This window comes from Spermophilus citellus, assembly GCF_964194105.1.
Source record: "Spermophilus citellus genome assembly, chromosome: X".
NCBI lineage: Eukaryota > Metazoa > Chordata > Mammalia > Rodentia > Sciuridae > Spermophilus > Spermophilus citellus.
Window position 1 is genome coordinate 70,568,546 of NC_138190.1, and position 121,697 is coordinate 70,690,242.

The 121,697-nt window shown below is 40.5% G+C and overlaps 3 protein-coding genes across 4 annotated transcripts; all 3 read right to left on the minus strand.

Moving 5' to 3' along the window:
• Positions 1-11,782: 11,782 nt before the first annotated feature.
• On the minus strand, positions 11,783-17,559 carry AWAT1 (acyl-CoA wax alcohol acyltransferase 1; the record flags this gene model as incomplete). The annotated part of the gene is made up of 7 exons (XM_081278132.1): positions 11,783-11,937; positions 12,154-12,353; positions 14,165-14,336; positions 14,856-15,060; positions 16,143-16,213; positions 16,465-16,572; positions 17,484-17,559. 7 exons carry the CDS (start codon positions 17,557-17,559, stop codon positions 11,783-11,785), a joined length of 987 nt encoding a protein of 328 aa, XP_081134258.1.
• A 19,272-nt stretch (positions 17,560-36,831) lies between these two features.
• On the minus strand, positions 36,832-59,344 carry DGAT2L6 (diacylglycerol O-acyltransferase 2 like 6; the record flags this gene model as incomplete). 2 transcript variants are annotated; one of them, XM_081276523.1, is made up of 8 exons in its annotated part: positions 36,832-37,480; positions 38,195-38,406; positions 41,277-41,451; positions 43,013-43,217; positions 43,575-43,645; positions 44,036-44,146; positions 57,333-57,400; positions 59,276-59,344. In XM_081276523.1, 8 exons carry the CDS (start codon positions 59,293-59,295, stop codon positions 37,326-37,328), a joined length of 1,017 nt encoding a protein of 338 aa, XP_081132649.1. In that variant the 3' UTR covers positions 36,832-37,325. The 2 variants fall into 2 exon arrangements, with proteins under 2 accessions (XP_081132649.1, XP_081132650.1); XM_081276524.1 differs by lacking the exon at positions 59,276-59,344 and having other exon boundaries at positions 57,333-57,417.
• Positions 59,345-68,867: 9,523 nt separating this feature from the next.
• On the minus strand, positions 68,868-95,566 carry IGBP1 (immunoglobulin binding protein 1). The gene is made up of 7 exons (XM_081278188.1): positions 95,428-95,566; positions 94,839-95,256; positions 94,191-94,484; positions 85,660-85,855; positions 83,800-83,882; positions 82,873-82,985; positions 68,868-69,346 (listed from the first exon to the last, which is right to left on the minus strand). The coding sequence occupies exons 2-7, from the start codon at positions 95,027-95,029 to the stop codon at positions 69,198-69,200; spliced, it is 1,026 nt and encodes a 341-aa protein (XP_081134314.1). The 5' UTR covers positions 95,030-95,256; positions 95,428-95,566; the 3' UTR covers positions 68,868-69,197.
• Positions 95,567-121,697: the final 26,131 nt, after the last annotated feature.

Here is a 121,697-nt window from a genome sequence, read left to right on the forward strand (position 1 = left end):
TCATCTCCATAGTTTTTTCATTTGCAGAGTTGGAGGTGGAACTGAGGGCCTTGCACATGCTAGGGAAGTGCTCTACCACTGAACTACACCCCCAGTCCTCCATACATTTTTGTCTTGAGACAGTGTCTTGCTGTGTTGCCTAGGTTGGTCTCCAATTCCTGGCCTCAAGTGATCCCTTCTCAGCTTCCAGAGTAGCTGTGACTGTCAGCACTTGCCACCTTACACCACTCTCACACTTTTTTTTATCTTTTAAAAAACTCTTTTCAAATTCAGCTTTCTTGTTTTTAATTTGTTCCTTTTAGATCTACGTGACGGTAGAGTGTATTTTGACATATATACATGTAGCATAACTTATTCTAATTAGGATCCCATTCTTCTGATTGTACATAACTTTTCTATGTGTGTGTGTGTGTATATATATATATTTGGTATGAGGGATTGAACCAATGGGCACTTAACCACTGAGCCACATCCCCAGCCCATTTTGTTGTTGTTGTTGTTTATTTTTGAGAAAGGGTCTTGGTAAATTGCTGAAGCTTTGAACTTGTGGTCCTCCTTCGTTAGCCTTCCAAGCTGCTGGGATTACAGGCATGTGCCTGGGCTTCCAGCCCACACCTTTTTAAAGTCAGGTTTTTGTCCACTATATTTGCTATATTCTAAAAGCATAGTGTTAAGGTTTCCATTTATGTTATATAGCAGATCCTTATTGTGTGAGAAATACATCCCAAGACATACATCCTGAGACTCTATGATTTCCATACGGTAAGGACCCAATTCCTTCCTGCCTTACTGTGGTTAAACCATGCATAGAGAGTGACTAAACAAAGTTTAAATGTTGAGAGCCACAGCCAAAGGGGCCCCAGCAAACTTCCAGCTGCCAGCAAACTTCCAGCTGCCGGCTGATGATTGGCTCACAGCAGCCCCAGCAACATCTAGCTGATTGGCTCCTCTGCGGTGATGTTCATTGGGCTGTTTCCCTGCCCTTCAGACTGCCAGCTGATGATTGGCTCACAGCGGCCCCAGCAACATCTAGCTGATTGGCTCCTCCACAGAGCTGCTCATTGGGGGACTTCTTTGGCTCCGCCCATGCGACCCAGCCAATTGGCCTCAAGAACAGGAGGATTGTGGGAGGTGGTGAGGGTTTTGTGGGGGTGAGAGGCTTGTGGGAAGCCGGTGGTGGCAGTTGGGCTCTGAGGGGTTTTCCTGAGGAGCTGTTTTGTTTGGCATTTGTAGTTCTAAAAATAAAGTTAGTTTCTTTTGACAAGTGGCTCCTGAATTGTGCCCAGCCAGACTGCGGCATTTGGTGGCTCGCACGGGGAGCGACTGAGGGTAAGTAAACTGCTCGCCCCTGAGGGCAGGGCGAGAGTATGGATAGCCATTCTAAGTTTCCTCTTTTGTTTTGCTTCATTTTTGTTTTAAGTGGCCTGTCCCTGGAGATGAGTGAGATGGAAGAAAAACTGCTCACATCTGAGGAAAAACTATTTGCGTCTGAGGAACAGATAGGGAGAAAGGACGGATGCACATGTCAGGAGGATAGAAAGGCTGATATAATGATTTTGCGTGGTTCCATTTTTATTGCATTCTGTCTTGGTTTTGTTTGGCGTCATCTTGTTGGGTTGTATTATAGCAGAAATACGGAATCAGCAATTAGTAAAAAACAAACCGAAAGACTGTTAAGTAAATTGTTAGAGGAAGGAGGCATCTCAGTAAAATCAAGAACAGTCAGGGCATACGTTGATACAATACAACAATGTAGCCCATGGCTTTTTAAGGAGGAGTTGTTAGATATATCACAATGGGACCATCATGGTGAAGATTTAAAAAGAATAGAAAAGAAAAACCCAGGGACTCTGCCAACTGGCACATTGCCATTGTGGACACTCGTATCTGGTTTGCTTAGTCCAAAGCCTTCAATTCAGACAAAGGTAGAGGAAGGAGAAGACATATTGATTCAAGTAAAAGAGAAGGTCTCTCAAGTTAGTCAGAAAGAGGAAAAGATTCAAGTAAAAGAGAAGGTCTTTCAAGCTAGTGAGACAGAGGAAGGAAGTTTAGAACAGATAAAGCCACCAGGGGAAAAGTTACAACAGGAGACTGCTAATAACACCTTTCTATCAGAGAGCGTAAGTGTCCAACCATCAGCACCACCTCTACAGGAGACTGCTACTAACAGCATTCTATCACCAGAGGACATAAGTGTCCAATCAACAGCACCACCTCCATATGCTAGGAGACTCCCAACCCCCCACAGTTGATAGTTGGGATCCTGAGACAGGATCTCAAATATGCCCTGTATTTGAGGTAGGAGGGCAGCGAATTTACCAGGGTTTAAATTTCAAAACAGTGAAGGAGCTAAAAGAGGCTGTAACAACCTATGGTCCCCAAGCACCCTTCACTGTAAGCTTGGTCGAATCCATTACCAACTTAAACATGACGCTAGCAGATTGGGCTAATATTTGTAAAGCTGTGCTAAATGGAGGACAATACCTGTTATGGAAGGTTGCCAATGAGGAATTTTTGCAAGGAGACGGCTAGGCGAAATGCAGCAGCTGGTTATTCTCAGAGAAATCTAGATATGTTGTTAGGAAAGGGACCTTATGAGGATCGGCAGCAACAAATTGCATATGATCCTGACGTATACTCACAAATTGCTGTAGATGCAGTTAAGGCATGGAAGACTTTACAAGGACATGGAGGTTTACAAGGTCAATTATCTAAGATAATACAAGGAGCTAATGAACCTTACACTGAATTTGTAGATAGGCTTATTCAAACAGCTACCAGAGTTTTTGGGAATACAGAACAAGCAATGCCATTAATAAAACAACTGGCTTATGACCAAGCGAATCGTTGGTGCAGAGATATCATTAGACCATGGAAACAGGAAGATTTAAACACATATATTAAATTATGTAGAGACATTAATGAACAAGAGCAAGTCATGGCAGCTGCAGTAAAATAGGCTTTAGATGCCAGAGACATTAATGAACAAGGGCAAATTGTGGCAGCTGCAGTAAAACAGGCTTTATATACCAGGCCAAAAACATGTTACAATTGTCAACAAACAGGACATTTTAAAAGGAATTGCCCCATAGGAGGAGGGTTTAACAAAACTAGGTATCAAAGGAGTAGAATACCGGGTATTTGCCCACGATGCCGTAGGGGGAGACATTGGGCTAATGAATGCCGTTCTCAAACCACCATAGAGGGTACTCCATTATCAAAAAACGAACAAGGACAAGGTGTTTATCCACAATATCGTGGACAAAGGCATCGGGTTCCGTTGCCAAAAAATGGACAGGGGGCCCCAATGCTCCGGGGCCCCAAACCACAAATATACGGAGCACTGGAGGAACCCAGCAACCCCATCAGGGTAGTGACCAGGACACATTGTCCATCAGATCCCTCTTCAGACAAACCAGAGGGAGCGCAGGGTTGGACATCTGCGCCGCCGCCAGATCAGTACTAACTCCAGAGATGGGAGTTCAAATCATTCCCACAGGGGTAAAAGGACCTCTTCCCAAAGGAACAGTAGGCTTATTATTGGGACGCAGCTCTTCTACTCTAAAAGGACTTTTGATAAGTCCTGGGGTAATTGATCCCGATTATGAAGGTGAAATAAAAATTATAGCCAGTTCTCCAAAGGGTATATCAGTAATTTCACCAGGAGATAGAATAGCACAGTTACTAATAATACCAAGCCTACATGATAAATTTTCCAGTCATGGTGTAGAAAGAGGTTCCAAGGGATTAGGCTCCACAGGTGTAGATTGGGCTATGCTTTCTTTAAATTTAGATTCTCGCCCCATGGTAAAACTCAATATTCAAGGACATGAATTTAATGGGCTACTGGATACAGGTGCAGACCTTAGCATCATCTCTCGTCAAGAATGGCCAAAACATTGGCCATTACAACAAGCCACTCAAACGCTTCGAGGCCTAGGAGTGGCGACTAATCCTGATAGAAGCGCAATGGTATTAGATTGGAAGGATCCTGAAGGATGTGAAGGAACTATACAGCCATATGTATTGGATCATCTTCCCGTAAATTTATGGGGACGAGATGTCTTAGATCAATTAGGTTTGACATTAACAAATAACATCAATCAAAATGCACCCACTATTATGGCTAGACAAGGTTTTAGGAAAGGAAAAAGATTAGAAAAACAAGAACAAGGTATAGCAGCACCAATACAAATAGATCAAGGAACAGACAGACATGGGTTGGATTTTCACAAAGGGCCACTGAGACAATAAAAATTACATGGAAATCAGAAAGACCAGTATGGGTTCCTCAGTGGCCCTTGACTAAAGAAAAGATACAAGTAGCCCATAATCTGGTCAAACAACAATTAGCAGAAGGACATATACAACCTTCTGTATCTCCCCATAATACTCCCATTTTTGTCATCAAAAAGAAATCTGGTAAATGGAGATTATTGCAAGACTTAAGAGCCATTAATAATGAAATGGTCATTATGGGACCTGCTCAATCGGGGATTCCTCAATTGTCTGCTTTGCCAAAAACTTGGTATGTTTTAGTTATAGATATTAAAGATTGTTTTTTTTCAATTCCAATTCATCCTGAGGATAGTCCACGTTTTGCATTTACTATCCCTGCACTAAATCATGAAGGTCCTGATCAGAGATATGAATGGAAAGTACTCCCTCAAGGGATGGCTAACAGCCCAACTATGTGTCAAATTTATGTTAACAAAGTAATCCAGCCACTTAGAAATCAAAATCCTGAACTACAAATATTTCACTATATGGATGATGTATTATTAGCACACAAAGCTAAAAACACATTGCTAGAATGTTATGCCACACTTACAAATTTATTAAAAAATTATAATCTAGAGATAGCAATAGATAAAGTACAATTAAATTTTCCAATTAATTATTTAGGAGTTCTATTATCCTCAACCATGGTCCGTCCACCAAAAATTCAAATACGAGTAGATGAACTCAAATCACTTAATGACTTTCAAAAGTTATTAGGAGACATAAACTGGATAAGGCCTTATCTAGGTATTCCAACAGGAGAATTAGGACCTTTATTTGATATCTTAAAAGGTCCATCAGATCCAAATTCACCCCGAATGTTAACGCCTGAAGCAAGAAAGGCATTAAAAATCATTGAAACATATATGGAAAATATGCATTTGGATAGAATTGATATAAGTTTGCCTTTATTATTCATTGTACTACCAACAAAAAATATTCCTACAGGAGTATTTTGGCAAGAAGGTCCATTATTATGGATACATTTATCTTATTCTCCTAACACTATTCTTACTAGGTATCCTGAGGCTGTAGGACAATTAATACTCAAAGGAATAAAAACAGCAAAGGGAGCATTTGGAATTTCTCCCAATAAAATTATTACTCCATATACTATGATTCAAATTGATGAATTAGCTAATGAGTTAAATACTTGGGCAATAATCATGTGCAAATGTAATGTTTCATTTGATAACCACTTACCATCTAATCCTTCATTGTCTTTTTGGTCATTGCATCCTGTAATTTTTCCAAAAATGACAAGAAAAACACCTATCATGAATGCTCCAAATATATTCACTGATGGGTCAAATAATGGTACAGCAGCAATAGTTACACCTGATCAAACTTTTACATTTTTAGTACCCAAACAATCAGCTCAAAAGGTAGAGCTTAATGCAGTATTACAAGCTTTTGTGATGTTTAAAGATTCTGTATTTAATTTATTTTCTGATAGTCAGTATATAGTTAATGCTATAGTATCCCTTGAAGATGCTGGTAGGATTTCCCCTTCTTCTACTGTTTTCTCTTTGTTTTCCACTATACAAAGTTTAATCTGGGACAGAAAAGATCCATTCTTTATAGGACATATCAGGGCACATACAGGATTGCCTGGAGCCCTTAGTTTGGGCAATGATGTAGCAGATAAAACTACACATGACGTACATATTTTCTCTACACTAGAAGAAACTACAAATTTTCATAAAAGGTTCCATGTCAATGCTAATACTTTACAAAAGCGTTTTAAAATAACTAAGGAACAAGCTAGACAAATAATAAAACAATGTCAAAATTGTGTGACCTTTTTACCACAAGTTAATCTTGGAGTCAATCCTAGAGGATTGATACCTAACCATATTTGGCAGATGGACATCACACACTTGCCAGAATTTGGAAAATTAAAATATTTGCATGTTACAGTTGATACTTCTTCTGGATTTTTGATGGGCTCCCTTCATGCCGGAGAAAAAATTAAAGATGTTATAGCTCATTGCTTACAAAATTTTGCCACTGTGGGCATTCCAAAACAGTTAAAAACAGATAATGCCCCTGGTTATACTTCTACCTCTTTTAAACAATTTTGCTCATCATTTGGCATTACTCATATAACAGGAATCCCATACAATCCACAGGGACAAGGCATAGTTGAAAGAGCTCATCAAACTATTAAAATGTACTTATTAAAGCAAAAAGACGGAATTGGGAAGGGGTATATATTCCCCAAAGATAAACTTAAAATAACCCTTTTTACTCTAAACTTTTTAAATTTGGATTCATCAGGACTTAGTGCTGCAGAAAGGCATATGTGTCCAAAAAATGTACATAAGCCCAAGGTACTTTGGAAAGATATTCTAACAGGACAATGGAAAGGTCCTGACACAGTAATTGTCTGGAGTCGGGGGCCTGTTTGTGTATTTCCACAGGGAGAACAGCAGCTGATTTGGATTCCAGAGAGATTAACTAAAGCGATTTCTACAGACCAAAAAGAAGATGATTTGGCTCAAATCCATAACAGCTGATATCCAAAACTCCAATTTGGCTATCCTTACATCTGCGACAGAACCAGGATGCTTTTTTCAATATCTATTTTATTATTGCCCTTTCTCATATCATGAAGTTCTATTTTGTTTTTTGAGCTCATACAGACCTAGGTTAATGTTTTGCTGATCAGTTCTATTTTTTTTTTGACTATAGAGTTTTAAACATTGCAATGGAGATTTCACCTGTAAAAAGTTATAAGGCCTTTACTATTATGTTATGTGTTGTATGTATTATATTATGTGTGCACACTTGTGTTTTGTGTTATATGTTTGAATGTACGTGTGTCCATATATCATATATGATGAGCGCTCATGAAAAAATGGATCCAAATATTTTTTTTATTCACGTGATTTAAATGGTTTAATTTAAATTGGGTAAATAACTATTAAGAATACATCCCAAGACATACATCCTGAGACTCTATGATTTCCATACGGTAAGGACCCAATTCCTTCCTGCCTTACTGTGGTTAAACCATGCATAGAGAGTGACTAAACAAAGTTTAAATATTTTTATGGTTTAGGTCATCACTAGCTAAGTTACTTTCTTTAGAAAAATTAGAAATTTCCAATATCATGGGTATTTGGGATTCATTCATTCAACAATTAATTCTTAAGTATCCACAATGAGTCAGGTACTGTGCTAAAGGGTGGGAATACAGAGATGAGCTACACACTTATAGTTCCTGTGTTCAAAGAGCTTCAGTTATAGAAGCTGGCTTGCAGATTGCTGAGGCTATATTATATCTTCAGTTTTCAAATATTTATGATAAGTTTAGATTTCTCCAGTCTTCTACCAGGTTTTCTTTTATGTAGCTTTTTTCCCATCTGATTTAGCTTATTAGACTTTTGTTATTTAGCACATTTTTGACCCAAATGTCCTGACTTTATCTCATTAATGCTTTTCTTCTATGAAATCTCTTATGAAGCTCCTTCTATTCCTTCCTGATAATACATGGAAATAGATATAGTGGCTCACATACCAGGCCCTACTCTAGACATTGGAAATGCTTCAATAATTATGGCATAGTTTTTGTTCTCAAAAAGCTCTCAGACTAGAAGGATAGACTGGCCTATAAGCAAATAATTATGCTATAATATAATATAATGTATCCCATAGTAGATACAACACAACATTATAGAAGAATAAAGAAAGGATAATTCATTTTGCCTGTTGAAGGCTTCACTGAGAAGGTGATATTCAGTGTGGATTTATAATATTAGTACACTTTACCACATAGAGAGAACATGAGCAGAAACAATGAGATGTGAATATGTTTAGAAAATATGATATTGTCCAAAGTACTACTTCAGATCATGATGTCAGAGGAAAGTCTGAAAAGATTAATAGGGGCCAGGTTATAAGGGACTGTCAATGGCCTTCATGATGGCCCAATCAACATTATGACCCCTGTGTGTAGGGAGGTATTGAACTCTCTGATTGATTGCCTGGTTCTAAAACCATGGCAAGTACAGCTCTCCCCTCTATGGGAGCCCTCTGGACATCACTTAAGTTGTCTGCTCACTTTCTGCCTCCACCATTACCTAGTGGCCATCTGGTCCACTAGGGGGCACTATCCTGGCCAATCATTGGAAATGTTCCTTTCAAGTTACATTCATTCCATGATTAATCCTTTGCTGGTGTTCACATAGGAATTCACTGTGATACTTAGAGTATGGAGCAAATGTTTGAAGTATTAGGGTATCTCAAAAACATTTACAGGGCTGGGAATGTGGCTCAAGTGGTAGCGCACTCGCCTGGCATGCGTGTGGCCCGGGTTCGATCCTCAGCACCACATACAAACAAAGATGTTGTGTCCGCCGAGAACTAAAAAATAATAAATATTAAAAAATTCTCTCTCTCTCTCTCTCCTCTTTCACCCTCTCTTTAAAAAAAAAAAAAAAAACATTTACAGAGATGTGGAGAGAGGCAGAGGGAGACAGATTGTATTGTGGGGGAGAGGATGTGGATGAGGAGAAAAGATATGGGGACTGAATTTTTGAGGAGGAGAAACTGGCTGATGCTATTAAGAAAGCAAAGGCTTTAACTGCCATCCATCTGTTCTTTTACTTTTCTAGGAAGCAATGACCATGAAACCAGATAGCCTTGTTCCTATGTGTGCTCTTGGGACTTTTCTCGAAAATGCTTCTCTCATTTATCCTTCCTGGAAGAAACAACCAAAACAGGTGGCAATGATTCAAATCCAATTTCCATTTTAATCAGTTACCTTCTGAGCATTTCCTATGAAGTTTTGATTTGGTCTATGAATACAACAACTCCTAAAAAGGCATCTCCCAATCTGATATGCTCCCAAACCAAATCAGCCACCTTTCCTGTAGTAACAGCATCTTTCTCTGCCATACTGAAGAGTTTGAACTTTATCCTATAGAGCAGTGTTTCTGAGACTATATCTATAGGAACTCTAAATGTTCCATGAGATTTTATTTGAAACAAGGGTTCCATTTTCAGATACACTGGGAAATAGTACATTATCCCTTTTGGAAAATCACAATGTCCATTAGTATAATAAAGACTATAAAATATAGCCTGAGGTTGTAGCTCAGTGGTAGAACACTTGCCTAGCACATGTGAGGCACTGGGTTTGATCCTCAGCACTGCACAAAAATAAATAAGTAAAATAAAGGGATTGGGTCCATCTACAGCTAAACAAATTTTAAAAGACTATTAAATACATTAATAAATATATCTAACTTTATTTAATCCATCAACCACCAAACTTAATCTTACCATTTTTTTGTGAGTGTGCATTAATCATTAATGACTAAGGAATGTTATTGGTACATAAGCACAATTTAGGATATTCTGGTAGAAGCATTTTAGGAACAATAATATATTTTAAGCAGCAAAGTGACTTGTTGGATTTAAGTTTTAGCAAGATTACCCTGGAAGTAGTCTGCTGGATGGTGAGATTAGAGTGAAATTTACTAGAATAGAATAAAAATTGTCAAGGAATTTTGGTGAGGGCCTTGACTAGGTGGTGAAGGAGAGAAGGAGAAAGGGCACTGGTTTGATTAATATTTTGGGGGTGGGTACTAGGGATTGAACTCAGAGGCACTCAACCACTGAGCCACATCCCCAGCCCTATTTTGTATTTTATTTAGAGACAGGGTCTCACTGGGTTAGCTTAGCACCTCGCTTTTGCTGAGGCTGGCTTTGAACTCACGATCCTCCTGTCTCAGCCTCTAGAGCCAATGGGATTATACGCGTGTATCACCACACCCAACTGGTTTGATTAATATTAAGGTGGTAAATTTGACAGGACTTGAGGATAAGATAGAAAGTTGGGAGGAGAGATGATTTACCTGGTATTGGGTACACTGAGGGTCAGGTGTTTGATCCCCAGCAACTTTGATCAAATTACTAAATTGGATATATTGGGCTATTGCTTACAAGGTAAACCTGGATTAGAAATACATATTTCAGGGGGCTGGGATTGTGGCTCAGCAGTAGAGCCTCGCCTAGCACAGGCGGGACCCAGGTTCGATCCTCAGCACCACATAAAAATAAAGGCATTGTGTTGTGTCCATCTACACCTAAAAAATAAATATTTTAAAAATACATATTTCAGACCTGAGGTAATATAAAGTGAGAGAAGAGGGTGAGATCCCACCAAGGCCCAATATTAGAGAGTTAAGTGAAGAAAAAAAAGGCTAATAGTATAAATGGTCTTTGAGCATTTTGTCATTTGCATTTGAAATGTGCCTCATATGGTTGCCTTGTGAAGGAAGAGACATCTATGTTTTTATTTACTCTTTTTATATTGTAGAATGTAGCCTTTAGAAACTTTTTGACAGAATTTAGTAAGGACTAAAAACGTACATATCAAGTGGATAGTTGCAAATACCTTGAGATTATGAAGTCAAGGGATCATTATGAGGACAAGGTGACCTATGCACATGCCTATGCCAATTGAAAAATGATCCTGAGTAAGGTATCTTTTATCTATCCAAAAGGCATGCTTGGTAGTGATGCAGGCATAAAGTAAGACTTGGTATTTTTTTGGTACTGGGGATTGAATCCAGGGTTGCTTAACCATTGAGCCACATCCCCAGCCCTTTTTTATTTTCCATTTTGAGACAGAGTATCACTAAGTTGCTTAGGGCCTCACTAAATTGATTAATCTAGCTTTGAACTTGTGATCCTCCTGCCACAGCGTCCTGAGCCGCTGGGATTATAAGTGTGTGCCTCCACTCCCAGGAAGACTTCATATTTGAGGACAGTAGATTCTCACACAAAAACTTGTACATGAATGTTTATACTAGCACTATATATAATAGCTAAAAAGGTGAAACAGCCCAGATTTCCATCAACTTCTGAATGGGTAGTCAAAATGTGGTATATATGAACACTGGAATATTATTCAGCCATAAAGTTTATGCAGTGACGTGGAGGAGTCTTGAAAAACAACCACAAAAGACACATATTGTATTGTTCCATTTATATGAAATGCTCAGAATTGGCAAGTTCATAGAGACAGAAAATAGATGACTGGTCATCAGGGGCTGGGGGGAGTGGGCATTGACTACTAATGTTTACTGGTTTTTTTGAGAATGCTGAAAAAATTCCCAAACTAGATAATGGTGGCAATTATACAACTCTAAACACTGCTGAACTTTGCACTTTTAAGCAAATAAACATATGATATGCAAATTATATCTCAATTTTAAAATTGTATTAAGATTTTAAAAAATGGAATAGGGGCTGCATAGCCTTCATTTGAGTTCTTCAGAACCTGGGGTGTCAGGCTCAGAGAGGAGAGCCAGGAGAATAAAGTGAGGCTCCTCAGAGTCAACTCCTGAGAAGGCAGCACTGTGGCTAGGACTCCTAATGCCCTTCCCTAGCACACACAGCCTTCCTTCCATTTCTTATGTTAGCAGCAGGTGAGTCCCGTCTCCAAGGCAGGTGCTCCTACATGCACTCAGGTACATAGTCTCTTCAGTTACAAGAAAAGCAGCTTCTGTGCATCTGAGCAGCCATATTGGGTCTTATGCTGGTCAAAAAGTTTGTGCAGTGCATCCATATAGAGTGCATGGTATTTGTCCACTATCTCCTGGCTTGGCTTTTCAATTTGGGGAAGTGGCAGAGGCTCACCAACTGCCAAGAGAAATGGGAAAAGAGAAGGGTGAATATGCTAGAATCTTCTCTTCCTTTCTCTCCTTTCCTGGGCCCCACCCTCTGGCACTCCAAGTCAACTCCCAGTTTTTCCACCACTACCACCAGAGGAAGCAGGTGGAGGCTGGGTCCGTTGGGAGGCTGATGTAGAGGTTGCAAAAGAGGTGTAGTGACCTTGGAGCTGAGAGCAGAACTCACCCACTGTGACAATAGGCCGGCTATATGGTAGGAGCCCAAGGGAGCCTTGACGGAAGCCTTGTCCATAGAAGACACAAAAATAGAAACCAAAGATACGGCGGAAGAAGCTCTGGAATTTGTACATCCTGCTGTCCTGATGGAATACCACCTGGTCATACACCTCAGTTTCTCCAAATGTGAAGGTTGGGACCAGATGAGCCCTGTAGGAAAAACCCAATTTATTTCCCAAACACACACCAGGGTGGGAGTCTCCCTGAAAGAACATTTATTCATAGCCAGGCTCCCATCTTTCTTGGGGGGTACTGTAGTACCCAGGGGCAATTTACCACTAAGCTACATCCCCAGTCCTTTATTCTTTTTTGAGACGAGGTCTCACTAAGTTGCTAAGGTTCTTGCTAAGTTGCCAAGGCCTCAAACTTGAGTCCTACTACCCCAGCCTTTGAGTTGTTAGGACTACAGGTGTATGCACTGCACTTGATGGGCTCCCATCTATTATGATAAAATCCCAGTGACTTAAAACAATCCTGTTTGCACTACACAGGGCTCCCCTATTTAGTATCTTTTTTTTCCTGAAATTTTTGAGGCCAGAGAGAGTGTTTTCTTTGGGCTAGTATTACAAGGACAAGATACGGGGATGCAGGGAGGGAAGAGGAGTTTGGTAGAGCTCCCCAGAGACCCACACTGTGAAAATCTTCTAGGAGGTGCCAAGGAGGGGAACACCTGACTCTTTCGGTTAGAAATCATAGAGAAGATGAGGGTACCTTTGCATAGATACACATATATGATATGTTCCTCACTCAAGGGGACTATGCATAAGATATTAGATTGTGGGATTAGAGCAGAGAAAAATTGTTTCCCTTCCAGAGAATATGATAATCTACCCTGAACAGTGCCCTAGGTAGAGAATCAGGCTCCTTAAGTTCCTTAAATGAGAGAAGAATAAAAAAAACACACTCTTTGTTGTACACATCTTTGTGAGTTACTAATAACAATCTCTCAGCACCTTGACATATGTTACCTTACTGGCTCCTCACAGCAAAGACAATGGAGGACACAGTGGGGGATCCAGGGCCCAGTTTCAAAAGGGAAAGTTCACTCAAACAGTCAGGGTATGGCAGGACTTCAACTAGAATCCAGGACTCCCTGTTCAAGCTCAGAGCTCTCTCACCTGCATCCTATTCTAGTCTGATGGCAGGTTCTTGGGTAAGATCCTTAGATACACTTCCCTCTTCTCTTCAGTGTACAATAGGATAATCATCCCTCTCTCTGGGGAGCTGGATGCTAAACTAATGGAGGCACCCTATACCTTCAGCATCAGATTCCTTCTGTGTATCTCTTAAGTCAGAGTGGTTTACATGTATTGGTCACTTATTATATGCCAGGCACATGGTAAGTGCTTTATGTGGATGAATTTTTTCAAAGCCCACAATCACTTATGGAACAGTGACAATGATTAGTAGTCACATTATGAAGATGAAAACATGAAGCCTCAGAATGGTTAAGTAACCCACCCCAGGGTGCATTGTATGTCATGGAGTCAGGATATGATTTATTAATTATTATTATTTGCAGTGCTGTGGAAAGAACCCAGAGCCTTGTGCATTCTAGGCAAGCTGTCTACTACTGAGCTACACACCAGCCTGTGCCACAAGTATTTTAAATCAGCTCCTACACACAAACTCACTCAACTGTAATGCCTTCTGCACTTCCCATTAATAGACAGATGAAGATTATATCTATCAGTCATTATAGAGATCATGTGGGTATCATCAGTATACTAAGGCAGCCCTAGCCCCTGACATTGAACCTGGGCTTATGGTTTGGTTTCTGGGAACTGGTCCAGCTAGCTCAGAAAGAGTGGATGACATAAACCTTTTGGAAATTCTACACCCATTTTCCTACTCATTTGTAAGTTCCTTGAGGGAAAGATTGTATGAGATTCATCTTGGAATAACCTACAGGGTCATGCTTCTCAGACAGGGTGACCCACTCCTCTGAGGAGGACACCTACCCATGCTGGAGGGCTGTACGCACAAACCCCTTGCGCTTCTGGAGGATGAGAGTGGTGGTGTTGGGCACACTTTGCAGGGCCTCTCCCACTCCTCCCACTACAATGCCCACGAGGTTGCCAGTGCCATGGCTCAGCAGGTAGTCGATGGCTGGCTGGCTCACAGAGCACACACCTGGAGAGAATCAAGCAGAGACAGGAGCAAACTGATTAGGAGAGAAGAGGGCTATGGGCACATTTCACTTTGAGGCAATATATCCATTTTGAAGGAGGCACTGGGTGGAAGCTGCAGCAGGAAGATTTTTAGTGGGATAACCAGAGGATTTACAGAATCCCAACTTGGATTCTGTTATTTCCGTGATAACAGCAGCTATTGTCTGTTGAGCACATACTCTGTGCCAGGCATTATATTGAATGCTTTACTTACAATTTAGTCACCATACCATGTCTGAGGTCAGATTATTACTATTAGCACCATTTTACAGATGAGGATACTGAGGTCAGCAGAGATTATCTAATTTGTGCAAGATCACACAGCAAGTAACAGAACCAGGAAGATTCCAACCCAGGTAGATTCGTTCTGAAAAATATGCTTTGGACTACTGTGCTGTGATTATGGGGAAAGGGGGCTTAAAAGGGATGTTTCTAAGCATGGAAATGGATCAGAAGCTCCAGTGAGTGTTATCAGAAGCACCTTTGGCCATGAGATAATCCCTGATAAGGGGGATCTTGAAAAACCAGGACAGAGTGGCCAAATGAGGAGTGATGCCTGGGAAGGTCTTCGAGAAGCCTGTGGCCTCTGTGCAGAAGTTACAGAAGGCACCAAAGGTCAGGAGACCATGAGGGTGAACCCCCATGAGGTAGTTGTGCTGGGGTGGCAGGTCTTTAGTCTTCAGGATCTGTAGTCATGGAGAGAAATGCCAAAAGATTGGAATGAGCTCACATGGAAAAACCAAGGTGAAGACACTCAGGAATCTAGGTGCTTTCTGAAACAGCTTTCCAATAGATAGAGCATATATGGGTTTCATGAGGCCCAGGTGTTGGGCTTCTCTTTCCTGGGGCAACAGAGCAGAATCTAGGCCAGCTAGAACTCCCAAGTTTCTTGCCTGTGGCCGTTAAGTACTCTCAGCCATTTATGTCAGTGTTCTTGATACATGCTGTCATTTTCTTTGAGTGCTGTTACCTGATGCAGGCCAGGAAGCTCTGTTCTAAAAATTGGGGCAGAATTCATGAATCTCTGTTCAAATAAATTCCTTTTAAAAAAAAATTTTATAGTTGTAAATTTTTTATAGATGCCTTTACTTATTTTTATGTGGTGCTGAGGATTGAACCCAGTGCCTCATGCATGCTAGTCAAGTGCTCTGCCTCTGAGCTACAGCCTCAATCCTCAAATAAATTCTTTAGAATTAGAAAATAAATAAAAATAAAAATCAGAGCAGTCATCTACTGCAAAGAGTGCCCAGAGGATGAGCAGAACAGTACATTTCTGGAACCTCTTCCTGGTATTGTCTCCCCACAAAACCTTTTAGTATTGACCTAGGTGACTTTTATTGAACCTTGAATACCCTGTATACATTTCGCCATCTCTGGGAAACCTTTTCTTAGTATCCTCCATCTGAACTACTTCTATGCCTTGTAGCAAACTGTGATTATATATGCATCTGTCTTTCCCATTAGATGTGAGCTCCTTGATGGCAGAGAATTGCATCCTATCTACTCCACTTTACCCCAAATAAGCGGGTCAGAAGAAGATTTAGATCCATGTTTGTTAAACTGAACTGAACTCTATTTGCCCTCCATCTGTGTCATCTGGCAGGTTATGCCAAAGGTGTCCAAAATATCCTAGCAGAGTGCAGAGGATCCTGAGGTTATCTAACATGGACTGAAACTCCTCTAAGATGGACAACCCTAGTTATTTGGTATAAATAACAAATACTGGAATTTGGGAATCTGTATAAGACATTGAATAAGAGACACTTACTGTAATGGGGAAATAGTCCCTGATGTGAGTCCAGACACACCAGTTCCTTACCCAGGCTGAACGCCTGCCACCTGAGACAAAAATGCCAGAAGGAGATGATATCAGTATGTGCCACTCCATAACTCTCACTTACCCAGGCTTCCCAGGCAGCTTGGAAGGGTCATGGCTCTGCTAGAGAGGTGGGAAGGAAGAGACCTAGGAATGTCCTGGCTGGTGTCGCTCTTGTGGCTCTGAGAACTTGGAGGAAGGTATGAGGTGCAGGAGTCAGCATGCAGGGGTACAGGTTAAGATGGAGCATTTCTTCTAGGTCCACTAGTCTTACCTTGCTCTGGGGTCTTCCAGTCCAAGAACAACCAGACAAAGTAAAATGCTGGCAGTGGCCACAAGGATGTAAACAGCAGGTAAATGAACAATGGCTGCAAGATCCAAACTGATGAGGGATCATGTCAGACCAAATTTGTAGTGCCCGCAGAACTTGACCACCATGTCTAGTCCCATTACCAGCTCTTTGTACTACCCATAATTCTGGAACTGGCCCTCAGCATATTCCAGGCTCTGACCATCCATCATCCATGGCTACCCATGCTTCAAAAATTTCTTCTATCATTTACCATATACAAGTCTTACTTCTCTTCCTATTTCTTGTCCCTTTCCCTCTACCTCCCTACTCAGTCACCATCCCATACTCCTGATCTCTTCTTGCCACCAGCTTTATTTTTTTTTTACTTCCACCCCCATTAGGAAAACATTTTTTTTCTTCTTGTCTCCCATCTCCCTTCCTACCCATCATCCATGAACCCTTGTTAAGCCACTAACCCACTCTCCCTTACATCTATACTATCCATCTCTCTATACCTGCTCCACCTAACATCTCCATCTCTCTGCTGTTTCCTACCCACCATTCTTGTCCTTTTGCTCATTTACCAGTCCTTCCATTCTCCTCCCTCATGCTACCCCTTTCCCAGAGTATTAAACTCTGTGGTTCAAACACAGACTATACTTCTCTAACTCTGTAATACTAAGGGTTTCTCTGTCCCACTCCATATTATCGTAAGGGAGCACTCCCTGGGTCTCATTTCTCCTCTCTATATAGGGAGGGTTAAGAAGTAACTGAAATTACTTGGATAACTCATGTCCATCATGACCCTGTGCCACCTCCTCCCCTTCTCTCACTAGGCCCTGGGGCTGTATCTGTTCCTTCTCCAGAGATTCCTTGACTCTACTCTCTAGTACCATCTCAACTGATCAAAAGTCTGGAAATGAGACTTCCCATGAAATCACCCAAGATCTGGCCCTGTCTTCTGACTTGGGCTTCTTGCTAGGTCCTAGGTCAGTACTTACAGATAGCAAGGTAGCTCAAGGGCCAGTGCAGAAGACTCAGACTCTGGAAGTGATTAGGCTGCTTAGAACAAGGCATGATGCCCAGGAGCCTAAGGGAGACAAAGATCCCAGAGCAGTGTTCCAAGGAAAGGTGGAAAGATGAGTCTCTGGAAGCTCACTCAATAGTGAATGTATATAATGACTATGAGGAGTTGGTGCCTGCCCTCTCCCCTCCTTGTCCTACCTCACTCCCACCCACTGTAGGGGCAGGCTCTAGAGTACTGAGGACTGCCCCATCAGGTCAGGCCCTGCCCATCTGCCCTTTGACTCTCTTTCCTGAGATTATTAGGACATCAGATTGAAGAAAGGGGAGAATAACTGCCATCTTGTCCAATTGACCCAAAGACCCAAAAAGGGGAAAGCCCCTTCAAAGGGCACTCAGAGACCATAGGGGTTATGAGTTTAGGGAGATGATTTGTGGGGAAAAAGTTCTGAAGAGGTCATGGGGGTGAGGAACACCAGTGATTAGGTCTCTGCTGCCCTGAAGTAGTCCAGTTTTGGTATACCCTACCCCCATTACTTTTAATATAAAAATTTCCAAATATACACAAAACTAGACAATGCAACAAAATTTCATGTTCATCTTCAGCAACTACTGTTCAATCCTAGCACTGAAAAAAAGAAAGACCAAAAACCAAAACATAAGGAAACAACAACATAAAATATATATATATATATATATATATATATATATATATTAAACTTTTGTCATACTGATTTCATCTATCTCCCCACCTCCAACCTTTTTGGGGGAGTATTTTGCACAATTCTAAACCATCAGATATTTTATACCTAAGTACTTCATTATGCATCTACAAAAATACAGATATTATCTTCCATAATAATATCACAACTATCACCTTTAGCAAATCCTAACAGTTTCCTAAAGATTTAGATTTGCTAAAGGTGATAGTTTTCTAACAGCATCTATACCAAATCTGTGTTCAAATGTCTTTATAGTTCACTCTAAACAAGGTTCATTGGTTATCTTTGGATGTTATGCATCTCTCTTTCTTTTTTTTCCTCTTTCTCATTGTAAAATAGAACCTAGAGACAAAATAAAAATACTTACAACAAATGTATAGCTTAATAAATTATTTTTTAAATATTTATTTCTTAGTTGTAGTAGGACACAATACCTTTATTTTATTTATGTATTTTTATGTGGTGCTGAGGATCGAACCCAGGGCCTTGCATGTGCTAGGTGAGCACTCTACCACTGAGCCACAACCTCAGCCCATTAATAAATTATTATTAGATTAAAAAACCTTATAAGCTGGGTGTGGTGGCACACACCTGTAATCCCAGCTACTTGGGCGTCTGAGGCAAGATGATCACAAGTTTGAGGCCAGTCTCTACAACTTAGCAAGACTCTGTCTCAAAATCAAATTTTACATGGTGGCACATGCCTATAATCCTAGCAGCCTAGGAATCTGAGGCTGGAGGATCATGAGTTTAAAGCCAGCCTCAGCAATTTAGCAAGGCCCTAAGCAATTCAGCGAGACCCTGTCTCTAAATAAAATATAAACAAGGGCTGTGAATGTGGCTTAGTGGTTGAGTGTCCCTGGATTCAATCCCTGGTACTAAAATATATATATATATATATATATATATATAAAATTTTAAAAAGGCTAGGGATGTGGCTGGGGTTGTAGCTCAGTGACTGAGTTCTTGCCACTGAGACACTGGGTTCAATCCTCAGCAGTTCCACATTAAAAAATAATAATAAAGTCAAAAATATTCTGTCTATCTACAACAACAAAAATAAATAAAAAGGCTAGGAGTGTAAATCAGTGGTAGAGTACTTGCCTAGCATGTGTGAGGCCCTGATTTCAATCCTCAGTACTACAAAGCAACAACAACAAAAACCAACCTAGTAATCACTGCTAAGTAAGGAAGTAGAAATTTCCTAACCACTCCAGAAAGCTCTCCATGTGCCCCATTCCATCACAACCATCTTCCTCCCAAAGTAATCTTTATCTTGACATTTAAAGTCATTATTTTCTTATTTTTCTGTGTTTTTTTTTCATATCCATATATACTTCCTAATGACTATGGTTTGTTCTTGCCCATTTAAAAAATTTACCTGTCCTTTAAATATTCTTTTTAATTTTGAAATAATTTTAGATTGATGAGGATGGTTGCAAAGGTAATATAGAGAATTCTCTGTACCTTTCACCAGCTTCCCCTTTATCCTAACACATTATGTGACTATGTTGTGTTTATTGCAACTAAGAAATCAATATGAGTGCATTTTTATTAACTAAACTCCCCAGATTTTATTTGAATTGCACCCATTTTTTCACACATGTCCACTTTATGTTCCAGAACCCCATTGGGATTCAACATTGCATTTAACCATCATATCTTCTTAGTGTCTTCCAATCTGTGACAATTCCTTGTCTTTCTTCATCTTGGCACCTTTGAAGAGTTCAAGTCTGTTTTAATGTTCAGGTTCCCCCCTCCATCTGTTCCTTACCTTCAGAGTTAGCTGTTGAAGAACCCACAACATCTGACCTTTAGCATTTCCCAGTCTGGATCCACATGTCCTTCTATATTTCCCACAGATTGGCAACTGGATTCAAAGACTGGGTAGGATTTGGGTCTGATCCCTTTGGCAAGATCTTAATTTGCTTTTATTATAGAATGACTTCCTTTCCTAATATCCTTTTTTTTCTTCATGACTTTGCCTTACTAAAGACTGTTTTTCTTTGGAGTAGATCAGTCTTCTAGGCCTGGTCCCTAGCTGAGTTCTGAATATAGGCCAAAGTAAATAAGAAGGACAAAACCCTCATTCATCTCTGATTCCGGTCACTTACCTTGTAACTTTATGCCCATTAAGGCAAATCAGGCTGTGTGTGTATTTGTGTGTTGTTTTTTGCTTTTCACACCTGAAGATTGTATGAATCTAAATTAATTGGGACCATATCTTATTTGTCACTGTAACTGTTCTTACTACCTAGAAAATCCTAGGCCCTCCATGTTGAGTGAATAATCAGTGAGTATTTTAGTTTTGAGGGCTGTGATCAGATGGTTTCTTACATGTAATGAGATTACTGGAGTCCTATGAGAGAGTTTGTCCTGAGACTTCAGGGGACAATAGGCTGTACAGTTATAGAGGTCAAAGGGCTCATTACAAAAGGGGAGAAGAACGAATGAACGAGAAAAAGGAAGCAGGTGTTGACCTTTGAGGCAGTTTGGCAGAAAAGAAAGCTCCTCATACTTTGCCTCTCTTACCCCCAAGTGCTTGCTGATTAGAAATCAGCCAGGCCCTAGAGCAAGCATTAGCACTCAGACATTGCAGCACCACTGCCCTGCTGATGTGTTGACATCCCTGTAGTTGAGGGCAGGGCCTTATCCCTGGCAATACAGGGAAACTTAGCACTCTGTCTTTCCGGGAGAGAATGTTGTGGGCCTGCACCAACTCCCTCTCCACACTCTCTCATCCTTGTAAATTGTCATCTCCAGGAAGCAAGCCTCCTTGGTTAACTTTTAATAATGTGTGAATTATCAGTTTTTCCCCTCTATTTCCTCCTGCTCTCTCCCCAGAAAATGGAGGTAAGTTGTTGAGAAGTACTCAAGCTACAGAAAGTTGATCTAAATATGAATCACTCGGTTTAGCACCAGATTCCAGCCCTTGCTTTAGTATTTTAATGTTTAAAATGTCAAGGACCTCCATATAATAATTGTATTCTTATCTCAATTGAGGAATATATGATAAATCAAAGCTATTGTGTGTATATATCGTGACCATATTTGCATACATTCAGAAAATATTATTTATTCATTCTAGACAACCAGGTGGCAATTTCTAGAGTACTTGTAATCATTAAGATACTTCCCCACTCCCAGCAGTTTGCTATCTACCCACTAGGAACAATGGCTTATTTTTTTTTTCAAAATGGAAATTTATTTCTTCTTTTTCCTGGTTGTGAAAATATCCAGATAAATCATGCAACTTTCAGAGGAAATTATAAAGGGAATAAAAGTCGATCATAATCTCACCACCCAGAAATAAACACTGTTAACTGTTATCTTGGTGTCCATCTTTCTTGACTTTTTTTTTCTTTACAGACATAGCCATATATATATCAGTGTGAAAGAGTTTGGGCTCTTGAACCTAACATGTCTGAACCTCAGCTCTGCCACTTAAGTAGACTATGGCAAATGACTTAACCTTAGTGCCTCAGTTTCTATGAAAAACAAATACTATGCATATCATAAGATTTTTCACTTATATAAAATAATTCATATAAAACACTTTTTTGTGCTTTGCTTGCATACATGCTCATTCAAACTTCAATAAATGTTAGTCCTAATTAATTAAAACCTGATTCTTTATCCCATTTCATAATCTGCTTTTTCACTTAATGGTATACTGGTGCATTTTTCTGTCAAATTTATTCTATAGCATCATACATAGCATTTCATTGTACAGGGATGCCATAATCCATCTAACCAATCTCCTGTTGTGGAGGAAGCACAAAGATTTAGACAAGTCTCTTCCATACAAAGGATATATTTTTGAGTCTTTTAGTGGTAGGTGAAATGTCACTGATCCGAGAATGTCCTTTACTTATAGGTCTTTCAGTAACACCACTCAATGTCCTCTCCCCCAGCAGTTTTTAGGAGTTTGGGGTAGAGAAATTAGAATGCATTCTTAAGCCTCCATGAACCTAAGTGGGGTACAGGGACCAGGGAGCCAAATCAGTAGAGTCCATCTTTCTCCAAGGAGAAGACTGGGTCTGAGAAGGACTTGACCCTCTTTTCCAAACATCTGGGGGAGCAGGTTTCATGATGTTCCCCCATATCCTACTAAACCTGGCAGGAATATTGCTTAGATTCACCTCAGCATGAGCTGAGGAAATGTTCAAGTGCCAGCCAAGTCCAGTGCTGGGGTGTAGCCTGGAAATAGGGGCTAGTAAGTGATGGATAAATGAATTCAGTCTGTACCTAGGATAAACTAGGGTAAGAGACCTGTGTTTTATCAGTGTGCTGGTTTCTGTGTTTTCAGGTTGTCTTCTTTTCCTTTTGAGAAAAAAGAAAATGAATCTAGTATTACCTGAACTAACGGTGAGAGTGTCTTGCAATTTCCTAGGCCAGAATATCTGGGGCATCCAGGGACTTTCTTGGTATGTGGGTGTACCTGGCCATCCTGAATTGTGTCAAGGCAAATGAAGTAATAATCTTAGGAAACTTGAGGATGTAGAGTCCTGCTTGTTAACAAAGTATACTGATCTTTCCTCCTCCTTCTTCTTGTTTTTTTTTTTTTTTTGGTTTGTGTGTGTGGGGGGAGTGCTGGGGGTAGAATCCAGGGCTCACACATGCTAGCCAAACACTCTACCACTGAACTACATCTCCAGCCCCTTTCATTTGTTTTTATTGTTGTTTTTATTAACATAACCTCATAGAATTGTGCTAAACATAATCCTGGGTTGATGACATAAATTGCTTTATGGATGTCTTTTTTTCTATTATCTATCTATCTATCTATATTTATTGATCCATATTTTTCTAGTAGGAATTTCTCTCTTGAGCATTCACATGAAAAGTATTGTCTTGCCCCTAAATCACAGCTTAGTAGCTTGTTGTCTGGCCTTGGCCTTCACTTCCTTCTCTGAGGGCTGAATGTATCTCCTTGATGGCACAGCTTTAGAAATAGAATTCTTTGCTTTATCTTCAGTCACCAGCCTATAACTATTCATCAAAACAGCAACAAACTCTCAATTGAGTTGTGTCACAAGAGGATGTGGGCAGCAATAGCTAAAGTAGGTCACAGAGAATGATGTATAGTGTCAACACTCTCCTAAGCCAATTCCTAGTCATGTGGAGATCTACATATAAAAAAAACAAGTAAACTTAAGTCTTAAGATCTGGGTACGTCAGCAAGGTGGGGAAGTAAAGGCAAAAACAAACCAAAACCAAAAGGCAAGTTCATTTTAAAAGGTGACAAAGTCAGTGGAAATCATCTAGGTCCAGTCCTGGATCAGAGGTTACTGGAGCTCTGTCAGTCACAGTGGTGCACACTTGTAATCCCAGCTTCTTGGGAGGCTGAGGCAGGAGGATCACAAGTTTGAGGACAGCCTGGGAATTTAGTGAGACCCTGTCTCAAAATAAAAGTAAAAAGGACTGGAGGTAGAGTACCCCTGGGTTCAATCCCCAGTATTCTTCTGCACCCCCCCACACACACATACACAAAGGTTACTGGAGCTCAGAAGAGCAAGTGACCTTGATATCTCTGTTCATGAGAGTAGAATAATCAGATAGGAATCTTGCCTTGTACCCACCTGCTTTGGCATGCTGGGCCAGCCTGCTATGAAGTGTTGCTGGTCAACTTCCTCTTATTTCAAGTAACCCTGCCTGCCTCTGGCTATCTGCCTATTTCTTCTAAGCTTGTTTTGTATGATTAACAATTGGATGAATTCATTCAGTATGGTATGTGCAGAAATAGCCAAGTTGGGGGTGGCAGAGACTGAGGATTTGTTCAGTGCAGTATGATAGTTGCAGGAATGCAAACCATAGTTTGCAAAGAAAGAGCCTGTCATGTGAGGGAATATGCCTAGGCAAATACTAACTAGGAAGCTGTTTTATTTTCCCTGAGGTGATTGGACTGTGAGGAACTAAGGGCAATCAGTCTTAAGAGGAAGTATATTGGCTGCAAACTCTCTGGGGCCTATGTACCCTCTAGGGACTTGTAGCTTACAATTCAGGAGTGCCCATTCAAGCACAGAGTCATTCATCTCAGACATTATATTCTTTTTTTTTTTAAATTTTTTATTGGTTGTTCACAACATTACAAAGCTCTTGACATATCATATTTCATACATTCAATTGAAGTGGGTTATGAACCCCCAATTTTACCCCAAATGCAGATTGCAGAATCACGTCGGTTACACATCCACAATTTTACATAATGCCCTATTAGTAATTGTTGTATTCTGCTACCTTTCCTATCCCCTACTATCCCCCCTCCCCTCCCCTCCCAACTTCTCTCTCTACCCCATCTACTGTAATTCATTTCTCTCCTTGTTTATTTTCCCATTCCCCTCACAACCTCTTATATGTAATTTTGTATAGCAATGAGGGTCTCCCTTCATTTCCATGCAATTTCCCTTTTCTCTCCCTTTACCTCCCATCTCATGTCTCTGTTTAATGTTAATCTTTTCTTCCTACTCTTCCTCCCTGCTCTGTTCATAGTTGCTCTCATTATATCAAAGAAGACATTTGGTATTTGTTTTTTAGGGATTGGCTAGCTTCACTAAGCATAATCTGCTCTAGTGCCATCCATTTCCCTGAAAATTCTATGATTTTGTCATTTTTATTGCTGCATAGTACTCCATTGTGTATAGATGCCACATTTTTTTATCCATTCATCTATTGAAGGGCATCTGGGTTGGTTCCACAGTCTAGCTATTGTGAATTGTGCTGCTATGAACATCGATGTGGCAGTATCCCTGTAGCATGCGCTTTTAAGGTCTTCAGGGAATAGTCCGAGAAGGGCAATAGCAGGGTCAAATGGTGGTTCCATTCCCAGCTTTCCCAGGAATCTCCAAACTGCTTTCCAAATTGGCCGCACCAATTTGCAGTCCCACCAGCAATGTACAAGTGTACCCTTTTCTCCACATCCTCGCCAGCACTTGTTGTTGTTTGACTTCATAGTGGCTGCCAATCTTACTGGAGTGAGATGGTATCTTAGGGTGGTTTTGATTTGCATTTCTCTGACTGCTAGAGATGGAGAGCATTTTTTCATGTACTTGTTGATTGATTGTATATCCTCCTCTGAGAAGTTCAGACATTATATTCTTCTTTTTTTTTTTTATAAAGAGAGAGTGAGAGAGTGAGAGAGGAGAGAGAGAGAGAGAGAGAGAGAGAGAGAGAATTTTTAATATTTATTTTTTTTTAGTTCTTGGTGGACACAACATCTTTGTTGGTATGTGGTGCTGAGGATCGAACCCAGGCCGCACGCATGCCAGGCGAGCGCGCTACCGCTTGAGCCACATCCCCAGCCCCAGACATTATATTCTTGACACAGTAATTTACTCCACTGGCCCTTTGATGCTTCTGAATTAGCTTAGTTTCCCACCCCTCCCACTCTTGATCCCAGAGAGACCACAAGTCATAAAGAATCATAAAAATCTTCATCTAATCTTGTGGGAGAAGCTAGCTGGTGTGACATAACTTTTTCAAAGCCCCACCTTTATCTTGTAAGATATAGTACACCTGCCAAAGTTATTATAGCTTCTGGGAGTGGGTGGAGAGGGCTGCCTTTCACTCCAGGATAGTGGGGAATTACATCAGTAGATGCTCAATAATATTTGTCAAATGAATTTTCTTTCTCATAGTTTGTAGATTGTTTTTTAACTTTTGTTATTTGCATTCAGGGGTCTCTTTATTGTAACATTTAGTCTTTGACCTTAACTGATATGGAAACTGGTACTAGAAAGGTACTGGTACTATCTTAAAATCTACATTTTCTAATAGCCAGGCAACATGCAGTTAGAGAAAAGCAAGCGGACAAAAGTAAAGAGTTTATTTTTTGCTCTACTTGTGAAAAGACATCATCAGAGATATGACATGACGGCACTGAAGTTTGTTTGTTTTTGTGTGTGTGTTTGCTAGCTTTGTCTTTATTAGGATGATCAATTCTTAATAATTTGAAATACATATTTTTATGTGTTTTTTTTTAGTTATTCATGGCAGAAGGGTCAATTTTGACATATGTATACAAACATGGAATATATCTTATTCTAATTAGGAATTAGAATTGTGGACTTGTGCATGATATGGCAATTCATTGTGGTGTATTCATATATGTATATAGAAAACATGTCAGATTCATCCCACTGTCTTTCCTAGTCCTATCCCTGCCTCTCCTTCATTCTTCTTTGTCTAATCCTCTGAAGTTCTAATCTCCCCACCCCTTCCTTATGGTGGGTTAGCATCCACATATCAATGAGAACATTGGACCTTTGTTTTGGGGGGATTTGCTTATTTCACATAGCTTGATAGTCTCCAGAACCATCCATTTACTGGCAAATGTCATTAAAGCCATTCTTTTTATGGCTGAGTAATATTCCATTATGTATATATACCACATTTTATTTATCCATACATCTGTTGAAGTTTACTTTCTTTACAGATTTAAAATCCTCAACTTTAATGTGGTTGACTATCAGTTCTTTCTTTTGAAGTTTGCACTTTTTGTGTGTTGTTTAATAAATCCTTTCCTCTTGGAGGTTAGTGAAGATATTTTTCTACACTGTCTTACAAAGGTTTAAAAATTTGATATTTTTAGCACAATAGTCATAACAATAGGGAAAATAAACAGCTGCAAAAATAGGTTTTTATAAAAAAAATGTAAGCATCCACAAAAGTTGGCCCAAGTGCTTCTCAGTTGGTAAATAGGGCTGAGCTAAGCCTCTTGGCTCCTCTCCAAGATCTTTTTCCCTTGTTTTTAGTCTTAGAGTCAAGTTTCCCATCATTGCCTTCCCTACTACTTCTGCCTCACATCATTTCTAGCTAAGATTGTGAAGTAAAGTACTAGTAGAAGGACTTAAGTAAAAGATACTTTATATCCCATCCATCCATTCAACAAATACTTCTTGTGTGCTGGCTGTGTTTCATGCAGTGTATGAAGTGCTGTGTTTACAGAAGTGAACTAAATAAAATCTCTGTCCTCATGATGTTTACATTGCAGGGAGGGAAGAGTACAACAAACAGATAAATGTATAATATACAATGCCAAGTGGTATTGAATTCTGCATGGTACAATAAATCAGAGTGAGGCGAACAGGAAATGGGTTGCAATTTTAGATAGGCTGGTTAGAGAAAGCATGTAGCTCTCAAGGCAAAGAATCATTGCAAACAGAGAAAGCAGTAGGTGCAAAGGCCCTGAATCAGGAGCACACATAACTTGTTCCAAGAGCAGCAAGTGGGACAGTGTGGCTGGAATGTAGTGAGCAACAAGTACAGAAAACAGTGGGAGTCAGAGAAGTGGTGGTAGGATTAGCCTTGGCAAGTCTTTGAAGAAATGATTTACCTTGGGTCAATGATGACTGCTTCCTGAGTAGAAATAAGGCCAAGGACTGGCTTTCTATTCTGTTTTCTCATCTCTTGTTTCTCTTCCCTTCACTGCCATTTAGTGTTTTGAAAATTCCTTTTGCACTGGTCATCTCCAAGGACTATTATTTATGAAATAAAGGCCAAATGTCCCACCCTCTAAAACCTTACCCATGTTGTTCCCTTTGCCTGGAATACCCACTCACCTCTTCTTTGCCCAGGTTCACGTAACCAACTCAGTCAAGACAAGAAGTCAATTGTCTTAACTCCCTATTGTAATGATAAGAGCACGTTAGAACTAGAATGGTTTATATGAGTTAATATGTAGGTTCAATGCACATGACAGAGATCCAAATGAAAATGTGGCTTAAATAAGATAAAGATTTATTTGGTGTCTGGCTACTATGGCAGCTCTGCTCAGGGACCCAGGCACCTCCATCCTTAGGATGTTGTACTTATTTGCATAATCTAAACTGGTTCATTTCCATGGCTACCTAGATTGTTGTAATAGCTTTTCATTCTCTTTCTCCTCCTCCTCTGTACTGGGGATTGAACTCTGGGATGTTCTACCTATGAACTACATCCCCAGCCCTTTTTATTTTATTCTGATACAGGATCTCACTAAGTTGCCCAAGCTGACTTCCAACATGTGATCCTCCTGCCTCAGCCCAAGTGGCTGTGCTACTGTGGCCAGAAGAGCAGCTTCTTTTTTATTAATTTTTAAATTTATATATGACAACAGAATGTATTACAATTCTTATTATACATATAGAGCACAACTTTTCATATCTCTGGTTGTATACAAAGTATGTTCACACCAATTCATGTCTTCATACATGTACTTTGGATAATAATGTCCATCACAATCCACCATCATTTCTAACCCCATGCCCCCTCCCTTCCCTTCCCACCCCTCTGCCCTATCTAGAGTTCACCTATTCCTCCCATGCTCCCCCTCCCTAACCCACTATGAATCAGCCTCCTTATATCAGAGAAAACATTCAGCATTTGGTTTTTTGGGATTGGCTAACTTCACTTAGCATTATCTTCTCTAACTCCATCCACGTACCTGAAAATGCCATGATTTTATGCCCTTTTATTGCTGAGTAATATTCCATTGTGTATATATGCCACATTTTTAAAAATCCGTTCATCTATTGAAGGGCATCTAGGTTGGCTGCATAATTTAACTATTGTGAATTGTGCTGCTATAAACACTGATGTGACTGTGTCCCTGTAGTATGCTGTTTTTAAGTCCTTTGGGTATATTCTGAGCAGCATAGCAGCTTCTTTTTTTTTTAATTGGTTGTTCACAACATTACAAAGCTCTTGACATATCATATTTCATACATTAGATTGAAGTGGGTTATGAACCCCCAATTTTACCCCAAATGCAGATTGCAGAATCACGTCGGTTACACATCCACAATTTTACATAATGCCCTATTAGTAATTGTTGTATTCTGCTACCTTTCCTATCCCCTACTATCCCCCCTCCCCTCCCCTCTCAACTTCTCTCTCTACCCCATCTACTGTAATTCATTTCTCTCCTTGTTTATTTTCCCATTCCCCTCACAACCTCTTATATGTAATTTTGTATAGCAATGAGGGTCTCCCTTCATTTCCATGCAATTTCCCTTTTCTCTCCCTTTCCCTCCCATCTCATGTCTCTGGTTAATGTTAATCTTTTCTTCCTGCTCTTCCTCCCTGCTCTGTTCATAGTTGCTCTCATTATATCAAAGAAGACATTTGGTATTTGTTTTTTTAGGGATTGGCTAGCTTCACTAAGCATAATCTGCTCTAGTGCCATCCATTTCCCTGAAAATTCTATGATTTTGTCATTTTTTATTGCTGCATAGTACTCCATTGTGTATAGATGCCACATTTTTTTTTATCCATTCATCTATTGAAGGGCATCTGGGTTGGTTCCACAGTCTAGCTATTGTGAATTGTGCTGAGCATAGCAGCTTCTTAATGGCTCTCTCCTTCAGAATTTGCCCTTTTAAATTGTGTTCTTTATAAGGCAACTAGAGGAAGGCTTCCTAAGTTAGTTTTTGCCATTCCCCTGCTTGGAACCCTTCCAGGCATGAGGAGAATCTCTAAACAGGGATGTGGAGGGATTTCCAGGACACATTTAAGTGAAAAAAGCAAAAAAAGAATAGCATATATTTTATATGAATATATAGGAATAGTAAGGCTTCCTTTGTGCTAGAAGGGAATACCAAAAATACATATACATGTATATATATATATATATATATATATATATATATATATACACACACACATATATATATACACACACACACATACATATATTTGTATACACACAAATATACATGTTTGTTTATACATATTTGCACGTACACACACGTGCATGCACACAAATGCTTCTAATTGCAAAAAAGTCTAGAAGGAAAAACTCACAAATTAGCAAAGGAGTAAAGGAACACCTTAGAAGGGTGTAGTTGCAAGTGAGATTTTTCTGAACATACTGTTTTATATCAGCTAATAAGCATGGAGAGAATGATAGAAATAGAAAAACATTATTGTACAACTCTGATGAAACAATAGTGTGGGGAATGGTCATCAGTGACTGCTAAAACCATGAGGTAAAAGGTTGACACGGTATGTCACAATGAAAATATCCAAATGGCACTGTCTGCACTTCTGATCAGAAGCTTAGAATCACTAAAAGTAGGACAACTTAATGTGAAGTCCTACCTATAAAACACTACTCTTGTCTCCAAAATTGAACTTGACTCTAACCAACTCTAACCTCTAAGCCTTAGGCTAACTTCCAGTTTACAGGAAATAGGAGGAATTTAAAAAAAAACAATTTAAGAGACATCACAAGTAGGCAAACAGAAAAGTCCAGAGTATGGGACTTTTTATAGGGCAATGATCTAGTTTCTTCAAGAAATCACTGACATGAAAAAGTGTAGAGAGAAGAACAAGAACTACTCTAGATTAAAATAATTTATGGAACAACATAAACCAGATAGAACAATGGCATTTTTAAGTCAATGAGGACAATTTGACTATGAGTTGAATATTAGATCATACCAAGGAGTTATTATTAATTTTGTTAGGTGGGATAATAGCTTTATTTTTATGAAAGAAAGTGGGACTTTTATATTCTTGGCCATATTTTAACTAATTAATTAACTAATTAATTAATTGTACTTGGATGAAACCCAGAGGTTTTTTGAGCTATACCCTCAGTTCTTGTTTTTTTTTGTTTGTTTGTTTTGTTTTTGTTTTTGTTTTTGTTTTCGAGACAGGATACTGCTGAGTCCCTAAGGCTGGCCTTCAACTTGTGATCCTCCTGCCTCAGCCTTCTGAGTTGTTTGGAATACACATCTGTATCACTGTGCCAGAATATTATTTTTTTAGTAATAAAAGAACATTATACCTTCCAATAATTACTCCTCTCATGTGGGAAAAATATTCAGTTATCCCCTTTACTGGATCTAGTCTCTATCTACCTCTCTCACCTCCTCTTCCATTCTTCCCCTGTTCATTCCACTTCAAGCAGTAACTAGGCCATTGTGCTGTTCCCTTAAAATGCCAAGTAGATTCTGCCGCAGGGTTTTTGTCCGTATGGATCCCTCACCTTGGACTGTTCATCCCCTGATATTAGCATGATTGACTGCCTCATTTCAATCAGATCATTATTCAGGTAACACATTTCCAGGGGGGGGACTCCTTCACTCCTTCAGCTGACATGGAAATCATCATAACCAGCTGAATCCTTATTGGCCTGATTTTTCTTAATGTCAGTTGTCACTACATGATGTTGTTATTTGTTTCCTTGGTTGCTTCCTTGACTGACTCCCCCAACTAGAATGCAATATCTGGGAGGGCAGGGTCTTTGTTTTATTTGGCACTGTGATCCCAACATCTAGACCAGTCAGTACCTGCCACATAGTACAAACTCCAGAGCATCTGTTAAAATAAGGAAAGGACAGTATATCCATAGCTTGGAAGCACAATGTGATGTGTGTCAGGCTGACGCATTTGCTGAACTGCTAATCCTCCAGGAATACCATGTGCTGTCATGACCTGTATATGTCATATGGTGTGAAAGATGTTGGGGATAAATATGAGGTTATCTCCCTGACTCTGCTTGTCTTCAGGGAGGATTTGTTTGCACAGATGTTACCCGGCTCCCACCCTGGCAATTGGGTTTGTAAAAGGGGCGGAGTCCTCCTCCAGCTATCTGCTGGACTGCTTTGTTTTCTGACTCACCAGTTCCCTGTCTCAGGCCATCCCTAAGCTCTGTTTGTTGCCAGTTACTGAGGAAAATTGGTTCTTGAGAATCAAAACCTCTACCAGGTCTTGGAAGTCAGAGTTTAGGGCCTTAAAAGATCTTAGTTCTTCCTCAAACATTGTGCTTTGAGACTTGTAGTTTGTATTGTGGAAGCCCGGAAAGGGCATGTTCCCTGTGACAGTCTTGGGCCTAAGGGTAACAGTCAATCTAAAGATCCCTCCCAACCAGGAAGCTTCCTCTGCTACTTTCCCTCCGCCTCTCCTCACTGTCCTTCTCAATACTTTCTTTTGTGCATCAACAGGATAGAAGTGAGTTTGGGTTTGTGGTACCTGAAGGAAATCAGCCCGTGAATGCCTGGGCAGAGATGCCATTCCATTATTTTTCAGCTCCACAAATACTTTTCTCTCTTTCTGTGATACTGGGAAATGGAACCTAAGGCCTCATGCATGCTAGGCAAATGCCCTACCTCTGAGCTACATCCCCTACTTAAGTTCCACACATTCCAAGGGACCATGACCACTGATTTTGCTGCATACTCAGATAATAGTGTTATGTTATTGGATTGGGGCATTGCTTTGGCTTAGAAACCATCAGGGTCAAAGAAGAAGAACATTGTAGGCCCCAAGGAGAGCCCCTCCATTTTCTCTTAGGGGAAGACACCACAGGGAACTGCAAGTGGAAGGACTCAAAATTCAAAGCCTGTTTTCTGAGGGCCCTTTCATTTTCTTCTACTACTTTTATGGTTTGATCATTCAAATGAAGTGGTTTAATCTAATTAGGATACATTTAGGTAAACAGTATGAGATGACATTACAGCTCCTCTCCCCAAATAGTAGCTTATTTCCCCTATAGTATCATGCAATGAACAATCCTTCCCTCCCTGTTTGTGAGGCTTCTTTTCTCCTGTGTTTAGTGTGTGTGTGTGTGTGTGTGTATGCATGCACTCATGCACATGTGCACACATCCATTTCTCTGTTCTGATCCATTGATATATACATATGTGTGTGTGTGTGTATATATATATATATATATGCATATATATATGCATATTTTTGTATCAGTACTATTCACTATTTAATTTTAATGTTTGGACACTTATAATGTGTTTTGTTATCTAGTGAAGCTAGCTCCTCCTCATTATTCTGAGTTTTTTAAAAATGCCATTACTTTTTCTCCCATTTTTATTAGTATATTATAATTTTATAAAATAGTGAGTTTTTTTGTTACATATTTGTATATGCATACAATATAAAATATAATTGAGTCAATTTCATTCCCCAGTACCTCCTCTTTCCCTCCCCTCCTGTCTTTCTCTGGTCCCCTTCCCCTATTCTACTGGTTTTCCTTCTATTTTCATAAGACCATCCCCACCATTTTTTTTCCTCCCTATCTTCCACATATGACAGAAAACATATGACCTTTGATCTTCTGAGTTTGGCTTATTTCCCTTAAAATAATTCTCTTGATTTCCATCCATTTCCCTGCAAATGACATAATTTCATTCTTCTTTATTGCCTAGTTATTTTTTACTGTTTATTCTTTTCAATGAATTTTAGAATAACTTTCTCAAGTTCCAAACAAAATCCTACTAGATTTTTAATTGGAAGCAAAAATACCTTTCAATTTAATTTGGAAATTATATATTTACAACATTGAGTTTTCTCACCCAGGAACATGGTATATCTTTCCCTTTATTCACACAATCCTTTATATATCTCAGCAAGTTTTTGTAGCACTTTTATATTTTCTACTTGGTTGCTATTGGTAAACAGAAAAATATATTTGTGTTGATTATCTTGTATTAAGCACTTCTTGAATGATATTTCTTATAAATTCTAACAATTTCACAATTTTCTCAGTTTATAGTCTTAAGGGTTTTGTTTTTCTTTGTTTTGTAGTACTGGAGATTGAACCCAGTACTTGTATCACCAAGCTACATCCCTAGACTGTTTTATTTTGAGACAGGGTCTCATTAAGTTGTTGAGGCTGACCTTGAACTTGCAATACTCCTGCTTCAGCCTCCCAAGTAGCTGGGATCACAGGAGTGAATCACCATGCCTGACTATCTCTTTTTTTTTTATATTTATTTTTTAGTTCTCGGCGGGCACAACATCTTTGTTGGTATGTGGTGCTGAGGATCGAACCCGGGCCGCACGCATGCCAGGCGAGCGTGCTACCGCTTGAGCCACATCCCCAGCCCCATGCCTGACTATCTCTTGCATTTTAAAAGTGAACAACTGTATTGTTTGCAAATAACTTATAGCCTATATTAGCTCCTGGGTGGAATCCAAGCATTAAGCTGTCATAAGGTAAACTTATATATTATTGGTGCAATATAATAATACATTATAATTTGTTCCTTAAAACTCATCTAACCCTGTGAAAATATCAAATTGACAGTGAAAATAAGGAAAAGGAAAATCCAAATATATTAATTTTAAAACCCTTATTAACTATGTAAAGCCAAATACTTAATAGAAATTCTGCATCATAAGATGTCTTAAAATACACACCTATTGTGAATATATGAAAAAAAACCTTGAATTTTGCACTTTAAAGAGATAATTATATGGTTTGCAAACTATATCTCAACTTAGAAAAAAAAGTCCTAAAGTTAGAATGAGATGTGATACATTTTTTTTCTGCTAAATATCACTCAAGTAAAAATAGGCATTCTTTGTTACCCTCAAAACCTTCCAAGAGCATTAAATTTTTTGAATGCTATACTTTTGTTTTTCAGAAGCAAAAACGACAAGTAGCAACTTAACCTTGTAAAAGACATTAAAAACATCAGAGTAATAACTTGTCTATCTCACTGAAAAAAATAGTGCAAGAGAGACTATTACACAGCTTTTAATGAAAGTTCTATTGAATAAATCTCAGAATAATTTATAATTTTAACTAAATTCACAAGTCATAAATAATGACCATAGGGCTGGGTCTGGGGCTCAGTGGTAGAGTGCTTGCCTGGCACATGTGAGGCACTGGGTTCGATCCTCAGCACCACATAAAAAATAAAATAAAATAAAGCTATTGTGTCCATCTACAACTAAAAAAATACATATAAAAATAATGACCATAAGAAAAAATTATAGAACTTCTAAAATGGTATGTGAAGAAAGAAATGGGATCAACTCTCTGGAAATTTACTATTGTCAATGAGATATGTAATGAAACATGGTAAATATTTGGAGCTGGGTAACTTCTATGGTAACTCTATCACTGATCCTTTCTTTTCCTATTTTAATCAAACCCCTTTAGGACTGAGCTCCTTTGAGAATCTAATAATTTAATCACTTGTGTTTTATAACTCATCCTCGATTTGTATTTCTCAGCTTGTTGATTTGTGACAGTATTAGATTACAGAGTCCAGTCTTGTTTCATTGATACTGGACATGAGTTTGCAAATAGTAGACTTTCTCTTTGCCGATTTTGGATAACTTTGCCAGAATTTCTTCATTGCTTTTGCTCTGGGACCTGCAGATACCCCTCCCTCAACTCTGATGTTACCAGCACTCACTTATTTTCCTGTAGCTGTTAAGCAAGGTGCCTACTTTGTTCAAGATGAAATGTATTCCTTTGATATCTTGCTTTACCTATACTTATTTTTAATATATTTATTTGCAGCACTAGGGATTGAACCCAGGGGTGTACTACCCCTAAGTCACACCCCCAGCCCTTTTTAGTTTTTTATTTTGAGACAGGGTCTCACCAAGTTGCTGAGGCTGACCTCAGACTTGTGATCTTTTTGCTGCAGTGTCCCAAGTCACTGAGATTGGAGACATGCACCACTATACCTGGCTTAAAATTGTTCTTTAGGCATTGAGCTGTAAGAGTTATTTACATATGCTGGCTACTAGATTCATATCAAATACACGATTTATGAATATTTTATCCCATTCCATGGATTATCTTTTTGGGTGGGGGGGTACTGGGGATTGAACTCAGGGGTACTTGATTTCACTTGAACTTACACAGGACACTGATGTACAGTGCATGGTACTTGTCCACATTCTCCTTGTTAGGAATTTTAATCTTGGGGATTGTTGGAGGTTGCAGGGAGTTGCAAGAAGGAGTGGTTACATCCTAGCCCTATTTTGTATTTTATTTAGAGACAGGGTCTCACTGAATTGCTTAGAGCCTTACTTTTGCTGAGGCAAGCTTTGAACTCATGATCCTCCTGCCTCAGCCTCCTGAGCCACTGGGATTACAGGTATGAGCCACCGAGCCCGGCATAAATAGTATTTTAATGAAGAATTTTCCCTGAGCCTTAACCCGGGAAAACCATGAGTAGAATCATGCCATTTTTGCCCTCGCTTATGACTAAATTTGGTGGAGCCCTGTAGGATCTCACTTAGGAATAAGAAGCAGAAAAATTGTTGTCTAGGAAATCAGGAATGGGATCTGGAGAGAACTTAGGTTTGGAATTAGTAAGACCTGGATTTGAATGCTAGTTCTATCCAAAATTGTATGGCTTTGTGTAAGTTTCTTAACCTCTAGGAACTTCAGCTACTATGAAATGGGGATGATGGCAATGTCAATCTCAGAGGACATTAACATTAAGAGACAAAAGTTGTGAAAGTGATAACATGGTCCCTGGTCCCTAACAGTAGGTATTTGACATCAAGCAAATTTATAGCTGATTCATGGTCTTGTGGACCCCTCCCATCTGACTCAGAGTGGTTGTATGGGGTTAGGAAAGGTGGGCTATTCCATGGTAACCTGTGCCAGTTCCTGTGTTTCTGCTTCTGTCTCCTACACTTATAGCAGCTATAGTTCCATTCCCTCACCTCTTTTGTCAGGTGTGGTGTAAAGGGTGGATGATAAAGAAGAAGGAAATAGCTTTCTACACACCAACTTTCTGGTCAGAAAAATAAATTTTAGGTTTGACGGATGCCCAGTAGTGAACTACATTGTAATTAGGAAATAGTTGTATACTGTTTTATATATCTAGAACTTTATTTTTATAGAAGAAACACATAGTTTCATGGTGGATCTGGAACTCTGTCATAGGTGAGGGAATCCTGTCTGCATGAGCCACAGTTCAGGCCCCTTGTTTACCTTGTGGCAGTCCCCAAATTGTAAGGAAAGAACCTGAGATGAAACAAGCTATCCTTCTTCTACACAAAGCTTCTAATCTTAACCCTAAATAGTAATGGTATTGCTAAGGTTTAGGAGGACAGGGCACAGTGTTTGTTGGGTTCTCATTACTTCAATTAGTTGGTTAGAGTGACTCACAAGACCTCTAAACAGGGTTGTTGCCCTAAAACTGTTTCCTTTCTCCATACTTGACTCTGTCACTTGGGAGGGGATACCATTTCTGGAACCCAGATTCAATAAGTACTTTTGGCTTGGTTGTCATCACTTCATATCCTTAAGATCCAGCTCCTCTCCACATTCTTCCTTTATTATTTTCTCTATTTGGATCCTTTGTGACTTTGTGGGTTTAGTAACAGGGAATCTGGCTCCTGTTATATGATTGTCAACTCCTGGGTCTCAGGAAGGCCATATTCAACTTTGTGTTGGTCAAACAACTTGCGCAGGGCACTGATGTAGAGTGCATGGTACTTGTCCACAGTCTCCTTGTTGGGCATTTTAATCTTGGGAATTGGCAGGGGTTCCCCAACTGTGGAGAAGGAGAAGAGAGAAGCATCAGAGTCCCCACCCCAAGTCACACTACCCTTCCCTCACTGGGGCCACATACTGACAGTATCTGGGCCCTTCCCCTTCCTTCATGCTTTTTTATTGTTGTTGATCTTTCTTTCTTTCTTTCTTTCTTACTTCCACCCTCCCTTCCTCCCTTCCTTCCTTCTCTCTCTCTCTCTCTCTCTCTCTCTCTCTCTCTCTCTCTGGGGATTGAGCCCAGGGATGCTTTATCACTGAGCTATATCCCCAGCCCCCTCCTTTTTTTTAAATGTTACTGCTGAATTGCTGAGGCTGTCATTTAACTTGTAGTACTCCTGCCTGGGAGTGCAGGCATGCACCACCACACCCTGTACTTTCTTCATTTTTCACCCCCCTACCCCTGCTCCAGCTCTATATTGGCCCTCATGTTCTGGCCACCTAATATCAACCATATTGCAGAGAACCAGAGTAAGCACAGGAGGGAGCTGAAGGAGTGTGTATGAATAATGATGTACTCATGACAGCTGTTGAATTCTCTCACCTGGGAATGGCCACAACTGTTATCTGTTTAATTGTCTTCCCCACCCTACTCTAAACCACACCTACTAGAATTCCTTTTGTCCCATCCTAGCTGTTAGTCAGATCTCCTAGGACTTGATGACTTGAGGTGGGGGGATCAAGGACCCACTCTGCCCAGGGAATGTGGAAAGCTCACCAACAGTGTTAATGGGCCGATTGAAAGGCAGTAAACCCCAGGATCCACGAGTGAGGCCCCGGCCATGGAAGATACACAAATTTATTCCCAGGGCTTTTTTAAATGCTCCCTGGATGATTTTTTGAAAGAATCTTAACCATGTGCCTTCAGGGAACGTCTCCTGATTGTGAACTTCATTCTCACCGAAGGAATAGGAAGGGACAAGGTATGCCCTGCAAAGAGAAGGGCAGGGTATGAAATCCCCGAGGAAGCAAAACCTCCCCAAGCAAAATCTCCCCCGGAAAAACTCCATCCAAGATCAGAAATTTCTCCAACCTCCTCATTATAGGTCAAAAATTTAAGCATTCAAGTATACCTGCCAGGTCCCACCCTCCCAAACGAACTGTGACAGAATGAAACTAATCTCGGACACCTAACTGCTGTGGACATGTCACTGTGAAGCCAGATTTAAAGTTAGGTAGTCAGTGTAGTTAGGTAAATCAGGTCTAATATTGAGTGAAATCTAAAATGGAGACCATGGGGGGATAGTAGGGGATAGGAAAGGTAGCAGAATACAACAGTTACTAATAGGGCATTATGTAAAATTGTGGATGTGTAACCGACGTGATTCTGCAATCTGCATTTGGGGTAAAATTGGGGGTTCATAACCCACTTGAATCTAATGTATGAAATATGATATGTCAAGAGCTTTGTAATGTTGTGAACAACCAATAAAAGAAATAAAATTAAAAAAAAAAATAAAAATAAATAAATAAAAAATAAAATGGAGACCATGCTGAGAATGACTCAGGGAAACGCAGGACAACTCATGGAATGTTAATGAAGTCCTTGAAAAGGCCCTAGGCCAAAGTCCATCCCAAAGAAGTGATAATGAAGTCCTTCCTGACCAGATTACTTCTTTGGCCCACCTGTGTCCCACCCCTCGGGCCTTTCAACCCACATTCCATCACCAAAACTATAAAAAGGGGAAACAACCGCACTTCCACGGATTCCACCTCTTGGGTCCCCTTCTTCCTCCGGGAGAAGTCTTTTCTGCTGTCCTTTAATAAACTTCTAATTTCTACTCTGACCTTGCCTCGGCGTGCTTCTTTGGTGTTATTCTTCAACACCGGGGAAGCAAGGACTCGTCACCGGTCAACAGCGGTAACAACTGCTCTCACTGAAACTCTTCCAGAACTCCTCACTGTGTACTGTAGGGCTTAGCATGGCCTTTGTGCTCCAGCTCTCCCTACTTGGCTAGCTGCCCCTTTCCCTGCTCCTTCCTTGAGCCCTGTTTAGCCATACTAAGTGAGCAAAGTTCTCTCTCATCTATGTGTTCATGCTGTTCCCTCTGTCTTTTTGTGGCAAATTCCACTTTGCCTTTCAATTCTCAGTTCTGATATTGTCCCCTAGAAGAAATTTTCTTTAGCTACCTCCAATCCCCCACCCCCAACAGTGGCTTTGGTGCCCCTCATCTACTGCTGACCTGTCTCTTGTCCTCTCACTCCCTAGCCCTGCGTTACAGTCATCTCCTTTCCTGTCTGACTTCCCCAGGAGATGGCAAGCCCATCAAAAATGAGAATAGTATCATATTCACCTTTGAATCCCAAGGGCCTAACATGGTACCTGATATTTCATATATCCTCATGGAATGCTTGAATTCTTTCTCCCTTTTCATCTGACTGGAAACTCCTACTATTTAAATTCACAGTTCAGATGTCACTGAACTATGAAACCTCTACTCTGGTTTAAAGTCTTTCCATGGAATTGACGCTCCCATAGCAATTAGTATACATCTCCCTTATGCACTTGGTTCATTCAACAAATATCTCTTGAGTTCTTTCTATGTGCCAGCATTGTTCTAGGCCCTCAGAATATATCAGTGAACACATTGGATCAAAAAAAAAATCTCTGACCTCATGGAACTTACTTTTTTACTGGAAGAGGAGGAAGATAAACACTAAAATAGCAGGTAAATAAAATAGATGATATATAAGAAGATGATAAATACAATAGGAAAACAGTAAAGCAGGAGAGTCAGGATAGAGCCATTTGAAAAGAGATGTTTCAGCAAAGGCTTGAAGGATGTACAGGAATGGACTAAGCAGCCATGTGGAGGAATAGTGCTCTAGGCAGAGGGGACATGAGGGCAAGACCCTAAGGCAAGAGTATATGTACTTGGGGAACAGCAAGGAGGCCAGTGGAGTTGTGAAGGCACAAACAAGGGGAGGAAGTAATGGGTGATGAGGTCAGGAAGGAGAGGTGGCTGAGGACTAGATGAGACTTAGTGTCCTTTAGACCCTTTTGAGGATTTTGCCTTTTGTTCCAAATAACATGGGAGCCACTGGAGCGTTTTGAGTGTGAGATGATCTGACTTATATTGAACAAAATTATTCTGGCTATAGTTGTAAATGGACTCTTGGAAGTAAGGGAGGGAGACAGAAGCAGGGAGAGTAGATAGAAGTATTATATGATGGTAATTTAAACTAGGTGGTTGTGTGAGATGGTAAATGATTGATTCTGATTACATTTTGTAATGATACATGTGTGGGTCTGTCTTCCACAATGGACTGTGGGTTTGTGAGGACCAGGTCTTATTTATTTCTAGAGCCTCAGTGCCTATTCCTATGCCCTACACATAGTAGGTATTTGATAACTGCTGAATGAGTGAAAATATATATTTTAAAAAATATATTTTTTCAAACCAGATTAGATGTTCTTCGGGTTTGTGCCTTATTCATCTTGGCAATCCTCGTAGCACCAGGGCTAGTGCCTTCCTTGCCCTTTGGAGATTCTCAGGGTCTCCCAGTGAGTAGATGGATATAGAATGAAGCCCCACTTCCCTAGACCCCCAGCTTACCAGGCTAATGGGCATAAGGTGCAAGGTTTCCTATAATTCTTTCACCAACTTCAAGTGAGAAAGTTGTCCACTGTAATATGTCTGGAGGTTCAAACATCCCCAAGGCACAGTGGTAAAGGGGTAGAAGGAAACAGAGTGAAGAAGGGCCCCCCTAACAGGTTTCCCAGAGAGGACACCATTTTGGAGAGGGCTACAGAGGTCCTGTGTCATTATGAGAAGAGAGCCCAGAACCCAGGGACCCACCCTGTCTTCAGAGCCAATTTCACAAAACCTTTGCGATTTTTTAGCAAGATGGTGGAGGCTCCTGGGCGGCACAAGAGGGCTTCTGCAGCTCCACCCACCACAATAGTCACAGCATTTCCTGAGCCTTTCTTGGTCAGCAAGTACTCCAGGGCCAACTCACTCACTGGGCATATACCTGTGAAACCAGAGTCAAGTGGTAGAAGAAACTTGGTGCAGGGTTTTTCCAGACTCTTTCTGTTGGAGATAGTTTTGTCTCCTGCTTATTGCTGTTCCCACCCTCTGTCTTTGGCCCCCATATCCTGGGCTAGACTTAGCCTGAGGTGGATCCTTAGGCCTACATGCTTAACTTGGGGGTCTGTGCTGATACAATTGGGACTATACTGAGTTCCTCTGCCTTCTTCCATCCAGAGTCTACTACATTCTAAATCAACATTCTTTGAAACCCATGAACTACAGCCATCTTCCACTCTTCTCAGGCTGACAGCACTGAAGACCCTCCAGAGTTCTTTTCTCCATGGGTGATCAGGACTAGAGCCACCATCAACATGCTTCTTCCCTAAGGGAAACCTGCCAAAGGGGAGCCATTGGCTGGTGGTTTTAAAGAGTAGGCAGACCTGGGAGCCTATCTAAGCCAAATTGAAATGAACAGTGGAAGGTGGATGACACCTTGTTGTTCAATGATAGCCAGAGTCTTTCATCACTTCTGAATCCTGTCTTTGCCCTTCACTCACCTTCTACTCTCTACTGCGATGACAAAAATTGACTCCAGGATCCAGCTTTGGAGAGAGATCCCTGCACCAGGGTCATGTCAACCTCAGAGGGAAGCAGAAGCATCCCCTAGGATTCTAGTAATTCTACTTGTCCCCTTCAGATAAATGTGTCTTACCTCTGGTGTCCAGAAGGATGAATATTCATCTAGAGAGGACATCTGTCAGGCTGCCCTGGCTTAAAGCCTGGTGTGGGGAAGTTGTCCTGATGGCATCTTATGCAAGGGCAGAGGTGTTCCAAGGAGATAAAGTTCATGAACCAAAAGTATACTAGCTGGTATGAGAGACTCTAAAATGTTTTTAAGCTACCCTTGGATGAGAGCTGTATGGATGACTGGCCAAAAGAAAGCAACTGACATCCCAGAAAAGAGTCTGGTGAATCATCCCTGATTTTTGTTTATGATTCTGTTTAATACTTGGCTTTCAACTTCTACTTTCCATTTTGGCATTGATCCTGAACTCAGCCTTCTGGTTCCCTCTGTGAAAGGAATCCTGGCAAATCATATGAATGCCTGTAACTTCCCTGGTTGCCCAATCAAATCCTGCCTCCCAGATCTCAGATGGAATCATATGCTTCACCACATACTCCTGACACTGGCCCAGTGTGTTCTAGATTCAATTTTTACCAAGTTCTTTTCTATGAGGGAATGACTGTCAGTGCTTATCAGTGTTGGAGCCCTGAGATACATTCTAAAATGGAATAATTGTACCAAAAAGAATTTCAGTTGTATGTATACATAGAAAATACTAATCAAAAGTAAATAAATGAAGGAATGTAAGGAAGATCATTAGAGGGGAAGAGGGAGAATGGGGGAAGGAGGAGGGAAAGAAAAGCAGGGGGAATGGGGATTTAAATCAAATCCCTTGCATATGTTATTTTGCCAAAATGAACCCAAGTGCTATGTATAATTTTAATGCTCAAATAAAAAGTAAGCAAAATTTAAAAGTTGAATGATTTATTATACTCACCCATTGACATTACATATTCCCGCACAATTGGGATCCAGAAGATCCCTTCCAAGGTCGCTAAAACGGGAGTGATGGATGGGAAAATCCGAGCAAAACCACTGGCCTCAGTGGCAAAGTTGATGAAGACACCATAAGAGAAAATTCCATGGGGGTGGTTGCCAATGATGTAGTTGTGTTTGGGAGAAAGGTCATGTGTCTTCACCAGCTGTTAGAGGGAGAATGAGTCAGAGCATTGGCTAGGCAGAAGAAAGAGGGGATGGGTAGACTCAGACCCCAATGGGTAGCCTATGTTTCCTTCTAGGAGCCTCACATCTTTGCTCCTTGGGATGCCATCATTGACATAGGCTTGCCAGGAATCGTAGTGGTCAAAGAGGCTAAACTGGGTTTTCCACTGTTCATCTGTTCCCCCACCTGCCCATCCATCTTGGGTCTCTGCTCTGCAGTATACCTCTGGGCCTTGACCTTCACTGATGGCCACCAGCACTCTTGAATAAATGGAACTGGATAGGGGGTCAGAGTCTGGGCAAAAAGGACCAAGGGCATCCAGAAGAAAGATAGTCACCTTTACTGGGAAGTAACTTTGGAAATACTTCCAGAGGGTCCAGTTCCGTACCCAAGCTGAATGCCTACCACCTGTGGATAGAAAAAGGAAGGGAAGAGCAGTTGTAGACTTGCCAGTCCCTTTACCTCTCCCACAGGTGAAGAGTTCTGCTGGAAGTACTCATGCCCTTAAAGGGGTCTCCTTTCCACACCTTAAAGCTCTAAGTACCATCCCTAACCCAACTCCCAAGACAGGAAGCCCCTATTCCTCTGGAGCCATCCAAAAAGTTTTTGGGACAACATCTCAAGGCTGGGGGCACCTTCTCAGAAACTCCAACCTCTTAATTCTTTCTGGGCAGCCTGGCAAAGCCCTCTGTCCCCTTCCCTCCCCACTGTATTTCCCCCTCCCCTTCATCCACTTCCTTCACCCTGAGGTTTTATCTGTGGCACAGGCAGGACCACCATTCTGCCCCCATCACTTACCTTGACTGTGAGTATTCCAATCATAAGCAAGCCAGGCTAAGGCAAGCACAGCCAAGCACCAGAATCTAGTGAACACCATGAAGTAGGGTATACTGATAATGGAAATAGTTCCTGAGGAGACACATGGGATCATGCACTTCAGTTTCTTTCCAGTTTCAGCACACCTCCCATAACTCCCATCTCCACTCCACACCAAAGGAGCAGCACAAAGTCAGAGTGGCCTCTTCTCTCCTTCTCCCCTTGTACCCTTGCCTAGCTCTTCTGTGGTCCAGGAAGACCTCTGAATTATTGGATCTGGAGCTCTCAATGGCTGAGATTTTAACAGCAGAACCATGAAGTGCTCAGAGCAGACCTTCATAAGGGGTCCAAGGACAGCAGTACTTTTTAGAAAATAGAATATCATGTTGGGCTGGTGGCTGATTATTCCCATTCTGGAACCTCAGGAAATTCTTTCTAAAATCTTGACCCTCCTTTCTTTTCTGAACCGCTAAGTCTGCGCATTCCAGAGCTTGCCTGCAGTATACAGGCTATTTGATTCTGAGAAAAAAATGCAGAATAGAAATTGCCTGACCATGTTCTGTTTTTTCCCTTTCACAGTGTTATGAAAGTTCAAACGGGGAAAAATTTATCTCTGTTAGCAAAGGAACACAGCAGGCTGTGAAATGCAAACATAATACTTCTTACAGTTCTGGGAAATGAATGCCATTTTATTTTTATGTAGTTTTTGCCATGTTGGGGATTGAACTCAGGTCCTTGTGCATTACATCTGATACAAGTGCTCTACCACTGAGCTACATTCCATTTTTAAATCTGCATTCATGGAAAAGATGGGCTAAATACACATATTGTGAATAAAAAAAAAAAAAGACCTAGCTAAGGGAATGACATCTTTAACAAGCTGCCACATCATGGTAGATGAAATTTTCAGAGAAACAAAAGAAACTCGAGTTACCAACAGGCTTGTCTCTTGCATTTGAGACATAAATGAAAATAACAGTAAAAAGACACAGTGGGCATTTCTTTAAAAACTCAGGTTATGAACAGGGCATGGTGGTGCCCACCTATATTCCCAGCAATTTTGGAGGCTGAGGCAGAAACATCATAAGTTTGAGGCCAGCCTTGGCAATTTAGCCAGACTCTGTCTCAATAATAATAATAAGGCTAGGGGTATAGATCAGTGGGAGAGCACTTGCCTACCGTGTGCTAGGCTCTGGGTTCCATCCAGTATTGCAAAAAAAAAACAAAAACAAAAATTTCTAATTAAAGGTGGTCTAAATGTATCTTGCTTTGAATAAATTTTGTTGAAATATTCAGTATTTACAATAGTGCCTGGCACATAGTAGGTCAACAAATATCTAGACTGGCTGAAAAATAAATAAATAAATAGATAAATAATTATTTTCTCTTTAAAGTCAACTTAAGTGATTAACGTTTAGTTAGCATGTGCAATGCTATTTAAATATGACATTATTTTAAAAGTGTAGCCAGATTGTGTGCCTTCTTACATATTTGGTTTATCTACCAGTCCTAAGGTAGCCTAGGTGCCCTTACCTGGATAAACACCACCTTGTGGAATTTATTGGAACTGCAAGTGTGGCTCTGCAGGAAACCAGAAGTGCAATCTGAGAACAAGCCTTCCAGATCCAGCCTGTTTGAATATCATCAGTGTAACGCGTGGTGACAAAAGTGGGATTGTAGGATATCGTGAAGATAAAGGGAAGATCGGTAATGTAGAAGAAGGAGACTGAGAGGCAGAGTAGAGGGATGGGTTAGGGGAGGCAATGCAGAATGAATTGTTTAAAAAATATTATCTGCATATATAAATATACCACAGGGAACCTCACCTTTATGCATTAGTAAAAAGAACCAATTAAATATAACTAAATAGCTAGGTGTGGTGGTGCATGTCTGTAATCCCAGTTACTCGGGAGGCTGAGGCAGGAGAATTGCAAGTTCAAGGCCAGCCTCTGCAGCTTAGGGAAACCCTAAGCAAGTTAGCAAGACCCTGTTTCAAAATAAAAAATAAAATGGACTGGGGATGTGGCTCAGTGGTTAAGAGGATGGAAAGGAAGTCTAGTAGAGTAGAGCTTCAAAATAGAATGGAGAGGGGAGGGAGAACCTGAGGAAAAGGGGAAGATCATGAACTGAAATTGAATTCCATGCATGTATGACTTTGTCAGGAGGAACCCAGCTACTGTGTACAACTATAAAGCTCTAATAAAAGATAAATAAATAAAAATAAAGAGAATAAACAGAGGTCCAAAGTAGAAAAGCTAAAGATCACAAAACAAGGAATTTCATGACATAAAGCAAAGGCATCTGGGGAAGGAGTGATGAAAAATAAGCAGGCATCTGGGGAAGGAGTGATGAAAAATAAGCACTTGTGTGTATGTGTGTGTGACACTCCCTTAGGCACGACATTGAGACCAGGAGACAGTTCCAACATCTTGTTCACAGTCAAGTGAATGAATGTGAAGAGGATTATCAAGAATGAATTTCAGGGCTGGGGATGTGGCTCAGGCGGTAGCGTGCTCGCCTGGCATGCATGCGGCCCGGGTTCGATCCTCAGCACCACATACCAACAAAGATGTTGTGTCCACCGAGAACTAAAAAATAAATATTAAAAAAAAAATTCGCTCTCTCTCTCTCTCTCCTCCCTCACTCTCTCTTAAAAAAAAAAAAAAGAAGAATGAATTTCAGGGCTGCAGATGTGGCTCAAGCGGTAGCGCGCTCGCCTGGCATGCATGCGCCCGGGTTCCATCCTCAGCACCACATACAAACAAAGGTGTTGTGTCCTCTGAAAACTAAAAAATAAATATTAAAAAAACTCTCTCTCTCTCTCTAAAAAAAAAAAGAATGAATTTCATATACATAGGTTACTTTTTTAAAAAATTGTAGTGCTGGGGATTGATCCAGAGTCTCAGGTATTCTAGGCAAATACTCTATCACTGAGCCACATCCCTAGCCCCACAGGTTTCTAATTTAGTTTGTACTGAGGCCAACCAAGCCATTCTAAAAGATGTGCAGTTGTAGCTCATCATCATTCTAATTTGCATTTCCCTGATTGCTGATGATGCTTACCAGCTTTTCCTTTGCTTATCTGCCTTCTGTGTTTCCTCTTTAGTGAAACTTCTGTTCAAATCTTTTTGCCCATTTTTCAATTGGGTTATTTGTTTTTTTACTATTGACTTTGGGAGGTGCTTATACATTTTAAATACAAATCTGTTCTGGTATGCGATTTGCAAATATTTTCTCCCAGTCCTTGTCTATCTTTTATTTCTCTTAATTGGGGGGGGGTCTCTTTCTTAGTGTGAAACCTTTTGATTTTGATGAATTTATTTTTTTCCTTTTGTAAGTTGTGCTTGTGTACGTGTGTGCATGTGTGTGTGCATGCATGTGTGTGTTTGTGTGTGTGTGTGTGAGAGTGTGCATGTGGTACTGAGAACTGAATCCAAGACTGTTCTACCACTGAGCTGCATCCCCAGCCCTTTTATTTTTTTTTGAGACAGGGTCTTATTAAGTTCCTGAGGGTAGCCAGAACATATGATCCTCCTGCCTCAGCCTCCTTCCTGGGATTATAGGGGTACACCAACATGCCCAGCTTTGGTGAATATTTTTGATGTGCTATTTGATTTGGTTCCTTCATATTTTGTTGAGAATTTTTGCTTCTTCTATTTTCTCATTAGGAATATGGACCTAGAATTTTATTTTATTGTAGTTTTCTTGCCTGCCTTTTATATCAGGGTAATGCTGGCCTTGTAAAATGAGTTTGGAAATGTTCCCTCCTCTTTAGTTTTTTTTTTTTTTGGAAGCATTTAAGAAATGTTGAGTGCCAGATACTGTGGCACACACTTGTAATCCCAGCTACTTGAAAGGCTGAAGCAGGAGGATCTCAAGTTTGAGGCCAGTCTTAGTAAGATCCTGTCTCCAAATTAAAAAAATAAATAAAAAAGGGCTAGGGATGTAGCTTAGTGGTAAAGCACCCTTGGGTTCAGTCCCCAGTATTGCAAAAAATGTTATTAATTCTTCTTTGAATGTTTGGTAGAATTCAGTCATGAAGCCATCTGGTTCTGGGCTTTAACTTGTTGGGAGATTTTTGATTATTGACACAATCTCCTTACTCATTATTGGTCTGTTCAGATTTTCTAATTCTTCATGATTCATTCTTGGTAGGTCATATGTATCTAGGAATATATCCATTTCTTTTAGGTTTCCAATTTACTGGCATGTGATCATTCATACTAGTCTTATGATCCTCTGTATTTCTGTAGTATCAGTAGTCATGTATCCTCTTTCATGTTTTATTTTATTTGATATTATCTCTCTTTTTCTTGGTTAGTCTAATTAAAGGTTTGTCAAGGACTGGGGTTGTAACAGTGATAGAGTACTTGTCTTGCATATGTGAAGCACTGGGTTAGATCCTCAGCACCACATAAAAATAAATAAAGATATTGTGGTCCATCTACAACTAAGAAAAAAAATTAAAAAGGTTTGTCAATGTTATCTTTTCAAAAATCCAACTCTTGCATTTGTTGATCTTTTCTATTATTTTTTCTAGTCTCTATTCCATTTATTTATACTCTAATCCTTATTATTTCCTTCCTTTTGCTAACTTTGGACTTAGTTTATTGTTTTTATAGTTTTTGAACTAAAAATTAGTATGCTTGAGATCTTTCTTTTTTCTTTATGTGTTTTTTTAGAGAGAGTGAGAGAGAGAGAGAGGGGGACAGAGAGAGAGAATTTTAATATTTATTGATTTTTTCTTAGTTCTCGGCGGACACAACATCTTTGTTTTTGTATGTGGTGCTGAGGATCGAACCCGGGCCGCACGCACGCTAGGCGAGCGCGCTACCGCTTGAGCCACATCCCCAGCCCTCTTTATGTGTTTATTGACATAAATGTTTTTATTGTATTTATTCAGAAGTATTTCACTCTTTGATGATATTAAAGGGGTACTGTGTTTTAAAATTCTACTTTCAGTTGTTCCCCTATTTTGATGCTGTTCCTTTATTTTGAATACTATCTCCCTGCTTATCAAATCCTATCTTTCTGCTTATCAAAATTTCCTCAGCTTTCTAGACTTAGCTTAAAGTACACTAATTTGGTGATATCTTTGCTAATCCCCTGGATAGAATTAAAGCTTTCCTCCTCTGCATCCTTCTAACATGCTGTGTTCCTGTTTGTCACTGTTCCATTTAGTCTGCTTGTGTAGCTAGTACCTCATATGTCTGGCCCTTTCCCTGTTATACATAACTTTGAAAGTAGTCATTAGCTTGGGACCAAGCACAGGCAGATGACTCATGATATGTATTTGTTACATTGAATTGTAGTACAGGGAGAAGTTCAATTTCAAAATTATCCAAGTGGCAGGTGAAAGTTAATAGGAAGAAAAACCACAAGTGCCCTTCTTCCAAATAAGGAAATGCCATCAGAGGTGCGTGTGTGTGTGTGTGTGTGTGTGTGTGTGTGTGTGTAAGGCTGTGGGTAACCAGTTATTTCCAGTATAAGCTGGAAATGAAGGGTGAAAACATTATGTTTCAGGGTAATGAATGAAAGTTTTGGCAACACCTGTCAAATGGAGTCAGTTGGCCCAACGCTTGCAGAAATCCAAGAATGCAGCTGGTTTGTCAAAGAGGATTTTCAGTGGCTTTAATGATTATAAGTGTAAGAAACTACAGTAGTAAAAGATAATGTAATAATTCAGCAAACATTGACTGGAACTGCCAGACACGTGGTGCTTATCTGTAATCCTGGTGGCTCAGGAGGCTGAGGCAGGAGGATCGAAAGTTCAAAGCCAAACGCAGGGGCTGGGGATGTGGCTTAAGCGGTAGCGCGCTCGCCTGGCATGCCTCAGCACCACATACAAACAAAGATGTTGTGTCTGCCGAGAACTAGAAAATAAATATTAAAAAATTCTCTCTCTCTCTCTCTCTCTCTCTCTCTCTCTCTCTCTCTCTCTCTCTCTCTCCTCTCTCTTTAAAAAAAAAAAAGCCAAACGCAGCAATTTAGTAAGGCCCTAAGCAACTTAGTGAGGCCTTGTCTCAAAATGAAAAGGGCTAGAGATGCAGTTCGGTAGTTAAGTGTCCCTGTGTTCAATATCCAGTATAAAAAAAAAAAACATACATTGACTGAGATTGCCTCATATGAAATTGCTGTGCTCAAAGTCATGAGGAGATCATTGGGGACTGGAAAGAAGAAGAAGGGAGTAAGCTTTGAAATAATGAAAGTAATACAAATTTGCTCCTTGATCCTGTGTATTGAGCATTTGCTACGAGATAGCAGTCTATTCAGTACCTAAAGTGAAATTATCTTATCTAATCCTCACAATCCTGATAAGTAATTTTATTATTACCATTTCAAAGATGAATAAACTGAGGCTCAGAGAGATCATATATCTTCACTCCAAACTTTGGAAAAAAGAAAGTAGTTGGCATTTATTAAGCATTATGTACCAAAAGCTATTTTGAGCACCTTTGTGCATTAACTCATATTAATATATGTAGAAAACGAAGTTCCTGCTTTCAGGCACTCTAGGCTTCATGTGAATGTTAATATTTAAAGAAGAAGGGTAGGAGTTTGACTGATTGGTGGAGGATAGGCCTTCCATGCACAGGAAGTGCTTGAACAAATTCCTGGAGATGATAGAGTCCAAGGCCTTTGAGTAACAGTACAACCTGCAAAACTACAAGAAGCATGAGGAAGCCATAGAACAGGAAGTGAAGCTGAGAAAGAAGCTGTAGGCATTAGAGCTGAGGAGTAGTGAGTAAACACTATTAAGCAGAGGAATGGCTTAATCATATCTGTATTTTGGGAAGACAACTTGGAATAACTGTGAGAACCATAGAAACTGTAGGCAGGGAGCTGGGGCTGTAGCTTACATGCCTAGCATGCACGAAGCACTAGGTTCAATTTCCAGGACTGAAAAAAGGGAAGAAAGAAAGAAAAACTGTAGGGCTGGGGATGTGGCTCAAGCGGTAGCGCGCTCACCTGGAAAGCGCGGGGCGCTGGGTTCGATCCTCAGCACCACATACAAAGATGTTGTGTCTGCCGAAAACTAAAAAATAAATATTAAAAATTCTCTCTCTCTCAAAAAAAAAAAAAACTGTAGCCAAGGAGATCAGCTAAGAGTTTTAGTGATTCAGGTGAGAGGCAATGGGAACCCAGAATAGGCTACTCTATATCAAACCAGTTTGAAAGATGCCAGGGGAAGTTAAAATTTCAGCCTAAGGCAGTTGTAGGGAGGATGGAGAGGGAGCAGGGAAGGATGTCTTGACGGGGCCTGTGGGGGATGCTGGGAATGCATTATAGTCCTTTATCTGCTTAATTTTCCAGGAACTAGTTATAGTTTTTCTTCCTGAGGTGCAACGAAATTAAAGTCTATGGTATCTACCTTGGAAGTGATTGTCATGCATCTGTGGGTCAAGTGCATGGTTGGCAGTCTCATGATGTGGTACTATGGTTTGAATGTGTCCCCAAAAATTCATGTGTTGGAAACTTCATCTCCAATGCAACAGTTTTGAGGGGTGGGAACTTTAAGTGTTTAATAGATTCATGCTGTCATTACAGGAGTGGCTTCCTGATAAAGGTGAGCATGGCTTCCTCTTGCACCTCCCTGTTGCATGTACTCACTCTCATTTCTTGCTTTCTGCCTGCCATGGAATGATGTGGCAAAAAGACCCTCTCCAGATGCTGGCACCTTAATATTGGATTTTCCAGCCTCCAGAACTATGAGCTAAAAATACTTCTATTGTTGATAAGTTATCTAATCTGTGATACTCTGTTATAGCAGCAGAAACTAAGGTAAGCTGGTTGAACTCTGAGTAACATTAATTTCCATGATAGAAAGGAAGAAAACCACCATCTGTTGAGAATTTTCTCACTTCATTGATGATCAGGATTTTTTTTTATGGTGGTGGTGGGGTTACTGGAGATTGAACTCAGAGGCACTTTACAACTGAGCCACATCTGCAGCCCTTTTTATCTTTTACTTTAAGACAGGGTCTCCCTAAGTTGTTTATGGCTTCTGTAAGTTGTTGGGGCTGGCCTCGAACTTGAGATCCTTCTTCCTCAGCCCCTTGAGCTGTTTGGATTATAGGTGTGCACCACTGTACCCAGGTTTAGGACATTCTTGAGAGACTGGCACTATGTATGCTCTGTTTCTACTATGGTGGAGTGCTCAAGATCACATAAAAAATAACTGAGAGTTGCTTGCAGAAGATCTTGTAGCAGTAGATGGCAGAACTCTGGCTGATCCCCAAGACTATATTCTATTTTTTTGTAGTATCAGAAACTAAAATTTAGAGGGCAGACTCCCCCATGTTATATCAGAAGGATGTGTAAAGAAGAGAAAAAAGAACAAGAGTTGAACTTAAAGGTTTCTGCTTAGGAAGAAGGAATATGGACAGACCATCAATTTAGTTTCAAGTTCTTCAAATATAACCTATAACCCCCCCAAAAAATAGTGTCAAGCTAATTCATGTCCTATTTAACCACATCATTTCTTTCTTTTCCTGACTCTCCTGATCCACTCAACCATTTGTAATATTTTTTCCCTGACACCCTAATATCACTTTATCATGGCTCTTTCTTTTGCTTACCACAGCCTATCTGACATTATAGTGATTTGTGTATGTGTCCAGCACTGGCATATAAACTATGCACAATGTTAGAATGAATGATTCATTTATCTCTGTTACTAGAGAGTAAATAACATGTAATTAACTCATTTGTAGTCTCAGAAAAGGCAGTCCAAGGTCTTACTTATATTTAGTGCTTGCTCTATAACTATTGGAGAACAGATTTTAATCTCTGTAGACATCACACCTTGTAGATGACATAGCTAATTTGGTACTCGCCAAGACCCAGGATTCTTCTAATATCTAGAATAATCACTAAATGAACAGAATCGGGATGTTTAACATCTAAACTAGTAGAGAAAGCCAAATGGAATAATAATAAATCTAAAAGAAATCAAGAGCCAGGCATGGTGGCACATGCCTGTAATCCCAGCAGCTCAGGAGGCTAAAGCAGGAGGGTTGCAAGTTCAAAGCCAGCCTCAGCAATTTAACGAGGCCCCAAGCAACTTGCAAGACCCTGTCTCAAGTTAAAAAATAAAAAAAAGGCTGGGGGTGTAGCTCAGTGGTTAAGGGGCCCTGGGTTCAATCCTGGGTACCTAAATAAATAAATAAAGAGCACATGAAAAGATGTTTAGCATCACTAATCACTAGAAAAATGCAAGTCAAAACCACAATGAAGGGCTGGGGTTGTGGCTTAGTGGTAGTGGTAGAGCTCTTGCCTAGCACGTGTGAGGCACTGGGTTTGATCCCCAGCACCACATAAAAATAAACAAATAAAATAAAGATATTGTGTCCATCTACAACTAAAAAACTATTTTAAAAAACACAAATATCATTTCATACCCATTATTTTAAAAAACACAGATATCATTTCATACCCATTAGCATGGTTATAGCTGCTTGTGGTGATATGTACCTGTAATCCAAGTGTCTTGGAGGCTAAAGCAGGAGGATCACAATTTCAAGGCCAGCCTTGGCAACTTAATGAGACCCTAAGCAACTTAGTGAGATCCCTGTCTCAAAAAACATAAAGGTCTGGGGATATAACTCAGTGGTAAAGTGCTCTTGGGTTCAATCTCCAGCACCAAAAAAAAGTGCTGCTGAGGATGTGGAGAATTAAAATTGAAAGCAGAAAATCAGAGTCTTCAGGAGATTTTTATGTACCTATGTTTTTTTCCCCTTCAATACTAGAAATTGAACCCAGGGACACTTCACCACTGAGCTACATCCCCAACCCTTTTTATTTTTTTAATTTTGAGCCAGAATCTTACTAAGTTGCTTAGGATCTCACTAAGTTGCTGAGCCTGGCCTTGAACTTGCAATCCTCCTGCCTTAGCCTCCTGAGTTGCTGGGATTACAGGCATGTGCCATCCCACTCAGTTTAAGCAGTCATGTTGAGAGCAGCATTATTTAAAGTAGCCAAGAGGCAGACATATCTATCAATGGATGAATGCATTGACAATATTTAGTGTATGCATATAAGGTAATATTATTTAGCTTTATAAAGGAAGGAAATTCTCTACTTGGGAGGCTGAGGCAGGAGGATCTTGAATTTGAGGCCAACCTTAGCAACATAGCAAGAACCTGTCTTAAATTTTTTAAAATATTTTTTAGCTACACATGGACACAATATCTTTACTTTGTCTATTCATTATAAGTGGTACTGAGGATTGAACTCAGTGCCTCACACGTGCAAGGCAAGCGATTTACCACTGAGTCACAACCCTAGCCCCTTAATTTTTTTTTTTAAAAAAAAGGAAATTCTGACATATGCTACCATATGGATGAATCTTAATAACATTATGCTAAGTGAAGTAAGTCAGTCAAAAAGATGAATACTGTATGATTCCACTTACATGTGGTACCTAGAATGGGCAAATTCATATACAGAAAGGAGAACGGTAGTTGCAAGTAGTGGAAGGAGAGGAAATTGGGTTGTTAGTGTTTAACACATGCAGATTTTCAGTTTAAGAAAATGAAAAATTCAGGAGATGATTGATGGTGAATGTACTGAACATTACTGAACTGTAAACTTTAAAATGGTTAAAATGATAAATTTGCTGTTCTGTGTATTTTATCACAATAAAAAATAACCTTTAAAATGTAGGCAAAAGACAACATTCACATTTATAATTATGTGATTTCACTGATGACACAACCATGCCATCATGTGTCCCTAACATGCCCACTCCGGTCCTCCAGCTCTTCCAGGACCACTGGAAGCTGGAGAGATTTAGCATGAAGAAGGCTAACCCTCACCTTCTTGGTCCCTTACCTATTCAGTTGCCTGATAGTCCCTCAGTTCTTTCCCTGCCCAGAGACAGTGTCCTTTGAAAGGGGAAAAGGAATATAAGAAAAAGTACTTCAGGAAGTAGTGATTTTTTCTGGGAGAAAAATAAGACCGTTTTAATAAGGAGAGCCACCCCAGAAGACCAAGATAATCTGGGCATTTGTGTTCAAGTATTATATTAAGGCCTTCGTGTGTAGAAGAGACCATGAGCCTAAAAGGATCCACAGCTCCTCCTCTCTCCTATTTTTTTTTTAAGAGAGAGGGAGAGAGAGAGAATTTTTAATATTTATTTTTCAGTTCTCGGCAGACACAACATCTTTGTTGGTATGTGGTGCTGAGGATCGAACCCAGGCTGCACGCATGCCAGGCGAGCGGGCTACCGCTTGAGCCACATCCCCGGCCCCCTCTCTCCTATTTTTAACTTTTATTTTGTTTTGAGGTGCTGGGGTTGAACCTAGGGCAAGTCAGGCAAGTGCTCTGCCACTGAGCCACGCCCCCAGCCCTCAGCTCTTCCTCTCCTGACCTCTTTCCCTTGCTCTCTCGCCTCTATTTGCTCACTCTTTTGGGGTTCCAGACTTGAAATGATGGCTGTTAGTGCTATACCAAGTCTCTTAGGAAATTCCCTTGCCACTCACTTTTCTAGCTGAGGACTGGAACTTAGCAAAGGGGTCTCTTTGAGGAAGTTAAGGCAGAATGCAAAGGAAAACAAAAAGAAACTGAAAAACTATAAACAAATAAGTTTACAAAAATTAACTTTCTTTTCTTTTTACAGCTAGAGTCAAACCATTGATGAGTTCAGGCATGATTCCATTTTACTGTCTATCTCTCTATCATCTATCATCTATCTATTTTATTTTTGTGGCACTGGCAATTGAATCCAAGGGTGCTTCTACTACCGAGTTACATCCCCAGCCCTTTTTATCTTTTATTTTGAATTAGCATCTCCCTAAGTTGCCAAAGCTAGCCTCAAACTTTTTATCCTCTTGCCTTAGCCTTCCAAGTAGAGAATTTCCTTTTTAATAAGGTATAATAAATCTTTATCTTTTGGGGGTGCCATGGACCTCCCTGGAAACCTGGTGATACTTATGGACTTCTTCTCTGAAAAATATTTTTAAATGCACAAAATAGGGCTGGGGTTATGGCTCAGTGGGAGAGCGCTTGCCTAACACATGTGAGGCACTGGGTTCAATCCTCACCACCACATAAAAATAAATAAAGGAGGGGCTGGGGCTGGGGCTCAGTGGTAGAATGCTCGCCTAGCACATGCGAAGCCCTGGGTTTGATCCTCAGCACCACATAAAAATAAATAAATAAAATAAAGGTATTGTGTCCACCTACAACTAAAAAATAAATATTTAAATAAATAAATAAAGGTATTGTGTCTATCTACAACTAAAAAAAATTTAAATGCACAAAATAAGGTTCACACACATGCAAAAGTAGCCCATTATATTAAAATACAGTTATCACAATATTCCTTCAAAATATGATATTAGTAACCAATATGGATTTCTTGGTTTATGCATAAATAACCAGATCTATCAGTCTTTCTAATAACTACTGGAATTTTGAAGCAGTCATGGGCATAAATGAAATTTCAAGATGCCTGTAACAACTTTAATATGAAATGCAAATCTCTGTGGTGTCTGGTGTTTACAAAGTCACAGGGGCTGCTGACACTTCTGGGGTTTATTGCCTACATTCATCATCAAAGGATATGCTCCATTTCCACTAGAGGTTAGCGAAAGGAAAAATGTATTTCTTTCAAGCCAAATTCAAAGTCCTGTAATTACCCTCAAATTCTTGGTCTGCAGACCCCTGGTTAAGATCCTCTGTTCTAAGGGGTCATATAGCCTCCCGTGGATTGGAGCCAGCTGTTTTCTACCTGTTTATCCTTCAGAATGACATTATTTTTTCTCATTCTGTTTCCAGGCTTGGCCCTCTAATTGATATCCCACAAAGCCCTGGTTTCTAGCTGGCCAGAGCTTGTGTCTGTCAGCCCATCCGTTCCTCATTGATGACTGTTGTGCCCTCAGTCCACCAAACAATTGGTCCTTTCTCAAAATTCTGTTCAATGAGTTACTAAGGTAGCCCTGGGTTTTTCACAATTCTCTCTCTCCAGTCTCATACTAGAAAATCACTTCATGTCTTCCTAGTAATACCAGCTTTGCAAGCCACCACCACCTCTGTCCTATGCCCAAATGTGATTCTTTTCAGCCTGCTTAATAGGGGACAGTTCCTAAGAAGGCTGAAATACTCTTTAAACAAGAAAAGCCATAGCCTCACTCTTGGCCTTTGTGCCACCAGTCCAGTCCTTCCCCCCATGATGGGGGAGAACAATCAGATGATCACATCAGAACCCTCCTCATCTGGGGGTGTCTGACCTCTTGATGTGCTCCCATGTGCTTCCCAGCCCTTGGAATTCACTCACCTAAAATGAAATAGACTGGAATCCACTGCATAACAGAGAGGGTTCGGAGGCCCTCCAGAAGATTTAGCCTGGAGAAAAAGGTCATGGTCACAGTGCTGTTCTGTTGTGGCAAGAAGCCCAACCAGAAGCTCTGAACTTCTTAAACTGAGTTGATTATAGATGCTTTGCTATAATCTCTTATCACTTAACTGCAGGAGTTTTGTCAGCCTTGACCACACCTTTCCTCCAGTTCACTACTTATTTGAGGCCCCACCCCAACTTCCTACACACGTCTGGTTGCAGGTCAGACTATCTCATCTCTCCAATAGTTTCCTTTCTCCATGTATGCCCAATTTAAATGTGGCAGAAATGGCCTTGGATGGCTTTATCTGTGGTGAGGTCATGTGTGATAAATGAGTGCACAAAGACCAGATTAGGCCTCAATCAAGGACTTCTGAAAAGAAGCACACCATCTATCCCTGCTCCAAGAAAGGGACCTGGTAGTTGGGCATGGTGGTGCATGCCAATAATATCAGTAATTTGTGAGGCTGAGTCAAAAGTATTGCAAGTTAAAAGCCAGCCTTAGCAAGTTAGTGAGACCCTCGACCACTTAGCAAAACCCTGTCTCCAAATTTGAAAAGTGCTTGAGATGTAGGTCAGTGGTACAGTGCCCCTGGCTTCAATCCCTAGTACTGCAAAAATAAATATATATATATTTTTTTTAAAAAGACAAGGGACCCGGTAGTCATATTTGTTTCTGCCCTAGTGGCTGTTATGGTTCTTCTGCTGAGAGTTTCCTAGTCTACCTAAGACTGTTTTTCTGCACAAATAACTAGACTTCTCTGATCTCTCTTTGTGCCTCCATTCTCAGAGGCTATGTATCAGCAGCCAGATCCAGTATGGCTGAGTGGGAGGAACATTGCACAGAGAGCAGACTAGCTTCCAGGCCTAGCTGCACCTGTGAAAATTCCCTTTGGAAATTGGTCTCTCTCTCTAATGCTCCCTGTGAGCATTTGCTGTTGAAAGGCAGCATAGTGGTTAGGATCATGGAGTGCAGAGCCAGACAGCTAGAGTTCAAATCTCAGCTCTGTCATTTACAAGTTGGTGAACCACTATGCCTTGATTTCCCCCATCTATAAAATGGGGATAATGACAATATTTACTTAACAGGGTTTTACTAAGGATTAAATGAGTGAATGAATGTAAAGTGCTTAGCACAGAGCATGGTACACAGGAGGCACTATATAAGTGTTTCCTGTTTTTATTGTTCATTTAATTTAATTCATGGCTAATGAAAAACTACTATGTTTCAGGTTAAAAGGCTTTATTCAGCACACAAGACTTTGGAAAATCAAAGATGGCTCCCAGGTCCCAGTCCTTTGGATTTACTTTTTTTTTTTTTTTTTGGTCTCTATTTATTGAGTGACTACTGTTTGCAAGGCACTGTTACATATTGAGGATTAAATGGGGGATGAAAACAGACATGGTTCCTGCCTTTATTGAACTTACAGCCTAGTGGAGGAGACAGACATTAAAACCAAAAAATGAAAGGGACTGTGGATGTAGCTCAGTGGTAGAGAGCCCTCGAGTTCCATGTCTAATATCAAGAACAAAACAAAGCAAAAATCACAACAAAATGTCTACACACTGGAGTTTGTGATGTGTCCTATAGAAGAGGCCAGTGTTCCCAGCCTAAGGCATTAAATAAAGACAGAACTAAAAAAAAAATTGTTAAATGTAACTGAAAGGGTTACTGAGAAAATCAAATGTAAAAGTAATATCAAGTGTTCTTTGAGTGCAAGGGACATTGATGCCTTATCCCTTTCCGGGAAAAATAATCACAGTTCTATCTTGTCATCTCCCACTCTGGTTTGGCCTCTCTGATTAGAATGATTAACATGACTCATCAAAATTGAGCTTAGAGAACTTTTTGGTATGTCAGGGTGTTCCATTCCCCCATGTACCTTAGAAGGCCACCTGACATGCCATGGCTTCTTCTCTTCCTCTTCTTTCTTCCTCCTGGGCTAGCTGGGGTTCTCAAGCTGCTTCTTAGTGCTACATAGAGAGGGAGATGTGTTGGGATATGTCTGCTCAGAATTTTCAAGGGAGACAGGAAAGAGGTAAGAGAGGAAGGCCTGGGTCTTCTAGGAGAAAGCAGATATGGAGGGGCCTGGAATACCCAGGACAGACCTACGATGTCAAGAGCTCCAAACTCCTTACAGAACAGGTTTCCCTTCCCCTCCACTTTCAGGGAGGCAAATGGGGGAGATCTAGAAAGGGCTCAAGGTCACACTTGGAGCCAGAGGCAGGGCAGGGCCAGACTGTTTTCTGTCTCTGTTTTCCTAATACTGGGCTCAGGGCTTGGTGCAGAGAAGATGCTCAAGTAATTTCTTGTGGAACCGATAAGGGAGATCAGAACTCCTGGTGCCCCAAACATGCTGGCTGAGCTGGAGCACTCTTAAGCCTGATGGACTAGTGTGACATAAGCAGCAGGGAAAATAGAGCAGGAAGAAGAGAAGCAGAACCACAGAGAAACCCTAAACCTCTAGCACTCAGGATTTTCCAATTTCATTTCTACCAACCAACCAAAACTTGGCAAAGTAAGCAGAAATGAAAGAAAGGTGGCCATGAAGCACAAAGATCTGTCAATTTCATTTGCAACTGTTTGAGGATGACATGATTTGCATCTCGAAGAAACTCACAATTCAGCCAGGTTTGGTGGCGTACACCTATAATTCCGGACTCAGGAGGTTGAGGCAGGAGGATCAAAAGTTCTAGGCCAGCCTTGGCAACTTAGCAAGATCTGTCTCAAAATTTTAAAAATAATAAAAAGGGCTGGGGATGTAGCTCAGTAGTAGAGCACCCCTGGATTCAATCCCCAGTACCAAAAAAGAAAAAAAAAGAAACCCACATACTAGTGTGGGAAGTAGATGGAAGAGATACACCTGCTCAGGGTGCTGTGGAGTGCGAAGAAGAAAGAAGCACCCATCAGCTCCAGGGTAGTCAGGGAAGACCCTGTGGAAGAGACGACGCTGCAGTGGGGTGAAAAGGTCTACAGAAGGACAGTCCAAGAAAGATGGCAATGATTTGGCCAACTGGAAGGAATTGCAACTTGGGATAAGGTGGACCACAAATAAATTTTGAAGGAGCAACAGCCAAACAAAAACAAGAAAGGAAGAAAGTAGAAGGAAAAGAAGACTAAAGGATCAGGGAGCTCAAAATGCCTGGGAGAAGTAAGGGTAGCACTGAATAGAGAAGCCCCAGGATTCTTCTTCCTGGATTCAATGTCAGCCTTCTGAATGATTCATTTCCAGAAAACATTGAATAGCTGAGGTTGTGCCATAATTTGTTTTCTTCTAATCCGTTCCCTCTGTCATACCCTTATTGGTCTAGATATTGTAATTTCAGCTCAATTGAAGAAGTTAGCCAGGTGTGGTGGAATACGCCTGTAATCCCAGCAACTCAGGAGGCTGAGGCAGAAGGATTGTGAGATCAAATCCAGCCTCGGCAATGGCAAGGTGCTAAGCAACTCAGTGAGACCCTGTCTCTAAATAAAATACAAAATAGGGCTGGGGATGTGACTCAGTGGTTGAGTGCCACTGAGTTCAATCCCCAGTACTGCTCCCCAACAAATAAAGTTAAAGGAGAATCTATTTAATGCCAGGTACCAGGCCAAGTACTATAGAAGGTCCATACATAATCTCTCCATTCAACACATTTTTATTGAGGCCCTATGCACCAGAAGTCTGGTATTGTATTAGGTTTACAGTTGTGTGTGTTTTGGGTCATGGGCATAGGAAGATAAAGAAAGAAGTGTACACATCATCTATATAAGGATGGAGGTCATTAGAGAATTACAAAGGAGATGGAAGAGAAAGCTGTGTGACCTTGGAGGTCTAGGTATTGTAATTTCAGCTCAATTAAAAAAGTTTGGTTTCCTTGTCTTGTAAAAGAATCTATCATATTTGTTTGCTGCAAGGATTAGTGATAATGTCTGAGAAGCCTCTCAGCCTGTGCAAGGCCTACCCACTGGGAGCTATTTCATGGTACCAGTATTTAGCTGTGGGAATGGGATTGACAATGGACTCCAACAGGTTCAGGAGTGGGAAACATGCCATTTTCTTTGGGGCCCCAGCACACACAAAAGTCTCATTTCCACTCAATTTCATACCACATCAGATACAGTCTCTTTACCCAACCAGGAAATGTCCTTTCCTCTTCTGGGCCTTAGCCAAAGGCAGTCTCTTAGCCTGACTGACTCCAATCCCTCCTTCAAGACTCAGTGAAGGGGCTGGGGATGTGGCTCAAGCGGTAGCACGCTCACCTGGCATGTGTGCGGCCTGGGTTCGATCCTCAGCACCACATACCAACAAAGATGTTGTGTCCACTGAGAACTAAAAAAATAAATATTAAAAAAATTCTCTCTCTCTCCCTCTATCACTCTCTCTTAAAAAAAAAAAGACTCAGTGAAAATGTCACTCCCTGAGACTCTGCTCTCTCCTCTAGGTTCTCAAGGTACATTATCTGTATTTTTGGGAGAGCACATAACAGGGAATTAAGTCTATAGCCAACTTTAGGGCAATGCATTATAGACAGAACACTTTTGGCATATTTTTTTATAGCCAGGATATCCACATGATTCAGAATTTAAAAGGGTGAAAAGTCTTCTTCCCTGGCCTGGACCAACCCAACATTCCTCCTACTCCAGGGATATTCTTTTTTTCTCTTTCAGGTTTATTTTATCTGTACTCAAGCAAACAAGGTCATTTATTTTGTTAAACGAATAAAGAAGCAAGGAGTAAAATCAAGGAAACAATCTAAGTGTTCAAAATCTGGGTCTGATTAAGTAAGTGATTATATAACCACATTATAGACTAATCTGCAGTCATTAAAAGTCACTAAAATTATTGTAAGGCAGACTGAGAGTTATAAGCCAAGCTTTAAAAGCAGAATCTAAAGCAGACTTCTACTGTGAATATGCTTGGTGAAAAAGTGGTCTCTTCAGTGAGAGACTGAAATGATCTATCAGAGAAATGACTGGTGCTTTAAGGTGAAGGGATTCTGAGTTTTCTTTTATGTAAAGTTGTTTAAATATGAAAAGAAAGAGGCTGGATTATTGTGAATCTGCCTGATGAAGAAGTGTGATTCATAATCGGACTCATTCATTCGGTCATTCATTCAGCAAACATTTGAATGCTTGCTTTGTCAGGAGGAAGAAACCAGAAACAATGCTGAGCTTTTCAGGATGAGCACCAAGAAGGTGATTGGGACACAAGAAGCTCTGATGGAGAGAGAGGGCTGGGGTGGGATGAGTTCATTTTAAGACTGTTGAAAGAGTTCTGTTTGTTCATTAAGAGAAATAGGATAGCAGATGGTAGGACCTCGGGGGGTGGAAAAGGTCAGGTCTAGTGATTGCTATCAACACACACATGATCAGGAAATCTGGAGGCAGGATGGAACTCACCCAGGGAGAATGTAGCCAAGGTCAGGGGAGGAAAGATTAAATAAAGCAGGTGAGGAAGTCTATCTGTAAGTCTATCAATGCCTCTGTGCCTCTGAGCCAAGGCACCAGGGTAGCAGAGGCCATATCTGCTGCTGAGTGTCAAAGGGCCTCAGAGTTCAGGCAGAAACCCTTCCTCCCAGCCTCTGTCCTCCATGCCCCACATACTCATGGTGCGGGTCTGGTTTTAGTTGTCCTAGAAGACCTGGTAGATGAAGGTTGGCTAGAAAATAAGCAGGGATTCCTGAGTGAGAGGTTGAGATAGAGAGCCGTAAAGATTTACTTGAACAAAGATCAGCTAGAGGAGAAAAATAAAATAACCCTGGAGGAGAAAAGAGATATCCCTGGAGGGGGAGGAATGTTGGGATGTTCCAGGCCAGGGTGAGAAGAAGACTTTTCACCGTTTTGAACTCTGAATCATGTGGATATTCTGGCTACACAAAATATATATACTGAAAGTGTCCTGTCCACAATGCATTGCCCTAAAGTTGCAGGTGGGTTTGGTACTGGGGCATCCCTGTAGAGCAAAGAATGGCGGGGCAGGAAGTTTGGGTTTTCCCCTAGTGAGTGGGTCTCAGATGTGTCCCTGAAGGGCCCAGCAGACAAAGCTGATAGAATTGTTGCTCACAAAGTGGGCAGAGAAAGAGGACAGGTTATCTAACTCTAGAACACTGTGCCACCAGATTGTATTCCACACTTTCATATGTACTTTGTGCCTCCTAGAGATGCAACATGGCCAACTGAAAGAGGCTCTTGGAGTTGGGCTGACCTGGAATCTAGACCCACTCAAGCTTTGAAAATCACTTTGCTGAGCTTCAATTTCCTCATTTACAAATTTGGGCTATGGCAACATCTACCTTGGACAGTTGTGAGAATTAGAAATATCTTATGCAAAGATCCCAGTATATAGCAGGTGCTCAATATATAGCAAGGATTTAGACTCTTCACTATCACCTGCAAATGTCTGACGGGTAGCTGAAAGCAGAATTAAAGATTGGTGTCTCTGTGTCCATTTGCCTCTGTATCATTTAATCTAAGTCACCTTGGATCCCAGGAACAACAGGTCTGATCTACAAACACCTTGTGATGAATCCAGGCTACTCCCTAGGCAGCAACAACTTCCTTATCCCTGTTATTACACCACACGAAGCTGGCCTAAGAAATCACTCAGTTCTACTTTCTGAGGTATATGTTACCAGATAGGACAAGAAGCTGAAATCTCAGACTTTGCTCATTATCTTTTCTTATACATTTGCCAAGCGTGGTGTGGCAGACTGATTTGTAAAACCCAGTTCTCAGATTACACTACACACACTTCTCTCCTTTGCTGATCATTTCACCAGACAAAGAAAATCATACCACAGACCCTTTGGCTGGTGGTGGTAGACAAAATATAGACTGAGAAAGCATTAGAGGAGCTGGGTTACAAAACTATGATTTCAGGCATCATCTCTTTTGATCTATAAATATTTCAGAAGATCTTTTAAAAAGATCAAAACTTGCCTTTAAAAATATAATCCCAAGCTGTGAGCCAGGGTTGTGGCTCAGTGGTAGAGTGCTGAGTTCGATCCTGGGAACCACATAAAAATAAACAAAATAAAGGTATTGTGTCCATCTACAACTACAAACATTTTATTTAAAAAATATATATATAATCCCAAACTGAGAACAGTAGTGTACACCTGTAGCTCCAGCACTGAAGCAGGTCGATGGCAAGTTCTAGGTCAGCTTCAGAAATTTAGTGAGACCCTGTCTCAAAATAAGCAAGGGCTGGGGATGTGGCTCAGTGATTACGTACCCCTGAATTCAATCCCTTGTACCAAAAAAAAAAAAAAAAAAGAGGAAATAAGAAAGAGTCCCTTCCTTCCTCTATCCCCCTAGCTTACAAACAGCCTACTACTCTTATGGCTCATTCTCCTTCCTGTGGTCTTTTATAACTGTTCAAAGTGCTTTCACATATTTGATTTCATTTGATCCCACTTTAGCCTATGAAGAAAGTAGGACAGCTATTGGCTGTGTCTTAGAGCAGCTACAACAGTGACAGAGCTGGGACTAGAGCCCATATCTCCTTGTTATGGAACATGAGTGAACTGTGCCGGGTTGAGTTGAGCCTTGGCTTCAGTGGGTTGAAAGGAATCTGTGAGGAAATGCTATGTAGGTGTTGATGACAGCTGTTGTGCAAGGAGAGAGTGTTAACAATATGGTATTGCTGTAGGGTACTTAACAGAGATGGGGGCAAAGTGCCTGTAGGGCTCATGAGCCAAGTCCAGGACTTTCTGGAGTTCAGATAACAGAGAGGTGGCCGCCACTTTGGTTTCAAAATTTCCCCTCTTTTGAAGTTGTTTATATTATACTATTATTATTATTTCCCCTCACCCCCACTAGTTGGGATTGAACACAGAAGTGCTCTACCACTGAGCTACATCCCCAACCTTTTTTAGTTTTTGTTTTGGAACAGGATCTCTCACCACATTGCTGAGGCTGGCCTCCAACTTGCAATCCTCCTGCTTCAGCCCCCAAATTGCTAGGATTACAGGCATGTGTGTGACTCCACCCCTGACCTCAAACTGTTATTTAAAACAGAAGTGCAGTCTTTGCTCAGGGTCACCCAGTTTGGGAGTGGCATATCTGGAGAACTGAGACTTTAAATCAGGACTCTTTAACTCCAGTTTTGGGGGCTTTAAAATGAAATTAAATAAATAAAGCCTCACATTTACTTTTCCAAATCTAACTCTCACCTCCAGGCCAGAGCACAGAGTGCACATATTTTGACTAAACTCATGTTTGCATGCTCTGCTTAGCTCTGTGACTGAAGAATGTCACTGACTTCATGTCCCAGATCCAGTTTCTCCCTCTGGAAAATGGAGATATCATATATAACTAGCCTCAAGAATTGTGAGAATGTATAAAATCATAAATGCAGATATGCCAATAAGTATGCATAATAAGCAGCTTTGAAAGCTTCACACTAGCTATGAAGTTCTGTTGAAAGCTTTGAGGAGTCCATGAAACCCAGCTCACTCTAGGACCCTGAAAGGACTAGCTCTGGTGGGAGTAGAGAAGGTGGTGCTTTTTTGGTTTCCAGCAGTCAGGCCTCTGGGCAGACGGAACTGGGGAGAATGGAGGGAGCCAGGCTTGCTCACAGCCTCCTCAGCATCAGAGCCCCCAGCTGAGGGGGCAGGGGCGGGGGAGCAGGGGCGGGGGAGCTGGCCTAACTGGTTTTCCTTTGGTGAGTCAGCTCCTGAGGAATTTGCAGAGCTCCTGTGGTGTAGAAGTGGTGGTTTTACTTGGGATTTTTAAAGCACTCCCACTTGGCTTTAAGAGACATAACTAAAAGCACAAGCAATTGGAAGACACATGGAAAATGACGGAAGCATAGTCTTGCAGTGCGAACTTGAGGAAATCACTCAGCTTCTCTGAACTGTTTCTTCGTAAAATTGGAATAAGCCTACTGCCTTTGCAGGGTCATTGTATGAACAGTCATTGAGCTGATACCAACAGGAAGCACTTCAGTTGCCAGAGTTTATTATAAAGATTACCATTATTCATTGAATTCTCACAGCCTCATACATACACCCAGGAAAAGACAGTTCTGAGTTGTTTTTGTTTTCTTCCCTTTTCCTTCTTTGTGGTACTGGGGATTGAATGCTCTACCACCAAAACATACCCCCAGTTCTTTTATTTTTTTTTATTATTTTTTTTTAATATTTATTTTTTAGTTCTCGGCGGACACAACATCTTTGTTGGTATGTGGTGCTGAGGATCGAACCCGGGCCGCACGCATGCCAGGCGAGCGCGCTACCACTTGAGCCACATCCCCAGCCCAGTTCTTTTATTTAAAGTTTATTTTTTGGGGGGCTGGGGTTGTGGCTCAGTGGTAGAGTGCTCGCCTAGCATGTGTGAGGCCCTGGGTTTGATGCTCAACACCACATAAAAATAAATAAAATAAAGGCATGTGTCCAACAACAGCTAAAGAAATATTTTTAAAAATGTATTTTTTGAGACAGGGTCTGGAACCTACTATGATCCTCCTGCTTCCTGAGTAGGTGGAATTTCAGGCATGCACCACCATGCCCCATTATAGCACATTCTTGAAATAATAAAGCTATAAGAGATGGAGACTAGATTTGGTTATCAGGATTCTAACCCACCTTGTCCAGTTTTCCTCTTGGATATCAGAATGTGTGAAAGGGTTTAATTAAGATGGACCTTCTGGAAAGCCCAGTCTTAAATGGACCTAGACCAAAGGGTGATCCCAACCTGGCCCGGTTTGGAAATGAACTCAGGGGGAAATTTGAGAGCAAGAAACAGTCCATGGCTAAAGGCACACTGACAACTGGAAGAGAGCTGAAAACACTGTTTGCTTTGTAGATCCACAGGGGATTAAATCTGTGCTCTACCACTTTCAGGAGCTTGTGTGTGAGGGTGAGATGAGTCCTTTATTAAGCAGTATACAAATATATTACTGGTAGTCTTCTTGCTGTCACCACCCTCCTCCACAACCTCCTCCTCATCACCTGACAGCACTCTACTTGCCATCCTATAAACAAAAGGGAACTGAATCTCCTTTTCAAACCCCTCTCCTAAGCTAGACTGCTGAAGCTAGAATAGGAGGGCTGAGTCATGTTCCTCTCCAAAGAAACTCTAAGTGTACCAAAGCCACAGAACAAAAGTATGTTTTCTATGCAGATCATTTGTTTCAACATATGGCTGCTTTTATAGGATATCAACCCCAGAGCTGAGGACACTCTTTTTTCTCTACCCGGAGTCAATACCTTTCAGTGTCATCTGTGCCCTTCTAGTCCTCCACACCCAGTTACCAGCAGGACTGAAGGTACCTCACTAAGCAGCCCAAACCATCATGGTGCATTTAATAAGCTGCCAGTTTCGATGGCAAGAGGGTCCAAATGGTCTAAGGCAGCTAATTTAAGAGCTGGAGTACAACCTGAGGCTGCTCTTTACACTTTTGAACTTTTGAGCTCTGATGCTGGGTAATTCCCTGCCCAGAATAGACAAGATGACCAGGATCCCTTCATAAGCCAGGAGATCCATAGATGTACCTCCCTATCCCCACCCCCCACAGAGAGCTGATACCCACATTTCTGCACAGCCTCATGTGATAGAATGAATTTTATTACATTTAAGGGTTAGATCTGTTTCCGTGAGAGGAAAGGCCCTGGCTTCATACACATGCAAGAATGACTTGTTTTTGTGGTTGTGGGAATTGAACCCAGGGGTGCTACCTATCTACCTTCCCTTTTTGAGACAGGGTCTAAGTTACCTGGTCTGGCCTCAAACTTGGTATCCTCCCATCTCAGCCTCTCATTTTGATTTTGTTTCTGGTACTGGGGATTGAACCCAGGGGCACTTTACCATTGTGTTACATCCAAAGTCCTTTTTATTTTGAGGCAGGATCTTGCCAAATTGCTGAGTTTGGCCTCAAACTTAGAAACCTCCTGCCTCAGCCTCTCTTCATTGCTGGGTTTACAGAAGTGCACCGCAACACCTGGCAGAGGATGACTCTTTATACTGCTTTATCTATAGGTAAATAAAGTAGGTAGGATTAAGATTCTAATCCTTATTTTTTGAACTGTAGATTGAGCACAGGGGCACCTAATCACTGAACAACATACCCAGCCCTTTTGAGACAGGGTCTTGTTAAATTGCTCAGGATGGCTTTGAACTTGCAATGCTCCCATTTCACGTGATTAAGTTGCCGGGAATTACTGGTGTGTACCGCTACACCCAGCAACTCTGACCCTTTATGATCCATTCACCTACAGCTCTAATTCCTGAAAACAGTGCTATGTGGTACAGAAAGTCTTGTTTTGTTGTTGTTGTTTTTTTGTGCCCTCTCCTAGTAGAATGTTAGATTATTTCACATCATGTACCCAGTGGGAAGGAGAAAGTCTGGGCAGCTCTGATGCTGGGAAATTCCCTGCCCAGAATAGACAAGATGACCAGGATCTCTTCATAAGCCAGGAGATCCACAGATGTACCTCCCTGTCCCCCTTCCCCCACAAAAAAAGGAGCTGATACCCACATTTCTGCACAGCCTCATGTAATAGAATGGATTTTATTATATTGAAGATAATTCATTACAGCATTGATTATACAGAGCCATTTCTCAGTGCTCTTTTCTGTCCACTTAAGAAATCGGAATACACCATGATGAGAATTAGTAATGTCAAAACAAGATCACTGGTCATTATCTAGGGTACAAATACACACTTAATTGTTTGACACTTTATTGAACGCAAAGCAAGATTCAGCATCTTTGCCTTCGTTGCACACAGCCGAAGCAGTAGCCCAGGGAAGGGAAGGCGGCACGGTTTTCCTTGGCAGAGAAGGCACGTGCCCCAAAGTCCTGTTGTGTCGTGAGAAGATTAGCCCATGTTCTGTCGGTTGCCATAGCCCCTAGGATGGGTATCCTTCCAATCATCCCACTCCCTTGTTCTGTGGATTGTTTTCTCATCATCCTCTTCTTCCTTTTTTTCTTGATCTTCCTGTTGCTGAGCTGTCCTTTTGAATTCAGCTGAAGTGGGATTACAAGAAATGGGGAGGTAAGAAATTGAGGGAGAATGTTAATAAATGATGTCAGGGGGCTCAATTCCGCTCTGAACACAACCTCAGACAAACAAAACAGGAATATAGCTAGCTGCCTGCCATGGGCCCAGAAGTAGGGAGAATACTTCTATTTCTCAATTACTTCTAATATATGCTAAATAACAGCAAGAAAAAGTCGTTTCCACAAGAAGCTGAAACTGAGGCTGGACACAGTGGTGCACACCTGTAATTCCAATAACTCAGGAGGCTGAGACAGGAGGACTGCAAGTTTGAGGCCAGCCTCAGCAACTTAGCTAGACTCTATTCTCAAAATTTAAAATAAAAATGGCTGGGGATGTTGCTCAGTGGTTAAGCATCCCTGGTTCAATCCCTAGTACAAAAATAAAAAGTAGAACTATAGAAGCCCTGAACGAATTCTATTTTTTGAAAGAATTCTTGCTAAAATAGTCAATAACCCCTGTTGTCAAACAAAAATACCACCACCAACACCAATAAAACTCCAGCAATCCAAAACCACTAAAGTAAAACATGTTTATGATTTGTGAAAGTCTGGGCTGCTCTGATGCTGGGTAATTTCCCAAACAGACAAGATGACCAGGATCTCTTCATAAGCCTGGACTTCAAAAGTCAGACTGCATGGGAATTTTTCTCCTTCCCTCATTTCTTTTTTATAGTTATACAATTTTGGACCCTCCATAAAATACTGCCTATGTGTTGTTTTACATATTCTTGGGAAACGTTCTGAGATCCAAATGGCACTTATTATGCAGTGTACACCCAAAATAAATTAAACTAATATACATCTCTCTTTTGAATTAGCTTTTTCGTTTGTGGGGTAAAGCGCCATTTTCCCGGCTACCCTGAGTTTGCCCATGAGAAATATTCTCATGGCTATGACAAAGAATGAAATACGTGGGGATCTGATCTACTGGCTTAGAATAGAAATCTTGTGTTCTTTTCTTAACCTCTTCATTGTAAAATACCAGAAACCACAAAAATGTGTGTAAGAGTAAAGCTTTTATAAGGAGGTCTTACAGCATCCACTTGGTCAAGATATAGATTTTTTGTAGCCATCCCCAAAGTCTCCGTGTTCATCATATAAATCACAACCCCCCCCACACAACAAAAATAACCATCATACTGCTATTCTACTAATAACTTCTGAGAGTTTATTATAGCTTTATTACCCAAGTGTGCATCCCTATACACCAGTTGTCCATTTGTACTACATTCATTTTTTACTCAATGATTTTTAGTATAGAGTTGTGCAACCATCATAGCAATCCAATTAAAAAAGAATTTCTATCATCCCCCAAAGATCTCTTATACCCAGTTACAGTTAATTGCCATTCCTTCTCTCGCTCTAGCCCCCAAAACCACTAATCTATTTTTTGCCTCAAATAGATTTGCCTATCTTGGATATTTCATATAAACAGATGATGTCATCTATAACTGACTTCTCTTAACACAATGTTTTGGAGGTTGATCTTGGCTACTTAAAAATATTTTGAAAACTTTTTTTATCTTCAGATTACCCATCTTTCCCTTTCCAAGGTATCTATTTGAGGAAGCTGGGTGCATCTGATCTGTAGTTTCCCAGAGCCTGGATTTTGCTGAATGCACACACATGATAGTCTGAAGTTTTTCGGCACTTCCTGCAGATTGGCAACTGGATGTAAAGATTTGAGACATGTTAAATCCTTTTGGCATGATTATAAGAGGTGCTACATTCCCTCATCAGGAGGCATACAACATCTGTCTCCTTTGTTGGATTGTTATGGTTTGAATCTTTTCTTTATTCCACATTTTCTATTAGTGCTTTATAGTTGTACATAATGATGGGATTTGGTGTTACATATGTCCCCCAAATGTTAAAGGCTGGGTCACCAGCCTGTGGTGCTACGGGATGTGGTGGAACCTTTAGGAAATGGGGCCTAGTGGGATGTCTTCAGGTCACTTTGTGGCATGCACTTGAATGGGACAGCGAGGCCCTGGCCCCTTCCTCTTTGTTTCCAGGACACCACAAGATGAGCAGCTCTGCTCCATCACATGTTCCCTGCCATAAGCTGGCTCACCACTGGCCCAAAAGCACAAGAGTCAACTATATGAACTGAAATCTCTGAAATCATGAGCCAAAATAAATTTCTACTCCTTTTCAATTGATCATTTCAGGTATTTTGTCTCAGCAACAGAAAGCTAACTGTGCCAATGCCTAGATCCATTACTTTACTGTGGTTTTAGAAAGGTGTTATTATTTAACATTTCTTTTCCACTGACTGCATTTTTTTTTTTTTTTTGTACCAGGGATTGAACTCAGGGGCCCTCAACCACTGAGCCACAACCCAGCCCTATTTTGTATTTTATTTAGAGACAGGGTCTCACTGAGTTACTTAGTGTCTCACTGTAGCTTTGAACTCTCAAAACTCTCAATCCTCCTGCTTCAGCCTCCTGAGCCAGTGGGATTTACAGGCATGCACCACTGTGCCTGGCTGGAATTTTTTTTAAAGAGATACTTTCCCTCATTTATTACTATGTAGTTACCCAGTAGGAAAGAAAAATACTTCTTTCATCTCCCACAACTCGAGAAAGTAAATGGGTTCCCTATCAGCCTCTAAATCTGAACAATCATTTTTCGTTTAAATTATGAACTCGTGGATTTAAACATATTGGATGGATTTCAACTAACTGCATAATTTTTTTTTTTTTTTTGATACTGGGAACTGAACCCAGGGGTGTTTTACCACTGAGCTACATCCCCAGTCGTTTTTATTTTTCGAGACAGGGTCTTGCTAAGTTGTCCAGGCTGGCCTCCAACTTGTGATCCTCCTGTAGCCTCCCCTATAGCTGGTATTACAAGTGTATACCACTGTGCCCAGCTATACTGAACTTGTTTTTGATGACCTGGGCAGTTTTGGGGGAATACTGCTCAGATGTTCTGAAGGATGTTCCTCAACTGGTATTGCCTGCTTTTTTCATAATTTGACTAGGGCTATGGGTTTGAAGGAGAATAACACAGAAATGAAGTACTCTTCTCACCATATCCTACCAGGGGTAATATATATATATAAGGATCACTGATGATAATCCTTTTCTTTGTATATGTGTGTTGCTGGGGGTTGAACCTAGGCTACACACATGCTAGGCAAGAGCTCTACCTACCACTGAGCTATATCCCCAGCCCACTAATTCTCTCTCTCTCTCTCTCTCTTTTTTTTTTTTTTTAGGGCTGAGACCTGAACTCAGGGCCTTGCACATGCTAGGCAAGTGCTCTGCCACTGAGGTAAAGCCCCAACCCCCGCACTAATAATCTTGATCAAGGCAGTGTCTGCAGGGTTCTCAATTGTAAATTTGCTCTTCTCCACACCTTATCCTCTGTAGTCTTTGGAACCAAAATGCTAAACATAGTTCACACTTAAGTAGTGAGCAGTTAGGCTCTACTTCCTTAAAGCAGGAATATCTATACAAATTATATGGAAGGTTTTTTTTTTCCTAGTAGGGGAAATTCATTTCTTTTCTTTCATTTAATCAATAGTAGATTTGTATCACTATGGACTCTAAGTTATTTATTTTAGTCCAAATGAGATAATCTCACACTCTTATTTATTGTCCTGCTCAAACATTTTCAGTTTTGTCCACTGATAGTGCTTCCAGCAGCTCCTGTGTCCCTTTAACACCATCAATATTCTTTTCTTTTGAGCTCTTCTTTATTTTTTAGTACTATAAGATGCTCTAAGTTATCTTGTATATCCCTTAATCCAGGCCTAGAATCAGCCATTTCTCCAAGGAGCCCTAGTTCTTTTGTTGAAGAATAGTATTAGAAAACAGTCTTTGGGGTGCTGGGGTTGTAGCTCAGTGGTAGACCACTTGCCTAGCATGTGTGAGGCACTGGGTTTGACCCTTAGCACTGCAAATAAATAGACAAATAAATAAATTAGTCCATCAACAACTAAAAAATATTTTTAAAAAAAGTATTTGAGGGGGGGCTGGGGATGTGGCTCAAGCGGTAGTGCGCTCGCCTGGCATGTGTGCGGCCCAGGTTCGATCCTCAGCACCACATACAAACAAAGATGTTGTGTCCGCTGAAAACTAAAAAATAAATATTAAAAAATTCTCTCTCTCTCTCTCTCTCTCTCCCTCCCTCCCTCCCTCCCTCCCCTCTCTCTTTAAAAAAAAAAAAAGTATTTGAGGGGCTGGGGCTGGGGCTCAGCGGCAGAGCGCTGGCCTAGTACATGCAAGGACCTGGGTTCGCCCCTCAGCACCACATAAAAATAAACAAAATAAAGGTATTCTGAAAAAGAAAAAAAAGTATTTGGAATACCTATCAACATACCAGTGATATTCTTCACAGAACTAGAAAAAATAATCCTAAAATTTGTATGGAAACACACACACAAAGACCAAAGCAATCTTGAGTAAAAAGAGCAAAGCAGGAGGCATTATACTACCTGATTTGAAAATATATTGTAGTAAAGCAACAGTAATCAAAACAGCATAGTTTGGCATAAAAAAAGATACATAGACCAAAGGAATAGAATACAGAATACTCTATAAGTAAATCCACAAAGCTATAGCCAAAGGATTTTTGCCAAAGCTGCTAAGAACATCCACTAGGGAAAAAGATGATCTTTCCAATAAATTATATTGGGTAAATTGTATATCCACATGCAGAAGAATTCAAATAGACACCTCTCTCTCACCAGTTTCAAAAGTCAACTCAAAATAGATTAAACACTCAAATGTAAGACCTGAAACTATGAAATTACCAGTAGAAAATACAGGAGAAACAGTGAAATAGACAAGGACTTTTGGACAAGACCCTAAAAGCACAGGGGGGAAAAAAAAGCAAAAACAGACAAATGGGATTACATGGATCTAAAAAGCTTCCACATGGCAAAGGAAACAAGAGTGGAGAGACAACCTATAGAATGGGAGAAAATCTTTGCAAATTATACATCTGATAAGGGACTAATGTCCAGAGTATAGAAGGAACTCCAAAACAAAAAGCCAAGATGAAACAAAACAACAATCCCTCACAAATAATCCAATGAAAAAATGGGCAACAGGCAGGTGTGGGTGGTGGGGGCATGCCTGTAATCCCAGTGGCTTGGGAGGTGGGGGCAAGAGAATTGCGAGTTCAAAGCCAACCTCAGCAACAGTGAGGCGCTGAGCAAGTCAGTGAGACCCTGTCTCTAATAAAATACAAAATAGGGCTGGGATATGGCTCAGTAGTCGAGTGCCTCCGAGTTTAATCTCTGGTACCAAAAAAAAAAGGGCAATAGGCTCAAGTAGACATTTCTCAAAAGACACACAAATGACCAATAAGTATATAAAAAATGCTAATATCACTAATCCTCAGGGAAGTGCAAATCAAAACTACAATGAAATATCACCCCGTTTCAGTAAGAATAACTTACCAAAAGATAAAAGATAATAAGTGCTGTTGAGAATGTGGGGAAAAGGAACCCTTGTTTGTACACTGTTTAACAATGTGAATTAGTACAGCCATAGTGGAGAAGAGTGGGGAGGGTCCTTAAAAATTAAAAACAAAACAAAACAAACAAAAAACAGCTGCCATATGATCTAGCAATCCCACTACTGGGCACATATCCAAAGGAAATGAAATCAGTCACTGAAGAAACATCTACATGTTTATTGTAGAACTATTGACAATAGCTAAGAAAATGGAAACCAAATGTTCATTAACTGAGGAGTGGATAAAGATAAACACAACAGAATACTATTTGGTAATAAAAAGGATGGAATCTGCCATTTGTGACAACATGGATGGAATTGGAAATCCCTATGTTAATTGAAATAAATCAGGCACAGAAAGACAAGTGCTGCGTGATCCCATTCACATCTGGAATCTAAAAACATTGATCTCACAGAGGGTGAGAATAGAAAGGTGGTTACCAGAGATGGTGAAGAATGGGAGAGAGGGAGGGATGGGGAAAGGGTGATCAGTGGGTACTAAGTTACAGTTAGGAGAAAAAAAAATTCTGGTATTCTATTGCAGAGTAAGGTGACTAGATAATGATAATGTACAGTATATTTTAAAAGTCAGAAGAGGCCTGGGGTTTCGGTTCAGTTCAGTTGTAGAGCATTTGCACTGCCCTGGGTTCAATCCCCAGCACTCTCCCCAAAAGCTAGGATTTTGAATGTTTTTAATCACAAAAAAGGACAAATGTTTGAAGAGATAGATATGCTTATCCTGATTTGAAAAATGTACAATGTATTCATGTTTTGAAACATCATGATACCCCATAAATATGCATAATTTTTGTGTCAATTTAAAAAATTAAGCATATTTTTAAAAGAAGAAATCAAGATTTGCATGTTAAAAGTACTTATTGCTACTGTCAATTACCTTTTTTGTGCTTGGTACTGTCTGTGGCTGGAACCCAGGGCCTCACATTTAAAGCAGATGCTCTACCACTGAGTTATACCCCCCCCCCATTTTTCTTTCCCTTTTTTTTTGGGGGGGGTGCAGTGCTGGGGATCAAACCCAGGACCTTGCTCATGCTATTTCTGCTGTACTACTGAGCTACACCCCCAGCCCCCAACTATCCTTTTTGAAGCCATACTAGCCAAGTGGAAACAGCACCAAAGTGCATACTGAGTCCTTTTGATATGACCTTAGTAGTAGTCTTTGAAGGTTTCTTCCCTATATATTATGATAACATGCTCCAAGTTTGTCTCATATATTTCCTGTCTAGTCATGGAATTACTATTTCTCTAAGATATCCTGATTTCTTTTTGTAAGCCTTTTTAGTGGATAGAGCAAAGGTATGTACATTTATATTTAAATACAATTTTTCATGAGTTTATATTCAGGATTATAGTTTTTTTTAACCCAACTCTTGAATTATATCTGTATCCTTCCATACTAAAAGTCCTAATTCTCAAAGACTGAAGATAAAATTAACACTCATTTACATTAGTTCACATTAAATAATCTTGGAATAATTGCACTAACATTTCCACAAATATAATTACTGAGAACAGTTAAATTTTTCATGTATGCTTTGTCTATTTCTTCATTTTTTAAAATGGCTGTACTATACCTACATTATCTGAGCATACAGGTATTATACACTCTACTCTCTCCCTTTTAACTCCCACTGTTAATTCTATAAGTAATTAAAGTATTTACTACTCACACTAGTCCTTGTCAATGTCTCTCACCACTGTGGTTGTCTGAATCTCATTCTCTAGCCAATTCCCCAGAAAGGGCCCATTGGAACAGCATTTCCTGAGTTCCTCTATGTTGATAAATGTCTATATCCTTTATACTCGTAAGTCAGGTAGATACAATTCCCTGGCTCACATTTTCTCCCTTTGAGTATCTTAAATATTTGCCACTGTTTTCTTGTGGCGTAAAGTATGGCTGTTGAAAAGTCTGAAGGTAATGTAAGATTCTTTCCTTTATAAGTACATCACCGTTTGAGTACTGGGGAGTGAACCCAGTGGTGCTCTACTACTGCGCTACATTCCCAGCCCTGTCCCTTCATTTTTTTTTCTTTGTTGTCTTTAGTATATGTCATTCTATCTCAAACCCTGATTATGCTTCCTTAAAAATGTTTCCTTTTTATCTTAGTTAGGCATTTTCTGTTTATTCATTTTTGTTTAGAAATTGTCTTCCTTTTTTAAATGATTCTTTTCCAGAAGTTGTCACCACTTTTTATTTTTTGATAATGGGGATTGAGCTCAGGGGCACTCAACCACTGAGCCACATCCCCAGCCTTATTCTGTATTTTTATTAGGGATAGGGTTTCACTGAGTTTCTTAGTGCCTTCTCCATTGCTGAGGCTGGCTTTGAACTTGTGATCCTCCTGTCTCAGCCTCCTGAGCCACTGGGATTACAGGTGTGTGCCACCATACCTGGCTGTCACATTTCTAATCCTGATTTATATCTCCTTTGATATCTCTGATATCCTTTTGTTTTCTATCTTCTGACTCATTTAAATATATTATAATTCAGATTTGGTTCTTTTTGAGTACATATTTCTAGAGTGTTTTTAATTCTTTTCTCTCCTTAAAATAATTTTCTGTGGGATTTGACCTTGAAATTTTTCTGTTTATTTATTTTACAACTTTGGTATATTTTATATATTATCAAATTCATCTACTTACAGTGTACAGTTCAATGATTTGAAGTATATTCAGAGTTGTGCAACCTTCACCCCACTCTTGTTCATTTTCATGTAAAATAAGTAGTTTTCAACTTTTAGAAAGGTGTGGTTCAGGGTGGCTAATCCAACTTCACAGAGGCTACATTTCTACTGTTTTTACAGAAGCTAAAGAAATATGGTGCCTTGCTTGATTAGAGTTCATGGTTCTAGTTCTCTTTCCCACTTTTACCTGGACTTTCTTCACTATTGCTCCTGTCCTGCTTTAATTTCAATTCTACTCCAAGCAATTTCTCTGCAGTGTGGGATCCTGTCCCAGAAAGGAAACCTGGTGGATTAATTTCAATAGATCTTAAGGACTATCTGCTCTGCAAGATTCAACAAGATTTGCCACTTAACAGCTGAAGAACTATAGTTACTTTAACCTTTTTGCTACATAGTAGTCTACTATGTGAATATATAAAATGTCTTCATCCTTTCTAGTATTTATGGGCATTTGAGTAGTGTTCACTCTGAGCTATTACAAAGAACAATGCTATAAACAATCTTGTATAATATTGTAGACATATGGTCTTATTCCTCTCATGTACATAACGAGGAGTAAAATTATAAGGTCACTGAGGTATATGTATGTTCAACTTTTATGGATCACTATCACCTACCTTCATCACCCACTAGACTCCTTATCTTTCTTGTTTCCTCTATTTACTTTGGGCTTACTTTGTTCTTTTTTTTCCTGATTTAGGAAGGTAGAATCTTACTAAGTAGTTGATTTTTTTCTTCCTTTTTTCTAACTTAAGGGTTGAGAAAGTTATACGTATTTCCTTCTGCACTACTTTAATCTCTATTCCACAAATGTTGATATTCTTCCCTCATTATCATTTAGTTCAAAGCATTTTCTATTTTTCCTTGTGATTTCTTCTTTGACTCATGGGTAATTTAGGTGTAAGTCAATTTTTAAATATCTGAGTACTTTCTAGGTATATTATTGATTACTAATTTAATTCCAAAATCCCATTATAATCTGATTACTGTGACTTCACATATGCAAATTTACTGAGATTTATTGATGGCCCATTAATATGGTCTACCTTTGTTGAATGTACCATGTACATCTGAAAAGAAGGTGTACACTGCAGTTGGATATAGTTGTTCTATAAATATTAAATATATTGAGGTTGTTGAGAGGTTAACCAGATCTTCTTCTGTATCCTGAATTTTGTTCACTACATCTATGAATTATTGAAAAAGAGGTACTAAAATCTCCAAACATAAAGGTAGATTTGTCTGTTTCTCCATTTAATTTTGTCAAATATTTTATTCATGTATTTTGAAACTTGCTATAGATATAAACACCCTTATCATTGGTATATTCCTGATCAACTGCCCCTTTATCAGTATGAAATCTTTCTCCAGTAATACTTTTTGTCCTTAAGTCCACTGAACTGTACACTGTAATATATCTAATATTAATATAGCTACCACAGCTTTCTTATCTCTTGTTAGCATGGTGTATCTCTCTCATCTTTTGTCTTTGTATTTAGAAAAATATCTCTTATCAATAGTATGCAGTTGGACATGATAATTTATTCTTTAATTCTAATCTGAATGCTTATTCTATTTATATTTATGGTGTTCTGAATTTGGCCATTCTAATAGGTGTGCAATAGTATCTCACCATGGTTTTAATTTGCATTTTCCTGATATTATATGACATGGAACATCTTTTTATATACTTATTTTCCATGTGTATATCTTCTTTGGCGAGGTGTTTGTTAAGGACTTTGGCCCATTTTTGATGGGACTATTCATTTTCTTACTGTCCAGTTTTAAGCCTTCTTTGTACATTTTAGATAACAGTTTCTTATCAGAAATATCTTTAGCAAGTATTTTCTTCCAGTCTATGGCTTATTTTCTCATTGTCTTGATGCATCTTTAAAGTGGTTGTTCTAGGAAATACAATCTTCATCTCTAACTTTCCAGTCTACTCAGAATTAATATACCCTGTGGTAGGCAGCCTCAAAGATGGTGCCCAACAATCCAACTCTCCTAGAATTCAGGCTTTCCCACACTATATCAGGGTTGTTCTATGTGAACAAAGAACATGGAAGAAGTCATAGAACATCACTTCCAACATTAAGTTATAAAAGACACCAAGGCTTTTGATCTTGGCTCAATCTCTCTCTCAGTTTATTCTGGGGAAAGGAAGATGTTTAATTGTGAGCAACTCTGTAGAGAGACCTCCTGCTATCAACCATCATCAGTGAGCATGGCAACAGATCCTCCAGCCCCAGTCAAGTTTTCAGAAGACTGTAGCTCCAGCTGATAGCAACTTTATGAGGGGCCCTGAGCCAGAACCACTCAGGTGTTCCTGGATTCTTCATCCTTAGAAACTATGTGATACAATGAATGTTTATTATTTTAAGCTATTAAATATCAATTTGTTACACAGCAACAGTTAATATGTACCATATAAAACGGAAGAAATCTCACATATAGTCCCATTTACTGTTTGTATTTTTTTTTTTTTGCTACCGCTGTCACATACATTACATCTGTTACATTATAAACCTAAAAAGACAATACAAAACAATTTTTTGCTACAAGAAGCCAAATATATTTTTAAACAATTATTTATGTAGGCAGGAAAGAGTAGTAGTTACCACTTAATTACCATTTCTGCCGGTCTTCACTCCTACTTGAATATCCAAGCTTTTCTCTGATATCTTTCCCTTTAGCCTGAAGAACTATAACATTTCTTTAATGCCAGTTTTCTAGTGAAGAATCCTTTTAGCTTTAATTTACCTAAAAATGCCCTAATTTCATCTTTAGTTTTATGGATATTTTCAATGGATATAAAGTGATGGTTTGGCAGTTCCCCACCCCCAGGCACTTCACTGTCTCTGGCTCCCATTGTTTCTAATGGGAAGTCAGCAACAATGCATATCATTGTTTTCCTATACATATCATTGTTCTCCTATACAGAATGTATACTTTATCCCTGTTTGCTTTCAAAATTTCTTCTTTTGGTTTTTAGCATTTTAACCATGATGCGCCTATGTATGATTTTCTTCATATTTAATAAACTGCTTGGGGCTTTTCAAGATTTCTGAATCTATAAATGTGTTTCACAGATTTGGGGAAATGTGCAGCAACCATCCATTTCTTCAAATATTTTTTCTGCCCCCATCTCCTTCTCCAATTGCATGTACATTAAACCTTTTTACATCGTTCCACAGGTCACCAAGTTACTGTTTACTTTTTTCAATCCTTTTTTTTCAGAGTAGATAATTCTGATTGATCTTTAAGCTGATACTTGATTCTGTCAGCCAGTCTGCTATCAAGCTGATTTAGACATTTTTACATTTCAGATATTATTTTTCAGTTCCAGAACTTTTTTTGGTCCTGGGGATTGAACCAGGGGAGCTTTACCACTGAGCTACATCCCCAGCCCTTTTTATTTTGAAACAGGGTCTCATTAAATTGCTGAGGCTGGCCTCAAATTTATGATCCTTCTGCTTCAGCCTCCCAAGTCACTGGGATTAAAGCCATGCACCACCAGGCCTTGCTTAGTTCCAGAATTTTTTGGTGTATAGTTTCTATTTTACTCCTGAAATTTCTTAGCTTTTCATTCATTATAAGCTTATTTCCCTCTCTGTCCTTTTTAACTCCCTGTCTTGATAAATTCCAACACCTGAGGTTGATATTCTTTGATTGCCTTTCCTCTTGAAAATGAGTCAATTTCCTGTTTTTTTCCCATGTCTAGTAGCTTAAGACTGAATCCTAAACAATATGAATTGTACACAGGTGGTCCCTAACTGATGATGGTTCAACTTGTAATGGTACAAAAGTGATATGCACATAACTGCAACTGTATTTCAAATTTTAAATTATGATCCCCCCCCCAAGGCTAGCAAGCAATATACAGTATGATTCTCTTGATGCTGAGCAGCCAGTCACACAATCACCAGGGTAAACAACCCACATTCTACAGTATGCTATGTTGCTAAGCTGTGTTGTTTAGTAGGCTAGCTCTATTTTCCACTTTTCATGTTTTAAATTTATGATGGGTTTAACCAGAATGTAACCCTTTCTCAAGTTGAGGAATATCTGTATTATAAAGATTCTGAATTGTTTAATTCCTCTGAAGAGTACCGACTTTTAAATTTTACAAGGTGACTAACTTGTCTAGGACCAAAATGCCAAATGCCACCTCCCTTGGACTGTGAAATAGTTGAATTTTCCACTAGTTATTAAGGTGCTTGAAGTCCATTCTGTACATGAAGAGTTTAGGAGTTATCCACAGATTTCTGCAGGGTTTATATGCAGAATCAAGGAAACTTCACTTTGGTTCTCTCCTTTCTGGGATACCCTCCCCCTCACTTTTCAGTTTCTTTAGTTACCCTGGACTCAGTTGTCTAATTCCTCAATGAACAAGAGAGCAGTTTCTATCCAGATTTTAGCTATTCCACATCACAGAAACTGCAAACTGCCCACAGATGAAGAGCTATGAAAAATATAGGAAACCCTTTCAAATGATCACTATTTTCTGTGCTAGAAAAGAACAGCACTATGGCTGGGATTTGGAAGGCCTGAATTTAAATCCTAGTTTGACCACTATCATATGGTAATTCAGTTTGTAGAGACCATGTCCTCCTCTTAAAATGGGGATAAGAATGTCTACTTCATGGGTTTGTAAAAAGAGGGTTAAATGCATTAAGAAAACCGAGGCTCTGAGGGGCTGGATGATGTTCCATCTGTTAAGTGGCAAGAGTTGGGTTGGTCACCCCAGGTCTCTCCATCCTTATTCTGCTACACCATATGACTCTCACCTTTCTGAGGGCTACTCTCTCCATCTTTGGATGCCAAAGAGACTGTTCAAGTTGGGCACCAAGAATATTTGAAGTCAAAGTCCCTGTTCTCAACAAATTCCAAGTACCAGAAGTGTTGTCTGCCTTCCAGTTTATGCCTGCTTCTGATCACTCTCCAGTGCCTTCAGGTAATTTTTAAAAAATATTTTGTTCAGTTTGTAATTGTTAATGTGTATGCAGGGCTGGCCTGATACAACCTGCTCTGCCATTATAAAAGATGAATTGCTGTCCATGGATTCTTGGTTTTTCTATCTTTTTGCTGTTTTTTAATGTCATGATACCTGGAGAAATTGACGAATTATACTGCTACTATCCCCATCCTCCCAGAATAATCTGCTATTTATTTTAATTATAAACATGACCTTGCCTAAAATCTTTCTATTACTTAGAATCTTTGCCCAGATTACTCCTCAAAGGGCAACAACATCTCAGAATTTCATTACCAGAGAGTAAGGGATCAGTAATGCAGCTATTTTCCCCTCACTCCTACATACCTGATGTTGCTTTGGCTATTCCTTGATCTGGTAATGCTCCATATTTTCGATGCTGCTCATACCAGTCACTTACTGTCATAGTTGCCAGACTTGGATAACCAGCTCCAAATACTCTGCAAAAATCACATTGCACTTAGAAAATAAAATAACAGCATTAATAAGCCTTTTTACTTTAATGACAAGGTCGTGTCTGCTTCAGTCTTATTCCCCTACCCAACTCTCTTCTGAGGACTTGTACAACCAACCATGAAGATACATAAAAAGAGGCATCCCAGAAGGCACACTGAAATCAAGAGCTTGCATGAGAAAATAAACAGCTCAGGATCATCTCCCAATAAGCCAATGCCCCACAGAGCAATGATCACACTGTGGAATGAGAATTTACAGTTGGTGGCCTCTGGAAGAACACCCTATGGAATAGCATCAATAACTCAGAATTAAATTATAGAAAAGCAATTAAATTATAGAAAAGTCCTTTTGAGAATTGCAGTTGAAGGCAGGAAAAACAGGAATGATGGAAAACTTCTAAAAATAATAATTCTCCATTAGATTCCTTTTTCTTCCTGCTTTATTTCCTTCTTTTTAAGTTCAATGTGAAGGAAATGACTGAGAAAGACACATAAAGAAAGTATCAAAGGCTGGGATTGTGGCTCAGTGGTAGAGCACATGACTCGCATGTGTGAGGCACTGGGTTCGATCCTCAGCACTACATAAAAATAAATAAAGGCACTGTGTCCATCTACAACTAAAAAATAATATTAAAAAAAGAAAGTATCAAGAGAGTTAATATCCCTTTGATGAAAGAATGGCTTCCATAGGTGAAGACATGACTTTCCACAATGCCCATTCTGGGAATCACTCATGCACTGCCATGGAGCCATCAAAACAGGGGACTGTAAAGGTAAACCACTTTCCAGTACTACCTACTTGGCTTGGGCCTTGTTCCGAGTAAGTACGAAGGGTTTCATTGGAGGCCTCTCCTGAAGAGACTCTGGGTGAGAAGTTGATGCCTAAGAAGAAAATAAATTTCAGAGGTGCGTTTGCCATTTTACCCACCTATCATGCAGACTCTCAAGTCTTTTGGTGTTAGAAAAGCTCGGATTAAAAATTCACCCACTTTCTGTGTCAGTTTTAAAGATATAGCTCTCGAGGGGACTTGACTACCTTGCTAAAAAGAGAAAGTTGAGAATGTTCTCCAGAAATCTTCTTACCACTAGAAAAAAATTACTATATTTAAAAACACCCCCTCCAGTCAGGCATTGTGGTGCACACCTGTAACTCCGGCAACTTGGGAAACTGAGATAGGAGGATCGCAAGTGCAAAGCCAGCCTCAGCACTTAGCAACACCATGTCTCAAAAACAAAAGGGCTAGGGATATAGCTCAGTGGCAAAATACCCCTGGGTTCAATCCCCAGTACCAAATAAATAAATACCCCCCCCCAAAGGAGATTTCAAAGTCCCTTCCATGTTCCATCTAAATTCCTTGAGCTGAATTTGAAGCCCTTTTCCTCAGCTTGGCCTGCAGTGGAAATGCTGAATGAATTATTAAAGTCCCTTCTAAAACTCCTTCCAATATAATTATGCTAATATTTATCAAGAACCCCTAGGGTGTTTTGAAAATGGATGTTTACAAATGAAAGGGGAGAGGATAGGCAGAAGTTTTTGTGAAAAGGTATACAGAAATGTTTCAAGGAACCTTGGCTTTCTAGGGATACAAGGAAACAAAGAATGGTTAAAAAAACGGTGCTCATTTTGTTCTAGCTTCATAATCTCAAAAGCCAATCCCAATACTACATGAGAAAGCATAAAAAAATTTAAAAAAATAATAAAAAAAACACCCACCAAACAAAGAAAGGAACAGGGCAGGATCCAGAAGAGTCTAGCCTCAAAATGCTTGAAAACCACTCATTTGGATATGCCCAAAGGGCCTTATGGCCCCTTAGAATACTAACTGCTTATTTTTTGATCTTTTAACAGGAAGAACTAGGTTGATATTATCCGGAGGCAAGAGGTCCTGGGATAATTAGCACAAAACAAATTAGGAAGAGGTTTTCTCTCAGGACTTAAGTAAATGCCTGTAACCAGCTGATAAATTCAACTCAATTCATGTTGCAGCTTGTACCAAAGAACAAGTGACAGCACAGCCTATCCTTTTGAAGCAGCAGCTCCAAAACAGGGTTAGGATCTTCAAAGACAGCCAAAGCTGAGTTACACCAGGTTTTCTTTACCGTTATTCTGGGCATTCTGTGCATGGAGATGTCCTAGCTCTGGTGTCTCCTATTTGGGGGAACTAAAGGTGTGAGAGTGCATCTCTGTGTAAGGTTAAGTTCTAATTCCTCCCCCAACCTAAACACACTCTCTGGTCTTTTGTTAAATTTTCCTCTTTTCTCTCTCTTCCCAGTTCTGTTTTTCTTTCCCATTCCCATCCTATTCTTTCCCTTTATCACAGTCAAGCAGATTTTAAAGGCCTCCCTTCCTATGCCTGCCTTAAGCAGCTATGACTTGCCACAGCCAAAATCAATTTTCATTTCAGGGAAGTCTCTGTCCCCCATGCTATGTCATAAAATTACAAATAACTAGAAGTGTGTTAGAGTAGAAAGCTCTGGGGAATGCTATTACAAGCTAAAGAGAAAGCTACCCTAGTGGAACCACCAGCTTTTTTCTACTTATCCTATTAAGAACAATGATTCTACAGACTTACAAGGATTTTAATTGATTAATCTCCTGTAGAATATTCGACCTTCTCACAGCAGCATTTTGAGCTATGTGGTCAGTGACCAGGCTTACCTCTCTTGAAGAGTCTTTTTCTCTCAGGATCTTTATTTCCTGGTCAATGCTCTCAATCTCTTCTAAGCTGATACCAATCCACCTCCGAAGCTGAAGGAGGTTATATTCACGAACACGTTCATCATCTGCTTGACCACTTTCCACAGCAGATTTCAGTGTAGACAACCTATGCTCCACCTCCTTCTTCTGCTTGTATCTGTTCCACAGAAAAGCATTACCCATGAACTTAAAAATAAAGAGGTATTCCTTCAAAAGAAGGCCACCCTAAGTTTTTACCTTTGCAAATGTCCAGGTAGTAAGTGCACAGATTTCCATCTTGACAGGAATACAGATTCTATAACCCAGAGCCTGCCACCAGCCAGTTCCCTCAGACTACAAAGCAAGGAAGGGCCTAAAATAGGCTGAGAAATAACATTCTGAAGCCAGAAAAATATAGATGTAACCTGATCTTGGCACGTCCTGCCATAATCTCTAGGGAGAGTGTACTTTAGTCATCTGATTACATCAACCCTGAATTGACTGTGTGCTTAGTGTCACACAGTGCTTCCCACAAGGTTTCCAATTGAGAGAAAAAAAAAAATCTTCAAAGAATCATAGAATGTTAGGGGTCATTTACTTGCTATTGATATAGGAATTCCTTGTAAAACAGCCTAATAAATGATCATCTCTTTTCTTCGAGGCAAAACATTACCAGCACTTCTGACTCATACTTATCTAATTCAAAGACTCATAAACACCTAGCTGCCTTTTTCAGAATATATTCTAGTATATCTATCATTCATCCAACAAATATCTCCAGAGTGCCTATTGTGTGATCAGCACTGTTAGTGCTGGAGATACAGTTTATAAAAGAAATTCTTTGCTTTTGTGAAGCTTTCATTCTAGTGGGAGAAGACAGACAAAGAGAGAGATGATGAGTCAGGTCTAAGTACTGTGAAGCAGTAAAAACCAAGGTCAATTGGATTGAGTGATGGTGTGAAAGTAGGAGTGCTATTATATACAAAGTGGTCAGGAGAGACATCTCTGAAAAGGTGGCATCTGAGCAAAGCTTTCAAGCAAACAGGCAAGCAAGTCATACTGATACCTGAAAACTGTTCTAAGAAAAGAAAATCAAAGGCACAGGAAGAGTACCTGGCCTGGCATGTTTGGGAAATAACAAGGCGGCCATTATGGCTGGAATGTGAAAAAGAATGATAGGAAATGAGGTCAGAGAGCAAGCAAGCCAGGGCATAATGTGTAGAACCTTGTAGGCCTTGATACCCCCAAATACCATGGTATTTTGAGTGAGATGGGAAAGCCACTTGAGGCTTTAAATAGAATACATGACATGAATAAACAGAGAGACATGAAGACTTTTCTAAAAATATATATATGGGGCATTCTGGTGTTGTGTGGAGTCAGGGCTGGGAAACAAGGGTGGAATCACAGGGAAAGCGATTCAGAGAATACTGCCACAATCCAGGTGAGAGGATATAACTTGAAAGAGGGAGATGGAGAGGGTGAGATACAGATGTATTTAAAATGTAACTTGAGGAGCTGGGGTTGTGGCTCAGTAGTAGAGCGCTCACCTAGCATGCAGGAGGCACTGGGTTCAATCCTCAGTACCACATAAAAATAAAATAAAGGTTATTGTGTCCACCTACAACTAAAAAACATAATTTAAAAATACATATATACATATATCTTGATATATTTATCAAATTATCACAGGGGTCCAGGATTCATGAAAAAAATCAACTCTGGAAACACTCTTTGTTATCAAAAATTTTAGGTTCTTCTGCTCTTTTTACCCAAAAAACTGGCATTTTAAACAACTGTCACAGACCATGATAGCTAGACTTCTAAATAAAATACTACAAAGGTCAATTCCTAGCTCATGAATACTACTAGCGATATGATCTGAGAATGTTTAACCATTCCTACTGCTACCCCTACCTTCTTTCCTGGAGGTACCTATGTCACAGGAACACACACACACACACACACACACACACACACACACACACACACACACACCCCAAGACCTTAGAATGTATATAATCCAGGATAAATTCTGGGTTAGTCTAGTGGTCCTCTGACTAAGGTTCTTTTGCTTCTTTTCCCATTCTCCTTATGAGTACAACCCCACACTTTTTGTTCCCTTCCTTCTTTTCCACTTCCTTGCTTCTGTGATTTGGCTCTTTTTCATTTTTTAGATTTCTGGCTGCTTATCACCTGCTCTTTTAGACCAGTGTTTTAAAACCATTTTGTCTTGGCAATAGAATCCTATCTTCTAATGAGAGCTTATATGGAAACCCAATAATTTATGAGCAAATAAAATCTGCCTTAATGGAATCAGGAGAGTTCCCAACATTACTCAGACACTGTGGTGAAATCTTAGGGTCTTGAGGAACAGATTGAAAACCACTGTCCTAGACTTTATCACTGTTCTAGAGTTCCCATAGTGGGCCATATAACATAGAAGCAATCCCTAAAACCTTAAAATTCCCTACCTGTGACCTTTGACTCTGGGAAACTTTCACCCTTCCCTTGTTGTTTCTAAACTGGTGAACAGATCTAAGGAATTAAACATTTGTCAATGGATTAACTACAAACCCTTATTAACCAGTTTTAGCTTTTTGTTTACCCTCTGAGGAGACTTCATCTCCTAATCATGCTTGCCAGATAGCCAGCCACTGTAGAATCCAATTTCCCTTTTCACCTTAAAATCTCTGCAGATCCACTCTTCCTCTTTTACTCTTGTAAATTTTACTCCCGTCATTGCCATTCCACTTTCCCTATCAATCTAGTCCCCGAACACATTCCTCCAGGCTTCACTCTATCAATCACTTTCCCTGCCATTAGCAGCTATTATTTTTTTACTCTATTGGTGCCTTTTCCATTTTGGAAACACTTTCCCTCAACCCATTTTCTACCCTTTCAAATGATGCACTCTTTTCTATTGTACAGACGAAACAGGATTAGGACTAGGAATTTAAAGACCTGAGTTTAAATCTTAGCCTGCCCATGTATGCGAGCTATGTAATTTTTGGCAAGTCAATTCTCAGAGCTCATTTCCACAGTTCCCAAAGGGGGGGTCTATTTCATGGGGTTCCTAAGAGGATCAAACGGAAAAATGCACACAAAAATGGGAAAAATACACATAAAAATGCTTTGTCACAAATTTTGTCAGTGATGAGGAAATTGAGGCTATAAGGGTAGAAAATGGTCAGCCCAGGTCTGATTCCAAATAATCTCTAATACACCGTATTGCTTCCATCTTTCTGAATACCATTCATACCTGTTCCTTTCTCTACAAATACTTTGATACAATTACTGAATGGGCACCAAGAGATACAATGATACAATTAGGATAGTAAAATACAATTACTTATGGTCTCTGAGCTTGTAGAGTTCCAAGTCTAGAGACTAAGTGTCATGCTGTGATAAGTAATATCAACTAAGTGCTATAGTATCAGCAGGAAAGGGAGGGAAAGGCTTCAAAGAGGACATTACATCTGTTCTCTTGGTAAGTTCTCCTTTATTTACCTTGTTGAGTCTTTTTCCTTTGATTACTCTTTCCCTCTTTTTCTTTATTCCTTAACTTGCCTCAAGATTTTATCCTTGGCTTTTATTCTTTCTACTTGTTTTTCCTTGGAAAACTCATGCATACTCACCATAACAGAAGACTCCTAATTTTTTGCATCAGCCACAAAACAATCTCATAAATTTTAGTTGCACATTTCCAAGTCTATGGAAATGGCTATCCAGTTGTCATTTTAGGACTTAAATTCAGTAAATCCCAAACTAGAGTCATTACTTACCCAGCTTCTACTTCTTCAGTTCTGTCAAAAGAATGGAGGTGCTGTTAAACAACCAGACTCACACTCACTCCTCAAAGATGGGAATTAGAGAACATACGTGAAGAAACAGGTTTGAGAGAGGAAAGACATACCATTTAGATGTTTTATTTAGGATGGCCTCATTGCCTGAAGTCATTGATGGGGAACTTATAGAAAGTAAAGAAGGATCTGAATAGTATGTATGTGTATGTGTGTTGCTGGGGATGAAACCCAGGGCCTCATGCATAGTAGGCAAGTGCTCTATGATTGTGCTACACCCCCAGCCCTGAATAATTTGTTTTCTAATCCTATCAATGCTTCTTATAAAAGTAGTACCTATGATATCTATAACTTCATTTTTATTACTTCATCCTATTTGGAATTCTTTTGTCTTTCTCATTTCCCTTTCAATACTTTGTACATATCTATTCCTTACGTAGAACTCTGTCCATACTATACTTAACTTCTGCCAAACCAGGCTATTATCTATTCCCTGTACATAGCTTAATCTACCTGCTTTTGGGCTTTTGCTCACGTCATTTCTCTTGCTTGTCAACAGCAAATATTGCTTGAGCACCTTCTATGTGCCAGGCCCTGTGCTAGGCATACCACAGTGAATGAGGAAAATGGCTTCTGCCCTCATGGAGTATACATGTATACATGTAGTAGAGGAGAGAGACAAAAACCCAGAAAGACAGAAATAACTGCATGTGAGATAAATGCCATGAAAGAAACAAACATGGAGCAAAGAGACAGAATGACAGACATTAACTTAGAGAATGGTCTGGAAAGGCCTCTCCAAAAAGAGACATTTAAGACCAAAAAGAATGAGAATTTGCCATATAAAGAGCATTCCATGCAAAGAGAACAGGATGTTCAAAAATTCCAACAAAGGAAAGGAACCATGTCTGTTAAAGAACTGAAAGGTGACTATTACAGCTAGAGTCTATTCAATGAGGGGAGAATGTACACAATGAGATGGGAGCGACAGGGACCAGATCATGCAGGGCCTTGTAGTTAGTAGTTCAGCTATTTCAGATGAGAGATTCCAGTAGCTTAGACAGGTATGCTAGTGAAGATGAAGAGAAATAGGCAATACCTTTTGTGGCTAGAATTGACAGGCCTTGCTGATAGACTACACGAGGAAATTCAGGAAAAAGGGAGGAATTGAAACTAACTCTTAGGGTTCTTGCTTACATACCTGGCTGAATGGTGGTGTACTTACTGAGATGGTGAAGACTGGGGCATGGGAGTACACTTGGGGGTCAAAAAGCCAAGAGTTTGGGCTTGGGCTGTAGCTCAGTGGTAGAGTGCTTGCCTAGCATGCACGAGGCCCTGGGTTTGATCCCCAGCACTGCAAGGAACAAAAAATAAATACATAAATAAATAAATAAATAAATGAAAAAGCCATGGTCTTGGGGTATAGCTCAGTGGTAGAGTGCTTGCCTATCATGCACAAGGCCCCCAGTTCAATCAATACCCAGTACTCCGGCGGGTAGTGGGGGAGCCAAGAGTTCAATTTTATCACATGTTAAATTTGAGATGTCTATGAAACACCCACAAAGTGTGCTGGAAGTATGGATCTGAAGGTCAAGAGGCGTCTGGGCTAGTGATATGAAAGTGGGAGCTATTAGCATAAAGATAGTGTTGCTATCTCATCTGTCATACACTAGAGTATTTGCCTAGTGCATATAAGGCCCAGCGCCAAAGGGGGGAAAAAAGAAAGAAAAGAAAAACGTTAAAGATCAAGCTTGTAGGTCAAAGAAATGCAGACCTAAATAATAAGATACCACTTTCTATTTGCCCAATTGGATTTTTTAAGTGCAGTGGGACATACTCTGAAATTCTGTTATTGTGGGCAGTAACAGTTACCCCATATAAAGAACTTTAAAATATTCAAACCCTTTGACCTAATCACTGGTCCTTCTAGAAATCTATCCAAAGGAAACAGATAGATGTGGCTAAAGATATTTGCATATAGTATTAAATAGCAAAAAAAAAAAAAAATCATAGGCTAAATATTTGACCATAATAGTTTAAATAATCATGTTACAACTATGTGTGGAATATTACATAACCATTAAATGTCATGGTTTTGAAAAATATGGGGAAATGCTCACAATATAATATTAGGTTAAAAAAATAGGATAAAAGCTATATTTACAGTATTATTCCAAATTTATTAACTAAAATAACTATATATCTGAAAGAAAATACATCAGAAGTTAACAATGACATCTATGAGTACTAGGATTAAGCTTATTTTTGATTTTTAATCTTGTTCAGTAAACTTTGTACAATGAGCATTGTTACTTTTACATTCAGGAAAAATCTGTCATTCCTATTTTCTTTTAATTTCCATTTTTAACCATCCTTCAAGACTCATCTTACATGCTGTTACATTCTGGAATTTTTTCCTCATTCCTCCAACTACATGAGAGCACTCCCTCATCTCTCTCCACAACAGTATGTATCCATGGCATTTAGTCTTTTTTTTGGTATAATTATTGGATAAAAGAGTTACTGTTTAAACTACCTGGCATATGCCAATGGGCTGCTCCCCAATTTCTTACAAAAAATAGGATAATATTTTATCCTATTTTTTGTTAAGAATATCCCAGGTTATTATCCCTTTTTTTCCTTACAAAAAACGAGATAATAACCTCCTGCCAAGCTCCACTTTGTTATCAGTCTATCCCACATCTCCAAAATATCATTCACTGTCACTCACTATCCCCTTATCAGAGTATATTATTCTTCATAGCCCTTACCAACTAAAATTACATTATTTACTGGCTTATTGTCTGTCTCCATCAGAAAAATAGCTCTGTGATGGCACTGGAATTGTCTGGTTCTCTAGTATCTAGAACAGTTCCTGGCACAAAGGGCTCAATAAATATTTGTTGAATAAATTAATCAATTTTCAGCTATCTAGGCCAAGCCTCTTTTCTGAACTTCAGGCCACCAGATACCTCTACTTGGATGTCTTCTAGGTATCTTAAACTCAAAATATCTCCCCTGTTGTCTTCTATTCCCCATCTCAATGAATTCCAGAGCCAACACCTAAATCAGAAACATGGACATCTTCCTTGCTGCTTCCTTTATCCTACCTCCTACGACCAATTAATCACCAGGTTTTCTATAGATTTAACCCTCTTGAGTAAATATATCCCTTATATCCCTCTGCCAATGCCCTACTGTCTCATCACTTCTATGACCTATGTGAGTCTAATGTATTAGTTAAAATGCATATATGACCATGCAACTCTTTTAAAAAATTCTTCAGTTGATCCCAGTCCCCAAAGTAAGCTCTTTAGCTGACCTACCCAAAAAGGCAGCTAAAAACTTATGAAATATGCGCCAGATGTTGTGCTCTTCTATGTGTTTTATTTCACTTATGTTTAACCCTATGAAACAGGTATAATTAGTATTTAGATTTCACATAATAGGAAACTTGAGGGTCACATAGGTTAAGTAACTCACCCAAAGTCCAATGACTAAAAATAAAGCTAGGACTTAAACCCAGATTTGTGACTCTGCAAACCTACCCTTAGCCACAAATATATAATCCTGACTCCGAGTGCTTACGGTGTCACACTGTGCTAAGCTAAATACTCTGTCACTTCAATCCTCATACCTACTCTATGAGGAGGGACCTATTATTATCATCTCAATTTTGCAGAGGGGGAAATTAGGTAACTTGCCCCCAATCAGAGTAATTAAATGATGGAGCTGAATTTAAACACTTTCCAAAGTTCTTAGGAACAAGGTTGCTCCTTCACTTTCCTCAGATCCCAAGCTTGTTTGGTATGGATCCTAGATTTTCAGCATCATTCCTTTCCCCTTTTCTTCATTCCCCTTTTGTTATAAGCATCACTTATGCTTGTGGGTGCTGTTCCACCCTCACACATCCCCACCTTGACAGTGTTTCTTTGGCTTAACAAATGTGGTTACCTCTGCTGGCTAATGCCCTTCTCTCCTCTTCCTCAGGCTAATATTCTTATTAATCCTTAATAAACTCTGCACAGGAATCACCTTTTCCAGGGAGTCTTCTCCTCTCTTTAATTCCCTCTTTGGCTAATGCCCCTGTCTGCTCTCACAGTACCTTATACATCTCTTTGTGTCATCACTTTATATTGTTATTGTTTCTCTATTTCCTTCACCATATTTCAGATAATCAAAGACAAGAACCCTTCATACAGTTTGTATCCAAAATGCCTAGCATACTTTCTAGACGCTGTGAGCACCCATTCAATGTTAAAACAAAACAAAACAAAAAAAAAAAAAAAAACTAAGAGTAAGCAACTTTTTCAAAGTCACATCATGAGGTTGTGTTCAGGATGTTACACATCCGATCCAGTACTATTAGAACTGCTCAACAACAGAACATAGACTCCAACTCTGAGACACTGTGCCCTTCAGAGATATTTACCCCATACGAATATTATGCTGAGATGTGGAAAAAGTTGGGAGCCACTGCAAAACTACATTGCTGCTCTCAGCAGTAGGGGTCTAATGGTTAGGTATGGTTACCTCAATAAAGGCAGAGGCTTCTCAAAAAAGCTTTAAAGTCTGCTCTCACCAGGATCTATGCTCAATAAAAACCAAAAGATTGACATACACCATTCTGTCCTCCACACACACAAAAGCACATGCACCCCCCAATAATGCTGCCATTGGGCAGTCCTCAAATTACAGCTATTGACCCACCTCTCTATTTTAGCCTGTCTTTGAGATGCCATAGCAACGAGGCTAGGATAGGCCATGGAGGAACTAGCAGTATTATTTTCAGCTGAGTTGTTCTTGGTTTTGGGCAGCTGAAACCGTGCCACATGATAGTAATGGCACTGAGTTAAGAAGTTTATAAAGTGTTCTCGAGCTTGCTGTAAATGCTCTAGACGCTTGCTGGGGTTCACTTGTTTCATGGTGAGGGCTCCTTGAAACGCTGGCACCATCAGGTACTTCAAGTCGGTGGAAGCAATCTCTTCCAAATCTTCATTTCGGCTGGAAAGAGCAAAGAGCAAAAGAGGCTGTGAAGCCTGGCCGAGCACTCAAACCATGGCCTTTGCTTCCCGGGGAAGAGGAGGGCTAGGAAATAGTGGGGCAAAGGCGAGAGCAGCCAGTTTCTATATAAGGAGCCCAGCACTCACGCCCAAAGCCTAAGCAGTCAGCCGACAGAATCCAGAGTTATTAATCATCTCGGAAAAGAGGCGGACAATGTAAACATACACACGATCGCAGCGAGTAACAACTTAAGGGTCACAGTCGTAAAGGTCCTTTCCACCAAAGCGCAACGGCTCCACCCTTGGCAACCATTATTACTTTCGTTCTCAGCCGTTATTACCCTCTCCCCCATACCTGAACAAATCAAGCTGTGATAACATTTCGGTAGCCTTCTCAAGGAGGTCCAGTGCCTTTAACACCTTATCTTGAACCATCCGGGAACCGGTGGGTTCAATCGCTACTTCCACTTCATCCAGAAGCTTGCGGCTGGTTTCGAACAACTCGGGAAGCCGCGGCAGCTCTAACTCGTCTTCAGATGCAGCCATCTTGGGGAAGGGAGGAACCCGGAAGACCTCACTTCCGGGGTCAAAGGCAATCTTTGTAAAGGAGAATTCCGAGAGCCCTTACGACACAGGAAGTGGCGTCGCATTGGCCAGTCGCTTAATTGTTACAAAAACGTCAAGGGACTTCCGGGAGCCGCCCTTTGCCGGCCCTGGCAACGGAGTTTCCATAGAGCCATTTTGCCAGGCAGCGTGTTAAAAGTTGTAGGCATCTGTTAAAAATAAACACACAAGCAAAACCCCAGGCGCTGTTTTAAGATCTGCTCCTCATGGCTGACACTGGGCTAGGGAGTTCGGTGGGCTCTGACGCCCAAGGGAGGCAAGGCTGAATTCAGAGCGTGGGCGAGAGCTAGGTTTAGGAAGCGGTCAGACGCGCGGCTTACCTCGCGAGTCGCTCCCCAAGTTGAGGAGTCCGGGCAGCCAGTGGCTCAGGTCGCCGTGCCACAATCACGGTTCGCCGGTCCTGTGGCGTGAGTGTGAAGTCCAAGTGGCGCCCCCCTCCGGCTTCCGTCAACCACCAGATGGAACTCCGGGTTCCTCCCAACCAATCCTCGCCTGCCCTGTTCCACTTCACATGAACCCCCTCCTCCCCACACACTCCTACACGCTTGGGGTAGACACTGGAGCCTCTCTCCCTAGGACGATAATTTGGTAACCTGCAACTCCAATCTCCCCACAGCCGGCTTCCTTTCGTGCCACTTACTTCCCAGGTCAAATGTTACTTCCTTTGTGCAACCTTCTTTGACTCCCCCACTCCCGACCCCCCACGAAGTCTGGGTTTCTTTATGTGTACCCTGACATAGCACCTACCACACTGTATAATAATTCATGATTTACAAATCGGCCTCCCTTTGTTGGACCAGGACGCAAGAAAAGACCACTGACTCCAATTAAAATCGAATTAAAGCAAGCTTATTATTTCGACCGGCCAGGCTGCCTTTTCCCTCCCAAAACGGTGGGAACAAGACAGCACCCCCACCTTTCCTACAGCCCAGCTTTATAGTCCAGAAAGTTACACAAAAGGGGGGTTACAGATAACAGAACTCTGACAAGCATCACACTAATGGTAGTTTACTTTTTTTTTTTTTTTTTTTTTTGCTGGCCCCAACATCAGAATTTATGAGGACCATTAGAGCCTCAGAGAGGGTGGTTGTCTGGCCAGGGAAGGCCAATATTTATGAGGTGTCACTAAAGTTTCAGAGAGGGCTGCTATCTGGTCAGGGAGCCAGGCATGGGTGAGTTCAAGGCACGGGCAGGCATTCCAAGCAGGTTCAGAATTTGCAGTAATTTATAGTAAAGCCGAAATTATCTTTTCATGGCTTTGTGGCAAGATGGCTCCCAATTTTAATAAAAGATCAGGTTGGGTCTATCACCTTACCAGAATGAGTCTGATGGGTCTTTGCACCCCTCTGGTTAGCCTGAGTACTTATTAAGTGCCCAGTGTCATTATATGAGTAGAAAAATAAGTGATCCGTTTGGAAAGCAGCCCAAATGCAGAACCACGCTGTTAAGAGGTTACTACTGATCACTTAAAAGTGGCTATTTTAAATTGAGATGCGTTGTAAGTGTAAACTACACAGCAGATTTCAAGAATATAAAATATCTTAATACTTTTCACATTGACAAGATGGTGAAGGGATAAATAGTTTGGAGATATTGGGTTATTTAATTTTGGTACTGAGGATTGAACCCAGGGGCGCTCCACCACTGAGCTTCATCTCCAACACTTTTTAAACTTTTTATTTTAAGACACAAGCTGGCTAAGTTGCCAGAGGTTGACCTGCAACTTGTGATCCTCCTGCCTCAGCCTCCCAAGTTGATGGGATTACAGGCCTGTGCCACTAATCCTGAGTTAAAGATTCTTAACATTAATTTCATTTCTTTCATTTTTAAAAATGTGCCTAGTAGAAAATTTTGGATAGATCCTGAGTTGTCCTAGGAGACTTAAGTGGTTAAAGGTGTAAGACTTATGATCTGAAGAGAAACCAGAGTATTAGGAGGCACACAGTTTGCTCCCTAACATTTTATTTTTTTAACTTTTTTTTAAGATGTTGGTGGACCCTTATTCATTTATTTTTATGTGGTGCTGAGGATTGAACCCAGTGCCTCACACATGCTAGGCAAGTGCTTTACCACTGAGCTACAACCCCAGCCCTCCCTAACATTTTAAACTCAATACTGCTAGAAGAAAAGTTTTCATATGTAAACAACTAGAACAGTGTTGTATTTCACAGGCTGTTGGAAAACCAAGAAATGACAATTCATTCCATGCTAGGAGCAGTTCAGAAGGCTTCTTAGACATGACATGCCATTTGTTTTTGGATTTATTATTCTAATTTGTTAAATATGACAGCAGAATGCATTATAATTCATATTACACATATAGAGCAAAATGTTTCATATCTCTAGTTGTACACAAAGTAGAGTCACACCATTCATGTCTTCATACATGTAATTAGGGTAATGATGTCCATCTCATTCCACCATCTTTCCTACCCCCATCCCCCCTCATTTCCTCTCCCACCCCTTTGCCCTATCTAGAGTTCATCTAATCCTCCCATGCCCCCCCCCATTATGAATCAGCATTCTTATTTCAGAGAAAACATGTGGCATTCGTTTTTTGGGGGGGATTGACTAACTTCACTTACAATTATATTCTCCAACTCCAACCATTTACCTGCCAATGCTATGATTTTATTCTCTTTTACTACTGAATAATACTCCATTGTGTATATATACACCACATTTTCTTTATCCATTCATCTGCTGAAGGGTATCTAGGCTGGTTCCACAGTTTAGCTATTGTGAATTGTGCGGTTATAAACATTGATGTGACTGTGTCCCTGTAGTATGCTGTTTTTAAGTCCTTTGGGTATAGACTGAGGAGTGGGATAGCTGGGTCAAAGGTGGTTTCATTACCACGTTTCCAAGGATTCTCCATACTTCTTTCCATATTGGCTGCACCAATTTGCAGTCCCACCAGCAACATATAAGTGTGTCTTTTTCCCCACATCCTTGCCAACACTTATTGTTGTTTGTATTCTTAATAGCTGCCATTCTGACTGGAGTAAGGTAAAATCTTAGAGTAGTTTTTTTTATTTGCATTTCTCTAATTGCTAGAGATGTTGAGCATTTTTTCATATATTTGTTGATTGATTGTGTATCACCTTCTGAGAAGTGTCTGTTCAGTTTCTTGGACCATTTATTGATTGGGTTATTTGTTTTTTTGGTGTTAAGATTTTTGAGTTCTTTATATATCCTAGAGATTAGTGCTCTATCTAGTGCTGTGGTAAAAATTTGCTCCCAAAATGTAGGCTCTCTACTCACCTCACTGATTGTTTCTTTTGCTGATAAGAAGGTTTTGAGTTTGAGTCTACCCATCTATTGATTCTTGATTTTAATTTTTGTGCTATAGGAGTATTATTAAGGAAGATTGAGCCTTATCTGAAATAATGGAGATTTGGGCCTAGTTTTTCTTCTATTAGGTGCTGCATCTCTGGTTTAATTCCTAGGTCATTGATCCACTTTGAGTTGGGTTTTGTCCCTTGTGAGAGATAGGGGTTTAATTTCATTTTGTTGCATATGGATTTCAAGTTTTCTCAGCACCATTTGTTGAAGAGGCTATCTTTTCTCCAATGTATGTTTTTGGTTTTTTGTCTAATATAAGATAATTGTGATTATGTTCTCTATTCTGTACCATTGGTCTACAAGTCTATTTTGATGCCAATACCATGCTGTTTTTGTTACTTTAGCTCTATAGTATAGTTTAAGGTCTGGTATAGTGATGCCATCTGCTTCACTCTTCTTGCTGAGGATTGCTTTAGCTATTCTGGGTCTCTTATTTTTCCAGATAAATTTCATGCCTGCTTTTTCTATTTCTATGAGGAATGTCATTGAGATTTTGATTGTAATTGAATTAAATCTGTATAGTGCTCTTGGTAGTATGGTCATTTTCACAGTATTAATTTTACCTATCCAAGAACAAGGTAGATCTTTCCATCTTCTAAGGTTTTCTTTAATTTTTTTTATATTTATTTTTTGTAGTTGTAGTTGGACACAACACCTTTTCTTTCTTTCTTTCTTTCTCTTTCTCTCTTTCTCTCATTCTCTCTCTCTCTCTCTCTCTCTCTCTCTCTCTCTCTTTCTTTCTTTCTTTCTTTCTTTTTATGTGGTGCTGAGGATCCAACCCAGGGCCTTGCACTTGTGAAGCCAGCAGTGTACTGCTGAGTCATAACTCCAGTCCCTAAGGTGTTCTTTAATATCTTTCTTTTGTGTTGTGTAGTTTTCATTGTAGAGGTCTTTCACCTCTTTTGTTGAATTGATCCCCATGTATTTTATTTTATTTTTGTGAGGCTATTGTTGGGGTAGTTTTTCTCATTTCCTTTCAGAGGTTTTGGATATGACATACCATTTTAAAATTTCAAAACTGGAAGGGAATCTCAAAAATTAGAGGAAAAATAGATGGGAAAGGTGAAGGGACTTGCCTAACCAATTTGTGACAAACCTTAGAGTTCTCTGACTTCAATGGTTTCTACTCCATTGATCTTCAGCTGAATGGGATTTAGAATGATGAAGAAGATCTTTCATGTGGGACAGAATGAAGCCTTATGATAGAACAGTGTTTTTCAAGAGGGAGAGGAGTTTGGGGCCTCAGTGAAGTTTGAAAATTTCCCCTGGCAACCCTTAGTTTTCAAGCTGAGGAGGAAGAGAGGCTCTGGCGAATTACCCGTTTGATTTTCTGGCACCTCTCGTCACTCTAGCAAACTAAACTTTCAGTGTTAGCTTTGGACAGCAATGCACAGAAGAAAGATGGTATTTGTGGAGGAGACTTGCAGACTCAGTAATTGTGAAACTAAAGATAATTTGATTATTTGCATTTACTTGGATTAAGAATGTCTTTTTTTTTTCTGAGGGCCATTGCCAAGTAGGAATAACACATCAAAATTTCCTTGCCTGCGTACCCCATGTTGCTTAGAGGAAGGACTCGTGGAAATGGACTTGCCTTGGACATTCGCTGTGACATTGCATGTATGTTTGAGAAAGGTGACCCTGCTCAAGGACCAGGGTGGATCCAGGTTTAGGGTGTATCCTGCAGGTTTTAGGAAGTATCCCGCTCCTTGGGTTTAGGGCGTTCCCGGTTTAGGACAATCTGGGTTTAGGGCAGTTCCAGGTTTAAGGTTATTCCTGCTGGGAATAGGGCGTATCCTGCTGCCTGAGTTCCCGTTGAGTTCTCGTGGAATTCAGAAAGTTTTTGGGATTAAAAGCCTGGTGGAGTACGTGAATTTGGGCCCAGAACTTGGATTTCCCCAGAACGTGTGTAGAGGCCGGTGTGAGTTCGGGAATAAAGAATTGCTGTTTGAATCTACAAAGCTGTGAGTGGCTCGTGATTCTGTGCCCAGCCAGACTGCAGCATTTTTTTTTTTTTTGGTACCAGGGATTGAACCCTGGGTCACTTAATTATTAAGTTGCAGCCGCCCCCTCCCTTTTAATATTCTTTTAAAATTTTTAGTTGTAGATGGACATGATACCTTTATTTTATTTTATTTTTTTATGTGGTGCCAGGTATCAAACCCAGTGCCTCACACATGCTAGGCAAGTGCTCTACCACTGAGCCACAACCCCAGCCCAAGGGAGCTTTTTAAAGAGGTGAATGAAAGGCTACATTCCATGAGTTCTCTGTTGGAGTTGCAATTCACTTGTTTATTTGGGAGATAGTCATTTCTGAGATCTGGTACCATCTCCAAAATTTGTATTACTTCATTCATACAGTGGGTGAGTGAGTGCTCAAGGACAGATAACTCTATCTATGATGAGGAAGAAAGATAATCCTGTTTCCTGACATTAGGGAGATCGGGGAGATTAGGGAGGAGCAAGGAGAGAAGAAGAGAAAGAAACATGTCCATTTTAAAAATCAGTTGCAGTGGCAGAGCAGCAAGGGCTACATTTCAAAGCATAAAGTGCACCATTGTAACAAGATTTGCCAAAGGCAAATCTCAGGGAAGTAGGAGCAAATTGAAGTGGCTTATTGGGTGCTGCTAAATAGGAGGTTGTGAGCTAATAAACTTTGTTCATTTACTGGTGACAGCATGAACATTAATTCCTCAGGACTCTAACCTAGTATTTAATATTTGAAAATTCACCTGTTGCCCCAGGCCTATTCCACATGTCCAGAAGACTTTAAGGATTTTGTTTGTTTGCTTCTTTATTTGCTTTTGGGTTGTTTTGTTTTGTTTTCTACTGGGATTGAATCCAGAAATGCTGTATCACTGAGGGACATCCCCAGCCTTTTTATTTTTATTTTGAGGCAGGGTCTTGCTGCAGTCTGGCTGGGCACAAAATCACGAGCACTCACAGCCTTGTAGATTCAAACAGCAATTCTTTATTCCCGAACTCTCACCGGCACTCTACACGCACATTCTGGGAAAATCCACACTCTCCACTGGGCTCTGCATCCCAAAATACTCTCTGAATCCCGCAAGAACTCAAGGGGAACTCAAGGAGCAGCGCCTGGAGGCAGCAGGATATGCCCTATTCCCAGCAGGATACACCTTAAACCTGGAGCCGCCCTAAACCTGGATCCGCCCTGGTCCTTGAGCAGGGTCACCTTTCTCAAACATTCATGCAATGTCACTGCAAATGACCTGGGTCCAAGGCAAGCCCATTTCCACAATGGAGAGTCCTCCCTCTAAGCAACATGGGGTAGGCTGACAAGGAAATTGCCATGCGTCATTCTTACTTGGCTATGGCTCTCAGCAGGGTCTCATTAAATTGAGTGGCCTTGAACTCACTATCCTCTATCCTCAGCCTCCTAAGAGGCTGAGAATACAGGCCTACACCACTGCATCCAGAGGATTGTATATTTTTATAAAATTCATAAACAAGAGTTAAAAGGATTTTAAGAGAAGATGATATTTTCCTGATTTGTACCACTTTATGTCATGTGTTTATATGGCTTTAAGGCTTCTGCGGTTGAATGCTTCTGAGTTCAATCCCTGGTACTCAAAAAAAAAAGGCTTTCAGTGTACTACTATTTCCATTTTTTGGTCATGGAAAAAGGCTCACAGTGTAAGGTCCTTGCTTAGCATCTGGAAAGTCATCTTAATTGATAGTTGCCTTTCCCAAAGGCCTTCTGAGAAAGGCTCACCACTCCCTCATACCTTTCCCACCCTTGGGCTATCACCACTCTCTCACACCAACCCCACCCTTAACCTCCTGCATGAGGACCTGCCCCATAAAAGTCGTGGAAGCTGAGCCTATATTGCCTCTCTCCATCTATGGAGAGATGGCCTTTATTTATTTGTCAGCTCTGACAAATAGAGTCTCATGTGCATCTCTACCTGCTCTCTGTCTTTCACTTCTCACTTGCCCATCTCCCAGTTCCTCGCTTTCCTTTCCCATAGGCTCACAGAAACAGAAACAGTGATTTTACCTAAGACTCCTGAAATGGGAAATGCAGAGCAAGAATTCAATGTCAAGCCAATATGGACACAAATCCTTGCTCCTTCACTGTGTCACTGTCAATTGCTGGGAAGAAGGGGAGGAGGTAGGATCCGAGAGGGATGAAGTTCTTGGAGTCCAGGTTGTTAAGGAACACTTGTTTGCCTGGACAAAATATTTTGTTCTTTTTGCTCCCGCCAAAAATGTTTGACTTAATTTTCCTGGAGGCAAGTTTGGATTGAGGTATACTATAGTCTGAACGACCCCCCAAAATTTGCTGATGCAACTGGAAATCCATATGCAACAAAATGAAACTAAATCCCCTCCTCTCACCACGCACAAAAGTGAACTCAAAGTGGATAAAGGAGCTAGATATCAAATCAGAGACTCTCCGTCTGATAGAAGAAAAAGTTGGCTCCGATCTACAGATTGTGGGGACGGGCTCAAAATTCCTTAATAGGACACCCATAGCACAAGAGTTAATAACAAGAATCAACAAATGGGACTTTCTTAAACTGAAAAGTTTTTTCTCAGCAAGAGAAACAATAAGAGAGGTAAATAGGGAGCCTACATCCTGGGAACAAATTTTTACTCCTCACACTTCAGATAGAGCCCTAATATCCAGAGTATACAAAGAACTCAAAAAATTAGACAATAAGAAAACAAACAACCCAATCAACAAATGGGCCAAGGACATGAACAAACATTTCACAGAGGAGGACATACAAACAATCAACAAGTACATGAAAAAATGCTCACCATCTCTAGCAGTCAAGGAAATGCAAATCAAAACCACCCTAAGATACCACCTCACCCTAGTAAGATTGGCAGCCATGATGAAGTCAAACAACAACAAGTGCTGGCGAGGATGTGGGGAAAAGGGTACTCTTGTACACTGCTGGTGGGACTGCAAACGGGTGCGGCCAATTTGGAAAGCAGTATGGAGATTCCTGGGAAAGCTGGGAATGGAACCACCATTTGACCCAGCTATTGCCCTACTCGGACTATTTCCTGAAGACCTTAAAAGAGCACACTACAGGGATACTGCCACATTGATGTTCATAGCAGCACAATTCACAATTGCTAGACTGTGGAATCAACCCAGATGCCCTTCAATAGATGAATGGATAAAAAAAATGTGGCATTTATATACCATGGAGTATTACGCAGCACTAAAAATGACAAAATCACGGAATTTGCAGGGAAATGGATGGCACTAGAGCAGATTATGCTTAGTGAAGCTAGCCAATCCCTAAAAAAACAAATACCAAATGTCTTCTTTGATATAATGAGAGCAACTAAGAGCAGAACAGGGAGGCTGAGCAGGAAGAAAAGATTAGCATTAAACAGAGACATGAGGTGGGAGGGAAAGGGAGAAAAAAAAGGGAAATCACATGGAAATGGAGGGAAACCCTCATTGTTATACAAAATTATATATAAGAGTTTACGAGGGGAATGGGATAACAAACATGGAGGGAAATGAATTTTAATAGATGGGGTAGAGAGAGAAGATGGGAGGGAAGGGGAGGGGGGATATTAGAGGATAGGAAAGGTAGCAGAATACAACAGTCACTAATATGGCAGTATGTAAAAATGTGATGTGTAACCGATGTGATTCTGCAATCTGTATTTGGGGTAAAAATGGGAGTTCATAACCCAATTGATTCTAATCTATGAAATATGATTTGTCATGAGCTTTGTAATGTTGTGAACATCCAATAAAAAAAAAATTTGCTGATGCAATCTTTGTGGTGGTAAGAAGACATGGGACCTTTGGGGAAGTGATTGTTATGAGGGTTCTGAAGGAAAACGAGGAATGAGGGCCAGAAATGAAAGACGAGATGCACAGGAGACTTTGTCAGAGCTGACAAATAAAGGCCATCTCTCTACAGCAGAGAGAGGGCAAACAGGCTTGGGTTCCAGGACTTTTACGGGTAGACTCAGGAGGCAGAGCCAGGCGGGTCCTATTGCTGGCTGGCGGTTAGGGGCTGGGTTGGTATGAGGGAGTAGTGAGTCTTTCTCAGAAATGCCCTTTGGGTGGGAAAGCGAAACTTTTTCCTTAAAATGACAGCTGTCGGGCTGGGGATGTGGCTCAAGCGGTAGCGCGCTCGCCTGGCATGCGTGTGGCCCGGGTTCGATCCTCAACACCACATACCAACAAAGATGTTGTGTCCGCCGAGAACTAAAAAATAATAAATATTTTAAAATTCTCTCCCTCTCTCTCTCTCTCTCCTCTTTCACTCTCTCTTAAAAAAAAATGACAGCTGTCACTTAAGATGGCTTTCCAGATGCTAAGCAAGGACCTTATAGGCTCCACCCTCTTTTTTTTTTAATTTATTGTTGGTCATTCAAAACATTACACAGTTCCTAATATATCATATTTCACAATTTGATTCAAGTGGGTTATGAACTCCCATTTTTACCCCGTATACCGATTGCTGTATCAGTTACACTTCCATTGATTTACATATTGCCATTCTAGTGACTGATGTATTCTGAATAGGATAAACAGCAGAATCCACCCTCTTTTTTTAAAGTTATTTTTTAGTTGTAGTTGGACACAATACCTTTATTTTATTCATTTTTATGTGGTGCTGAGGATCGAACCGAGGGCCTCGCATGTGCCAGGAGAGCACTCTACCACTGAGCCACAACCACGGCCCAGTTGCAGCCCTTTTTTTAATGTTTTATTTTGAGACAGTGTAGTGTAGGGACTCAGACCTAGGAAACAGATTCGGGGTTCAGCAGGTAGAAGAAGATGCCAGATGCAGTTAGAATAGTAGACATGCTTTATTCAGAGGTGGTGACAGCCTCCAGCTTCAGCTTTTGCCCTCAGCCAGGTCCATTTTTCCTTTCATTTTGCCCCGTTTTGTCCCCATTAGACAATTTTTGCCTGAATCTTTTCCATAGGCTTCTTTTATATGCAGGCCAAACAAAGAAGGCACACACTGCCAACAGGTTACATACAGAGGCACATGCTCACAAGTTAATGTTTATTACCTGGATCAGTGTTTCTGTCTTTGACTAACCATAACATAGCCAGTTCTCAGCCATGGCTACACGCTAACAATAATAGAGTCAGCAGAAGTTTCATTGAGGGAGCCTAATGACAGCCATTTTGGCCTCACTAAGTTGCTGAGGTTTGTCTTGAGCTTGCAATCCTCCTGCCTCAGACTCCCAAGTTGCTTGAATTACAGGTGCGTACTATACCATGTCTTTATTGTTGACTAAGAGGGAAAAAAATAAGCAGAATTTGAATTTTATCCTGAAATTTGTAAGCCATTTTCAAAATGACATCTCTGTGGGAGTTGCAAATTACTTTTTTTTTTGAGAGAGAGAGAGAGAGAGAGAGAGAGAATATTAATATTTATTTTTTGGCAGACACAACATCTTTGTATGTATGTGGTGCTGAGGATCAAACCTGGGCCGCACACATGCCAGGCGAGCACGCTACCGCTTGAGCCACATCCCCAGCCCAAGTTGCAAATTGCTTTCAGAGTGAGTGTTATATAGAGGAACTGTCATTTAAAGTATTGTGGGGCTGGAATTGTGGCTCAGCAGTAGAGCGCTTGTCTAGCATGTGTGAGGTCTTGGGTTTGATCCTCAGCACCACATAAAAATAAATAAACAAGATAAAGGTATTGTGTCCAACTACTTCTAAAAAATAATAATAAAAAAAACGTATTGCATTTCATCTGTTTGAGATGATACCATAATTTAAAAGAAATTTTAAAAAGGAATAATAAACACCATTTGTTTGTTGTCTTTCTGTGCATAAACATTGAATTTGTTGGGTATAAAAGAGTTTTAAAAATCCTAGTTTAGGGGCAGTAGAAGGGCATTAGAAATCCAGTAAACATAATGGTAGTTAAAATTTGTGTAGTGGCAAACCACTTTTTAAAACCAAATTTTAGAGAAGCCTATAATTTCTTTTTTTAAAATGGCATTGATTTTTATTTTTATTTATTTTTATTTCTTTATTAGTTACACATGAATTACAATGATCTTGACATATCATACATTTTAATCAAATGGGATATAATTTCTCATTTTTCTGAGTGTACAGGTTGCAGAATCACATTGGTCGTATAGTCATGTATATACATACAGCAATACTAGTGTCTATTTTATTCTGCTGCCCTTCCTATCCCCCCTTCCTCTCCCCTCCCCTCCCATCACTTCTCTCTACCCAATCTAATGTGACACACTTCTTTTTCCCCCCTCACATCATCATACATGTATTTTGTATAACGATGAGGGTCTCCTTCCATTTTCTGTGCAATTCCCCTTCTCCCTCTCTTTCCCTCCCACCTCTCTTCCCTATTTAGTGGTAATCTTCTACTCATGCTCTTCCTCCCTATCCCATTTTGAGTCACCCCCCCTTATATTAGAGAAGACATTCAGCATTTGTTTTTAGGGATTGGCTAACTTCACTTAGCATAATCTGCTCTAATGCCATCCATTTCCCTGCAAATGCCATGATCTTGTTATTTTTTAGTGCTGAGTAATATTCCATTGTGTATAAATGCCACATTTTTTAATCCATTCATCTATTGAAGGGCATCTAGGTTGGTTCCACAGTCTAGCTATTGTGAATTGTGCTGTGTGAGAAGCCTATAATTTCTAAAAGGACTGATATGTTTGAGGAGGATATATAGATGCCTGCCAACGCAGTGTTTGGGCCATTTTTTCTCAACCTGCTCACTGGCACCACAGGTACCTCTGAAGGATTTGAGGCTTATCTAGGCCAGTCCTGTCATTTTGCTGATGAAGAAACCGAGGACCTGAGAAGGTAGGTGACTTGCTCAAGGTCATACAACTAATATTAAATGGACAACAGTATATAGATTGAGTTGAAAAGGAGAAAAAAATAGAGTCTAGGGGGATAATAGGAAGCATTTTATGTAATCTATCGATGACTATAGAAATGAGATGACCTTTCAAGTATTTTGTGATGTGACTCCCTGATAGAGATGATGGCTATCCATTTGTCATGTTGGATCTTACCACAGATGTTGAGAGCCACAGCCGAAGGGGCCCCAGCAAACTTCCAGCTGCCAGCAAACTTCTAGCTGCCAACTGATTGGCTCCTCTGTGGTGATGTTCATTGGGTTGTTTCCCTGCCCTTTCAGACCATGGAGCTGCTCATTGGGGGACTTTTTTTTGCTCCGCCCATGCGACCCAGCCAATTGGCCTCAAGAGCAGGAGGAGTGGGGGAGGTTGAGAGGCTTGTGGGAAGCCGGTGGTGGCAGTTGGGCTCTGAGGGTTTTCCTGAAGAGCTGTGTGGTGCGGTGTATGTGTTCTAAAAATAAAGTTCGTTTCTTTTGACAAGTGGCTCCTGAATTGTGCCCAGTCAGACTGTGGCACATAGATTTGTTATCTTAGAAAACAAATGGTGTGATTTATGAGGAATGTTGCAAGGTAAGCCTTTTGCTGCCTTTCTGAATTGATGTGGTTGGAAGTTTAGACCTTCTTTGGCCAGCTTTAGAGGGTCCATTGCTGTTTGGTCTTAGATGGGTAATATTCTGATATTTGTACCAGTAATGCCAGCAGTAGTACGACATGAAATCAAATTGTGTACAGTGTAATGCCAAACGCTGCCAGGCTGTTACTTGCCAAAATATATTATTACTTACTCCTTAGTGTTCAAAATCTGTTCACAAAATATTTGGCTTGTAGCAAGATGCTCATGAAAGACTCCAGTACAATGAAGATTGCCTTAAATGAAATAGTTCAATTTCTACTTCTATTTATCCAATTATAAGGAATGTGATACAGCACTCAAAAATATCCTTGACACCAGCATTTGGGCAGCAGTACCTCTGCTCCTGAGTAGCTGTGTTACTTGGAGAAGTCCGTCCTCCCTCTCTCTCCCTCCCTCCTTCCTTCCCTTCCTTCCTTCCTTTTCTTCTTCTTTCTATTTCTTCCCTTTCTTCTCTTTCTTTTGGGATTGGACCCAGAGGCACTTAACAACCGAGCCACATCCCCAGCACTTTTTATATTTTATTAGACTGCTGAGTTGCTTAGGGCCTCACTAAGTTGCTGCAGCTGCCTTTGAACTTGTGATCCTCCTGCCTCAGCCTCCCAAGCCTCCGAGATTATAGGCATGCACCAATGGTGCTCAGCCCTTCCTTCTTTCTATATTTGTTATGCTACCTGAATGCTAGGCCCAGGGAATTCAGAACAACACACTAGGTTTGAGCCCTTAAAGGGGCCAACAGTTCAATGGAAGAGGCAAGTGAACAAATAGTATTTTGACAAGTATTATAATAAAGGCATATTTAGGGGCTGGGGTTGTGGCTCAGTGGTAGAGTGCTTGCCTAGCATGTGTAAGGCACTGGGTTTGATCCCTGGCACCACATAAAAAATTAACAAATAAAATAAAGGTATTGTGTCCATCTACAAATAAAAAATATTAAAAAATAAAGGCATATTTAAAGTGTTACAAGAATGGAGGGAAATATTTTGGACCTAAGGGGTATTCTGCTAAAGGTCAAACTCCCTAACAGGACTTACAGAATCTTTTCTGATCTGTCTGCTGATATCCTTTTCCTTTTGTTCCTTCATGGATCCTAAGCTGCACCCTTAGCAAACTTGCTTAGTTTCCCAAACCTATCATGTTCTCTTAGGCCTTCAAACATTTACATGGACTGTGCCTCTACCTGGAATGTCTTTCTCTCTTTTGTCTGCCTGGCTAATTTCTATTCATTACTCATGACAAGCTCAAAGACATTTCTTCTAGGAAGAATTTCTAGATCTTTTCCCTGTAGGTAAGTTTCCCTTTCCTTAGCTAAGGCATCCTATTTACCTCCTTATGATGGTACTGTGGTTATTTTTATCTCTCACTAGATCTGGATCTCCTCCAGGCCAGGGAAAGTGTCTTAATCTTTGTCTACTCTAGCACAGTGTCTGGCACCTGTTAGGGACTCAGTGTTGAATGCATAACTTTGCATAATAATAATACCTAATCTTTTGGGCAGGATCTCTTCCCACCTGCAGAATATGCTAAATACTTCATATGCATTTTCTCAAATGCCATAAGAAATGGGTGCTATTATATTCCTGTTTTACAGAGGAGGACATTGTGAACCAGAAAGATTAAAGTAACTGGTCCAATAGTGTTACCTTCAGCTGGGATTTGAACCCAACCCTGTTGGATGCAGATCTGATTCCAAAGCCCATGCTCTTAACCACTCACTATATTCTACTACAGAACTGGGAGATATCATAGACCAGTTGAAGGATAAAAGAGGAAAGGAATATGTACTAGGTATGTAGAAATTTCAAGAAAATATTAGAATTAGATAGGAAGTCAGTATAGATAGGTAAATTGAGTCAGGTCAGATGAGGCAGGCCAATTTTGAGTGAGTCTGGCAAGTTGGAGACTGTCTCCTGAAGGATTGAAATGTTAATTCCTTCAGAGCCCTTCCTCCACCCTTAGAACCTGCCCCTGCTCCAACCTGTCACTGGGGAAACCTGTCCCAGGAACTGCCCCTCCCTACAGGGAGCTATAAGATTGTTAATGTGTCTTGGGCTACTCTATCCTGCACTTTCCCCTTCAGCCCACCATTTTCCTTTTTGGCCCTCCCACCGAGCATTCCAGGGCCTAGTTACCTACACAGGAGGGATAAAGATAAGGGGAAGAGGGCAGGTGAACAAAGGAAGCCTAAGATATATAAAAGGGCAGAACATCTCGTTTCTTGGGATACCATGATACCAGCTTCTCCTTGGAGAAGTCTATATTACCCCTTTTTAAATAAACCCTGCTTTATATGCTTGCTTTGGTGTGCTTCTCTAATATTATACTTCAACATGTGAGGACACAGAACTCACAGGCAGTATCAGTAAGACTGAATCATCAGGCTAGCCCATATTATGAAGGATGGACAGTCAGGAGAGTGCAGACTTGATATGCTACAAGAAATAGGGAGCATTTAGTTCAATTAAATATTTATTGAAGACCTTTTATATGCTAGGCACTGTGCTGGGATAGAAATATGCCTAGTCTTTCTCCTGAGGCTCTGTCAGCTAGATGAGGAATACAGACAAACAAGTGATTTCAATATCATGTAGCAAATGCTGATATAGTGATACCTAGAGGGTATCATGGAGGAGAGTACCCAGGAGGGGAACAGAGCCAGGGGGTTCATGGAAGGCCTGTCACAAGAGACTATACCTAAAGTGAGTCTTGAATGGTGACAGCATAGGCAGGGAATATGGAATATTTTAATTTTTAAAAAATATTTTTAGGGGCTGGGGATGTGGCTCAAGCCGTAGCGTGCTCGCCAGGCATGCGTGTGGCCCGGGTTCGATCCTCAGCACCACATAAAAACAAAGATATTGTGTCCGCCGATAACTAAAAAATAAATATTAAAAGATTCTCTCTCTCCCTCCCTCTCTCTCTCTCTCTCACTGTTTTAAAAAAATATTTTTAATTGTAGATGGACATAATACCTTTATTTGTTTATTTTTATGTGGGCTGGGGATCAAACCCAGTGCCTCACACATGCTAGGCAAGAGCTCTACCACTGAGCCACAACCCAGCCCATGCATTTTAATATTATTGGAACTTAGAATTGAAGGCAGCAAGAAGTGGGTGATTAATTCATTCAACATATTTATTGAATGCTGTCTAGAAACAAGACACTGTTCTAGGCCTGCAGTGAATGGGGCAGACAAAATTCTTGCCTTTATGGATCATGAAAGGCAAGCTTGGGCTACAGTATGCCTCCTATTTGTAGAACAGTTGTTTTCAAAGAGCTTAGATAAACAATGGGCTCAACTGCTCCTCACAACAGTTTTAAATATCTATAGCAGATACACTGGTTCAGTTTATCTCCAAGTGTGGGGGCACACTGGTGACATGAAAGATGAATTTATGCAGTACATGGAGGAGCATTTAAAAAATTTAAATAGGTCTAAGAGAACCCCTAGCAGCCCTGTAGCATCAGAGATATAAAGCTTCACTGCCAGCTGCTCCCTGGGTGACTCCAGCCCTTCCCCATCTGTTGCCATGGAGATAAGTGACTTCATTTCACCAATTTTCCTACCCCCACCCTCACGTGAGCCTCAGAAAGACCCCTCCTCATCTATGTGGAAATAACTCCATGCTCCCCAACCTTCCTTCCAAGTCACATCTCTGTTCTTCAGACTGTCACCATAGAAACTGAATGCCCCTCTCCTCTAGTCATCTCCATGGTGACCCTCTTGCCTTACCCCAAGGATATCACCAGGTTCAATTCTACTAAAGGTCCAGAACACAGGGAGGGTCTGAAGGTGAGGGTGGCTCCCTGCAGTGGTAGCTTTTGTCTTCTCTGTCACTCCCAGCCGTGAAGGCTTAGCAGTCCCTCTCTTAATACAGGAGATAAGTATGACTTACAAAGTACTGATTAGGTACCCTGCACTGGGCTAGGTACCTTACAACATCAAACTCAGAATTGGCAGTTTTACAGAGTTGAAGGAAAAGCGGCCCACAGAGGTGAAGGCACTTGGCCTTGTTCCCCGTCCCTCAGCCCCTTATCACCCTCATGGAAACTGGGAACCAAGTGTATTTTATTTCTACCATCCTCCTTTGCTATGTGACCTTGGACAAGCAGTCTCATCTCATTTCTCTCAGCCTCATAAAATAGAATGTTGAACTAAGGGTCATCCTGCATATCCTCTTATTAAAGTCAGATCAGATTGAGGAACTGATTTTTCATGTATGAATGCCAGCGGATCTGTTAAGTTTTGTTTCCTCCCCAGAACCCCATTTTTTATTTTAGTGTTGGGATGAAACCCAGGGCTTCATTTAAGATATGCAAGTGCTCTACCACTGAGATACATCCCCAGCCCTATTTGTTTGTTTGTTTGTTTTTGTTTGTTTTTGATACCAGGGATTGAACTCAGGGGCCCTCGGCCACTAAGCCACATCTCCAGCCCTATTCTGTATTTTATTTAGAGACAGAATCTCACTGAGTTGCTTAGCACCTCACTTTTTCTGAGGCTGGCCTTGAATTTGTAATTCTCTGAGCTTCCGGGATTACAGGTGTGTGCCACTGTACCTCGCCTAATTTGTTTTTTTAACTGACATGGTAGAGTTCTCCAAACCTTTTTGATTAACATTCTATTTATTGTTTGAACCTCTCATGATTTACTCCTGGATTTTTTATTTTGAAATATTTCACAAGGGCCAGGGCTGGGGCTCAGTGGTTGAGTGCTTGCCTAGCATGTATGAGGCACTGGCTTGGATCCGTAGCACCACATAAAAATAAATGAATAAAATAAAGGTATTATGTCCATCTACAATTAACTTTTTTTTTTTTTAAAAAAAGAACTTCCAAAATATTTCACAGAAAGTTGATGAGAGGTCCTGTGTACTTTTCACCCTCCTGCCAATGCAGCCATCTTGTATAACTATAGTACAATATCAAAACCAGTCAACTAACATTGACAAAATCCAGAGAGCTTATGCAGATTTCACCAGTTTTATGTGTGTGTGTGTGTGTGTGTGTGTGTGTGTGTGTGTGTGTGTAGTTCTAAGCAGTTTTATCACATAGGGAGAGTTATGTATCTACAACTTCAGTCAAGATATGGAACTGTTCAATTATCACAAATATTCTTCATGTTGCTCTTTTACGACTACACTTGCCAAACTCCTTCCCCTCATTCCTAATCCCCAGAAACCAAAAACTGTTCTCCATCTCTATACTTGCTATATCCAGGTGTGGTGATTCACACCTATAATCCCAGTGACTTGAGAGGTTGAGGCAGGAGGATCACAAGTTTAATGCTGGCTTTAGCAACTTAGTGAGATAGTGTTTTAAAATAAAATAAATAAATAAATAAAAATGCTGAGGATGTAGTTCAGTGGAAGAATGTCCCTGGGTTCAATCCCTAGTACCAAAACAAATGTGCTACAAAAGAAATCATATAGTGTGTAACATTTGACTTTTTCACTTAGCATAATTCCCTGAAGATTCACTTAAGTTACTGCATGTGCCAATATCTCCTTCCTTTCCCATGATATGGATGAAGGACATCTGGGTCATTTCAAGCTGCTATAAACATTCATGGTTTCATTGAATAAAACATGTCTTTCACAGACAAAATATTTTAATTTCTTTGAAATACAATTTATAAATTTTTCTTCTTATGAATTTTGCCTAATCCTAGGTCTCAAAGATTTTCTCCTATTTTTTTCTGCTAGTTTTATTTTTATTTTGAAGTCTGTGATCCATGCTGAGTTCATCTTTGTACAAGGCATGAGGTTTAGGTCAAGGTTTATTATTATTATATATATTTTTTGTCTATGGTTGTCCAATTGCTCTAGCACCATTTGTTGGAGAGACTGTCCTTCCTCCATTGAATTGCTTTGGTACTTTTGTCAAAAATCAGTTGGGAAGATCTGTGTAGTTCTATTTCTGGGTTCCCTTTTCTGTTCTATTGGTCTATGTGTCTATTCCCATCAGTACCACAGAGCACAGCCTTTGAGACAGAATACCTAGCACCACTTGCTATATTTGATGATGCTAGGCAAATTACCCACCACGACTTCCCATTTTCTCACTCAGTATATAAAACAGGCCTCCAGAGCCAGCTCCCTCCCTGCCCCGTGATCTAACCCCTTCTTCCTTCTCTGTTGTTCCTTTCCTATTGCTCTTTCCCTTCTTTACTCTTCTCCAACTACAATGGCTTCATGCCTGCTTCTTGGTCACATTACACATGCTTCCACCTTCAGGTCTGTTTCCTTATTGTGGACCCCACTACCCACAGAAGTCTTCATCATTACCTCCCTTACCTCCTTCAAGTTTTTCTCAAATTCCATCTTCTTAGTAAGGCTTATTTAAAATGGAAAGCTTCTGTCTCTCCCCTTTCCTTGCTTTTTTTTTTTCCCCATAGCACTCATCACCATCAAACACATAATGTGATCTACTTATTTTGGTGCTAAGTGGCCTTGTGCTGAGTGCACACTCTATCACTACTGAGCTATGCCCCCAGCAATATATATATAATAGATAAAAGAAAATAGAGTAAGAAAGAGAGAAAGAGATGGATGGATAGATGGATGAATGAGTGAAGGAATGCAGTGATATATATATATATATATATATATATATATATATATACATATATATATATATATATATATATATATATCCCCATTTTGCAGGTGAGAAAAACAAGACTTACATATTTCTGTCTCCCATCACTACAGTGTGAATTTAATGAGAACAGGATTTTTTATTTTGTTCACTGCAGTATTTCTAGTGCCTAGAGTATGGTACAATGTACCTTTATTGAATGAAGAAATGAATGAGCTGGGCATGGTGATGCACGCCTGTAATCTCGGTGATTCAGGGTTCAGTTCACTTGGTTTGTGCCCTAAATTTACGACCCTAAACTTGCCTCTCTAAGGCTGACCACCAGGTGGCAGTTGGAGTCTGAACTTCTGCCTCATTTGCTCCCCCTTGCCTTCTCCCAGCCGCCTGTCAGTCTTGCCCAAGACTTTTTAAACCTCCTCTGCCTAAACATAGCCAGGGAATTTTGTGTGAGCTCTTGAAATAGGCAGCATGAGCATGAGCACCTGAAGCTTTTCATCTTTTTCTCCTTTCTAGGAGAAAAACAGTATCTTCTTTACTGCCCCATCCTGCTCTCTGTCTCAAATGAAAGATGCCACAGATATTGCCCACTGGGCAGCCCCAAGGTAACTGCCAGCAGTTCCTAAGACATTAGGACACATGGCCCTAAGGAGAAAACATTTCCCAGTGTTACTGTGCCTCTCAATGGGGTAAAGAGTAAGTAATTTAGTACCATGGTTAAGCCTTTTGAGTCAGCCTGGGTTTGGACCTTCACTGTGCCATAAATTAACCTTGGATTCTAGGTGATGTGGGGCAACTGACCTAGATATTTATTTATTCTATAATTTTTTATAATTTTATTTTTATTTTTAGGTGGATACAATATATTTATTTTTTTTTATTTTTATGTGGTGCAGAGGATCAAACCCAGGGCCTCACATGTGCAAGGCAAGTGCTCTACTGCTGAGCCACAACCCCAGTCCCCTTAGATATTTAAGTCTCAGTTTTCTCAGCTGCAAAATAGGGATACTTATGATACCAAAATCCCAGAGTGGGTGTAAAGAGTCAATGGGATAATATGTACAATATAGTCAGAGTGCTTGGTACAGAACAAGGTTCAATTAAAGAAAACTCAGAGGAAAGGATGGGGATCAACAAGATCAGACCTGTCAAGAACAGGCCATGGAGTATAAGGATGGTGTCAAATAAGTGACTAGAAGGCTGAAGCCAAGAAAAGAAACAAAAGAGATCACCTTTCAATTGTAGCTTATAGGACAGGTTGAACTAAGCTAGACCATTAAGCTAGAAAGAGCAATCCAGGAAGAAAGACTATAATAATAAAGAGAGGTATAGCCAGGTGGCCCACGCCTGTAATCCCAGAAGCTCGCAAGGCTGAGGCAGGAGTATCGTGAGTTCAAAGCCAGCCTCAGCAAAAACAAGGACTAAGCAACTCAGTGAGACCCATCTCTAAATAAAATACAAAATAAGGCTGAGGATGTGGCTCAGTCATTGAGTGCCCCTGAGTTCAGTCCCCAGTAACCCCTTTCTCCAAAAAGAGAGGTGTAAAACAGTAACTACTTATAGTAGTTTAAGTAGTTGAGTATGACTAATAATAACTTTAAATAGTTGAGTATGACTGAAATACAAGTTTCTTGTGTGCCGAGTGACAAGACATTAAGATGACAGATCAGCAGGGGCCAGATCACAAAGGGCTTCATGTGCCAGGTAAAGGAGCCTGGGATTGACCTGATGGGTCGTGGAGAATCATCAGAGATTTTTAGGTAGAGAAGTAGATAGTTAAAATTGATATCTTGGAGGCTGGTAGTAGATGAGCTGAGCATAGATTAGAGATGTTACAATGGGGATGGAGATGAAAGGATGAAGTCCACGGGTATTTTTTCAGAGAATGAAATCTACAATATAATTTTTCAAGAGCTCTCCTGAAAAAGGAAGAGCCAGAGCCAGAGAAAGAAGTATGGTTGGACTGGGGCTGTAGCTCAGTGTCAGGGCAGCTGCCTAGCATGCGTGAGGCACTGGGTTTGACCCTCAGCACCACACACACAAAATAAATAAATAAATAAATAAATAAACAAACAAACAAATAAAATAGAGGTATTCTGTCCATCTACAACTACAATTTATTTTTAATGGATAAGACTTGAGGTTCTCCTATTCCCCATAGGACCTGGCACTAATTAATTGAGTGGAGGGAGGGGTGCCTAGCACAATACTTGCCAAGCCTGTCCCAATTTCGGCCTGGCTCTTGACCCTATGTATAACTCCCGTGTCCTTTCTAAGCCAGAGCCCAAGATACAGGGGCTGAGAAAGCTGGACTTTTTACTCAGAGCTTAGATTTCCTTTCCAATGGAGGGGTTTCCCTACAATAGCCCCAAGTACTGAGGGAAATTTACAGGCTAGCCAGGGAAGGCATCCAAGTCTGTTAATTTCCTGATACCCCAAGATACAACTTCTGTTAGAAGAATCCAGGAACGTTATTCTGTTTATTTCCTTCTCACTTTCAAAGGCCTTTACTCCCTCCTTGTCTTCTCTTTCTTATCTTTCCCTGGGGAAAACATTGGTCCTAGCTTTTATTCATCCTTAGGGACACTTCCTGCCTTGGCATGGGCCTATTTAAAAGTACCCAAGGCAGAGTTCACGGTTAGGGAGAAAATGAAGGCCCCAACAGCATGACCCAACCAAAACCTTGACCAGCTGTTGGCCTTGCCATCTCTGCAGCAGGAGAAATTTGTCCCTTGGTCCCAAGGTTGCCTCTGCCCCAACTGCTGGGGACTTTTGCCTTCCTGACCCAGTCTGGCCCAGTGAAAATATGGGAGTTTCTGGTGGATAAGAAAGGGACAAATTGTTATACATGCATAATTTTGTTAAATGCTTTATATATGTCATCACACTGAATCTCCATAACAAACCTGTGAGGGAGGTATTGATATTACTGTTTAAAGATGAGGAAACTGAAGCTGCCTTTCCCTCCTTTCTTCCCCTTCATCTGGTGAGCTCCTGGGGCAGAAGGTGAGCAGCAAGACCTTCGGTTTGCTGTCCCTTTAGACAAGTGCCTTCCCTTCCCTGAGCCTTTTGTTGTTCTAGCTATAAAACAAGAGAGCTGTCAGAGAGAAATGGTCTCTGAAGTCTATTCCAGCTCTAACATTCGAGGACTATATTAATTGTATTGTATTGTAGGATCGCCTGATTCATTCATGGATAGAAACAAATTTCCTGTTGCCGTAGGGAACAGGGGCTTTTTAAACCAGAAAAAGATATACTTAAGGAAGCAAGATAAATAGTAGAAAGGGCACAGGCTTTGAGTCAGCCAGACTTGGGTTAAAATCCTGTGCACTGTGCAGGTCACTTCACTTCTCCGAGCTTCTTTCATCATCTATGAGGCAGGAACAGCCATCCTTACATCTTCCAGTGAGGTAACATGTATGCCATTCCATGGGAGGTACTCAAAGCTTTTCTTTTATAGTGAATGGGGTACAGCTCATTCTCCTCAGCTCCACCCAACTCTTTCTCTAGCTCAAGAACACTCTTTTTTCTCCCTGACCTTACTAATGTCCAGGGTGAGTAATCCCTGCTGGGGCCTCAGCTTTCAAACTTTTCTGGCAAGAATACTGTGGAGTGTGGAACAACTTGACCTCTCTCAGAACCTTCTAAAAATGCTGGGGGTGAGGTGCAGCTAAGGCCAGACCAAGGTTTCAATACCTGGACTTTTGGGGCAAACAGCTGGAGGTTCTGGTCTCTAAGGCCCTTCACCAGCTTTAATGGCTCTGCTCCCTCATCCTGGCATCTAATCTCCTAGACCATAATCACCTGGCTAACCAGAGAACAATCCAGTTCTTGTGTTACCGCTACGCTCTGAACTTCTCAACTGCCTTCATAGTGACATGATTACTTACTGGGTATCCAAACTCAGCACTTTAGAGAGCCTAAATTTCTCAGTCACATGGTTTGCTTGGCCTGGATCACCTTTAGATACTTCCTGTACTGGGGATTAAACCCAGGGTTGCTCTACCACTGAACTACATTCCCAGCCCTTTTTGTTTTAATTTATTTTTAAGTTTTGAGACAGGATCTTGCTAAGTTGTTTAGGCTGGCCCTGAACTTGTGATAGTCCTGACTCAGCTGGGGCACCTTCTTAAGTTTCCTTCTGCTGTTGGGCAGCCTTTGCTGGTTTGCCCCTACTATAGGAGCTCACCTTGGCAGGAATTCTCTTCAGTGAATTTGTGCCTTCCTCCCTAACCTGTGGCAGTTCCACTTGAGCCCTAGTGTCCTGCAGTTAATTGCAGCTGAGAAGTGGGATGGACATATCTGTCTCAGGTATTACACATGAGTCATAACTAGCTCCTGAGTACTTTCCAACTTTACCCCACCCCAAACCATCTTCTCCAGTTTAAACTCTCTGAAAACTACCTCTGTGCACTGGGCACACTCTCTAAAACCAACTCCCCCATCTCCAGCTTGGGGGGTTGCTAACTGGCATCCTGGGGTGACTAAGTGGAGTCCCACTGGGAAGGGCCATGAGAAGACATCCAACCTGACTGACATTATCTTGGCATAGCCCACTTGACTTAAGTAGGAACCAACTGGCAACATTTCCAAGAGACTTCCTGGCTAGGCTTCTTGCCCTTCAGTACCTCAACATGGCCTGGAACTGTCTCCAGAATGTGACAGTTCACTGCCTCATGGCATCACCAGTTCTAAGTCTAGTTCCCACTTCTCCACTGTCTCTGTCCCTGAAATATTTCAATCTTCTTATCTTTGCCTGTCTAGTTTTTTGAGATTATACCCAGGCTGTAGGCTGTGAACTTGGGGGAATGGCAGGTAACCCTGCATTGGGAACATGGTATATGGGAAGAGCCTTTCAAAGGCACCACCTTCCCCAGGCCTTCAGGACAGCCTTCCTAGTGAAGCATCAGAGACTTCAAAGGAACAAACCCAGGAACTTAAGTTCAGGAGGCTTCCCATGCCTGGATGTCTCTGTCAACATAAGGCTGACTTTAACTACAGGGACCTTTTAAGGCCTATAGTTCTTGCAGAAGTCTATAGTTTTAAGGCCTATAGTTCTCTGCAGGGCAATGGGATAACCTCCTGCCTGCAGAAGTTCAATGCCTTGGGCAGTTCTAACAAGCTGAGCAGCCTTCTCAAAGGTCTTGGTTGCTTCCTATGTCAGGTCTGGACCTTGCTACAATGGCCTGAAGGCCATGCCTGGCCATCTCACACACCTGGCCATTTCTAGCAATTTTCTCCACTGCTGGATGTTTTGCTAAGGGCAATTCGAATGTGCCAAACTTAGAGAAAGGCCAAAGTATGTATGAATCTTGGCAGTTGGGAGGGCTTCCAGGCCTGAAAAATGGGTGATCACAGGCTACCCTGTATGAGGCATGAGGGCCTCTGGGCTTAGCTTCATGGACCTTGCTGGTGATAACTGGCCTGTTAGCCTCTGCCCTGGCCTGAACACCCTGAGAAACAGCTTTTGTTTGGCTCTTGGCCTGCAGTTCCATAGCAATAAGATTAGCCCTGGGCCTGAGCAGGAAACTGGGGGCAAGGCTGTGGATGGGATTCTTTTGCAAAGTATGTCCAAAACCTGTTGGGAGGGGGACAAGAGAATCAGGAAATATATGTGGGAGGATGCACATGAGTAGGTCACAGGGGTTTCTGTATACAGAGTTGGTCATGTTGATCACTGAAAACTGAAGGGCCATATATGGGTCTTTGAGCCAGTGTGCAGCCAGAAAATGGAGATACACAGTCCCTCAGAAAGAACTACAAGAGACTTTTAGGAACATCTTTTTCCCCTCCTCCTTTCTTGAGTGGTTATTCAGCCTCTTCTTAGATAAGTCTGACTCCAAAGACAGATGGTTTTCTTTTTCTTTTTTTTTTTGGGGGGGGGGGCGGATGGGATACTGGGGATTGAACTCAGGAGCACTCGACCACTGAGCCACATCCCCAGCCCTATTATTTTTGTATTTTATTTAGAGACAGGGCCTCACTGTTGCTGAGGCTGGCTTTGAACTCACGATCTTCCTGCCTCAGCCTCCCAAGCCGCTGGGATTATAGGTATATGCCACTGCACCCGGCCAAATACCTTTTTCTTTTTATGAAGTCTGGATATGTTTCCAATCTTGAGTTCAAGTTCTGCCTTCAAGGAATGTGACTGGGAGTGGATTCTTTGTACACATACATCTATTCTTTTGAATTCTGACAGAAGCTTGAAGAGGAGAATCCCTTATTCTTTGACTCTTCTCTAGGCTAGACAGGCTTAACTCTTTCAATCCATCCTCATGGTATTAAACTATTACCAAATGTAACTTTGTATCTCAGTTTCTTCACCTGTAAAATGGGGTTTAAATAAGATAATACATGCAAAAATTTTAGAACATTCTTTGGCATATTATAAGCACTCAATGAATGCAGTTATTATTAAACTCCTCAACTGAGCTCCTTGGAGTCAATAGGCTGTATCTTATTAATCTGCATGCTCAGTACTTAGTTCAGTGCCTGGAATCAGGTGGGCATTTAATTCATGTTGATTTGGAGACAGTGACATCCTACTCACTCTTCCTCCATCCTACTCACTTTTCCCTGGACATATTCTAACTTGTTTCTCTTAACCCATGAGGCTCAGAACTGAGTACTATCTGATTATTTCAGGTTCAAGTGTGTTACTACTATAAAATCTCAAATCCTGCATCAAGGAATGACCTTCAAAGTCATTTGTCTACCCCTTTAGTTCACCTTCATCCCCATCACTCCTCCATCTGTCGGTGGATACCCCAGCAAGTTATTAAGCACTTCATAAATATCCCAGTGAGTCAAGCTCTGTGGAATCAGCAGTTCCTGTGCATACTGGAGCTCTGAGGCCTCAACACACATCAGGAAAGGAATTAAGGAGGCTTGGGTTAGTATCCTGTCTGAGGTTGACACATCTGTGCTCTAGGACATTTCCTTCCTGGTAATTTCCAAGTGAAGTTATCTTTTTAAATTTGTGGGTTTGTCAAAGGGGAAAAATGGCAGTTTTTGTATCTGCATGGAGTGAGCAGTGACAAGAGAGTGAGAGTAAAGAATGGCAAGCCACACTGACAGAGGAGAAAGAGAGAGGAGAGAGTGAGCAGAGAGGACACACAGAGATAGAGACACAGAGA

What these genes read in the sequence shown, in the direction of transcription:
- IGBP1 (XM_081278188.1), bottom strand. Translation starts at nt 95,029, where the DNA reads ATGGCTGCATCTGAAGACGAGTTAGAGCTGCCGCGGCTTCCCGAGTTG. An exon ending in AGACAGGCTAAAATAGAGAG is followed by an intron (nt 85,856 to 94,190) that starts GTGGGTCAATAG and finishes TCTGTGGAACAG; the next exon opens with ATACAAGCAGAAGAAGGAGG. An exon ending in AAAAAGACTCTTCAAGAGAG is followed by an intron (nt 83,883 to 85,659) that starts GTAAGCCTGGTC and finishes TTTTCTTCTTAG; the next exon opens with GCATCAACTTCTCACCCAGA.